This window comes from Balaenoptera ricei, chromosome 7, assembly GCF_028023285.1.
Source record: "Balaenoptera ricei isolate mBalRic1 chromosome 7, mBalRic1.hap2, whole genome shotgun sequence".
In the NCBI taxonomy this organism is placed as follows: Eukaryota; Metazoa; Chordata; class Mammalia; order Artiodactyla; family Balaenopteridae; genus Balaenoptera; species Balaenoptera ricei.
In genome coordinates this window covers 54697769-54841947 of record NC_082645.1, presented here as the reverse complement: position 1 = coordinate 54841947, position 144179 = coordinate 54697769, and the positions used below count along the sequence as shown (strand labels likewise).

General features: G+C 37.7%; 2 protein-coding genes across 2 annotated transcripts; one reads left to right on the top strand and one right to left on the bottom strand.

The window, feature by feature from the left end:
- Window positions 1-27086: 27086 nt before the first annotated feature.
- Window positions 27087-102894, bottom strand: CSRNP3 (cysteine and serine rich nuclear protein 3). Its single transcript, XM_059927206.1, has 4 exons — window positions 102717-102894; window positions 45354-45613; window positions 30174-30470; window positions 27087-28151 (listed from the first exon to the last, which is right to left on the bottom strand). Exons 1-4 carry the CDS (start codon window positions 102862-102864, stop codon window positions 27087-27089), a joined length of 1770 nt encoding a protein of 589 aa, XP_059783189.1. The 5' UTR covers window positions 102865-102894.
- Window positions 102895-126604: 23710 nt separating this feature from the next.
- On the top strand, window positions 126605-127393 carry LOC132368522 (small ribosomal subunit protein eS4-like). The gene has a single exon (XM_059927205.1). It carries the CDS (start codon window positions 126605-126607, stop codon window positions 127391-127393), a length of 789 nt encoding a protein of 262 aa, XP_059783188.1.
- The last annotated feature ends 16786 nt before the right edge of the window (window positions 127394-144179 follow it).

Genomic DNA, 144179 nt, shown 5'->3' with positions numbered 1-144179 from the left:
CTTCCTTCTCTCCATGACCTTCTATTTCCAGAACTTCAGACAGGTTTATTGAACTGTTTTTCTGCTATTTTATTTTAAATAGACATTTAATATGCTGCAAAAAATTCTAAAAGTGTATTAACCATTTTCAACATTTACTACATCTCCTAAAAGATATTTATGTGGTTCTAAGCAACTAATCTAGAGGTAACTTTAGGAACAAAGACTGTAAACTAAGAAATGCTCTGTGCATTTTTACTTTTGAATCGAAACAACTTTTCAATTTTTCACATACTCAGTTACGTACAGCTATGGAAGAAGAAACCTGACCTGGCAGGGAAATTGGGACTCTTTAAGTTTCATGTTCCATATACAACAGCATTTGATGAAGTGTGTCCCCAGCAAATTTTTGCCTTCCCTCTGCTTGATACAATAGATCTTTAGCAACTCGTTCTTACAGTCCTGACAAAAGTTCCTATTAAATTATTTAGCATCATTTCTATCCCAGGAGTCAAGCCAACTGCATTCAGACTATCTTTAATGTTTAACTTTGTGGTGTTTAGTCTTTCTGGAAAAGAAGTAAAACATATAGCATCAATTTTCTATACTTTGTCAATCACTAGGCTCCTTGAAGAGCTTGTTAAGCTGCAGGTCTCCAGGTTACTACCTGGAGGACTGGAGCAGATTCCAGAATCTGCATTCTCAAATAACATCTCCTTGTCTAGCTAAGTTTGGGAAACAACACCAATGGAAAGAGGAAATTGGAAGGTCTCCAAATGGTACCAAGTCCCCAAGTCACTCCTACAGTGAAACAGCTTTTATTTATTTTTATTGACGTAGAGTTGATTTACAATATTAGTTTCAAGGGTACAGCATAGTGATTCAATATCTCTATAGATTATATTCCATTTAAAATTATTGCTGTACAATATATCTTTGTATCTTATTTATTTTATACATAGTAGTTTGTACCTCTTTATCCCCTATCCCTTTCTTGCCCCTCCGTCATCTCTCTTCCCACTGATAACCACTAGTTTGTTCTCAATATCTGTGAGTCTGTTTTGTTATATTTATTCATTTGTTTTATTTTTTAGATTCTACATATAAGTGATATCATACAGTATTTGTCTTTGGCAGTACCTCAAAAAGTTATACATAGGTTATCACATGACCCAACAATTCTACCAAATGGAATTAAAAGCATATTTTAACACACACACAAAAATTGGTGCACAAATGTTCATAACAACATTATTCATATTAGCTAAAAAGTGGAAACGACCCAAATATCTATTCACTGATGAATGGGTAAAAAAATGTGATATATCCATAGAATGGAATGTTACTCAACCATAAAAAGAAATGAGATCCTGATACAATCTACAACATGGATGAACCTTAAAAACATTAAACTTAGTAAAAGAAGCCAGTTACAAAAGACCACTTATGGGATGATTTAATTTACATGAAATAGATATATCCATAGAGAGAAAAAATTGATTAGTGGTTGCCAGAGGCTGGGGAAGTGGAGAGAGAATGGGGAGTATCTATTAATGGTTAAAAGGTTTCTTTTTGGGGTAAAGAAAATATTCTGGAATTAGATAATGGTGATTGTTGCACAGCTCTGTGAATATACTAAAGACAACTTTTAAATGGTGCATTTTATGGTATGTGAATTATATCTCAATAAGAAATATGTTTTAAAAAACTGTTACTCTAATGAGATGTAAATAGTGAGGCTGCTATCTATAAATCAAGGCACTTAGAAGATTTTAATTATTGAACAAGGAAAGTCCGGGTGCTCGACTTGGATTAAACATCTTTAGTTATCCATTCCTGCCTCATTATTACTTTACAGAGTATCCATAAGCCCCAGAGTTAATCAGATCATCGTATTGAGGAATAAATAGACTGACTGGGGAGTCTTCATCATGATCCCTACAGAGCAGCTGTACTGACACCACAAGAGTCAGATGCCAACGTTCATCTGATGCTGGATAGCTCAAGAAGGGGCAGGACTTGACTTCGAATGAACCTTAACATTTAAGAATGTGAGGACTTAAGGAAGAGGGAAATACATGTGCCAAGGTAGTGAAACAGAAAATATAGGGCTTATCCAGGGGGAGAAATGTGTCTCCTAGTTTGCTCGTCCATAGGAGTGAGGATATAGGAGTACTGGGATAATTTGGAAAAGGTTGGGTTGGATTGAGGAGTTACACCTTGAGTGCCAGGTTAAAGAGATAGAACCAAACTAAGAAAATTCCACGTTTGTCCTGGACTTTCCACAGGTCTGTGAGTGAAGTTAGCTAATTTACTTTACGCTTTGTGCTCAAGGTTACTTTTCTATAATGGGAGGTATTCAAGCTGATTTCTACAGCTTTTTATTTGGGTTAATGCCTGGATCACTGTATTAGTTTCCTATTATTGCTGTAACAAACTAGCACAAACTTAGTGGCTTAAAATAACATAAAGTTATTCTTTTACAGTTCTAGAAGTCAGAAGTCTAAAATCAAGATGTTGGCAGAGCAGCATTCCTTCTGGAGTTTTTAGGAGACAATCAGAGAATCTATTTGCTTGCCTCTTCCAGCTTCTAGAAGCTGTCTGCATTCCTTGGCTCGTGGCTCCTTCATCTTCAAAGTGCTTCAATTCAACCTCTGGTCCCATTGTCACATTTCCTTTTTAAACTTTGACCCTCTTGCCTCCCTCTTATAAAGGCCCTTGTAGTTACATTGGGCCCCCCTGGATGACCAGGATAGTCTTCCTGGCTTAAGATCCTTATTTTAATCACATCCGCAAATTCTCTTTTGTTATTTAAGCTAACTTATTCACATATTCTGAGAATTACAATGTGAACATCTTACGGGGACCATTACTGAGCCTACCATGATCACTTAGAACAGATTTACTGGAATCCTTAAAATATACAGATTTCAAATAGGTTCCACTCTAGACCTCCAGGAGTGGGATCCAGAAATATGCATTTTAAACAAACTTCTCCAAGTTTGAGAATCAGTGCTGGGAGAGAAGGCATGTCACTCAAAATTTTTGAGGACGATAAACTTGAGCTCTTTAAAATCATGTCAGAGTTAAGCTCTGTTGAGGGCTACTGAAGTTTTGGTCTACTTTTTCTCTTTTTTTTGGTAACAGAAAATTCTGCACAGAATTCAGATTGAAAAAAAGGAAAACAAAAGCAACTGGTTTCGGTGTCAGAGGATGGGCAAGCCTATTTTTCTAGTCTATGAACCAACCTAACTACTAAACTCCTTTGCTCGTTGGAGGAATCCCGCTTTAGCATACCTGCTTTCTATGGCATTACCTGCCAGGAGGGCAGCCTTTCGAAAGCTGTTGCAATCTGAACTTGGACTTGCCCTGTTACAGCTCCTAGGCACATGGAAAGAAATTCAGAACGAAGTTGGCAAGTCCTTTCTCCCATCAGATAATTACTCTTTTTGCACTACTTTCCTTCCAATTTTGCGTGTGACAGAGGCTTAGGGATCCTAAGGCTCAGAATGAAAAATTCCTCTGGTGTCATGGTTAACCAGTCTTCAGGAGGAGAAGCTTGTTTGTGTGAGATGGCTTCCTCATCTCCACATGGCAGTTGCCCCCAGAACATGTCCGTAAAATGAAACACACCAACCAAGATGCCAAGGGGCTTTCTCCTGGATGCAGGTTCATGAAGTTCTAGCAGGTGGCTCAACAGAGCCAGGTTTCTGCAACTTCCACACCTGGTAGATCAGTTCTCCGCCCTGCTGCACATTGTTATCACTTGACAGTCTTAAAACAAGCTATCCCTGGGCCCCATTCCTGGAAATTTTGATTTAATTAGTTTGAGAAAGATCCCTGGCATCAGTATTTTTAAAACAACTCTCCAAATAATTCTAATGTGAAGCCAGGATTGAAAGCCACTGAACTGGGGCATCTTAGGTGGGTCCAGCTGGGGAAATATCTGTTACAGTCATTATAATGTTTTTAAAACTGGAGTACAGTTAAGAATTCTATTTTTGCTTGTTTGCAAAGCTCATTCAATACGTTTAAATGCATGGCACTCACTTTAGTGATAATTAAGAGTTGGAAGGGATTATAGAAACACCCTAATGATATTTAGTAGAAAGAACTTGGGTTTTGGAGACAGACTTGAGTTGGAAGCTCGTTTGGTTCTTACAATTACTAGCTGAGAAATCTTAACCACTTAACCCTCCTAAGCTTCAGTTTCCTCATCTGTATATTGTACATAATAAATCCTAATTTATTGACTTGTTAAAAGGAATAAATGAAACTTAAAGCCTCTGTCATGTGAGTAAACACACAGTAAATATTATTATCCCCCTTTTCATACAGAGGAGAAATTTTAAGCAAAAAAAAACACAAACCCCTCTGCTGTGTGTCTTCCCTAAATCATACAGTTAACTAGCCTAAACTCTGGGACTAGAACTGATGACTTCTGGTGAGGATCTGGTTCTTTTGCAGAATCACAGTAATGTGGCCGGTATATTAATTAGAAACAGTAACGTCTTTCCCATTATTAAGGCTTGCTTCTAGATGACTATTACCTTAACGGCCCAAATCATCATATTTCCTTTTACTCCTCTTTCTTTGGCTGCATAATTAAATTTACAAGAAGCAAGGAGGTTAGTGCAGGGCAAGGCATACCTTATGCAGCAGTAGCAATAATATGCTTTAGAACAGATAATACGCTGCTTCAAATGAGAGGAAGCTGCTAAGGATGGTTCCCTTCTGGGCAGCTGTCGGTCGTACAGCTCCCTGAGCTTAACTATGACTCTGGAACTGTGCTGTTCAATACTATCGTCCTAGCCACACGTAGCTAATTAAAATAAAATTAAAGGGGCTTCCCTGGTGGCGCAGTGGTTGAGAATCTGCTCTGCCAATGCAGGGGACATGGGTTCGAGCCCTGGTCTGGGAAGATCCCACATGCCGCGGAGCGGCTGGGCCCGTGAGCCACAACTACTGAGCCTGCGCGTCTGGAGCCTGTGCTCCGCAACAAGAGGGGCCGCGATAGTGAGAGGCCCGCGCACCGCGATGAAGAGTGGCCCCCGCTCGCCGCAACTAGAGAAAGCCCTCGCACAGAAACGAAGACCCAACACAGCCATAAATAAATAAATAAAATTAAAAATAAAATAAAATTAAAGTGAACTAAAATTAAATAAATTTTAAAAATTTAGTGACTCAGTTGTATTGGCCACACTTCAAATGCTGACTAGGCACATGTGGCCAGTGGCTGCTGTATTGAATGGCACAGACAGAACATTTTCATCATCACAGAAAGTTCTACTGGTCAGCGTTGTATCAGAGGACCTATGTGTTGAGGTTGCTCTATTAAGAATTGTTAATTATATAACTATAAACTGGGGAAAAGGGTGGGCTGTGATATGAAAATAAGCTGCGAGGAAGAGTACAGGAAGAAAGACAAAATAGAGTTTGTCTTTCCGAATTGACATCTGGTAATTGACAGTTGAAGCAAGAATAAACTGTCCCCTAGGATAGGAAGCAGAAACACCCTGGCTAAAGAGTTCGTTATGCTTCTGTCTGAAAGGCTGGGGATGGTATGTCTGATACAAAGGTCTGGCAGCCAGTGCGTCTACTGGGCTCCCTGTGGGTTCCTGCTGGCAGCTGTCACCATGGCAACACTCAAGATTAAGGCCGGAGCCCTGAAAGCAGCTGCTCTCGCACCGTTGCCCCATGTCTCACACTTACCCTGAGTGGCCCTAACCACAGTCTAATCAATCAATCACTGTGAAATCCCCAGAGAGCTCAATTTAAGTACAATTTATTTCAGTAAAAAGTAAGACTTGGAAAGAAGTTCAGGCATTAAATCTAATCAGCAAATATTATGTTCAGCCTCTTTCTGTTAAAAAATCAAAACATAAATTTCACTGTATCCTGTTGCTGTATTTGATTCTCAGGTAGGAAGCAATGTCCCCTTTCCTTGCATTAAGATAAAGTTCCTCATTCAGTGTAAGTGTGGTAGTTATTCATGCTGTTCACAGTGTTTCTGTTCTCTTCCCAAGCACATAGTAAGATAGCATTACCCAACCCCCCTTGTTTCTATGAAAGATTGAAGTATCTTTGTTGGGAGTCAACTAAGACAATAGGAAGTAAAATGCAATTCTATTTCTGCCCATCTGACTTACTTTGGTCACTGCAGTTGTAGTGGAAGTGACATGTTACTTCCAGCCAGAAATCCTTAAGAAACAGTGAGTGATTAACCACCTTCCTCACGCTGCCTGCTATGTTTCAGATGCTGTAAGTTTCCATCAGTCTCAATACTTGCGTGAGGACAGCTTGGAGCGGAGTGCCCTTCCCATTTAAGATGGACCTGACGTGAGACCAGGTTTCAAACCTTTGAGATTTAGAGGCTTGTTTGCCCCTAACCATAATTTCGAATCTCTTGACTAACACAGTGGATATACTAAAATAAAAATAAAAGAGTGAAAAATCTAATGAGAATGAATAATTTCAATGTAAACTGTTAATCTCAAGAGTATCCTATCTCTTGCTGGTCAACTTAAATTTAAAAAAAAATCAGTTTAATAGTGTGATTACTTCCATGTCAATATCATTTGTCTTGCAAGCAAAATTTACTAGTCTTGGTTTAAAGTAAAAAATTAGCTTTATACTAGCAACTGAATTTTTCTACTCAGACTTCTTGATGGCAAAATGCATATAAAGATATTTGACCATACCTATAGATAGATTTTAAATTTTTAAATAAAATATTCCGATCCTTATGTTTAAATTAAAAAACCACGTACACAGCCTGTGGGATAGGTGGATGATATATATAGCACCTAATGTGCTAAGTTAGCACATTATTTGACATTTTCAAGATTATTTGAGGGAAAATCCTGGGGAACATTGTGGAAGACATATATTTAATTTTTATTATTTTAGATACAATTGTTTAACTTTACTAGTTCATTCACGATTCAACATAGTTGATTCTGAATGATTTTTGGATGTTACAAAATGCCAAATAGATTTTTAAAGTATTAATACTTGCCACAAAGTTATAGTCCAAACAACAGAACAAAAAAGAAATTCAGGATTGCTTAGAACAATGACAGCCTCCTTATTGTAAGCATATAGTCTTCAAAAAATGCAGCTCATTTATATACATCAATCCTGATGTGTGTGTGTGTGTGCTTGTGTGTACCTCATCCATCACCTCAAGTAGTTTTTGAAATTAGATGTAACTATAAAAGTTTAAAGAGTTAAAACATTTAAAGCAATCATATTACTTTATAAATCACAAATCCTATCATTGGACTCTTAACCATCCACTGGGGATAATTAATATAAAAATCAAAGAATAAGTCTGGTGGATTTTATAAATGCCATGGCTGAAATTTCCCTTCTTTTAATTTGATATTCAGAAAATAAAATCTACTTTAGCAACATTTTTTTTTTTTTTTTTAATGCAGGAAACTTAGAAGTTCAGCAGGATGCCTGGGTGTTATGTACGTCCTCCCACTTGTCTTCAGAACGGGATCTAGGACGTTCTGCCTGTCGGCCAGTAAGGGGCGCCATCACAAAGTAATTACGAACACATTTCCATGACAACCTTTCCTCCTAGAATGAAAGTTTCTGAGGGTTTTTCTAACGTATGTCTTGCTCTTCAGCGAATTTTCTAGGTCATCACTGACCATGCTTTGTCTGTGCGCTCGCAGGCTGTCATAGCGGTGGGCCAGCAGATAGTAAATGCTGTGGAAAAGCTCAGATGCTGTGCTGTTTCTTTGGAATCCTTTTTTCCCCATGTCCCATGCTTTTTGAAAAAGCCTCTATAACATAGGATCCAGGCCAAAGGCTCTGATCTGAGTCCTGCTGCTGCTTTAATGTGTGCCCCTACTCAGGTCTCTTTATTAACTCCTCTCACCCCTCCAATAATAAATGTAAATTACATGTTTCTTTCAAGTCCACCTACCCACTTCTTTCAGGAAAAGCCATTTGTTTCCACCCACCTGGAGCTAATTCTCACTTCTTGCATCTTATCCACTGAGCCAACCTCCTGCCCTGCCGCCTCCCCCCAGACTCCCCTAGATGCCATTTTACCTCTTCTGGTGGCCTGAGCACCTCTGTTTTCAGGCTGGCCCAGAATGAAAGAATTCAAACATTGAGTTTTCCCAGGTATGGTATTTCTCTGCATTGTTTGTGATACCTCAAGAGACGAGGTATAGCGTTTGAGTGTGGCACCTAGCCAAGCATAGATGTTTCAGGAAAAGTCAATAATGCATATTACAAACATGTTTTGGTGATCAAACACAGCCTCCCAGCTATAGGTCTCCCCTAGAAAAGTGAGGCAATTATCTCAATCAGTCAAGTGAAAAGGTCCATTTATGCTTCAATTCTCTGGCTAATTCAGGCAAAAGTAAAATTTTCATCTGAATGATCTCAGTAATTGGCTTGCTGCTCTGCTTTACCAGTGAAAGCTTGACAAAGAGGCAGAGGCTGTTCCATACCGATAGGGAGGTGCTGATCATCGGGAACTCGTGCATACAAAACGTCTATGAGAAAGCACATTAGCAGCGGAGACTTTGTTGAGAAATTTCAACAAAGGCAGCTCTTAACCATAGATTATTAGGTGAGCCTTAGAATTCAGTCTTTCTTTCCTTCTTTCCCTTCCCTTGTCCACCGTTACTCCTCTTTTAGTGTTTCTGGTCTAGAGCAAGTGTACCTCTACGTGCAAATCAGGGAATCTATGCATTACCCTTCAATCCTTCCTCTCCTTGCATCTGCATTCAGCCTTTGACGTATGTTTTGAACAGGTTGCCCCCTCGATGTTCCCATGGCCCTTGTCTTAGTTCAGGCAAGCGTTGGTACTTGGCTTGAGTATACACTCATTTAATGGTGATTTATGGAGGCTCTTCCATGTGCAGCCACAATGCTAGGTACTGCAAATACAATGATGAGCAAGGCAGAACTGCTTCCATCGATCATGGCTACTCTTTTTTTTAAAAATAAATTTATTTATTTTATCTATTTACTTTTGGTTGTGTTGGGTCTTCGTTGCTGCGAGCGGGCTTTCTCTAGTTGCGGTGAGTGGGGGCTACTCTTCGTTGCAGTTCATGGGCTTCTCATTGCGGTGGCTTCTCTTGTTGCAGAGCACGGGTTCTAGGTGCGTGGGCTTCAGTAGTTGTGGCGTGTGGGCTCAGTAGTTGTGGCTCACGGGCTTAGTTGCTCCGCATCATGTGGGATCTTCCCGGACCAGGGCTCAAACCTGTGTCCCCTGCATTGGCAGGCGATTCTTAACCACTGTGCCACCAGGGAAGCCCCTGATCATGGCTACTCTTAATTGGTTTCTCTGCTTCCTGTCTTGCACACCTCTCTTAATCCATTCTATTTTGCTGTCAGACTTACCCTTTTAAAACTCTGAGTGGAATAAAATTTGCCACTGCTTAATAGAAAAAGTCCTAAGTATGACATACAAAGACCTTGATGATCTGCCATTGACTTTGTGTTCATTCTCCCTTTTTGTCTCTCTTGTGGTCTTATATTTGGTGAACCTGAACTTTGCGCAGTTGCCTGAGATAGCTACTTTGATCGGAAATGCCCCTTCCCTCCTTCATCTGGCTGACTTACACCTGCACTGCTCTATTACTTGGTTTTAATTATTAAAATTATTCTCCCTATATTATGAAAACTTCTGCCTGTCTAGACTTTTAGCGATTATTTCCATAGGGAATAATTTCCAGAGTCTTTAAGTATCTGAAGAAAACTTCTATTTAGAGTAAACATCAGTTCTTTAACTAGGCCTGTTTTGTTGTAGTTCTTAGCCTCTTTACAATTCAGGAACACAATTCAGGAAGTGGATATTCTTCTTAAACTGCAGTAACCAGAATTGAAGTCAGCACTCCATGGGGGGAAGAGGGGAATCTATCATGAAGGACAAACCTTGTGCAGGTAAATATAGCTGTTCATTTTTTTAAACCTTAGTTCAAGACTTTACATTTATCTCTTAAGTCTTATACATCTTCACTTCCTTCTTTTGAATCCTAAATCTGTGATGGACATGGGGATGTCCCAACCCAATTCATTTCAGGGCTGACTTGTTATTTCTCTTTCAGGGATGGCCTCAGCTACAGAGAGATGCCTTGCTTAAAAGCATGACCAACCTAGGGTACTCACATGCCGTGACTGATCACGGCGGACTTAAAGACCTGACATTCTTGGCTCATCAGGGGACAGCTCCAATGGGCCATATTGGCTCTGGAACTCCCTGTGAGTTGTTCTGAGGCTGCATCTCAGTTCAACTTATTCCTCTGTTTAATTGTTTCCACCTCCTTGCTTCCACAGTTGTTGATACCTAATAAATATCTGCATGTCAATCTCCATTTTAGGATCTGTTTCTAGAAAACCCAATCTGACATTTGTACCACAAATGGTCCAAAAAAGGCAATCAGTATGATGGAATTTTGGTGCTGCACTTGCCACTTGGCTAGTAATGTGGACCCCATCACTGATGATATTATATATGGAGCACAGATACTTCCTGGCCCAAGGTGGCAGTCCAAAGGGGATGGTAGAACTCTAAAACAATAGAGGACAGGTAGTGGCACATAACTGCTAAAAGCAGAGAGGTTGCAATTATCATAATTAGCGGCAGAGTCAGAGTGGCAGTGAAGGGTCCTGACACAGAGAGCTATGGAAATGGTTCATAGAAACTGGTATAACGCGACAAAAAATAGATGGGCAGCCAACACGAGTACTACTCAGTTTATACCATCACAAGAAATTAGGATGGATGACTAGGAGCCTGAAGGCAATCACCCCAATAAAAGATCAAATATCTCTTGCCTATTTTCTAGACCTGGATTAGTTTTCAGACTCAGGCTGATTGACCCAAGAGGAGGCCAAATCCCTAGGAGGAAGGACCCAGCTATATCATACAAGTATACATGGTAATGCTTCCCCCAGTCCTCCTGAAAAGGGACCTACAACCATTTACTTAGATGCCTGTGCACCAGGGAAAGGGGAATATCCCAATATTTAAGGACTGTTTGACACTGGATTAGACTTGACAATGACCTGGAGAACTGAAGCCTCACTATGAGCCCCCTGTTCAAGAGGGGACCTATAAGAACCAGGAAATAAACAGTGTCCTGGTTAAGGTCTGGTTTAAGTCCACTGGGTCTGTAGACCCATCCAGTGGCCGGTTCCCCTGTCTCCGACTACATAATTGAGATTGGCATATTTGGTATGTATGCAATCCCCACATAGGACCTTTGGCTTGTGGGATAAAGGCTATAATAGTGAAGAAGGCCAAGAGGAAATCCCTGAAACCATTCCTGCCCCCTCCCCCTAATCAAGGTAAAATTAAAAAACAAGTTTGCATTCCAGGGAGGAGAGTGGAAATTAGTGGTACCCTTAAAGACCTAAGGATGCAGGGATGGAGGTCCCATCACATCTCCATTTAAGTCACCTGAGCCCCTGCAGAATGCAGATGGGTCCCGGAGAATGAGAGTATATTACTGCAAATTCAACCAAGTGGTAACCGCAATTGCAGTTGCTGTGCCAGATGTAATATCTTTGCTAGAGAAGGCTAACCAACCTCAGGTACATGGGTGAGACCATTGATTTGGCAAATGTATTCCTTTCTATTCCAATTAGAAAAGAGGATTGAAATTATTTGCATTCACATGAAACGGGTGACAATATGTATTTAGTTTTGTACTCTGTCATAATACAGTACAAAGAAATCTTGACTCTCTGGATATCCTGCAGAATACCACCCCATTTATGCTATTATGCTAATCAGGCCAGATAAGGAATAAATGGTCAGCATGAATGCTGAAGGCCTTGGTAAAACACAGGAGCTCTAAAGGACAGGAGATAAACCCTTTGAAGATTCAGAAGCCTGCCACATCAGTATAATCTTTGGGGATCCTGTGGTCTGGGGCATTCCAGGACATCTTCACAGTAGAGATAAATTATTGCACTTCCCACCATGAAGAGGGAAGTACAATACCTGGCAAGACTCTTCAGGTTCTGAAGACAGCATATCGCACATCCGGGAATACTGCTCTGATCATAAACTGGGCAACGTGACAAACTGCCAGCTTGGAGTGAACATAGAGCAGATGAGGTCTATGTAGCAAGTCTTGGTTGCAGGGCACAAAGCCCAGCAGACGCTATGACAACAGAGGTACCAGTGATGGCAAAAGAGATGGTGTGGAGATTAGGGCAAGTGCCAGTTGTAGAATCGCAACCCAGGCCCAGGGGTCAAGGCATTGCCATTTGTAGCAGTAATTTATATGCCTTTTGTAAAACAACTCAATATATTACTGAGGCCTTGTCGAGAAGAAGTACCTGACTAGGGGACGCCAAGTGACCATGCCTCTGGAACCATGTCTCTGGAGCTGGTTTCCAACAAAGCCACTAAGTCAAAAGATAAGGCAGGGCTAGCAGCAAATCCACGGTAAGATTAAAGTAGAAAAACTGGGATTAAGCACAGACCAGACCGGAAGGCACAGGGAGCTGCACGAACAGGTAGCCCCATCTTCCGTGTCATCCAGCACCGCTGTGCCAGCGCCTCTCCCTCAGCTCACCCTCACTCCATGTGGAGGACTCCTTATGGCCAGCTGATGGAGGAGGACAAAGAGTTGAATTCTGTTTGGAGGGGGGATGCAATGTAAGCTGAAAATGGATGGCAGCTGCTCTGCAGCCTCACTCAGGGGTAGTTTTGAAAGACAGCGGCCGGGGAAGATCCGGGCAGAGCATCAGCGGTGCACCTGGTTGTTCTCCTGGTGTGGAAGGAGAAACGGCGCTGTTAGAATATGTGGATCATGAACAAAAGTGAATGGCCTGGCCGACTGGTCAGGGGCCTGAAGGGAGAGAGATCGGAAAATCAGGGAAAAGGAGGTCTGGGGTAGGATCACGCGGGGGGACCTATGGGAGTGGGCGCATGGTGTGAAGATCGTAGTATCGCAGAAGGGCCACTAAACAGCAGGATGGATCTGTGCTGCCCAAGACTTTGTCCACTATCCACATGCGGCTCGTCCAAACTGAATCATGCCCTCAGTGAAAATACATACCGGATTTTAAAAGACTTAGGAGTACAAAAAAAGAAGAATGTAAAACAATGTTTTTTTGATTGATTACATGTTGAAATGATAATGTTTTATATATTAGGTTAAATAGAATATTTTGAAATTAATTTCATCTTTTGTGTTTTTTTACTATTTTTAATGTGGCTACCAGAAACTGTAAAATTACATGTGCAACACACCCTTGCGGAACACATTATATTTGTTTTGGATAGTACTGGTGTAGGCAGAAGAACTCGGCCAGCTGACAGCAGCCAGCCTCAGCCGTCGGCTACTCCAGTGCTGCCGTGATAGGCACATGAATTGGGTGGCAGTGGGAGATAGGAAGGCTGGGCCCGTGAGCATGGCCTCCAATTTACCAAGGTTGATGAAGCTACAACTACTGTCAAATCTATAGAATGCCAGCAACAGAGACTCATGCTGGGCCCTCGATATGGCACTGTTCTTCTGAAATCTAACCAGACACTTGCTGGCAAATTGATTACATTGGACTTTCTTACATCCTGGAGGGACAAGAGGTTGCTTTTTGCTATTGTTGTTGTTTGTTTGCTTTTAATTAAGAAAATATATATTCTAAGTCTGGTTTTGCCTTTCTTAGCTGCAGGGCTTACAGTATATATGATCTGCCCATATGGGGTCCCATTTCACATCATATCAGAGCCGTGAACTAACTTATAGGAAAGGAGGTATGGAGTGGGCCCATGACCACGAGATCCACTGGTCATATCATGGACTCAGTAGCTGCCAGCCTGACAGAGTGTTGACTGACCTGCTAAAGGTGCAGTTGGAGTACAAGTTTGGAGGTGATACTCTATAGCAGGGGTCCCCAACCGCCGGGTCGCAGGCCACTACCGGCCTGTGGCTTGTTAGGAACAGGGCTGCACAGCGGGAGGTGAGTGGCGGGCGAGCAAGCGAAGCTTCATCTGCTGTTCCCCATCGCTCGCATTACCGCCTGAACACCCCCTCGGACCCCGCCTCATCCCCCGACAGTGGAAAAATTGTCTTCCATGAAACAGGTCCCTGGTGCCAAAATGATTGGTGACCGCTGCTCTATATGATGGGGTACATGCTTCAGGATGCAGTATATACATTGGATCAAAAACCTTTATATACTACTACATCCCCAGGAGAAAGAACACACGGGTCTAGGAACCCAAGTGTTCCTTCCATGGGGTGAAAGCAGAAGTGGCCCCACTTAACATGACCCACTGGGGAAAACTGTGCATCTTATTCCACAACTCTATAGGCTCTGCTGGGTTAAAGGCCCTAGTTCCCAAAGGAGGCACACTTTTATCAGGGGACTAAAGATTCCCATAGAATGTAAGCTGCTCCCCGGGCATTTTGGGCAGGGAGAAGAGTCGCCATCTTGATCATCAGGAAGGGATGGGTCTACTATTACACAATGGGAGCAGGAAGGAATATCAGTGCACTAAGACGTCCCTTGGGTCTGAGTCATACCACCAAGTAAGTCACTGAGATTAGCCAAAGTGGTTGCTGAAGATGAGGAGAATGTAGAAATTATAGTGAATGGGGGAGATGATGAATATCAGTGGTGGTTCTAAGGCCAACTGCAGTGGCAAGAGCTGTAGTTTATTCTACTAACGAAGCTCTTCTAAGTATTCCTGAATCCTGGAGGCCCTGCTCCCTGAAATTCAAATGAAGAAGTGGGTCTGAGTTATGGACTGTGGAAGACACAGCGCTGTGCCACCTTCAAGTATTCCCCTTCAAGGAAGGACTTTCCCAGCTTCTGAGAGTGCCCCTAGCAAACAGCCTCCAGCTTTCGGCTCTTTTCGGGCATTTCTCCTATTCCAGAGTACCAACTCGCCCCAGAGCACTCCCATCCCGGGGGACCACATCCAGTGCCTGACTGTGGGGTGGCTATAAAAGCCCAGCCATTTTCAGCCCCCAGGCTTGGAGGAGCCCTTTATGCTCCAGAGCACCCAGGTGGGAATGGCTGGCCGGGGCTTTGTTGCATCTGTTCTGTAGCTTGAGTTCTCCCTCTTCCTCACCTGCGTCCTCCTCCAGTTTCCATGAGTATTGGTCCCTAAGGAAAGTCCTGCTTGCTAAACTCCATCTCAGCACCGCTGCCTGAGAGCACAACCTGCAACCCCAGCCTTTGAAAGGTTCAGTCCTCTCCTCTGTACATTTCTCATTCTCTCTCTCTGGTTTCCTCTTAAAACACCCATTCATTCCCAATCTCACATCTTTACCTAAGCTCTAGATTCATATTTCCTTCTGTACTCCACCTGTCATATTTTAAGCTCATCATCTTTTTGCTGCTCTTAATCTCTCACACCTAAGTAGGCTTTCAAATAACCAACGTTTTCTTTGTCATCATCATCAGGACCCCTATCTTTGCTTGTCTGGAGGGGATCTGTCTGTCTTGCTCAGCGCTGCCCCCTTGTAATCTAGCAAAGTGTCCTAAACAGAGTAGGTCCTTGACAATGATTTTCTGAATGAGTAATGACTGCAATAGCTACAAGGACGATTTTTACTCTGGTGTTCCCATCTTCCCAAATTGTCTGTGTCCTGCAACCACACTGATTCCACTCTGCTAAACATCACTCTTATTTGGTTGAAGTTCCTCTTCTAATCCCTTCAAGAGTTCCCTGTTTCCCTAAGGATACAAGTCAGACTCTCCAGACTGGTCTTCAGAGCTTTGCAATATCTGAATCCATTTTCCTCATCTTATGCTCATTTGTTCCTGAGTGTAAATCATCTGCTCTTAGCAACGTCCTTCTACCCTACACAGAAGTGGGTGATTTGGTCCTGACTCAGCCCTTCCTCAAGCTGTTCCACAACGTGGAATCTAGAATGTCCCCTACCAGCTGAATTTCTTCCTCCTCCTGAATCTGACACCGTCTCCACACTTTCAGCCACCCATCCTTCCCTCATCTGAACTCCTACAAATGTACCACTCAGTTTTGTACTGCACATACGTCAGTAAACATACTTTAAACATCTACTATGTTCTGGGCGCTAAGCTGGATGCCAAGGACATGGCGAGTAAGAAGACACATTTTCTGTTCTCAGGGAGTCCTGTAGAGGGATTAGGTACCTAAATAAGTGCAGTGAGACTTGAAGGGAGGGGCGCTAATAAACGTCTGCGCTAGGCATAAAAGAGCAGGTAATCAATCTTCAGGAAAATCAGAAAGGCAACATAAAGGAAGGGGCATTTGTGTTTTCTCTTGAAAAATAAGAAGTCATTATAATTGTGCTGTCAGGATGGGGTGTGGAGTGTATACTCTGGGTAAAAAGGGAGGCAGAGAAAAAATAGGGTAGTAGGCAAAGTCTAAGCGGTCTGTCTGCGGGCAAGGGAAGCAAAGAGAGAGCCTGATGAGCAAAGTGGCTGGAGAGGTGTGCTGTACCCAGATCTTAGGTGATCTCGTGGGGGCATTCCAAAGAGTTTGGGTTTTATCTTGTTGGCAATGAGGAAGGAAGAGTACAGAAGATTTTTTAAGTGAGCAACACGATCAAATTTGCCTTTGGGGATGATCACACAATCACATATTATTATTTAACTTTCAAAAATATAGACCAGTGTCCAGATGTAAGAAAAACAAGTTGTTTGAAGACAGGGACCTGCACATAGCAGGAGATTAGGAAGGATCCATTTTCTTTTCTCTTCATTCTACTGCCAATAAAAAGAAGTTTGGTTACCGTAAGTCAGCATTATCAAATAGATAGGCATATATATGTACTTATGTGTACATATATATTCTAAACCCCGAATCACACAGATTCTGCTTTAAGCAAAGCAAAACACAAATACTACTAAACAGGTGAATTGCAGGATACTACTTGCAAAAGATTGGATTTGTCTTGGTAAAAATATCCTCCCCAGTTTCCTTGGGATAGGATGTTCCTCTCTGGCCCTCATATTTGTTCACATGTCATTACTTGATGACAGGTTGAAGAGTTGAGGAAAAATTTTATTAAGCATCTCCACTTAGAGATCAATCATAATAAAGTTAGCACATCTTTGAGATGATAAGGTAATGAGCCATTTCACAGGAACTGGCTTCACACACAACTTTTCAGGAATGTATCTTTTGCACCAGGGGAGGGAGGTATTCTCACGTGTGTGTGTGATGGCTCAGAAGGTAAAAACAAAGGATTTACACAAAATGCAACAAAAATGCAACAGTAGATACAACTTAGAAACCGGTTTTACTCTGCTGCAAACAAATGGACAAGATATTGTACAATATATAATAAAAAGTACAGCATAATACAAGTGCCACTAATAAAAGAAACTTAAGGATCAGACTTAAAAATGCTTATTTGTAATAGATATATATATATACACACTGCAATAAAAAGCCACAATAAATACACGAATTTCCATGTCATTCATAATAAATACTGAAAATATAAATACAGAAGACTACAGCTAATATGAATAAATTATTACAACATAAGGTCCAGGTTAAGTTCTGTTGAATATTATTGTAGCTTATTTTATATACCCTTTGGCATCTTTGATGTTGTAACTTATACACAAGAGAAATCAATCTAGAAACTACGTGACGTACAACATGACAACTTAGTGTAAAGTGAAGGTATGTATGAATTGTAGTTTGATTTTCTTCCCTTTCAACCTTTCTAAATGATTAGATTGAACATAACAGTAATAAAATATCTATTGAAATACTGTTGAAATTGAGTAAAACTCATAATAGGAATCAACTAAAAGGTAAAACCAATCACAATGTTGAAAATGTTACGGTGGATTGATTTCACTGGTTTTAGATTACTTTTTTTTTGGCCAGCAAAATCCAAAAGACACAAAACAAAACAAAAACCCCCCACAAATACTCTCAAAAGACTTCCCTTGTGTAAAAACCATTCCCAATGTCTGAATGGTTCAATGGAGACTGAAAGATAACACCCAAGTGCTTTGGATCATTTGATCTACCATTACATTCAGCTCACTAGATTTCACCATAATTTGCAAATGTACCAAATTTCTATGGCAGCTGGAAAGTGGGCACACAGTTGATGTCTAAGACTATGATCGAGATAAAAATACTGCAAAAGGTGACATTTGTCTATGCAACCATTTATACATATACATTTTAAATGGGGAGAATGCATTTTTGACCAATGTCAAATGACCTTTTCCTATCAAATTGTTATACCCTGTGATATTGAGGGAAACACATTGAAATAACAAAGTGCCATTTTCTGCATTAACAGGCATTAACCAGTACATATGTATTAATAGTTCTATCTTAAGAGGCTATTACACCAGAAATGCAATAAACTAAAATGAAAGCAGATCAACTTTACTAAGACACAATAAAGGCTGAGGTTCTCAGGAACGGAGTTGTAATCTACAGGTTTTTTTTTTTTTTTAAACTATTTCTGTACTGTAAATGTCTAGCGTTTATTTTACATCAAACACTTTTGAAACATGTTTCACAAACTACGCCTCGGACTTATTTCCAAAGAGGTGTCTAGAGTCAATTAAAACATGGGCCAAATGATTCAACATTCTTTACATAAGCATTCTATAGCTTTTTTTTTTTTTTAAAGCAAAAAAGTTATTTCCCCTAATGTTATTTGTGGGGAGCAACCACGCACTGATGTGGCTGTCATTTCACAAGAGCATCTGAGTTGGGGGACATAAGCAGCTGTACCTAGATTGGAAAAAATCCCATGGAGAAAGGAAACATCGATTTTTGAGGGCGTTCTTCATTTTCCAGTTAGTTCTGACTCTGAGTTGGAGGCAACTCTGAACAAACAGAAGAAGCTCTCTGCAGTGGATGCTTGGGTCAAGTGATGTAATCAGGAAAAAATCACCACCCTCCCGGCTTCCTTTCGTTTTCAGGCCTTGTCAAGATGACACATTTTTAAATCATTTTGCTGATCCCTGAGAAGGCAAGCAGCCACTGTTTTAACAACATGGGGACAAAGGCTGGGATCAAATGGTAGCTGAGTAATTCTCTGGAGTCGTTTCATTCCACACCAGACTCTCCACAACCAGTCACCTCCCCAGAGAAAGTGGAAAAACTTGAGATTCTCATTTGTCATTTTTAGGGTATAGAAAGATGAATAAGAAGGTACTTATTTAGAAGCAAGAAGGTAGGAAATGCTCACTTTTTGTAATTGTAACTTCTCAGAAAATTGAACAGTTAAAAAGTGGAGTCACTTGATCCTAGTGCTGATGTCTGTCACCGGGGATCTGAAACAGTCACTTTCCCTGACGTCACAGCAATGGTAAAACAAAAGAGAAAATAAAAACGAACAAACAAAAACTACAGCCATATTCGTTGAGAGCAGGTCACATTACTGAACACTGTCCCAATACCCACATCTTTATTTTTAAAACTCTGATTTCTTAGGAGACTTATGGAATCATCAAATGTAACAAACATCAAAGGTAGGGGGAACCTAACTTTCCGAGTCTCCCAGTACAATGGCCCAAATCACCACAACTGTTGCCAGGTGCCTAACTCACAAAGACTGGCCAAGATATTTTCGTACTGTGAGAAAAACCTAGGAGGACTGAATTGTGTTGCCAAGGAAACTGCCTTCCCTAGAGATGTTAAGAATAGATGGGTATCTATCCTGTAGAGCATGCCTGAGTGACTGTCCTCCCTGGAGGTAGATGGATGAGCCAGATGACCTCTGGAGATCTCTTCTAGTCTCAGGGCTATAAAATTTGAAGAATACAGAAGAATCTCAAACTTTCCATTATTCACACACAGTTGGCCATTGTGAGTATCTTTGAAAAGATGAAACTATTCTGAGATACCCATTTGGCATGACTAGTGCCTAATGAATCAAGATTCAGACAGTAACTTTTGGCAGTGGACCCTATTTGATTATGGTACAAAGGAAATGACTTTGCCAACTACTAAAATTTAAAATCAATTATATTCAGATATAATTTGGGTATCATTAAACCATCCAAGGATCAACACTAAATTAAAAATAAAACCAACTAATCTCAGGCAATTTATTTTCTAGGTTTAAGTATTTAGATTTTTCCTCTTTAGGAGAATTCAGATTTGGATTTTATTTTATTTCTTCTTTCTCTTTCATATTTAAGTATCATTTCAAAATGGTATATAGATCTTTGAATTTTTTTTAAAAGATGGGCACTTTATATATCGCTGAGGAGGAAAGCTTGGTGGCCAACATAAAAAGGAAAAGCAAAACAAAATTGGACAAATTATGCTACAAAGTTAGAAATTTCAACCTTATATTTTTTTTAAATAAATTTATTTGTTTATTTTTGGCTGTGTTGGGTGTTTGTTGCTGCACGCGGGCTTTCTCTAGTTGCAGCCAGCGGGGGCCACTCTTCATTGTGGTGCGCGGGCTTCTCACTGCAGTGGCTTCTCTTGTTGCGGAGCACGGGCTCTAGGCGTGCAGGCTTCAGTAGTTGTGGCACGTGGGCTCAGTAGTTGTGGCTCACGGGCTCTAGAGTGCAGGCTCAGTAGTTGTGGTGCACGGGCTTAGTTGCTCCGTGTCATGTGGGATCTTCCCAGACCAGGGCTTGAACCTGTGTCCCTGGCATTGGCAGGTGGATTCTTAACCACTGCGCCACCAGGGAAGCCCCTCAACCATATTTTTTATAGGTTCCCTATTTAGAGACAACAGCAAAACCATATTAGGAGGCCACATCCCTGACAAGGTCGTTTTGGGTCTTACCCAGTGTGGCAGGAGGGCTTGATGAAGATCTCTGGTGATAGAAGCTCGTAGACAATTTTTAAAGAGATATTTTCTAAATCAATTTCCTTCCTAATACTCATTAATAAATAACTTTTAAGATACTGCTAAGCCAGATAAAAATATTGGGAGAAAGCCACAAGAGAAAGGAGAGGAATACCTACCAAAGAAGTATTCCAAAATTGCAACTAAAACCATTCAAACAAGGTCACATAAATTAACTTAGACAAAGGCAAGGCTAATTTCTACCATAAATTTGTCTTTTCCTAAATGCTTCTAATCAATATACATTATCTTAAAAATATTTAAGTGGCCTCACACATGTCACTAAAATGAGAGTCATTGAACTGACTTGACTATCACCATGGTAACAAGAAATGCAAAGAAAGGAATGCCACCATTAGCATGTTGAATACAAATATTGTCCAAAATACATTCTATCATACTCTTTTGAAACTTCACTTCTGCCAGAAACTTTTATGAGGTGAAATAAAATGACACACCAGAGTTGACTTTTCTTGAATTATAAGCAAGTGTAGAGTATCAAGTGAAAACAATTACCCTGTATAGTGGTATATTTATCACAAGTGAAAGAAAGTAGTCAACAACCTGACTTAAATCTTCGAGATTCATTTTCCATGAAAGTAACAAGTACCTGTATTTACTATAAACCCAGGCTATACGTTAGATTACAAAAATTGCATATAAAAGACGAACTGGTTTAGGCTTTGAATCTGGTTGTATAGACCTTCCTGCTTCCCATCATTCTGTCTGAATCACCACTGTCAGGATACGGAAATCAAGGCATTATTACACTTACTATCCAGACAGCACACAGACTAACACCAGGACTGCTCACCAGGTAAAACCCAGGTCATATCAAGCTTTTGAATTTGAATTTCTGATAAGAAAGAAAAAAACCAAAACACTTGCATTTGTTAGAAAGGGGGAGGGGAACCTCATGCTCCCCTTTCTATGAGAGGAGTTGAAATAAAACTTAGAAGTGACTGTTTTAAACAGTCATATTGAATATACAGATTTGGCAGGTAAAATATTAAAGAGCTCTTTTATTTCCATATTCATTACTTTTGACAAGAGTCTATCAGTCTTTTTAATATAAAATGTGTTTAAATCTTTAAAATAGTTTCTTTAGCATGCTGGAGCTCTGTGTTTTTATTTTCTTAAAGCATCAAATGATCTTTAGATCGGAAGGTGAAATTGATGGGGATAGTAGGTCACAGATGTGAAGACCAACTGGGCTGTGAGTGTCCACATTGTAATTGACCCTTCTAGGTTTTGGGCTGCCATTTATGAATCTAGTCTTTCCAGTATAATAAAATTCTAGTTTGTTGAAACCTTATGGTTCCTAGGAGACACCACCACTTATTAAGCTTATATTCCATCCTCAACCCCCCGACACGTCTATAATTCTAGTGAGTTTTCAAATCGCTGATATTCAGTTAAATTGTCAATTACATTCTTTAATGCTACAGAAAACATCTGATGAGTTGCGCTGTCTGTGCAAAGCTGTGGCATTTGGCTTAGGCATTTAAGTCGCTCAAGTTAGCGGATCTCAGAAAGAATAATGTAATCAGTAGTTGCAAATTTGTGTTAGAACTAAGAGTGATCAAGACTTTGAGCTTTTGGTGTTGGTTGTGGTAAGAATACATAGATTTGTTCCGGTTTTGAATTACAGTTAAGTCTTGCCTAAGAAAACATGAAAGTACTTCCCATTTAAGGTTGGTATTTCATACACTGACTACAATAATATACTTTAAACTGTCTTGGAGACAAGGAGCAGATACCATTTTAAAGAGAAAGATTAAGTCTGTATTTGGAGAAATGGAAGGCTCATGGAACCTTTTAAAAAGTCTGTCTCAACTTCTGAGGATGTCAATTTTCTACCTGCTAATTCAATGGTTTGTATCCCTGGCTAAAAGTGAGGGCGCTGAATGACCAATCTATTTTCTGCAAGCTGCAAGGCAATGCCTTTGGAACCAGGAACTCAGGCTTAGCTATTTCGATAGGCTGTTTATAAATAGAAGTAAGAGTGATGGTGTTCTACATTGTTGTTTCAAAGGTTTCCTGAAATGTTTCCTGGGTTATGTGTGAGTCAACCTGCCTTTGAAACTGTCGGGTAGGAGTTTGTTGGTATAAATTTAGCATCACTTACATAGGTCTAACAGGGAAGAAGCAATTATCTGACAATCTCTTTTTCATTGGATTACAGTTCTTCTAGCTGAGTCGAGATTTAATTCATAAATTTCAGATGGGGAGAGAGGGAAGAAGGAGGATCCAGTGAGTTCCATTAATTTAGGCAAAAGAAGTTATCTCTTTAGTCGCAGTTTGAATGTAATTAGACAAGAATTGATGTCATTATTTCTAATGTCACTTTATAAAATCACAGATTAAAAGGATTAGAATGGGGCTTGATTATTTCATCCCATTTTTCATCATTATCATAATCCCTTAGAATTTGTGGTGTTTTCCCCCCTCTTTTTTAACCACCTGGGACAGTTCCTCTAACATAGTACGTGTTCAATAAATATTTGTTAAAAGAAAGAATTAATACATTCTAAATATCAAGACCAAAGGATTTTAACTTGTACAACAATCTCAGAACTTTAAACAAAGAATCAGTGATATATAAGTTTATAGAAAATAAATAATATATTTTCCTGTTCAATGATAACTAAACCAGAATTTTGCCTAGAAGTCATCTGTTGGAGTATAAAAATTTAAAGAGCACAAACACTTATAATCTTCTTTTTTCTTGATCAATTTGCAGCCAGTGTTTCTGTAATTCAGCTTTTATTGGGGGAGGTATTGCTGGGCCATATATGATTGTGAAGATTTTAATAATAAAATTTAATTAGTAAGTATTAATTTCACATTTTATATGTGATTGGCACTCTGGGAAAAATATAGTTTCATCACAAAGAAAAGACTGGCTTTCAGAAAGTAACCATATTCTTCAATTAACCAAAAGACATGAGACAAATGGATTTTACTAATGTCTTTATAATCAATGATCAAGAAATGGGAAAAACTTAAGTAAATCTCTTTCATTGACTTCTTTCTCCCAGAGGAAACCTAGAATGACAAAGGAAATGCAAGCTGCTCCAGCCACTTGACTTGCAAATCAATTTGGCCTGGATTATAAACTGGGAATTAAGCCCTAATAAAAGGTAGAGGGCTGGTGCTAAAACAACAGGGACCAAAGCACGAAGCTTTGCCATTGACAGTGAATGACTAAAAAGCTGTGTGTCAAAAAGGACTATAATTTGGTTAGCTATACTACGGGGGCAATACAACAGCTGCAGGTCAGGTTACTGTGTCTTGGTATAAAGATCTGAAGAATCCACTGGCTGCATCCAGCTTGATCCCCATTTAAAAAAGCTTAGAAAAACTGTAGCGCTTTCCTGGCATGTGGGCATTTTTTGTTGAATAGAAGGTCTATTAATGGAAAAAAAAAAAGTCCACTGGCACATACTGCTCTCTCAGCTTTTCTGGGAAAGGAAGTAACAATGAAATGATTCTCTCATTAGTATTATTTGCAACTTTGAACCAATATTTTTAAACTATAGCTTTAAAAATTATCTTTATTTTTAAACCACATTTTTAGATCATAAAACCCAACCAGATGCTAGGGTGGGAAAAATTCAGTACTCATTACTGGCCATTGCCTAAAATCTGTCATTCTCCGATGTGTGGTATACACCTACTATGTGTGTGTGTGTGTGTACATGTGTGTGTGTGTGTGTGTGTGCATGCATGTGCGACGTCCCGGGGTGATTTAATAGGTAATCTGTGTGTGTAGTTTGTGGGAGCTGTTTAGGGGTTAGGTTATGTATATGAACATTTGGAATAGAAGCTGTTGTGGCTGGAAGATTAATCCTTCTGTGTAGCCGTGACTTTCCACCCCAGTTGGACAGATAGGGGCAAAAGCTCTGTTTTTTGTTTGTTTGTTTGTTTGCCTGTTTCTAGGTTAAATGTCTTTTTTGGAAATAAAGCTACAAAACAGAGACCCAACCAAACATAAACAAGTAGGTGTCAACCTTCTTGTGAAAATAAAGCTGAACTAAATTAAATATCTATCGTTTCAGAATCTGGACTGGCATTCTACCCTTCCACTCTGCCCAGCCAGAGTCACCTCTGCCCCACTCTGCCACACTGTGTTCCAAGAATAAGCTGAATACTTCACATGTAGCTGCTTCAAAGGCTTGTTAATGGCCCAGCCAATATGGCACACATGATTCTTTCACGTGCTCAAATGAAGGAACAATAGCCTCTTGTCATTTTCTCTTTGGGCCTGTGCTCTTTCGATTATATAGTAGGGGGGAAAATTTGGAGATCAAGCACTAAAAAGTGTAACTTTGTAGACAACATGGGATATACTATCAAGATTTGAGCAAAACCCCAATCTGATTAGCCCAAAGTGCTTGTCATTCAAAAGGAACATCCCTGCCCTCATTACTGCTACCTCCATAAGGACCAACCCAAAGCTGCTGTACTGTTAATACTAATGGTTCTAGTTTGGCCCAGTGGTGGGGTAGAGTAGGGGCAGGAACCAACTGCACAGTGGAAGAGCTGCCAAATAAACATGTTTTCCCCAAATCAAGTCTTAGTAGAAACTTTTCCATTGGAGGACTTTCTCTAGATCAAACATTTTTTAAGTCCAATGAAATAAAATAGTATTCTTTAAGGACTTCAGATCTACAATATATTTATATCCATATTTCCAAATATCCGAGTCTAAAAGACATAAAAAATAAGTAGCGATGCAGTCACTGAATAGCAAGGCATGTCCACATTTCAAAGAGGCATAAAATGTGAAATGATATAACAGAAGGTCAAAAATAGGAAACAGATTTAGCATAGTCATATTGCATTGGAAAAAAAAAAAAAAAGTAGAACACACTATTTAGTTACCTAAATTAATTTCCAGGAAAACGGGATCTTAGAAGTCCTCCGACGAACCAAGCGCAGATAATCTAAAGGTGGGGAGTGCATGTTTTATTTCTATCTGTCCCCTTTAATAAGAGAACATGAGGTAATTAGAAAGTATTCAATGCGTTCTGGACTGTTCTGCTAATTGTCCCAAGCAAGAGAAATCAAAATGCTTCAGAAAAGTAAGGCCTAGTTTGAGTATTTGGGTAGAGGCCCCCCGTTCAATCAGCTAGTCGCTAAATGGAAATTTCATTATACGCTCATTGTGTAGAAATGGATTGATCACGCTGTAGAAAAAGGCTGGTTGCTGAGGTTCTGTCTCTTCCGTGTTTTCTCAGCCTCCTCTGCTTTTACCGAGTTACGTCTTGAGAGTGGTGAAGGAAAACAGGTCATTTTTCCTTCATAAAGTATCATTGGGTGATTCCTCTATTTAATTATATGAACCTTATAATAGTTACAGATTAAAAAATGTTTTTTTTAATTTTTCATCTCAAAGAGTTCTTAGTCCCCACCCCTCACAAGGTACCGTGAAGGGGCACTAAAGTGCATTTTGATGCAGGGGGAGTAGAGTTTGAAGGTGCTGTCCAAGCTAAGAACCAAGATGATGCTGTTTAAAAAAGAAAGGCAATTCCTTCTACCTCCATCTCTGGAGTCAACTGAGGGAGGGCAATGAACTAGACCCTCACCAGGGGATTGTCCTAACTGTTAACTTTAGAGAAAACTGTGTAAGGACCTGCACATATAGACTCATTTATTTGTCCAAAATAGCAAAAATAGGCCTATCTCACCCTTAAGAAAGTATTTGCAAATCTGATCAGACACGATCATAAAAATGTGAATGGACTCCAGAGGCAATCCATGTGGGCATGCTCGGTGATACTAACTATGTGTCTTCAGTTTAAAAGAACATGCTGCTGTTCGTGTTCATCAAAACATGACTTCTAACTACCATAAATAAAATACGCATGGAACAATTAAATCTTTTTCTTACAATAATTACTTTTACATTAAAAAGTCACCATCATCTTCAGATATATCGAAAATTAGGACTCTAAATCTTATTATTTCCCAGTCTTAGTTAACAATCTTGCACAGGCCCGATAATCCAAAACTTGGAGCTCTGATCTACACAGCTTGGCAGGTTTCACACAGTTTAACAGGTAGGCAACTGTGAGATATGCTTTTTTAAAATTAGCATTTTCTATCAAAACAGTCTGAAATCGTTTAAAATCCTCATAGAGACTGCATTTGTGCCACGGCACAGTCACGTAGCTAGAAGGGAGAAAACAAAATACAGTCTGGAAGATTCACCACGGTCCAAGTTTCCTTGGTCCTCAGCTGAAACCACGATGAGCCCAGCAAATCCAATTAAATACAGTGCTTTAAATAGGAGAAGAGTTGGTCCAAGAATAACTTAAGCTACTAAACAGGGACGGTCTCCACCACGGGCGATTTGATGCACTCTTCGTGCAATCTGCTCTTTTCTGCAAGGCTCAAAGAATCTTCAGCAGGATGCTCTGAAATGTGACTGTCCCCATTCAGTGTAGAGCCAAATCCTTCCTGGGAGGGGCCTTTCAAGTATGAGTGAAATTCCACTTGAGGATGATTGGACCTGTGTTCGGGATATAAGCTATTGCAGGGCACACCGCTGTCATTTTCCGAAGAGGAGCAGCACACGATGACAGAGGGGTTGGCAGCTGGGTAGTGGGAGGCGCCGTACGCCTCTTCCGCTTGTCGGGCATAGTCTACGAATTGCTCCGGGGTCATGGTGTAAGGCACCAGCGAGAGGGTACCGCTTTTGACAGTCTCTCTTTCCGAATAGTTCTCGGAGATCTGGCTGGGAGTTCCTGGAATGTGGCTGTCTATTTGGTAATAGAGGGTTGAAGAGTTGGCATAAAAGGGAGCGTTTTTCGCGTGGCTTTCGTGAACGGCGGTGCCGTCGGAATAACAAAGGACGGAAGGAAGAGGGACCCCCCCTTCGGCATGGGGACCCAAACCTTCCACGAAACTGTCCGCTTTCTCGTCGTCCTCCTCCTCTTCCTCCTCGTCCTCCTCCTCTTCCTCCTCCTCCTCCTCCTCATCTGACTCGCTGGGGGCCAAGCTTTGTGTGCTGGAGTCCGTGACTCCGCTGCAGAAGCTGCTGCCGTCCTCCTCCTCCTCCTCCTCCTCCTCTCCCGGGCAATCTAATTCCTCCGCCGACTGCAGGTGCAGCACTGCAGCCTGGGGTTCCGTTTCAATCTCAAAATTGTCTGCGAGGGAATATTCGACCGAGTGAGCTACAGGGCCCATGGAGCTACTGTGGGCACTTATCTCCCCGTGGCAGCCGTTCAGCGTGGGGATTTGCTGCTCTCGGTTTTTCTCCAGTTCAAGTTTCATTATTGTGTGCAAAAAGTGAGTCCGGACACGGATAGGATTAAATTCAATTCTACCTGCTGTGTTACTACATCCTTCTTTAGTGCAGCCACATGGGAAAGACATTCGATCCACCTTGGAGGGAAGAAGACAGATTAGCCCCCTGGAACTCTTACAAATCAAATAAAAATCCAGTACCTCAGGGCAAAGCCTTTGAATCTGGGATGACTTAAACCCACTTACGCCAGAACAAACGACAATCAAACTGCAAACAGAAACAAAAAGGGAAGTGAAGGCTTAGAACATAAGAGTTAACCTAATTTTAAACCCATACTCAAAATAAAAATGAGTTACGGTGTGTAGTTTTAGTTCATTTATCCCCCCTGTGCTTTCTTTACCTCTGTCGCCGTTCTCCCTTTCCCTCTTCTCTCCATCCCATTAATTTTGCTCCCGTTTTTTCAATGCTTCTGTCCTTTCCCCAAGCTCCCTTTTTTTCTGCTGCATGCCAGCTCACAGGCTCAGTTTCAAACAAACTTACTGCCCTCATCCCCACCTGCTATTTTTAGTCTAAATTACATGACATTCCTCATTCTAGCCAGGAGTTTTTCTTTGCTTGTTATAAAATGAACTTCTCTGCCTGAGGTGTCCAGATTGACACCACCTTAGTATCAAGCAGCGTGATAATTCACTCTCACTGGTGTACCTTCTCATTCTTCTGGATCCTTGGTAGGTGATGCACGTATGCGCTGTAGGCTGCGACGCGTACGCACATTCATGATGGTGACTGGTGGATTTCTGTTTAGTTGCTGGCTCCCCAGCCTTCCCTACCCCTCCCTTAGGCTACAAGCTTCTGGAGAGAAGGAGATGTTCATTTAATCAATATCCCGTGATTATTCGAGTGTCTGGACTCTGTAGATAGAGTGATTAGGTTCAGCAAGTGTTGTTGGACGGAGCTCTTCACTCAGGTGATGAGTGGAATTCTGGGCAATCTAAGGAACTCCTAAGATATCTGCTGGCTTAGACTCCACCTTTATGCAGATCAGAGCACAGGCAACCAGAAAGAACTTGCCCTTCTTTCCACCTTATCCAAGCATGGGGTATTTCCCAGGCAAGAGAGGAGGAAGTGGATTCTAGTACAGTCATCCTGGCCCCCACAAAAAGTAGTAGCGGATGTCGAGCCAGAATCTATAGCTACTTTCTTACCTGTGATTCCCTTTTCTGTGAATCCACCTCAAGCAACTGTTCAACTGATAAGAACTGTCCTCTCCTTTTGTCTGCCTGAGAGGCTCTTACTGAAAAAGTTGAGTTCCTGCATAAAATAACAACCCCTAACTAATCATGGCGTACCAATGATATAGATGGATAGGAACCTGAGAAGCATCTAGTTCAGGGGTTGGTAAACTCTTTTTTTGTAAAAAGGCCAGAGAATAATTATTTTAGGCTTTGTGGGCCATACAGTCTCTGCGACAACTACTCAACTCTGCTGTAGAACTATGAAAGCAGTTATAGGCAACCTGTAAACACACACAAAAAAAACATGGCTGTGCTTCAATAAAACTTTACTTACAGAAAACAGGGTGGCAGGCTAGATTTGACCTGTGAGTTATCGTTTCCCAACCCCTGATCTAGTCCAGCCCATTCATTTTAGAGGTGGAAAAACTGAACCCAGTAAGTTTACCTGACTTGCCAATTTCACATCGTGGCAAAAAGCAGAGCCAGGAGGAGAACTCAGTTTTCTTAAGTCCCAGTCTAGTAATTTTTCCACTAATCTACACTACCTCTAACCAATCATCATTTTATACCCCATGGATGGATCAGAGAATACAAACTTTAAATGTTAGGGATGTCATGATCTCCCTGAATGCTTGTAAGAAGCCAAAATAAGCTCGCATAATAAATGAATCCAAGAGCAAACAATTTCAACTGACAACTGCAGCTTGGATTGCCTTTCACACTATACCATATATATATATGAATATTACATATACCCCTAAATGTCATTGAATTAGTATTTCTCTCTTCTTGAATCATGTGTCTTGCCTTACCCCAGAATTTTCTTCCACGTGTGGGAAACTTCATGACATGGAACACAACTGCCTCTTTAGGGGTTGATGTATAATGTCATGTCTTCGGATTCCCTGAAATCCCAATCCTTACCTGACACTTAATGCCTGCCAGGCTGCAGGTACACGTTTCTGGATCACAGAACACCCGGCAGTCACAGCCACAGTCCTCTCGAGATAGGCGGATGGCTCGTAGCTCATGCTTTTCCTCCACATCAATCTTTTTCACCCCAGAGGCCCGCAGCAGTGCTCTCCGTTTTTTTGTTGGCAGGGGTTGGAGAAAGAAGTACTCATCTACCTCGGTGTTGTCTAAATCAATATCATCATCAGAAATGTCATCCACTGTAAGAGTGCTAGCTTCTTCAGATTCCACGGTGCCATTCTTAGTCATCTAGAAATACAAAGCCGCAAAAAAGAGACTTAGCATGGACAGGGTCTAAAATCCCTACTTCTGCACTTGGTAAGAATGAAGCTATTATATAATAACATTATGTCCCCATAATCCATAAGTGTTTCTGGATAGGTGTGGGAGATTAAGAGGTATAAACTTCCAGTTACAAAATAAATGATTCATAGGGATGAAAAAAATGTTTGTGAGTCAAATCATTTCCTTTTACTTTTCTCTTTAGAGAAATTACAGGAAGGAAAATGAATGTATCAAAATGATAGGCTTTTAAATGGACACAAGACTTGTTAATTGGAACTCTTAACCTCTTAATGTTACGAGGTATAGTTGCTGGAGCTTTCAGCCTGCACGATATTAAAAAAGGCCAAAGGTTACAGATGCCCATCAGTGAAAGCTATCTTTAGACTCAGTTTGTGATGGGCAGATTTGATGTTGGAATAAGTGTGTCCTTGTTCAGAGGTGATAGCATCTTAGTGGAAGCTACTTCCACCTAAATAAGCAAACATGTCCTTGAAATAACAACCCTGTCTTTCGGGCTCGAGAGAAACCATGTACTAGGAAGTAAAATTTTGCTGTCCTGTGCTGTTGGGATTACAAACACGGTTTCCCTACAGAACGCTCCATGAACGAGGGCTTGATATGACGCACTTAGTCAGGTCACTGTGCTCTCAGTAAGACAAGGAGCAGAGGGCAGTGTGGCAGGCTCTTGCCAACAGGCAACCCAAACAATGAACTCCTCCCTTGAAGGAGTTCATAGGAAACTGCCCAGAGCAACACCTTCCGCATAATAGCACCTGTGGACGACTGTGTCTCATACCCATAACTTTTCTGCTTCTGTGTATATTTCTTTTCTAAATTAATTTCATCCATCGGGAAACCCTGAGTCAGTATTTCACTTCCCACTGCCATATCACCACATAATATGTTTTCTTCGTAAAAAAGCATTTAGAAAGAGACATTTTCTCTGAATATGAGCAAGAACTATATTCTGGGAAGCGGCACAGGAATAAATGAAGAAACTCAGTAAGAGATTATTCAAGGAAGTTACAGATAGGGAAGCTATTTTGATTCTTTAACTTTTATATGTATTACTTCATGAACTTCATTAACTGTAATTATGACTATGCTTTTTGATCTTAATAACAATTCAGTTAATACACAGTTAAAATACCCTGGTGACACCAGACATCATTTTCTTATCTTCCTAGGAAAAAGTCCTATATTTAGATAAGAATATTTATTACTGACCAAAAATCCCAATGTGGACAACTCTGAATGTATTGAAAAACAGACAGAAGACTGATCTTTGCCCTCAGGTAGAGGAAACAACACATTAGCAAGTATATATTAAAATATATTGCAAAGGGTCCCTGAAATGCATTGTCAAAAGCTACTAATTTATGTATTTTTTTATATTTCAGAGCTTAAATCTGTGTTCTTATAAAGTTGGGCATTTCTTTTTATTGGGTTTTGTTTCTTGGTGTGATCTGTAATTTATTTCCTTCCTTGGAATTTCTTTATAAATGTATTGGTTAAGCTGTTTTCATTTTTCTGTGATGTCCACTAATAGGATATTACTTTGATTAGTTGCTGTTAGCATTTTTGTTAATTCTTATTTGCTAACAGAAGCATCTTTATATCTGTAAAGATTTGATTTTCTAAGGAATTCAAGTGTGTAATTGCCTAACATATACTCAATCCTCTGTGATAGGTAAAGCTGCATTAACCAACGGGAGGGTTACCTTTCCCGTCTTGTCAACTCTGTGGCATTTAAATTATGTTTTCATTAATTCTTGGCTTGTCCATGTGAACCTCATCAAACTTCTGATTCCACAAGCACATGTAGAATACCCAGGACTTGGTTAGCGTGATTCATTTCAATATATCCTTCCTACTTAATATCCATGTTCTATAATATTTATGTTCCCTTGTGTAACGGGTAACATCACAAAAACAACAAAAAACTTCATTTCGTATCAACAGGGTTTGATTTTTTAAAAAATAATGGTTGTTGTCATATAATACATGAAATCTAAAAGTCAACAAAAAATAAGACTTCAGCAAACATTTAAAAACATGACTTTTTTAAGGCAACATGACTAACCAATTGGCATCTAAGAAGGAAAAAGGAACAACTGTATCTCAAATAAACTACAGATGATGCTTATTCCAATACCGTATGATCCCACTCCTGGGCATATATCTGGAGAAAACTCTAATTCGAAAAGATACATGCACCCCAGTGTTCATAGCAGCACTATTTACAACAGCCAAGACATGGAAGCAACCTAAGTGTCATCGACGGATGAATTGATAAAGAAGATATATATAAACACACACACACACATATATATATACATACACATATATGTGATAAAATATTACTCAGCCATAAAAAAGGATGAAATAATGCCATTTGCAGCAATGTGGATAGACCTAGAGATTATCATACTAAGTGAAGTCAGACAAAGACAAACATCATATGAAACTGCTTATATGTGGAATCTAAAAAAATGATACAAATGAACTTATTTACAAAACAGAAGTAGACTCACAGACAGAAAGGAAATTTATGATTACCAAAGGGGAAAGGGGAGGGGAGGGATAAATTAGGAGTTTGGGATTAAAATATACACACTACTATATACAAAATAGATAACCAACAAGGACCTACTATAAAGCACAGGGAACTATACTCAATATCTTGTAATAACCTATAATGGAAAAGAATCTGAAAAAGATATATCTATATATACATATATATATGAAGATATATATATATATATATTCAGTTACATATATATGTATGTGTGTGTGTGTGTGTATATATATATATATATATATATATATATATATATATATAAACTGAATCACTTTGCTGTATACCTGAAACTAACACACTGCAAATCAACCATATTTCAATAAAAATTAAAAAAATACAATAAAACAATTCCTCTCTCATAAAAAAACAAATATAAGAGCCCTTAGAAATAAAATCTGCATTTCTTATTCCCACACACTTAAATTACAATAAACAGTTTCATTTTTCAATAAAAATTCAATTAAGAATCTGAAAGTCCTTGATACAGAGCTAGCTACATACTGTTCTTACTCTTGTTCAAGAACCCACAAGGGACCTAATTTAGATTTTCAAAAAATTCTCACATTATCATTGAAGTGATCTGGCAAGGTTTTCTCCTCATCTATCCAATATCATCTCTGCCGTTTCTAGTGAAGACTGGAAATATTCTAGTTCATCCCGGTTAATTGGCTTATCTCTTTGTCCTCACAGTTTCTGGTTTGGTTACATAACCACTGACAGATACTATTCTCTGCTGTCCCCTTGGAAGTCCTTTCCCAGCCCTCTCCTCCAGGATATGCCCATTTGCTCCTTTAAAACTCAGGCCAAACCTTTCGAGTTTAAATGCTCCTTTAAATCAGAGTATTACATACATTATTTACAAATGCATTTTTCTATATTAGAGCGACGGGGAAATAAGTCAATGAGCTCTCTATTTCTGTCCACCAACTCATGTTCATCATGCTTTCAAGATCTCGTACAACAAAATCTAGGGAGTCTTCCATGATTTCCTCATCTGTTTTTGCTGACTCCTTTACCCCATGGCCCATCTTCGCAAGAATATTTATTTTGTAAATTTTGTCTCTTTGACATGAGTGATACCTATAAATGTCTTCTTCCTATCTCAAAATAGAATCATTGAATTTTCAGATGTTAGTTCATCAAATACAGCCTCCTTATTTTATGCATTACTGAGGCTCAGATTAATTGTGTCCTCTCCAAGACATGCTTATAGAACCTAATTCCCTGACCCCTATTTTAGCATGCTTTTCCCTGTGTAAAACAGATAGATTCCAAGTTTCCAATGGTACCTAATGCAGTACAGGGACTGTAATGTGGAATTAAACCTCAATGTGTCAAACAAGCTATTTTGTTTACAAAATAAATACGTACAGAGTAACCAGCACATTCAAAGGAATGTTCTCTTTTGAAGTAGATTCCTTAGAAGCCAATCTGGGATTTGGACCATTTCTAGCTCAGTGTTCTTTTCCCAAAGAACACTGCCTTTCCAAGAGCTCAAAGAAAGCTTGCCAAAAATGTGGTTTAAGGAGACCACCAAAGGATCCTGACCTTCAAGCCTGCTTTTGTGTGTGTGTGTGTGTGTGTGTGTGTGTGTGTGTGTGTGAGAGAGAGAGAGAGAGAGAGAGACAGAGAAAAAAAGAGAGATTGGAGGTGGGGGTGAAAGAAAGGTGAGAGAATCAGACGTGAGACGATAATAGTAATATGAATAACAACAGTTTTGAATCTGTGTGTCACTGCTGCAAGCACTTTACCTGCATTAACTCATTGAGCATCACAGAAATCTCATGAAGTAGATATTAGCATTCTATCCATTTAACTGATGGGGAAACTGAGGTACAGGAATGCTAAATAACTTGCCCAAGATCATAAGCAGTGAGGTGTGTACCACATCAGAATCCTAAATATTTAACTCTACAGCTTGGGTTCTTAACTGCCTTGATAATTATACAGATATACTTTTTATATATTTAATATATATTCAGTAATCTTTTGTGCTTATTTTACATTAGGCTCTAAGTGTGTTGGTGCACAAGACATGGGTCTTGAAATCAATGGATGAGAGTAAAGAGAAGAGGAATCTAGTAATTTTAATCCAGTTTATAAGGATTTCCTAGCTGAGCTTGAACACAAGGCATTGAAACCATGTAGGAGTGCCATCTTTGAGGTGGGGCTGGTGATGGGGTGAGGAGGGTAGACTTTCACATCTAAGCTTGAATCTGAAGGTGGGCTAGCAGTTAGCTGCACAGGTGGCGCAGAAGGTATTCCCCACTGAGCAACAACAGCTTCAAAGGCCTGAGATGGGACAGAGCACGATGCATTCATTGGCTTGCAAATCAGCCGGACTGGCTGAATTTGTGTGGCATCCCTTCCTGTCTTGATCCATAAGCAAAGAACAAAAAGGTTAATAAACATCAGGTTTTCAGAAAGTAGCATCTCCCTTCCCCTGCCTTAGCCATTTTACAGGTGAAAAGTAATGACTTAACGCATAATTTGATTTAGTGATCCTAATCTTATTTTATATTTATCTCATATATATGTGCATTTATTTATACTGTATTGGAAGTATCTTAAGGTGTGTGTGTGTGTGTGTGTGTGTGTGTGTGTGTGTGTACTTGCTTTGTCCCAATGATGCTACTTAAGATAGGACTTAGTTCTTGAGCCACTGTGTAAACTTGTCCAGACTCACTCTACAAATGAAAGGACCATAACTTTTCTTAAACAGAATTGAAACGCCTTACTTTTGCAAATCTGTCTGATATGTACTGTTAAGTATGAGTAAACAGTTCCCAAAGCGCAACAGAGTAAAACCTTTGCCCGTCTAAATACATTTGCGGGATGGGACACATTACACATTACTGTCAGAATCAGCGGAGTGATTCTCAGACTATCCTGAATCAAGTACTAGGTCAGGCAGGGGAGTGAGTGAGTGGGGGCGGGTAGGGATTATCAACTCAGCATTCAATCTTTTGGGGTTTTTTTTGGCTATAGAGTGTAGTGGATATATTCCCCTGTAAATTCCTACGAGATGAACTTTTTGATGAATTAAGTGCTTGAAGAAACTAATTTAATGCATAATGATTATGGAGAGGGAAACAATACTGAAAATGTGGATTGACTATAATGCTAAAAACAAAACAAAACAAAACCCACAAAAATAAAAACACTTCCCTTCAGTGGTTAAAAGGTGTTCTTAGTAATAAAATCTCCTGGTTATTACAAAGTTCTTAACACATGTAACAATGACAGTGGAAACAAGGATGTGAAAGAATAATTCAATTCCACAAACACTGATTCCTGCCTATTATAATGATGATGATATGTATAATGAATGGCCCAAGCTACCATAGATTGAAAACCAGGTACTGAACTCCCTCCATACTTTATATAAATTATCTCACCTGATTTGCAAACAATCTTAGGAAGTATTTTTACAGTTGAGAAAACTGGAGCTTTTGTTTTTGTTTTTGTTTTGCAACAGTGCTTTTATCTTTTTTTTTTAAATTGATCTTTATTGGAGTATAATTGCTTCACAATACTGTGTTCGTTTCTGTTGTACACAAAAGTGAATCAGCCACATGCATACATGTGTCCCCATATCCCCTCCCTCTTGAGCCTCCCTCCCACCCTCCCTATCCCACCCCTCTAGGTGGTCACAAAGCACCGAGTTGATCTCCCTGTGCTATGCTGCTGTTTCCCACTAGCTAACTATTTTACATTCGGTAGTATATATATATCAATGCTACTGTCACTTGGCCCCAGCTTCCCCCTCCCACCCCGTGTCCTCAAGTCCATTCTCTATGTCTACCTCTTTATTCCTGCCCTGCAACTAGGTTCATCAGTACCATTTCTTTCTTTTTTTTTTTTTTGGATTCCATATATATGCCTTAGAATACGGTATTTGGAGAAAACTGGAGCCTTGAGAAGATAATTTGCCAAAGTCTAGTTACATAGATAATTAGTGATTGTACTGAGAATCAAACTCAGGTCTGTTTGACTCCAAAGCTTGAGCCAGGCTCACAAGACCAGTTTGGAGTGAAAATTCTTAGAGTAATAGGAAACCTGTATAGAAGAAAAGAAAAGGATACAGTTGCAGCCATGCTCTAAGAGCTGATCTCAGCACGGTAGGGCAGGAGGCAAAGAGCAGACAAGCTTCCTTATAATTACCTCATTCAGAAATAAAAAAAAACTATGACTCATATACAGAGAACAAGAGCTCAAAAAAGAAGACAGGAAGCCAGCTGAAGATATGACATTCTCACCAGTTAGCATTTCCTTTGAGTTTATATTTTGTGGGCTTGTGGAGGTGTTCTTTCTAATAGATATGCCAGCAAAAGAAGCTGGTCCAAGTGACAGCTACCACTGTTGAAATAATGTGTTACTTTTGATTTCCTCAGCTGGCTTTTAACTCATTTACCCTGGCCTGCGTTTAATCAGCATAGTATGCTGCCTAATTTTGTAGTAATATATTAGCGTTGGTAATTGGTTTTATGTATATCTCCCGCATTATACTGTGAATACATTGAGAACAAGGACCATATCTGTCTTGCTCATAACTCTGTCTCCAGCACTGTGTTAACTGCAACCTCATACTAATTGATTAATAAATATTTTTGAATGAATGAGTGAATATCCTTAATCACTATGCTATGCTGCCAGCCGCTGTACTAGGTATCAGGGTTTACATATGTATAACAGTGCTTCCATCTAAGTAGCTTCTAGCCTGCTGGGGAGATGGCCATGTAACAAATATGATACAATGTGGTAAGTGCAACAAAATATATGAGCAAGTTATAGAAGCAGTGGGAAGGAGGAAATGATTGACAAATAAAATGGGAGGGGAGATACAAAGACACGAAGTAGAATTATTTACTTCTTATTCTGATTCCACAGTCTCTATCAAGGAGAAAAACCTTTAAACAAGAAATGGGACAACAGCTAGGAAGGATTTCATGTAAAAACAAGAGGTGGGAGAGAGTGAAAGAGTACTCAGTTGTTTTATGTAAGAATACCCAGGCCCAGGCTATTCATGTTTTAGAGCAATGAAAAAGCTTAACGTTATGATTGCTCAGTCAAATAACTGTGAAGAGTCATAGGGAAAGGAATTAAAAGGTAATCAAAATGCAAGTGAATTATTATTTTAAAAAGTGCTAATTCTAGATAAAATTCCAGAAAAGATGATTTAAACAGATGGTCTGTACATGTGAAAAGAGGGAACAGTGACTGTTGCCTGGGCTCACTAGGGAGAGAATGTCCATTTGTCAAATTAAAGCCCATGAAGAATCTTAACATATAAAACAGACAAAAGCAAGAGTGAGGCACCCAGAGCCCTGACCCCATGGAACATAATTAGAAAACCAGTGATCTAGTCTTGAGATTCTCTGACAAAATTTCTTATGTTCTGTACATGGAAGGATGGAATACAAGATGAGTAATAAGGGTATGGTTGAGTGCATGGATTTTTAGTTAGTTGAAACGTTGAAAATGTTTCAAAGAACAGCAATGCTCGGCTCCTTTGCACCACCAATAAGGGATGTGGCACCTGTTCATCGTATCGGCAGCAGTGACCCACCTGGCAAGGAATCTCCAGGGAGGTCGCTGTGGGGTGGTGACAGAGAAGTCTCCCCCTTTTCCTCTTGAGGGTCACTACTCTGAGAGGGTATCCTGAACTTGGCCCTGTCTTGTTAAATATAGTTTTTGAATAATATATTGGATGAATAACTAAAAGGCAGGCTAATCGCATCTTCAGATGACAAGATTAGGTTCATTAAAATGAAAGACAAAACTTTATTGATCCCTCTCTGTACACCATGTCTAGCACTAAAGAGGATTCTTGCCCAGGAGATGTTAAAAAGTTTTAATTTATGTGATGATGCAGACCTGATTTACCCGGGTTTTGTGTGTTTGCTTGCTTGTTTTTTGTTTGTTGTTGTTGTTTTACTTACCACCAGCATAATATGAACAAAAAAATTGATTAAGGTCCAGAAAGCTACTGTACCTTTAGTGTATACTGTGGATAGAGTGTCCACAACTTGGGAGAATGTAATGTAACATACTGAACTAGGTATGTTACTAATGTAACATACTGTAACATACTGAAATCCCACTAGGAGTACAACGTCCAGATCAAGTACCATATTTTGAGGTGGACATTAATAAATAGCATTATATCCAGAAGAAGGTAACCAAGGCCATAAAGTGTCTCAAAAACAGCAGGATTAGTGAAGAGAACTAGGGATGTTTAATCTTATAGAACAGAGACACATGGAGCCCATCTATATAGCCTATTGTCAAATATTTGCGTGTCCATCAACACTGCTTTCAAACACTTGGAGTTTGGAGAACTGGGACAAGATTTATTCTATGTCCTTAGAGGCCAGAATTAGGGTCAAAAGGTATAATTAGATGATAGCAGTTTTGATCAATAGAAAGAAGAGCTTTCTAACAATTTACAGCTACAAAATGGAATTGGCTTTCTCAAAAAGCAGTGTGCTTTTATATATAGTAGTGTATTTATGTTAATCCCAACCTCCTAATTTATCCCTCCCCACTTTTCCTCTTTGGTAACCATAATCAACTATACTACAATAAAATTTTTAAAAAAGCAGTGTGCGTTGGGTTGCCAGAGATGTATAGTAAGAGGCTGGATATACAAATCTGCATTTTTATATGCAAATACACACACGACATGTATTTGATGAAAGGAATTCCTGGTTACATGCTACGAGCTGGATAGATAACCTGGTCATTAAGGTCTCTGGCAAACTGAAGTAAAACATTCATATCATTTTGATATTCCGTCAAATCTTGTAGTATAATTCTTTGGCTCATTAGTTGTTAATTGCAGGTGGCAAATTGGAACCAGATTAATCATGTCCTTGAAGAACCAGAAATGTTTGGTTGTTTTGTCAGCTAATAAGTATTTCAACAACCTGAATTTACAATGAGTCTTTGGTTTACGTATCACCCCAAAAGTCACCAGAAAAGATGATAATATCAACAATAAGACATATAAATTTTTCATACATTCCTTTATCCTCCCTTCGGGTTCAGACAAACATTGCCTCTTTTAGCGGCCGCTAATAAGCTAAATGAATCCAAGAGTGTGCTGATAAATATTTAACAACCGGGTCTCTGAAAAAAAAAGGGAGGGGTGTTTCTAATTTGTTGTCGAATTTGTTTGTCTAATTGTGCTGTTAGTTTTGTGTTTGGCAAGTCGCACGGTGTGAATACTCCCATCATGGGTGATTTTGAGCTACCAGGGGGAAGAGATGAGCACAATCCTCTTTAGTGAAGAATATTTACAAGCTGGTTACAGCGCACTGCTGCATGAACCCCATATTTTAATCAGGAGAATCAGTTCAACAGATTTCTCCTCCATGAGAAGATCAATGTTTTCTGTACAGGAAGAATGTAGAGGTGTGATTACATATGCTTAAGTTTTCCATTTAAATGAAAATACCAGCAATATTTTGAAAGAACCTATTCTTAATTATATTGCATTTGCTCAGGGCTGAAGCCCAGTCTCTCAGGACGCATCACTTTGGTTAGGTGTGTCTTCTCTGTTCTTGTCAAAGTAGGCTGTACACGTGACGTGGCAAATGGAAATCAAAGTTTTGCATTCAGTGTTGGAGCAGGCCTCCACTGAGGGATGCATTCTGGAAGCACTGGCACTAAGTATGCTCCTGAGTAATCTCTACAGAGGCTGACAAAGAAGGTTTGTAGGAATAAGTGGAGTTTAAAACTACCAAGATCAGCAGATTCTGACCCGTCTAACAAGAACTGTAGTGTAAGGAAATAGTTAAAACCACATCCCCACATTTGGAAACTATAGGTTAGAGATATTCGGTGTCAACCACCTCTCACAAACCTCTAACCCCTCCTATCTCCTAGGTATTTAAGAACTTTATCTGTAGGTTAGTTAAATCACAAGACTCTTAAGAGGATACAAGGGGCAGGGCTGGGGGTGAAGAGGAAGAATTATAATATTGTACAGGTAAATTTCTAAATGAATAACACACAGTCATAAATCTAAGATTTGGGGTGAAGGAGATTTAGATGGAGATATTTTCAAGGTTGCTCCTTAAAGAGAGAGTCACCATCTGGTAACTCTTTTTTTATGAAGAAAGCAAACAACCAAGCATTAGTCAAGGAACACATGAGAAAACTGTATAACCTTGGAAAGCCTCTGGAAATGGTACAAGAGTAGAGAAGCCCTTGATCTTAGAAAGGAGAGGAAAAACAATCAAGGTTGAAAAAACATTGAGAAAGAGAGTCCAGTGAAAGCTGTGAAAACTAAGGTACATTTCCTACACCGAGGTAGTAGAATCCAGTAAGATATAACCCCAGAGGCGATTCGAATGCCAAGGCTCTTTTGAAACATATAAATAGATGCCTAATGCATTTTACAGACCCAGTCTATATATTAGACAATAAAGTCTAATGTAATTGTTCAACAATGTAGTGCAGATGATGAAATCTAAGTACTTAATTCGGAAAAAAGTATAGTATTAAGATGACTGCATTGATTACTGTGAAGAGTACGACATGTTTGAATGGGCTTGACAGGGAAAAAGTACTGTGCTCTGTAATTTAGAAATCTAAAGCTAGTTATTTCTTCTAGGAACATGCACTTTATTCAATAAGCTTTCTCTATTAATTGTTTCTAGGCAATGTTTGGACAACACCAATGCCAACAACAAAAAAGACACACTTGAACCCCCAAAATAAAATTGGATTTGTTCTACAGATCTAATTGCATATATTATTTCTTAATATATCAAACTCATAATTTGATTAAGAGATGAATCACTAAATAAGAAGATATTTTACAATGAAGAGCTGAATTTCTATCCTATTTTGTTTCCAAAGAAACATAATGTAACAACAAGATGCGTGCCTGTGTTCTTTTTACTAATCTTTCACTATGAAGGCCCCATGGGAGGAGGTGCCATTGTATAAGTGGGCTCACTATTTAGAACCTAGAGAGACACCCTGGAAAGACACACAGGTAGAGTGGAAAGAGAAACTTCTCCTTACTCTTCTGGGGCTGTTGGTTCTGAAGTAAGTAGGAAGGAGACTACCCAGTTCCAAGCCCAATGAGTTTCCTAGGAAGGGCTTAGGAAAAAGTTTGATACTGAGAGCTTTGGAAAGTGTTTTTTGTCAGATGCTGCCTTCTCTCTCCTTACTCAATGGGCAGTTCACTGTCACCCACAGAGGACCACCTCCAGGCAAAACCGAAGTGGCAAAGTTTGTCTTTAATAATCCTCCCTTTCCTCTTTGGACCCCCTCTCTCTGCTACTGACCCTCTCTTGCTGCTCCAGCCAAAAAATGGAATCAATTTAGTCACATTTTGTTGCTTATGCCAGAGGTATATTTCAAAACAAACGGCACATTAAAAGTGAAATTTCAAGTATCAGAGTGAAATTTTTGGATAGGTAATGTTTTTGGATAGCTAATGTTAGATTTTGGGTAGTTAAACCTTAGACAAGCATAGTCAATGATATTTAAAGACTCATAAAAGTTAATACACTAGAGGAATCATAATTAAAATATATGTTTTCCTCCATTAATTCCCCCCAGATTTTTTTAGCCAGTGAGTCCACATTGCTGTGATCTTTCATTAGTTTTATGTGACATGTGTTTCTGAGTTTTTGAATACTTTCAGTATAGTGAGGCTTAGATCAGATCACCTCAGAATCCCATTGTCTCTTTGCTTGATATTCATTTGGAAGGAGTGATGATGTCCAAATGCCTTTTGTTTATATCTTCACCAAAAGGGAAAGCTGCATGTTTTCAGTTATCAATGACAAACCAAGACATGACACCCACTCGGATGAATGCCTCTCCAACTTCCAAAACTAAGCACAATGACAAAAGTGAATCAATAATAGAAGCCTCTTTTTTGCTTCTTCTTTAGCTTGTTAAAAATAAAAGGGTAGAAGTAACTGAATACAAATTATAGTATCAGAATATATCATTGCCTGGTATGGAGGAAGGACCCTGCAGGTGTGTAGCTCCCCCTAATAGCCATCGCACGTACAATGTGCTTCAAAGGTCACCACAATAAATCTTCTCGCAGATAGAATTACAGTCCCCCAGCTGTTAAAAAACCACTGCACACAGTACCAAACCCCGGAAAGGGACGACTCCCTACAGGTACAGAGATTGTCTTTCCCAACACCTATAGGGAATAATCAATTAATTTTAGAATAGTAAGGAACAAGATAATAAAACCAGTTTTCTATTGAGTGAGTCAGTTACTTAACATCTTTGTGCCTCTTTTTCTTCGGCTGTACACATGGTCTCATAATTTACCTACCAGTGGGGTTTTGTTAGGGTTAAATTAAATAATGTTTATAAAATGCCTGGCAAATAAAAATCACTTAATGAATAGCAGCCATCACTATTGTTCTGCCAATATTTGAATCTGGAGAATGACTTCACCCTTTGGGTAGGGTGTAGAGTTGGTTTGCAGCGGGTTAGAAAGGCAGAGGGTGGATTTCAGAAGCAAATCTGAGCATTATCATTAAATTAGGCTACATGCAAAGCAATCATGGAGAACAACAGTAATAGTGTCTTGCTACCAAAAAAATCTTCAGAGACTTTCATTGAAATCTGTCAAAAATACCACCAAAGGAAATATGAGACACACTTTAGGCTAGGTTGTGTCTAGCTTCATTTAAGCAACTGCCTTCTTGTAAATTGGGAACACAGCACATGCAAACATTGCAAAATACATAAAAACAAGGTGTTTTGAAACACACATCACACCTCTGCCAACTGACTTCATACTGGAAACTAAAGGTACAGGTAACACAGATGTGCTTATGGTGCTTCTGCTATTTAACCAGTGATCCTTTATGTTTAGCACTCTGGATTTCCTAAGAAAGATTTCCTTTTTCATTAGATAATGATGGGAGAGCATTTTCTACGTATTGATAGGCTGATGGATCAATACAAACATAAAGAGTGTCTCCGCTTGAGGAAAAGGTTTTCTGAGCTGTGTTTCTCTCCACTTAACCTCTAAGGTGGCACAACAATAGTTATCTCCACCTGGACCTCTCCCAGACATCACTTTGATAACTCAAAAGCCTCTCAAAACAGTATCTCTAAAAAACGATCTCATTACATAACCACCACCGCACTGCTCCCCTCCCCCGACCCCCGGCCTGAACCTGCTTCTCTTCCTGGATTCCTTGTCATATCCTCTCTATTGAGAAAAGTAATATCACCCTCAACCCATTCAGTTTTGCAAGCCAGAAATTCAGGAGTCATTCTTGACAGTCCCCCTCTTTCCCTTCCTAATCCAACCCATCATCAAGGACTGTTGATTTTATTTCCTAAATTACTCCCTCTGTCCATCTCTCTTCCTCTCTCTACCATCAGTCTAATCTAACCTACCATCATCTCTCTCCTGGACCACTGTAATAGCCTCTTACCTGGTCTGACTCCATAAGCTCCCCCAACATGGTCACCCCTGCCCCCGAAACTATCCTCACATCATAGCATGAACCGAATCACATTACCCTGCCACCCCCAACCCCATGCTTAGGACTCCTGTACGACTTTTGATGGCATCAGGATGAAGAGGAAAAAAGTGCCTTAACCAGACTTACAAAGCCCAACCGCCCCCCACCCCCCTTCACGGTACTCTACTCTCTTCATCTCTGCTCCAGCCATGCTAGCCTCTGTGTGCTCACCGTGATTCCTCCTGCCACGAGGCAGCTCCAGCTCTCCCTGCTGCCTGAACCACTCTCGCCAACCCTTCCTGTCTAACTATCTGTGCAGATTTCAGTTCAATCGTCACTTCCTTGAGGAAACCTTCCTTGACCTCCGGACCACAACAATTCCCTGTTACTTACTTTCATAGCACCTTGCAACTCCCCTTCATAGCACTTCACGAAGATGTGATTTTATTTTGTCTACATGATTAATATTTGTCTTTCCTATTGATACGCAAGTTCCAGGAGAAAAGGGACCACATCTATGTTTCCTACTACATAGCCCCAGCCCAAGCACAGGGTCTAGGATCTAAATAAATATTTATAGGATGAATAAGTAAACAATGTCAGGTAAGTTTTCCGCACTGCTTTCAGTGAAGCGACCATACTGTTTTTGCTTTAAAAAAGCCTCAGCAGACAGTCTGTTGTGGAAAATGCCCAGTTTAATCTGTGGATCTAAATATGAAAATGGTTAATGCAACCAAAGTGAGGTAAGGATGGGGGTTTGGCAAAAAAAAAAAAAGTGAGCGTCTAAGGTTGTTTTACCTTTAGCTTTAAAGAATTCAGTTTTTCCTCCCTGAGGTGTTCTCTCAGCATCTCGCGGTGGAGCCTCTCCTGCTCCCTGGCAAATTCGCCCAGGGTGTACTGGCGCACGCTGTTGTGACGGCTGGACATGCCCAGGGTGCTGCCGCCTTGGCTGGGCACGCTCGTGAAGCCCTGCCTCCTGGTGAAGTAGTACACGGTGACACAGCTGAAATGTACATTCTTCGCCCTCAGTCGCTTCTCCCTTTTAAGGATGGAGGAAGCTGAAAGGGAAAGAGACAGTTCAGTGAACAGCCAGGGCAGCAGTCTTCAGAGGAGGCGAAGAATTAGAAATTGCCACTCGATGATCTTCAATCCTATGGTCAACGTTTCCTGGCTGGGAGACACTAAAAATGTGGTCTCTCAGAGTTGGCACCGATTTCTCTTTCCTTTCCTCTATTTTCTTCCAGCTGTGGCAGAGTAGACTTTCAAGTCCTTCTATAAAGGTAGTCTAAGCAAACTTTTAGGAAAGTTGCCAGTAGTCTGTGGATCAGTGGCACAATTTAATTTCTCATTTCCCCTAACCTTTTAAATTTTACTTTTATGGTTTTCACATGAGCCGTAGCATACTATAATCAGAAAAGACACATACTACAAACACTTTGGCTCTTATTTTGATATGGAAGGCATCTGGCATGAAAAAAATGTCTGTTTCTAAATTTTAGAAAATTCCAAAAAGCAGTAAAAATTTACACAAAAAAAGGCTCAAAGGCACCATTTAGGTATTTTTATAACCTAAATCTAACCAAGCTTTCATTTGATGAAAACTCCAGTAAATAACATTACAGACAGTGGGATTTTAATCCAAGTATACACTGAGAAAATTGAAAACGTCATGACATATATCAGAACCTTTATTACTAGTTACAGGGAAATCAAGATGCACAGAGCACCATGGAAGGTTGAGATACACACTGTATTTGAGAGAAAGAGAGCTACACATTATAATCCTGACCTTTTGGAGTTGGAACATGCTAGACGTCATCTAGCTCAGTCTTTTTATTTTGTAGTGAAGTAACCCAGTCTTGCAGAATTTGAGTTATTTCTTTCACGAAGAAAGAAATGAATGAAACAGACAGAAAGAAACAATGGACTCCTTGGACGTTAAAAAATACATGTATCAGCTAACATTTATGGACTTTGCGGAGAACTTTACATGAATTATCTCATCTTATCCTTATAACTCCTTGTGTTGAAATTACCCATGTTTCCATTTGAGGAAACCAATCCACCAAAGGTTAAATAACATGGCCAAGGTCATATAACTAGTGGTGAAACTGGGATTCATTATTCAAGAGCCCAGTCTTTTAACCATCATTTCACAGTAGAGAGCTGAGGTCATGCTAAGGGAGCTGAACAAGGCTGAGGTTTGGTGTCACACTGCTTCTGGTAGATGTCAACTGCTGCAGACTCCAAAGATTATTTTTTTTTGGGGGGTGGTTGTATATCTCTTTTAAAAAAATGTTTTATTTTTATACACTTTTTAAAGGTTTCTTCCCATTTACAGTTATTTCAAAATATTGGCTATATTCCCTGCGTTGTACAATACATCCTTGCACCCATTTTACACTCAATAGTTTATACCTCCCACTCTCCCATCCTTTTATCGTCCCTCCCCCCTTCCCCACTGGTAACCACTGGTTTGTTCCCTATATTTGTGAGTCTGCTTCTTTTATATTATATTCACTAATTTGTTGTATTTTTTAGATTCCACATACAAGTGATATCATATGGTATTTATCTTTCTCTGTCTGACTTATTTCACTTAGCATAATGCCCTCCAAGTCCATCCATGTTGCTGCAAATGGCAAAATTTTGTTCTTTTTTATGGCTGACTAGTATTCCATCATATATATATACCACAGCTTCTTTATCCATTCATCTGTTGACGGATACTTAGGATGTTTCCATACCTTGGCTATTATAAATAAAGCTGCTATAAACATTGGGTTGCATGTATCTTTACGAATTAGTGTTTTTGGTTTTTTTGGATATATACCCAGTTCATATGGTAGTTCTATTTTTAGGTTTTTTTTTGAGAAACTTCCATACTGTTTTCCACAGTGGCTGCACCAATTTACATTCCCAACAAAAGTGTACAAGGGTTCCCTTTTCTCCACATCCTCCCAAAATTTGTTATTTGTAGACCAAAGATGATTTCTATTTGGAAGGCTGTATAAGCAATGAAGGAAAAGTGAATACAGCATCACTTTGGATTTATATAAGAATATTCTTTCAAGGGGGTTCAGGATCATTTATCTCATTTTTCCCCCATAAAACCTTCAAGCCAAATACAGAGAGGCTGCTATGATACATCTCATTTCAAGGATTTATTTATTCAATAAATATAAACCAAGGGCCTACTATATGCCAGGCACTTTCTAAATGATTGGACATACTGGTGAAAAAAACAGATGGTGATCCCTGCCTGTATGGAACTTCCACTTGCAGTGATGAGAAACTCAGACAGAAGAAACAGACTCAAAAGATTACAGAGCAAGAGAAGTAGGACATTTGGGCAAGAATTTAGCTTTCCCAACTTTCCCTCCTCTTTATTGCTTTACTTCTCCAGAAGAGATTGCCAGGAAGCAAACGCTTTCACGCATGTACGTAGTTTTCCCATTTATTTATGTACACGTTCACAGCAAAATACTTGTACTTCTGGCAGCAGTGACAATTTTCAACTTAGATTTAGAAGCTCTGATCTGCTTCATAACTGTATGTTTAAATCATCTCAAAACAGAGAAGAATTTGTCAAAATGTAAAAGATCACTGTAGAAAGCAAAATTCAATAATCTGCCCAGTAATCTGCTACCCTATCTGACAACCTCATCCGTCACCACCTTACAGCAGGCTAGAGCCTCTGCTTTTTGGGTGATAACTTTCAACCTATTTTACTCTTAGTATCATACAAATGATGCCCCGAAGACATTATCTTTCAAGGCCATAATTTACAAATGAAATAAAAACATTTTAATGTACTCATTTAAAATAATTACTATAAACACCTCTGATAATTTTATTACTTATTTTTTAGACAATTCATAGTACTCTAGACAAATTTCCTTTTAAAAAAATTTACTTAGATTTTGTACCTGTATTTTTAGATTATAAGAATTCTTCACGGACTTCCCTGGTGGCGCAGTGGTTAAGAATCTGCCTACCAATGCAGGGGACATGGGTTCAAGCCCTGGTCCAGGAAGACCCCACACACCACGGAGCAAGTAAGGCCTGGCACCACAACTACTGAGCCCACATGCCACAACTACTGAAGTCCGCACACCTAGAGCCCATGCTCTGCAACAAGAGAAGCCACCGCAATGAGAAGCCTGCGTACCGAATTGAAGAGTAGCCCCGGCTCGCCGCAACTAGAGAAAGCCTGCGCGCAGCAACGAAGACCCAACGCAGCCAAAAATAAATTTATTAAAAAAAAAAAAATCGTCAACCTTCTGGATGAATCTATTGTACCATCCTTTCACAAAAAGCCAGATTACACTTTCCCCAAAAGACAGTTAAGAGATGTTTTTCCAAGGCTTGGAAGAAGACAATAGTGGCAGAGAGCAGGAGCCCTTTACCTGGGCTCTTGGCACTTCTAACACTGTCAAAGTGCACTAGGATTAATGCTTCTTCCTATCCCTAGGGTTTATAATTCAAACATGTGCTTATACTTGTTTTAGCACTTGCAAATTATAAGTAGTACTGTAGAAACAATGATCAAAAAGCCTATGGGATATATTTAAAAGGAAGGCTTTGAAATGCCACAGGATCAGCCTTATGAAGGATATTTTAAGTGTGGCTTTCCTAAACTTAGGAGCCACTCACGTCTCTCTTCTGATGATTGAATTGGAGTCCTAGAATGGGCTCTTGTGGGCTATCTCCTGTCTCCAGGCCCTGATTTGACTAACATCACAGAATGAAGTTATCAAAAAAGAGTCTGTGTTCTTCAAGTCAGGGAAAAACAGATTAAATTCACTCAGCACATCTGCCTTAGGGAATCCGAAACCTCCCTGATATACCTACCTAGTAATTTGTGCCCTTTACAGAATGATTGAACTCAACTTTGTGTCTCTACAGAGTTCAGGGTTCATTTTACTACCGTGAGGTCAAGAGCAAGAAGAAAGAGGAAGGAGAAGGTGGCTTTCATTACTGCTCTGAAAAATAACTAGTCTGTTTTCATACACAATGCTAATTTTTTGTTGCCTCTCAGCTCCTCTTCTTTTATCCCGTTCACCATTACCATCCTGAAGCAGAAGTGTCTAAATGCAACAGTACTATATATCCTGCCCAGGACACAGCTTTTGGGACGACCATTATGGTGGTACAACAGGGCATACTGGTGTTGCTGTAAAATGATCACATATTATGGAGATAATATTGACCCTTGTAAATTAAAGGAATAAAGAGCACAGAGTAACTGACATTAGCCATCTGCAGAAGCTACCCAACCTTAAAAAATGCTTTTAAAAATGAGTGAAGAAGAGAGTTGAGAAACTGACTGATTCACAATGGCAGGGTCAGAATATAAGTAGATAAAATAAAATAAGCTGTACCATACATTATAATAAAGAGTTCATAATCAGAGTGGATTAAAAATGGAAGCCACTTGGGATTAGCAGATGCAAAGTATTATATGTAGAATGGATAAACAACAAGGTCCTACTGTATAGCACAGGGAACTATATTCAATATCCTGTGATAAACCATAATGGAAAAGAATATGAAAAAGAATATATATATGTATAACTGAATCACTTTGTTGTACAGCAGAAATTAACACAGCATTGTAAATCAACTACACTTCAATAAAATAACTTAAGAAAAAATGGAAGCCATAGTGCAGTCACTCTGGGGCCAATGCTTGAGCAGCAATCTAGTTACCCTCTTAAGGCACACCTGGCTCTTTTAGTGTCAACAGCTATCAGCAAAGCCCTGGTATAGCTGGAAAGGCAGAAAGCAGTAAAGAGTACTATGTATTTTGGCACTAAAGTTGGCACGTGGAGGTTGAGAGTTTATGGTCCAGTCTGATGCTAAACAAGGGGTAAATTGTGGAAAATATTAACTCTACCATCTGGGTCTGAAGTTAATAGTATACTTCTATGCGCTATGCTCAAAAGGAAAATACCAGGTGATTTGTAAGTCAATATTTTGAGTTTATTTTTCATTTATTTGGGGGAAATTTAGTAGAAGCAAAGTAAGATTGCTGAAATTAATTTGTTGATCTTGGTAAATCCTGGGCAATAAAAACTTGTGTTTTTGCATCATACAGACCAAATTAGTCAGGGGCTCTGAAAGTATGCATGTTGTTTCTTACCTTTTGAAGAACAAATCAAGATCAAGTCAGTTATGAAATCATGCATGAAAACTAGCTTTCAAACAGAAAATCCAGTTTCATCAGAAAATATTTTGCATAGAAATTAGCATAACAGCTTAGATATTAAATCAATTTCCAGTGTTTAAAATTATTAAGATTAAAAAAAAATGTCCTCAATCTTCACAAGTGACTTCTGCAAATTTCCTGTGATCATATTCTCACATCTTCTCCAGCTTGACATGATGGTCAAAGTTGGCCCCTCTTGATCATGGTGTCACACACACGGTCTCAAATCTTAACCACAAGTAAGGAGTGAAAATGGATCTAGTAACCAAGAAACATAGGAGTAGTTCCTTTGAAAATGAAGGCAATTTTGCTATCAAAAGCAATCCCTCCTTGTTCTAATTGTCCCCTTTTATTCCTTTAAGTCACATTCTCAAGTTTCTCAAATATATTTGCCCCAGTTGTGTTTATTTTGTTACTTTGCTCAAGTAAGGTACTTAGGGCCGTAGTAAATCATTTTAGTGGGAGCAATTCCAAAAGACTGATAAGAAGGAAATATCTTAAGGCATGGGTAAATGAAAGGCAAAATGAAAATAAAGACTAATTGGGAATATTTTCCTTCCAATCATGAACAAAATCCAAATTACCCTAAGTATGTAACATTAAGTGATGGCCAAATCAATGTTATGGTATTTTATACTCAGTATGTTATTTTATACTCAGTTATGAAGGATATAACACAGGCAAAAACAATCACAGAGGAAAGAAAGAGATTTTCCCAAACACTGAACATGTTAGAGACAATATTGGGGTATTCCCAATATTTTGGAATTGAAGTGCTTTGCATTTCCCAAAATTTCATCAGAACTGAGACAGTCAGTAAGTGTAAGAAAATGTCAGAATCCATCAAAGAGCAAACCAGGGGCTTTTTTTTCTTTTACTACTGACTTTATTTCTATGAAAGCAGCATTCAAAAGCAAAAATCAAGGAAGAGTAGCTCCGACTTGAAGTGATACTCAAGATATCAAGTCTCAATTTGTATTTGGTTTCCTATAGTGTGAATGATAGCTCTAAATGCTGTTCAAATTGTAGCACATCTGTCTCTCCAGCTCCTAAATGCCATTCTTCCCCATCTCGAACCAACCAACCAATTTATGTATCAGTAAAGCAGCAAATAGACTGGCGAATATAAAATATGATAGACATACATAAGAACCAGTCGTCTTCATTCTGACGTCAGTCCTTCTGTGGAGGAGGACTAGGTTTATAATTTGTAGACAAGATTAGGTAGTTTAACCGTAAGTATTTTCCATCCTATAACAAGATGAAAATATTCACCAATGGATTACTTTTGAGACTAATAATGTCTTTTGTGCATTGCGGCTTCTGAGTGAAATAATTCAAGATGAGACCCTTTTGGTTAAATCCTTAGTTTACAAAAACAAAACAAAACAAAAAACCCTCTCACAGGGCTTCCCTGGTGGCGCAGTGGTTGAGAACCTGCCTGCCAGTGCAGGGCACACGGGTTCGAGTCCTGGTCTGGGAAGATCCCACATGCCGCGGAGCATCTAGGCCCGTGAGCCACAACTACTGAGCCTGCGCGTCTGGAGCCTGTGCTCCGCAACAAGAGAGGCTGCGATAGTGAGAGGCCCGCGCACCACGATGAGGAGTGGCCCCCAGTTGCCGCAGCTAGAGAAAGCCCTCGCACAGAAACGAAGACCCAACACAGCCAAAAATAAATAAATAAATAAATAAATAAATAAATAAATAAATAAATAAATAAAGGCGTTCCAAAACAAAACCCAAAAAACCCTCTCACATAAGACTGTGTGATAATACATTTTCTATCAAGATATGTAAAAATATTGTATATGCATTTAAGCAAAAAAAAAATTAATAAGAACAGAAATAATATAAAAGGATGACCCTTGAGGCTAAAGCTTTGTTTTGGATCATGAACATGCATGTCACGTCGTCATCCACTGAGTCTGTCAGCTACGTCCACACAAGCAAGCACGAGATCTGCGTGGAGGGAACCAGCTCTCTCCTGAGTTTCTCCTGACAGCTACAGCCCAGGCCACTCAGCACACTGCAATTTGACATTATAGGGGTGGTTTAATAGTGTAATCATCTACTTGCAATCCTCAGCTTGAAAAAAAATAAGGCTTATTGCCCAGGATTTTGATGTAAATTCAGAAAGCTGCATATAAAAATTAAGTGCAAACTTCGACCTTCCAGCTTTGATGTAATAAATAATTAAGATGATTAACTCACAAAGAGTGGTTGGTCATTTCTCAGAACTAGCTGTTTTTCATTCACACATTTTTATTTATTAAAGGTGCCCCCTGCACTTTCCCCCTAATTCTTGTGAGTAATCTAAAAAAATAGGGAGGGGGTCATTTTGTTCTCATACTTGTTAGGACAAGTAGGAATAAATACAACAGTTTGGAGTTATAAACTTGAAATTAAAAAATTGGAAGAAACTAGTAAGGACCTAGTGTATAGCACAGGGAACTCTACTCAATATTCTGTAATAACCTATATGGAAAAAGAATCTGAAAAAGAATGGATATATGTATATGTATAACTGATTCACTTTGCTGTATTCCTGAAACTAATACAACATTGTAAATCAACTATACTCCAATAAAATTTTTTTTAAATTGAAAGAACAAAAATTTTAAAAAGAAATCATGTTCTCCCTTTTATATAATCTTAATATATAGTTTTTTTTTTTTAATTTTATTTTATGTTATTTATTTATTTATTTATTGGCTGTTTTGGGTCTTCGTCTCTGTGCGAGGGCTTTCTCTAGTTGCGGCAAGCAGAGGCCACTCTTCATCGCGGTGCGTGGGCCTCTCACTATCGCGGCCTCTCTTGTTGCAGAGCACAGGCTCCAGACGTGCAGGCTCAGTAGCTGTGGCTCACGGGCCTAGTTGCTCCGCGGCATGTGGGATCTTCCCAGACCAGGGCTCGAACCCGTGTCCGCTGCATTGGCAGGCAGATTCTCAACCACTGCGCCACCAGGGAAGCCCTTAATATATAGTTGACTTAGCACTGACCCTCTCCTGCTTACATTAAACTGCTGTTCCACTGAAAATGTGATGTGACTTAGAAAGCGCTAGCCATCAACATCAAATGCAGTTAATACTGGGGGTGGTGAATTGTTAAACTAAAACAAATTTAGATTAAACCGTAGATGAAAATAGTACCACTAACTGAGCGATCTACCAAGTTTCATTCTAATTTTCCTTTTTCATCAATTCATCCATCAAATAGTACTAGGCATCATGAATCTTGCAGTTCTAATTCTGTATTTGACATGAAGTCTTCCTTCTGGTCTTTATATGATAAATTGTGTGTTTATATGATACATCACTTAAAGTTTACACATTAAAATCCTTAAGCAAAATATTTGAAAGACAGTATAATAATAAAGTGTTTTGCTAAATCTGGGCCCTCCATTCTGTTCAGTTCTGCCCCAAACAGACTGGAAGTTGGGAAATTTCTTTCCTGTTCCATATATTCAACTGGCCATCTGACCTTATTACTAGTGAGAACAATTTCACAGAATGGTGATCAATATTATCACCTCTTTTCTCTGTTCACACTATGTATATTCTTTTAGATAACATTAAAATTTTCCAAGGAACCTAAGATTTCTACAGAGCTGATATTAACATTTACATATGGAACATTCATTATTACTGAGGTCTTTATTGTCTTCTCATTTTTAAAGAATGCTTCTTTATTATAAGCATACAGTATTACTAATGAATTAGAGAAAATATTATCCTATCCTGATACCTGGAAAATAATAAATTGTTAGATAATTTACTTAATTCAAAATCTGAATTCTAAACTTGCTGATCTCCATTATACAGATTAGATTAATGGACACCTTCATTTCTCAGTCTCTCCATTAGTATTTTCAGAATTATGTTTATCCACCTCACAGGAATATTATCAGAAATAATTACCTTTGTTAAAAGCCTTAGGAATCACAGATGGAAAGCATTACATATGCAGACTACTATCTTGGTATTGCTGTTAAACCAAACAAAAAGTGTGTTTCTTTATTATTATCATCAGTGAGAAAATAAGTACCACCTACTTCCCAGCTTGTTCCTTTAATCTCTCATACGTGCAATTAAACCCTAAAACTTCATGCTTAAGAAATACATTTCTCTGCTACTAAAGTAACAGCTATTTCCAAAATATATAAACTTAAACTCTCATTTTATTAAAATCTCAACATGGATACCATCTTAAGACCATACCGTTTCTTTAATTGGGAAAAAAAGGTGGTCATTACTAAACATAAATATTTGCAGTTCTGGCTGCAGTCCAAGTTGTAAGCACTTTCCTCTGCTGTCTCAGCAATTCTCCTGATGTCAAAGACACATTAAAATCAATGGGAACCATATGGCGCCACAGCAGAATACCCACGCTCTTACAACGGAGAGGGCAATGCAATTCATTACCACCATCGGAGAAATATTTTGGGGATATAGAATATCTCAACGCAAAATAAAGCTGCATGAGGCAGGCCATTTGATTAAAGTGCTCACACAATGACAGAAGGAGACATTTGCTGTTCTTTGCCTCTACTAACCTGTTTTGCTGCTTTTTACATTTTCTCAGTACCACCGTGAGCCTCTCCTGTTAGAAGGATTAAACAGCACTTCCCACCTGCTCAATGACTTTCCCACACAGTATCTCATCTGACCCAACAACATAGCCCCATCAAGCCTCACATATCTTGATAATCCAGGTCAGAACATCACTGAACAACAATAACAACAAAACAAAGCAAAATCCTCTAAAACAACAAGAGCAACAAAACTCTTCTAAGATCAAGTCATTCTGGAGAACAACACTGGGTCGAAGATAGTACACTTGAACTTTGAACTTTCCCAGGAAGGATGAAATCTGGAATCACATTTTTTTTTTTTTTTTACCCTTAAGCCTAAAAAGCCTTTATTATACTTACCCCCAATAAAAATCCAAATCGTTAAAAACATAAAAGGAAGAAATTCATCAATGCTGTATTATTGGCTCCATATGTTAGAAATTCTAAATTTCAAAAAGAGATCCAGGGCTGCAGAGTTGGGATTAAAGCAGAGGCTGGGAAGGCAGCTGGGAGGGGGGCAGCTGGGGTTACTGAGGTACCTTCTGTTTCCTGGTTGTCAATGAGTGATTTGGGAGGCTTGTAAACGTCAAAAAAAAAGAAAAGAAAAGAAAAGAAAAACTTTATGATTTTTCTACAAACATACATATTTTTTGATTGAGCATATTCTTCAAGTTCTCATAATCTTCTCATTGTCTGTTTTAACACTTTTTAAAACTACGAATAAGGAAATCTCTAAAGTATCATGTCTGGCATAAAATTACTACCCAGTATCTAACAGTACTAGAAAAATAAGTTGAGACTCAGCTCAAATGTCAACTTCAGGAACACTTTCATAGAATCCCTAAGATGAGGTAAATGCTCTTTCTACACATTTCCAGAACATCCCTGCCTTGGTACAGATAATATGAGTGTGTGTTTCTCCTCCACTGCCTGGTAAGGACATAGGGGGCAACGATTGTATTTTGCTTCCTGGGGAGCCCTCAGCGTATAGCACAGAGCCGGGCACCGAGGACTCACTCTATAAATGTCTGTGTAACTAAATTCGATGAATGAATAACTGAACTATGGGCTAAATAAGTAAACATATACATTTCCTAAATATATTTTCCTTAATTTTAAATGATAAGATGACATTTGACAGTTTTCCCCTAAAGCCTCATGGTCAGTGTCTTCCTTCCTCACTAATTTCTATTCACTTTATTTTCCAGAGACACCTTTCAATAAAAAACATTACATACTGAAGATGGGACACATTGTCCTCATGGCTTGAGGGTACACATAACTTTTGTATTACAAACCATTTGAAATATGCTATATTTTACACTTCACTAGACCTAACATAAAAAACAAACCCTGGCACCATAATAAACCTCTAAATAATCCATTAATAATGAGTTGGTAAACCCCTCTCTAAAAAGCAAGTAGCTGGTAGGGGAAAGAGTTATCTGAATATTATAAAACGGTTTTGAAAGAGAAATCCCGTTGATAAAATATCACTAATTGGTATTGACCTCTGGCAAAAACAGGATTGAAATTCATGCCTTTAGCAGTTCATTAGTGATAGATCTACAAAACAATTCTGTCTCTTAGTATTTAAATTGTTATCTTTGCCTTAAAGTACTTACCTTAAAATATCATATTGCACAAGATTTATTAATTTACTATGAAATTGTATAATAACAGCCATATTCTAAGTCATCTAATTTTTCTCTTTTTGTTGATAGTGGTGATTAAACATAAGTAAAAACCATGGTTGATGAACTCCTGAGAAAAGTTGCAGAAGCAAGCAAGGAGGATTTAAATTTTTATTGAAATATGAAAGCAAGATAGAATTGATACAATACGGGCTAGAATGTAAACTGAATGAAGGCAGAGACTTGTCTTCTCTGGGACGATTTTACCTTGACACTAAAGAGTTATCTTGTTAATGTTTTGCAGATGGGGGCAAAAACATGAGTTTCTGGGTCAGAAACAAGCTACTTCATTGTTCACAGTACAGCAAGCAGCATGAGCTTCTTGTTCTTGTTGGTACTCCTTGTCCCCCAGATTCTACGGGGGCAATGTGGAGGGGTCAAATAGATGCTACATGCATAGTAGGTTTGCATTGTATCGAAAGCATAATAAGTTTGGGAACCCACTGTTTTTTTAGTAAGCGGTAAGCAAGCCTGCTCTTTGTCTTGGAAGGAAGGAGACATTACCTCATCCTTCAGGGTTGCTTGCTACAAACACAACACTGAGAAATGGCCCAGGTATAGAGGGGACAGGGCAGTGTATTCTTGGCATCCTCAGAAAGACATGTAGGAATGCAAAAACCCACAGAGAAGGGTCTCCCAACAGATTTTTTATTTATTTTGTTCATTCATATATCCCAAGCACCTAGAAGAGTGTGGGGATATATTTAATACATAGTTTTTTAATGAATGAGTGGAATTTATTGATAGGGTTCTACTTTTATTAAACTCTGTAATTCTTGCAAAATAAAAATTTCATAAGCACCCACATCATAACTATTTACTACTTAGTATGTGAAAGCAATATTCAAAACACATAAAGAAACAATTTTCCCTATAAAGAGTCTATGAACTAAAGAGTTTCCTAGAGAATGCTTCATGAGGTATTTTTATTCCTGTAAAATATAGCATTGTTCCTCTCGGTCTCTTCATAGCTCACAGATATTTCCCTTTGCAAACATCTTGCCAAAGGAGAAAATCAGTCCAAAGTCCTTGGGAATGATTTTGGCAGCTCCCAGGAGTGGTACCAGTTACGCTTTGCTATCACATCTATGGGGCATGTAAGGGAATACAGGTGTCCCTCGGTATCCATGGGAAATTGGTTCTAGGACCCCCATGGAAACAAAGCCCATGGATACTCAAGTCCCTTATATAAATTAGTATAATATTTGCACATAACCTATGTACATCCTCCTGTATACTTTAAATCATCTCAAGATTACTTATAATAGCTAATACAATGTAAATGCTATGTAGATTATTGTAAATACAATGTAAATATTATGTAAATAGTTGCCAGAGCATGGCAAATTCACGTTTCTCTTTTTGAAACTTTCTGGAATTTTTTTCTGAATATTTTTGATCATTCATTGGTTGAATCCACACATGCAGAATCCATGGATATGGGGGGCCAACTGTGTGTATCCATATATATTCTCTGGAGGTATAGAAACAGTCCTCCTTTTGGGATCTATGTTTTCCCTTTCCTATGCTACTCTTATGACATATGGGTTGTTACAAGAAATATTTTTTCCAAAGCTAAATGTGACCTCAGGTTCGGGTTATGTAAGTGAGAAGCAAAGGTGTAAAAAGGTTTCTTTTCCTTCTACATTTTAGGATTTTATATTCCTGGGGATGGAAGAGAAAAAATGAGCAGAATGAGTATACTGTGTTTAATAAAAGCAGGATTCAGCCTCTTCTATCTTGAGGAGCACCACTTCTCAATGATTTCTGTTTCTTTTATTGTCTGGAGTGAACTCAAACTTGGAATCTTGGTTCTCAGCATTTTCCACTAACCAGTTCCCTGACCCCCCTCTCATGTATATATGATCTTCAATGTTGCTAAGTCCAAGTTTTAAGTGACTTTCACAAGCAAAATACTCATCTCCAACCCCTGCCACAGACCAATTCATTCACCAAAGGGAGCTGGTGCTGGGACTTGGCAAAACGAAAAATGTGAGAAGCAGAATCAATTTGAGGTAGACCCTGCCTTGACCCCCAGACTTCTGGCCTTTGATCAAGAATTCAGTAGGGATAACGTAGGATGTTTTTTGAGTATGTGAATAATCTTGGAAGAGTTAAGGGACTATTATTGTTCCCAGATGGTAATGGATATAATTACTTTCCATCAACAGAAGAAGTTACCCTTTTTTCTTTTCCAAGTCATTGAAATTAAGAAAGACTAGAGGAGGCCACAGGTAGCTTTGAGCAAAGAACTCTTTGGGGAGGGGAGGCCTGGGTACAAGGATCCAGGGTGCCCCAGGGCAGCTTAGGCCTGTTAGGCAAAGATAAACCAGGACTTGGTGAACTGTTGCTGTTATCTGGTTTAAAATTTCATGCAATCTGTTACTACAATCTATTGCTACACATTTCAATAATCTATACATAAAGTAAGGATATTTGTACATATGCCAATTTTAATGATAAGGGTGTGTAATCAAAAAGTTTGGAAACTTACTAGTACATAAGAGGTGAAATTGTAAAAGACAAATTTGGATAATTTTAAAGTGTTGCTTCTATTATTGAAGTTTTATTTGTGTATTCACCGTGTGCCAAGGACCTTTCTTATTGCTTTATAGGTAGTAATTCATTGAATCCTCACACCAGTACAAGCATGGTTTGAATAGGTAGAGCTGTTCAATTTTGTAGCTGAAACTGAGGTCCGGAGAGGTGAAGCGGTTTCCCAAAACCTCACAGCCGGTAGCGGGGCAGCCTGATCTGAATTCAGACAGTGTCAATCCATAGCTCAAGCTGTTAATCTTGACTATATCCTGCCTCCCTTCTTTAGTTCTGGAACGGGCTAATACTCTTTTTTCTTCCTCCTTATATTCCATGAACACCTGCTCTCAGGACTCAGAAAAAATCTAGAATTACGGCAATGATAATCTAGCTGCATTATTAAGAAACCAGGAAGAGAGAAAGCAAGTTGCTTGTGTTTTAGAAGCAGTTAGAAGCAACATAAGTAGTAAACCATTGTAAGCCTCTGCTGTTTTATCACCAGAATGCTAGTGGCCTTGAGCTATAAATCCTAATGACACAGGCTTTGGAGTCAGACACACCAGCAGGTCCATTGCTAACTTAGGTCAGTTACTTAACCCCTGTCTCCTTATCTCGAATCTCCCAGGGCTGCTGTGACAAAGTAGAGGTTATAAACATGAACTCTGGAGCCAAAGCACTTAGTTCAAATCCTGGGTCTGCCATTTACTTGCTGTGTGACCTTGGACAAGTTACTTACTCCCTCTATGACTCATGTATAAAATAGTTTTAATAATAAAACCTACTGCATAGTGTTGTTACAAGGATTAAACAAATTAACATTTGTCAAGCATTAAACAAAGCTTGGCACATAGTAAGTACTATATGTTTGTTAAGTAAAAATAAAGAAATTAATAAATCATTCATATAATTTGAATTCACATAAATCATTTCTATAGAGCAGTAGAGTATCTGAAATGGAGTGATCGACATTTGTTAACTATTCATCGGCAGGGACTAGTCCTGTATGACAAGTGTTTTACAATGAAAATGCTTTATTCTGTACTTTAAATGTAGAATATTCTGAACTTTAAATATATTTCTTTTCATTTTTGGTACATTTTGGCCATTGAGTATCTGACATATATATATATCTGACATAGCTGACATACATATTTTGGGAATTATGCAAAGTCCTAGGGCTGTAACTGAATAAAAGACAAAAGGTACCCCTAAGGGACATTTAGTCTAAGGAGGATATTTTAATCTTGATTTTGTGGAGGAGACAATGGAGGCTCGGTGTGGTTCTCATCCAAGGTCACAAGCTGGCAAATGAGCCTCACGTTCAACTCTGTCTGGCTTCACGCTGGTGCCCTTTGCGTTGCCCTGCTCTGCCCTTTCTCCTCAGGTGTAAGCACACCTGCTTTGCCATTCTCAGTTTTGCTCTTTCCTTGCCGTGGGTATTGCAACTCCTGTCTATACTTCAAAATTATAGGATTTAAAGAACACTTTTCTTCTTACTTGTTCCCTTCAACATGAATTGATTTACATTTATCCGTCTATTCATTTCTTTACTCACCCATATTTATCACCATTTATCTGTGGCCAGATCACTAAGATATGAAGATACAGTCAATCCTCATTATTCATGGATTCTGTATTTGTGAATTTGCCTACTTGCTGAAACTTACGTGTAACCTCCAATCAATACTCACGGCACTTTCATGGTCATTCACAGACATGCCCAGAGCAGTGAAAAGTTTGGGTAGCCTCATGTTCTCAGCTGAGACTGAACAAGGGGACTGCCTGCCTCTCTGTTTCAGCTCTCCTAGTGTAAACCAGCATCCTTCACGTAGTAGGTTTAGTGCCACAGGATTTGCACTTTGGGGCTTCTTGTTGGTCATTTTGCTGTTTAAAATGGCCCCAAAGCATAGTGCTGAAATGTTCTCTAGTATTCCTAAGTGCAAGGCTGTGATGTGCCTTCCAGAGAAAATATACACGTGTTAGATAAGCTTTGTTTGGGCGTGAGTCACAGTGCTTTTGGCCATGAGTTTAACATTAATCAATCAACAATAAATATTAAATAAGGTGTCTTGAAATAGAAACACACTAAGCAAGGTATGTATTGATCGGTGGATGAAAATGTTATGACCAGAGGCTCCTAGAAACCTAGCCCTGTATTTCTCCTAGGAGCAGTGGTTCAGTATTTGCTAATTTGGTGTTTGCTGCAACTTTATAGAACACAACTACCATGAATAATGAGAATCAGCTGTACTTCTTCTTTGTTCATGGGCCATTTTCTAACAATTGACGGCTGAGCAAAGTTAATAAATAGAAAAGTGACAAAAATGGTATTTAAATGATTAAAATATATAAAAAGTGTTCAAACTCACTAATAATCAAATAAGTAAAAATCAAAACAATAACAAAATCCCATTTAATTAGCAAATAATACAAAATTGTAATAATCTTAAATTGTGGCAACAGTACAAAGAGATGAGCACTTTTCTATACTACTGATTGGTATATAAATTATGCAACATTTTCAGAAAGCAATTTCTCAATGTATACCAAGAACCTTAGAAAATCTTCATCTTGTTTTGAACAAAAATAATTCTGAATCTGGAAATTGATCTTAAAAAATTAAGAAATTTAAAAACTTATTTATGCCCAAAAACATGTTCAAGTTATGCATACTGACAAACTGAAAACCCCTAAGTGCTCGACACTATGGAAACGGTTGAGTTAAAACAAGCCTCTGTCCATATGAAGGGATAGTTCTGTAGCCAACAAGATTAATAAGATTGTGCAGATGTTTTAATAATACTAGAAAATGCCTGATATAGTGTTCAGTAAAAAACAGTAGCAGATTAGAAAAAAAGGTTTAACAATACATAGCAGTTATATAATAATACACGAAAGAAATACTGGGAAAATATACCACCATGCTAATATTGATCATTTTGGAGTGATAGGCTTATAGTTTTAAAAAATCCATTTCTTTATGCTGTTTTGAATTTTCCAAATCTTCTACAATGAACATCACAAAAAGCTGAAAACTTAGACTGTAAATTCTCCATTGTGCACTTTAAGAACACTTCTATAGCTCTCTGAACATGAGACAATAAAATTTAGTGCATTCATGAAGTGGCATTACTATAAATGAGTCATCTTATATCCCAGCACTTACGACCATATGTTTCACGTTTTCAAAATTCCATTAAATATAAGCACAAGTACTTATACATAGAATTCCATATAGTATGTTTAAGAGCCTAAACTACTCCATAATGGTTATGAATGTGTCATTCCTTGCCTGTCTCATCACAACCAGCTGTGAGTACTAATTTGGAGCCAGTGAGGATGAGCCTGGAAATATATTAATAACTTCATCTCCATTAGCATGCCAGGTATACAATTAGTCTGTTCTTCCTTGCAGGGCATACTGACATCCACTGGATAGTAGCGTTTCTGCCAGATCTCTATATAAAGACCCAGACAGTTTAAAGCAGCCTCATTCTTGGTTCTGAATTCACATTCCATTTCCCTGTTAGAACTGAAGCTTTCCTATCCAGAGCCCTGGTCTCTTTTAGTTCTTTCCTCCTACTCAGGACTTGGTCTTATTCCTTCAATTCCAAGCTATTTTATGAGTTCGTGCTATATGGCCTTGTTGAATCTACCTAGAATCTTAGCTCTGTGACCTGCCTATTTCCTTGATCCCACAATATCTTCTGCCATACTTCTTTTCACCATATCAGACATTTTAGCTAAAAACAAAAAATTGGTCTAGATCAGAACAATATGCCATGATACCTGTGGTATCGTGAATAGGACTGCTGATTTTCTTACATAGGGGTCAACGCTACTGTCCAGTCACTGCCCTCAATCCCAGTCTACCAATCATAAACCACATCTCTGTGTGCTCTGCTCCAGCACTGGTAAAAACCAAAAGAATTTGTAGGTAATGAGTCAACTAATGCTTAATTCTCTAATTATTTAAAAAATAATACAAGTGTAGGAGAATTAGCATGATGCAATTTTGGAATGGGTGGAAAAAGTATCCATAGAGTCTAAGTTTTGCTAGAATTCAAATATACATGTGACTTACATATATTGGGTTGGCCAAAAAGTTTGTTTCGCTTTGTCCGTAACATCTTATGGAAAACCCAAACGAACTTTTTGGCCAACCCAATACAAGTAACATAGATATATGTTTTTATAGTCATATATCCATTTGTGATTAGTATCTGGTTGATTTGCTAATTTGATTCTAGTGAAGCCAAGGTTGTACATGGTAACAGTAATCACCTGTCCTGTCTTGTACATCAATGCTGTCAGTTATGAGAACTAAATGGGAGGGATGAACTTGAGTAAGGCAAATACATCAACATTACTGGGAAAGCATCTCAAGACATGTCTCATCAATGAAGTTAGAATGGTTTTCCTCATACACAGATCTCTAAAAACACACAGATCATCTTCTTATGTTATTCACTCCTTCAAGGAGTTCCTCACATATATGCTCCTAATTTATGCACCCAATTATGTAGGCATGCATTCATATTCATCCACTGAAGAAACATATATTAAGCACCTATAACCCAGGCAATTTCTAAGTGGCTTCTGCATAAATTGCCAGTCTGCTGACAAAACAAGTGTGCCACTGGCCACAGCTGATAAGGACAAGGAAGTTCATTTGACCCAATGGAAGACATTGTTTTTCTTAATGTCTATAGGAATACTATTAAAACAGTGTCATGTGTTTACATAGATTCAGGAAACTGAGTTACAACAAAAACCAGGTTTCTTTACTCTTTAGTCTGCCACTCCCATGCTGTGTTTGAATGTTTGGGAGCAGAAACTGGAGGGAGCTAAATGGCTTTGCATAACGAAAGGATGTGCCTTGCAGCTCTCAGGGGAGCAATTCAGGAGGAAAAGAGAGGAGTATGGAGCGAGGAAGAGTAGAGTCAGGGAGAGGAGCAAGGTTACACATTTTGTTATGCAATGATTACCTATGACTCTGAAACAGATTTTCAATTGTACAGAATCATGTCATTCTCATCTGCGATCCTGGTGAACTGCACTGGACCATGGCCACAACATCGAGATGACTACTGTCATCTGTCACAAAATCTAGACCAGTCCCGACTAGTCTCACCATTAAATGAGATACTGTGTGCAGACAAGATAATACTGTCTCATATGTAAATAGTATAATAACTAAGACTAAGGATTCAAAATAACTATTTGTCCTGGGTGTACCAACATTCTATGATGCCATGTTTCTACCTGCGTACAAATCACTCACTTGCACTTTCTCACTTGCTCTCTATCTTTCTGCTTCAATGAACGCCAACCTCCTTGTTAAAGCCGACAATTATCCCAGAGAATAAAGTCTCAGATGTGCCTCTGAGAATGAGGGTTAGGGTTTCTGAAGGCTTTGGAATTTAGTTTCTATTTAAAATTCCTTCTTTTCCTGGGAGGAAAATAGAGGCAGGCTTTTACCAACCTGGATGAATCAAATTGCCCTGTGTGGTATTGGGGTACATTTTTGGTATCTATATATAGAGAGAAAAGAGTAAGAGTTTCTCCCAGTTCCACCCACTCACCTCCACTGTGATCACAGTAAGCTTTTCAAACAGAAAGCAAGAGGATGACCTCACAGGTGCCCCGGGGGCCCAGCCTGGAGGCACTGCTTTGGCAGCTCTCCCACTCATCAGATCCGTTGCGGAGGGCTTCTCAGTGTGGACAGTAATTCATAGGGGAGAGCAATCAGCTCCTTCTGCAGAGAACACCCAGCCGGAGCTCCAGGAAGCTCCTCCCTCAGTTCCAGCCTCAGTGCTGGGAAGGCTCTGCTCAGGACTGCACTGGCCAAACCCACCAGTTTGCCGGGCCAGGAAAGCACCAGGCACTGTAAGCATGCTGGGGGACACCAAGATGAACAACCCATGATTTCTTCCTAAAAAAAATGACAATATAATAAGGAACACAGAAGCACCTAAAATAGCAAGGCAACCACATCGGTGCTAGAATGGCTTTCGTCTACAGGTTGTGTTGGCGTTGTTTCCAGACACTAGAGTGCAATTATTATCACCTAACAGGTAAGTTTCTTCATGTTGTTGAGAGCAAGGAGCATGCTTCACGGTCTTTATCTTCTCAGCCTCTAGCACAAGGCCTTGCACACTTCCTTGTGTAATCTAGGTCTCTGCTCACGTGCCTTTTCCTCAGAGAGGCCCATCCATCATTCTCCATTCCTTTCCCTCCTTTATTTTTTGTCAGAGTCCATATCACTGCCTGATGTGATACATTTGTCTGTTTTCATTATGACCATCAGAATATAAACTTACAAGGCCCTTATCAGTCTTTTCACCACTGTATCTTCAGTGCCTGGAACATTGCAGAATAGGTGCTCAATACATATTTTATAAATAATATTTCACAACAAATAAATACTTGTAGAATGAACGAATTGCTTTAATACTGTAACAGATGTAGGGAATGCTATGAAAACTCAATGGAGAAATTAATCTTGGCTACTGAAGGGTCTGGAAAGGTTTTATGGAGCAGGGCCTTGAAAGTGTGGGTAGCATTTCAACGGTACTGAAAAGAACCCCAAGGTTGCCAGGGGCAGAACACATTCAGGGAACCACAAAGAGTGGCTGGTTGCAGATCTGTTTATGCTTCAGTTACTAGTTAAATTTAACAGATATTTACTGAGCACCTTACTATGTGCCAGGCACTATTCTCAGCATTGAAGAAATGAACAGAGGGACTAGACACAAGCCCTAGAATCCAACATATCATAGAATAGACCAGCTTGGTTTTAAACTCGAATCTTGTGATCAGGAGACCAGATTTTAGTCTGTTCTCAGTGGGGAGTCTTGGAAAGCTTGTAAGCTGGGGGATTGAAGTTATTATGTGGAAAACAAAGAAAGGCATTAGAATGTTGAATAAAGCAAGACTAAAGAAGCTTCAATTATCAGAAGAGATTTCTTTCTTTTTGTAATTAAAAAGTAAATATTTCCCGGTCAATTTCATAAGAAATCTTAGAAAAATAACAAGATCAAAATACAGTTGATGCCAGAAAGCTGAGGCTTCATGATAGACCATTACATTCTTCCTTAAAGATAGAAACTCAAGGACTTCCCTGGTGGCGCAGTGGTTAAGAATCCACCTGCCAATGCAGGGGATGCGTGTTCGAGCCCTGGTCTGGGAAGATCTCACATGCTGCAGAGCAACTAAGCCCGTGAGCCACAACTACTGAGCCTGCGTGCCACAACTACTGAAGCCCGTGTGCCTAGAGCCTGTGCTCGCAACAAGAGAAGCCACCGTGATAAGAAGCCCGCACACCGCAATGAAGAGTAGCCCCGCTCGCCGCAACTAGAGAAAGCCCGCACAGAGCAACAAAGACCCAACACAGCCAAAAATAAAAAAATAAAATAAAATAAATTTATTTAAAAAAAAAATAGAAACTCAAAACCTGCTGACTCTGGGAGGTTAATGATCTATATTCCAACATAGTTACAGGTGATTTAAGTGATAGAAAGAAACAATAAAAGACAGTCCTGGCCGCCTTCTTTTTAACAATATTATTGCATTATTAGTCCTTTGGAGTTGAGCATCCCTAGGTTTCAATCACTTGAAATGGTATTTATCAGGTAACGACAGAGATGAAGGCTTTCAGAGACAAGAAACCAGCTTCACCATTCCGTCTGCATTTGGTTCACTCGGGTGGTCCTTTTGCTACTTTTAAGGTGACAGGAACATTTGCATTAAGTATGACATGAAAGAATGGTCAAATATCACAGAATGTATCAAAAAAAGGGAAGGAAAATGACATTTTTCACACATCTACCACAGTGCTCAGTGTTTTTCAGGTTTTATATCATTAATTCTCGGCACAGCCCTACAGATAAGATAAAGGGCTTCTACTCGGCAGATAGGAAATGGAAATTGACAGCTGCTAAGTCGCTTGGGCCATGTGGTTCAACTAGACTGGAGAGTGTAAATTCTGGTAAACACAGAAGCAAAATAAAAATGTGGGCGAATCACGGGGTATGCCACAATGATATTTATTGGAACTATCCCATGAGGAGATATTCATTTAATCCAAGGTTTTTTTATGAATCACAAAGAAATATTCTGCTGGAGAATTTATTAAAACACAAATGGGTTTGATTTGTTGATTTCCTAGATTTAGATTTTAAAAATGTAAATGTAAGACTCTAAACTCCCATCGCAGGGAGAGACCGTTGAAGAGAGAGAAAACAACATTTGGTTCTTCTTATTTCACTTTTTTTTTTTTTTCTTAATAGGATGTCAGACTTGTGACATAGATAAGAAAATAAAAAGAACATTTTCTCACTAAATTCAGAATTAGTACCTAGGCAGTATTCTAAGCACTTATACAATGCTTAATGGTTTTCTATCATCATTAGTGTGAGGATGGTCATATTTCATTATTGTTTCTAGGTTTGGCCACACAGCACAGAAAATGTGAAAATATTGCAAACAATTCTTGAGTCAAATGCTTTAAATGCCACTAGTATTAGAACCCAACACTTTGAAATAGGTTCATACATATTTTATTGCAGGGGTCAACAAACCTTTTTCTGTAAAGGGCCAGATAGTAAACATTTTGGTTTTGTGGGCCATTCCACCCCCTGCAACTACTCTACTCGCCATTACAGTGCAAAGGCAGCCACAGACAATGTGCAATATGTAAATGGACCAGGATGGTTGTATGCCAGTAAAACTTTACTTATGAAAGCTGGTGACAGGAGAGGCTTGGCTTACAATGGCTGTAGTTTGCTGAACTCTGAATTATAAAATAGATTATTACTGTAAAAATATCATTTAAAACAAGACATATTCTGATTGTCTAATTACCAGTTTGTGTAACTTATCTGTTTCCAATTCTGCTTCTTCTATTGGATTGAGGTATTTCGGAGCATGGAGTGCATCTAGCTTTTCCTTAATATCCCTGATATATTAAGGGCAGGACAGCTGGGCAGTTGCCAAGCGTTCCTATTAGAGCGTCCATAACGGGATATTAGAATATCACTGGAATAAATAAAATATATGTGCCAGTATAGCTGGATTTCCAAAGGAGACTGGCAACTTGTAAATTGGTCTCGTTCCCAACAAAGTATATAAAAAAGCCTTCACTGTCACCACTCATCTTTGTTGAGGATACGCAGGGCACACACACCAAGCTTCTTGCAAGGACAGGAATGAGCCACGTCCCTGCACGCGTGCTGCCCCCAGCCCCTAGTCAGTTGCCTGAAGTCACGGTCACCGGGAGATGAAATTCTGAAAGCACCGGATGCATGGCATAACTACTGTTTACCAGGAACACGTGATTTATTTTATCATTTAAATTTCAAACCCTCTTATGTGCCTCCTCAGAAGTTATCTGGTTCAGAAAATTGCAGCAGCAAGGCAGTTATGTTTAAATTATAATGTTACGAAATGTTTAGTGCAGGTAATAAATCTCTCATTTTGAACATAATGAAAAAGGTATACAAATAATTGAAAACCCCGGCCCTAGTAAGAGAATGTGGAACAAACGATTAGCCTCCCTGGGGCATCCACATGTTGCTGTGTGTCCTGGGGTAGGCTTTCAATAAATGTTTGTTGAATGAATGAGGGCAATAGGCCTTTGCTCCACCAGCTTTGAAGAACTGAAGAGCTGACTTTGAACATGTTGAATATTAGCAATTTTATGATAAGAGAAATAAAAGAATTTCTGATAAAATTCCCACTAGAGGATAGCTGTACAAGGTCAATGTTTCCTGAAATGGTGTTGAAATTCACCATGAGGGAGATATCCATGTACAGGGTAAATATAAAATGTCTACCTTGTCTTTCATCTGATATCTGGGAAAAAAGAGATGCAGTGTGAGAGCAGTTTTGGAGAGGGTACTGGAGACCCAGGCTGCAGAAATTGTTGGCATCCAGCTGAAGGGACAACGCTCCATGTCAGGCTCTCACGGGTACCCAAAACGTGTCCACCACTCACTACAGTTAATGCCCCGGGGAGATTGTGGGCTAACAAACAGGAGAAAATATGGTGGATTTCAAAGTGATTAAGGAGGAGGCATTACAAATGGGTAAAGCAAGAAAGGCAACAAAGCAGGGTAAATCAACACTGGAGGAAAAGGAGTCAGATATAGCAGTAGAAGGAATAAAAATTGCAATTCTAAATGCCGTCTTAGTAAAAAAAGAAAAGACCAATCCAAAATACGTATGCATGATTAAGATTAATACATTGTTCACTAGAATTTAATTTTTCAGGCAAAAAAGGAAACAAAAAGGAGCTTTCAAAAATTTCTTCAAAAATCAAAGAGCAGGAACCCTCAGATGGTGCCCCCCAGGTCTTATTTTAGTCTATATACAGATACGATGATTAAGCTTTTGTACAGTCTGTTGAGACTCTTTGAAAGAAAGCTTGTTTTAAACAATCAAACTCACCTGCATACAAAAGAAAAAGCTGCAACCTTTCTTTTAAGTGGTTGAGAACCGAACCACAGGAAATCAGCTTAGTGTCCTCTAGATCTGAGAGAAGGAAGGGTTTGCTGAATATACCAGGCAGGGCGCCCGGGATTAAAAGAGGGAATCAATGAATGGTAGAGTGCAAAATGAAGATAAATAAAGACGAAAACTTTTAAACGGAAGAAAGAGAGGGTGACTGAATAGGATTAATGCTCAGCTGATGCTTCAGGTTTTCACAAGCACAGAAATTTGATGGTTCTGGAGTTTACTGATTTGGTTTCTGAATCAAACATGTAGAGATATCTTCACTTCTCACTTGGTAGACTAAATCACGGTGATCTGGAGGGAGAAGATTACACTCTACCTCTGACTCTGCCCTCTCTCCTGACTTGACAGGTAACCAAATGACCTTATGATGCTTCAGCCACTTCACAGAGATAGACAGATCATAAGCGCACTCCTGAATTCAAAGCATTTTGGAGAAAAATCATGGGAGCTTTACCTGTGTGAATGAGGTGTACGAACCGGGGAATGAGAAAGCATAGCTACTCCAAGTGAAATGGATATGTGAGCGTTCCAGGGTCATGGAATCGGCTGTTGTTGCATATTATTTAATGAGTCAGCAGGAGGCAAATAGTGAGCACACACGGTAGTCCTCTATCTGTCCCTGGGCCCCCAAGCAGGAAGGAGGGAGGAATGTCAGGAGAACAACTTGGTGAGGGCCTGAAGAAGCAGACTATGCCTCTAGCAGGGTCACATGTGATCTGTGAAAATGTTCTCAAACTTAAATGCGTATCAAACTCTAATGTGTATTCATCAAGTTGAACAGGTTGAGGCTAAAAACTACCCATTCTCTTTTTCAAGAATTCTACAATGGCTCCAAGAAAGGGCACCAAAAGCATGGTGTGCATGTGGTTCAAGAAATCAGTGCAATGTGAAGGGAGAAAAGGGGTTTCAAAAAGGAGAGACTATCAGTGAATTCTTTTAAAAGAGGGAGAAAACGCTATTTCTAGCAGATTGCCACAAAACATTTCTCAGTAAAGGTAGGCTATGCCTACTTCAAGGGTCCAGAATGAAAGAGAAGAGAACTCAGGGAAGCTACCTGTGGCTATCATAGCATAGAAAGAGCAGCTAGTGCAAAAGGTCTTGCAGGGGAAATGGCAGAGGATTTCAGGTGATGGAAAGCAAAACAAACTAGCCCAGCTTGGACAATAGAGAAATCAAGAAAATGAAAGGGAAATGATTGCACCTGCTGAAGAGAGGCGATGGGTAGGCTTACATCAGCAGTAGAGGTCTTCTCAGGGTAGAAGGAGAAGATCGAGGGGAACACCCAGCCTAGTTAAATGGCTCCCACAAGGTCTCAATGTTGTCAACTACTGGATGAGAAGAAGAGTCTTTAAGAGAATATTTGAGATAACCAGCAGGGAGTGAAAGAGAAGAGTCAAATAAGAGGTGAAGGGGTTCAAAGGAAGCCATGAAGAACCTCTTCTCTAAAGTGCATGAAAGCCTGAAGCCAGAATAAGCAACACATGTCACACCAGAAACAAGGAAGCCAGAGATGCAGCCTGTACAATGGTGAGGGGAGTGCCACTGGAGAAAGAAAAGAAGAATCTGTTCATTGTGTTCGTGGGGAAATGGGATGTGACTGGGGGTATGGAAAACTAGAGGCAGGAGTAGGGATTTTCTCTGGTTTGGGGACATATATAAGTAACTTTAATCTTATGTTAAAAAGCATGGCAGAATCAAGAGCTTTCACACAGGGAGAGATTGGTCCACGCTGGGGCGAAGACACTTCGCCGCTGGGTACAAAGAGGAGAGAGCAGGGGCAGTGAAAGGTGGTGAAAGGCAGCAGGCACAAAGAAACTGCACACCATAGCAGTGGAGCAAAACAGGAAGTCTTTAGATGTGTGCAGCTCTCACATATGATTTGGACAGGAAATATCGAGTGTTGGTAATACGTGAAAACTTTGAAGGGGAAAAGATGACATTTATGTGCCTGAAATATACCAATCCATACACACTGCAAGGATTAACTTAATCATTAACAAGCTTTTGACTTAGTTACTACTGAATCCTGCCTTTGGTCCTTTCCCTTTCCTTTTGCCTGGAATATTCTTATAACCGATACCCACGTTGCTCCCTCCCTTTCTTATTATGAGTCTCTGCGTAAGTTTCACATTCTTGGAATGGTCTTTTCTTCCCCTCTTTTGTCTCACTCTCTCCTCTTCCCTGTTTTATTTTTCTTTAGAGTGCTTACAACTACTTGATATGTATATTCGTTATCTGCCTTCCCACTAAAATGTTGGTTCCTTGAGAGCAGGGTAACGTCTGTCTTAGGGCCGTGTCCTCATGGCCTAGAACTGTGGCCAGCACATAGGAGGTGCTCCGTAAATATTTATTGAATAAAAGAAAGGATCATTGGCCCCATGTTACAGGTGAGAAAATGAACTCAGAAGCTTAGTAACTTGGCTAGGACACAAACCAAACGATGGAGTCAGGATTTGAAATTGGGTGTTTGGACTGTCACGTTGTTTCAGTTACTCTGTGTGACTTCTTTAAAAACCGAACGTGACAAGTATGTCTGAATGGCAGCGTGACACAGTGTTGGCTTCAGAGCCAGACTGGGATTTCAATCCTGACTCAGCCACTATTTAGTTTCCCACCTTCTTCCAGCTTTGTAACCTCTCTTGTCTGTTTCCTCTTTGTAAAATGAGAACATCTGCCTCCCTGGGTTGTGGAGATTAACAAGTATAATGTCTGGCACCTAAGCGATTCCTAGTGAATGGTAGGTGAGACATCTGGAGTGGACAGAATAAACAAAGGAATGAGATGTTAGGAAGGAGGAGGAAATAGGGAGAGGCTGGGGAGGGAAAGGTGAGACTCTTGGTGTGTTTGGCTTTCCTTGAGGGCTGTAGGATGGAAAGAAGGCTTCTTAGTTAAGAAGAGGAAACCAGGCAGCATTTGTGAAGAGGGAGGCCCTCTAAGAGGAAATTTATGAGGCACCAGTTTGACAATGGGTGAGAACAGCTAGCCAGCAAGGGACTCTGTAGGTACTACGGTACCTCGGAATGGATGAACCTTCACAAAGTTGCAGTGATACAGGATGAATAAGTCTGGAGAGCTAACGTACAGCATGATGACTCTACTTAATAATAATACTGTATTGTAGACTGGAAATTTGTTAAAAGAGTAGATTTTAGGTGCTGTAACCACACACACACACACGCATACACACACACACACACACACACACACACAGTAACTATATGAGGAGATGGAAATGTTAATTAGCTTCACTATAGTGATCATTTCACTATATATGTATATCAAAATATCATGTCGTATACCTTACATATATAAAATTTTTATTTAAAAATTAAAAATTAAAAATTAAAAAAACAAAATGAAAGGTGTATCTTAACCCTTTAAGGTAAAAGGGAGAAAATCAACGTGAAATTTTAAAAATGTATCCTGGGTTTCCCTGGTGGTGCAGTGGTTAAGAATCTGCCTGCCAGTGTAGGAGACACGGGTTCGAGCCCTGGTCCGGGAAGATCCCACATGCCGCAGAGCAACTAAGCCTGTGTGCCACAACTAGTGAACCTGCATGCCACAACTACTGAAGCCTGCATGCCTAGAGCCTGTGCTCCACAACAAGAGAAGCCACGGCAATGAGAAGCCCACTCAAGGGAGAGTAGCCCCCGCTCGCTACAACTAGAGAAAGCCTGCGCACAGCAACAAAGACCCAACGCAGCCAAAAATAAATAAATAAAATGAATAAATTCATTAAAAAAAAATAAAATAAAAATGTATCTACATTGAATGTATACGTTAACATGATGATTTTATTTTATGTGAATTTCACCTCAATGGAAAAAAAAATACACAGAGGAAAAAAAAATGGGTGAACCCCCCAGAACATTTGTAGTAATTTAAATCCCTGAAAGTGAGAAATTTGTGAGCTTACATCAAAGGAAAAAAAAAACCACTGCCTTTGGAGGCCGTTTTAGGAAGAAGAAAGGACTGGCTTGATGGAAGCCCTCTATGTGATTCTGCAGAGCTGGCACGGAAGCCTTTGTTCATTCCCTCAGGAGGTCCCACAGAACCAGGCTGGGGCGTATATACTCAGAATCCCAATACAGCCCTGAGTTTTGATAAAGATTATCGTACCCTTTAGCTTCTGAATACATATGGAAAAGCTTAAGATAAATAAAATATTTAATAAAATTTCTTTATTAAAAAGCCAAAATTATATAAAATAGAGACTATTCCCCTCCCCCGCCCCCAAATTCCAGGATTGCTTTCCTGAATCATCTTTAGGGTCCAGGATGAAAGAAGAAACAAGATAACTGGGCTGGAGTAACAGTGCAGGGTAGCTAGGACTCTTCTGCTATTGTTTGTAAGGGTTGGGGATTGGCAAGAGGAAGCTCCAAACAGGAATGGAAAAATGAGGCTGACAGACTTCCTGTGGAATCCCGGGAAAAGCCAGAGAAGGAGACCATTGCTTTTGTGGAGAGAAGGAGACAGGAAGAGTCACTTCACTTGAGGTTGCTCTAAAAACGGAAAGGAAGAGTGTTAGAAAAAGTAATGGTAGGAGACAAAAAGCCAAGACAACAGCCACCTATAAGAGAAATCTGAGGCTCAAAAGTGGGAATCAGAAGGGAGGGAGAGAGATAATCAGTGACCGCACACCATCACAATATCTGATGGCTGAAGGCTCTGCTGGGCAGGGAAGTCAAAGAACAAATACATGAAACACCATACAAAAGCCTGGTTATGTCAAAAGGCTTGGGCATGGAGACTCTTCAGAAAAGTGAGGGACAAGTGGATTTAAAGACAGTAGGTCTGGGTTGGAGGAGAAGAAAGTGGGATGTACAGGTGTAGATTAGCATAGAGACTGGTAGTTCTTTTGCCAATATCTTGACTTTTTCTCTGCTAATATTTTCAAGCTAGTCACCCAGCTTCCCTGGCAGTTAAGTGGGGTCATGAGGTGACTAGGTTCTGACCCATGGGTATGAGTAAAAATCATATGTGCAATTTCTGGGCCTTGTTTTTAAGAGAAGTGTCTTTCTCCCCACCATTCTTTTCTTACCCCCTACCCATGAGTGAGAATGTGAACATGGTGGCAGGAGACCAAATAGCCAACCTGGAAGTTGTATGTGAAGTATCAAAGGTCAACAAGATAGAAGTAACCTGAGTTCCCACAACCAGGGAGCTGCCATAAGGGCAGTGGGCTCCTTATGCTTAGACCCTTATGTTTAGAGATAAACTTTATTTTCTTTAAGCTACATAATAACCTTAATCATAAGCTATATTCTATAATGTAGCTAAAGCGGCTACTATTTTGTTACATCAGCCAAACTAATACATAGATACTAAAGAAAAGCTATTTAAATATATGCCTCTCTTTAGCATACTATTTTTAAAATACATATTTTGACTCTTACAAAAATATACAGACCCAGAACTAACCCATCAAAGATCTATAAAAGCCAGATGAGAATTAAGGAGGCTTAGCTGGATAATAACATGGTGGAAAATACACATATGAAAGAAGGGAAATAGGCTACTAGAATTAAAAATATTGATTTGCAAGAAAAAAGAACTTTTTGAATTCAATTTGAGACATACTCTCTTTTCTGACTGCCACAGTAACTTCAGAAATTATTTTTCGATGTGGAAAATACGGCAGAAATATATACAGTAAGATGCTTATTAGAAAGGAGACATTTCAGAATACAATAGAAAGACCAGCACAAAGAGGGAAGTTCTACCTGCCCTTCAAGATCTGTAAGAGTCGGGGAACATGTTAAATGATCTGAAGAAAATTCCCTACGTGGTAAAGCTGATGCCTCCAAAGAGCAAAATAAACATTCGAATCCCCTGTGAGAACATTTAATAGCACACCTAGGTAGAAATATCAAATAAGAAGTCAAAATAAGAAGAGGCAAGGAGTAAATGAGGCTAAGGCAATAGGGGAAGCAAGATAAATCCTGTGTGGGTGTGTGTGTGCACGTGTGCACACTTTCAAGCATGCATAAAGACAAAATGTGTTGAGACTATTTAAAATAGATTAATTTTTTCAATGGTACAAACTATTAAGAACAAGAAAAGATAGAGAATTTGATGAGAACATATGGTAAATTCTCTTTAATAAAGAAATGTTATTATTTTCAACTAAATAAAAACAAAACAGCTCAAATATCCCCTCATCTGTAAGACCTTCTTGGTCCATACCTCTTTCAACAGAAATATTCTGCTCTGTGCTGCTTCACACACTTTTCCTTACTTTTACTGACTCATTTTATGCTCTACTGAAAACTGCTTGCATCTTCTTTTCCCATCACTAAAACTGGGAGTTCCTTGAGGGCCAAACCATGTTTTATTTCCTAGTGTCTTCCATTCTTAGCATATCGAATAAAAGAATACTTGAGGACAATTTTGCCTGCTGGGAGGAAAGTGAGATGAAAAGCCAGAAAAGACCTGGCATCAATGGTATTTCAAAAAAAGGATTGAAGAAGGCAAGCAGAACACAAATAAAAATATTTTGGTAGGACGCCTGCAGTAAAAGCTGCCAAGAACAGCTGTGGTTGGAAAAGACTCAGCATAACACCCAGGACTACAACGATCCACAATTGCTTACCAAGGACCGGTATTTGTTTAGTTTGGCTTCTGATTTCCAGCTTAAGATGTATCATAATGGGACCATACCCTTATGTTCTTTCAAACATTGGGGAAGTAAAGTAAGAAAACTGAGTTTACTATATAGTGGTCATTGCTCTCCTAAAAGTGTAAGTTTGAAGAAAAGCAGACTAGAAAGAGGTCAGCTAAAGAACTGATCATTACATATATTATACTATATATATAATATATATATAATTATATATAATACAATTATAATTATATAATATATAATCATTATATATCATATATATGAATCATTTTATATATATATATATGTATATATATATATATATCACATACACATATGAAAGAGAAGATAAAATTAAGGGATGGTAAACAAAGCTTGAGGCCATTTAAGCCATAGGCAACATTGACATTTTGTTGTAGAAAAGGAATTATAATGTAATATCCTTCAGGTAAACTCCTTCTATGAAAATATGTGAGCATTCACTGAATGAAAAAGCACCTTACAAATACCAAATGTAAGATATCAGCCACCACATTTAAGGGATACCAATACTACCCACTGTGAGCATATATCACAGAATATAATGGAAAATGAGTCACAATTTATCAAGGGTGTGCTTGCAGTATTTTGCAAATTCTATAGCAATATTTAAATAAATGTCTTTTCTGCTTTATTAACCTTCTAAACAATTCTTAAAATAAACATTTATGTAGTATTGATTTGAACAGAGTAATCTATTTGGAAGCGACAAAGGCAATTATGCGATACTAATAAGTGCTGAATGGTCTACCTTATCAACCCCATTGGACATACCCTTATTTCTGAATAAATCATACTTGAGGATCTAGAATAATGGTTTTTCAATGTTTTCAACACTGAGGCTCCCTTTTAATATCAATATTACCATTCCCCACATTATCTTTTAATTGGGAAATACACACCAAAAAAGCCACTTTGGACTTGTAATCAGTTTAAGTGAATATATTTTATTTAACTACAACAGTATAGATTTCAAAAAAAACAAAGAAAAGAAAATTAAAAATATTTATTAACTTTGCAATATTTCATTCTTTTTTTCTTTTTTTGAACAGTAGATGACCAGATACCTTAGATAATTTTTAGAAGGTTATAAGTTCTGGCTGGATCAAATTGATCAAAAAGAGAAACTAAAAATTTAAAGTACTTATATGTTTATCCAATAAAATTTATAGAAAATGATGTATCAAGTAATTATTAACTAAATACAAAGCTGCTTTAATTCTATTTTTTTAAAATTTTGCAATTAAATATTTTTGCTTAGGTGATATATAAAATCTCTAAAAATAAGAGAAGAAAAAAGGTTGCATTTCCTGTGGGTGCCCACTTCAGATACATGCCCTTCATCTGAGAATTTTTCTTTGATTTCCAAGCCTTGCTCTTACTAAGCATCTACTCTTCCAACCAGAGTAGTAAGTTTAGTCTTATTAATAATCAAATGAATGACTTCACTAGTAAGTTTGAAAGAATTCTTTAAATTCTTTTTCCTTGGAACTTCTAAATCCTTCTGACTTAGGTGGTTGTATAAGCAATTCAGTACTTTCATCAGATTGAGCGAGTAGGGAAACAGCACAGGTCAAAATTACCTACACCAGCATATTTGCCAGTGAATAAACTCTAGGATACAAGGCAAGCATTTCTTAGCCTCCAACTCTCCTCTTTTTCTCACAATGTTTTACATTGTGTGTACAGAACTTTATAACTGATTTTTTAAAAAACTTATTGGGGTATAGTTGCTTCACAATGTTGTGCTACTTTCTACTGTACAGCAAAGTGAATCAGCCATATGTATACACATATCCTCTCCCTTCTGGATTCCATCTAGGTCACCACAGAGCATTGAGTAGAGTTCCCCATGCTACACAGCAGGCTCTCACTAGTTATCTATTCCATACATAGCAGTGTATACATGTCAATCTCAATCTCCCAATTCATCTCACGCCCCCTTCCCCCCCTTGGTGTCCATACGTTTGTTCTCTACATCTGTGTCTCTGTTTCTGCTTTGCAAGAAAGCAGGAATAGAGACAGCTTCATCTGCACCATTTTTCTAGATTTCACATATATGCGTTAATATATATTTGTTTTTCTCTTTCTGACTTACTTCACTCTGTATGAGAGACTCTAGGTTCATCCGTGTCTCTACAAATGACCCAATTTCGTTCCTTTTAATGGCTGAATAATATTCCACTGTGTATATGTACCATATCTTCTTTATCCATTCCTCTGTTGATGGACATTTAGGTTGCTTCCATATCCTGGCTTTTGTAAATAGTGCTGCAATGAACACTGGGGTACATGAGTCTTTTTGAATTATGGTTTTCTCAGGGTATATGCCCAGTAGTGGGATTGCTGGGTCATATTGTAGTTCTATTTTTAGTTTTTTAAGGAACCTCCATACTGTTCTCCATAGTGGCTGTATCAATTTACATTCCCACCAACAGTGCAAGAGGGTTCCCTTTTCTCCACACCTTCTCCAGCATTTACCGTTTGTAGATTTTTTGATGATGGCCCTTCTGACTGGTGTAAGGTGATACCTCATTGTAGTTTTGATTTGCATTTCTCTAATAATTAGTGGTGTTGAGCATCTTTTCATGTGCCTCTTGGCCATCTATATGTCTTCCTTGGAGAAATGTCTATTTAGGTATTCTGTCCATTTTTTGACTGGGTTGTTTGTTTATTTGATATTGAGCTGCATGATCTGTTTGTATATTTTGGAGGTTAATCCCTTGTCAGTTGCTTTGTTTGCAAATATTTTCTCCCATTCTGAGGGTTGTCTTTTCGTCTTGTCTATGGTTTCCTTTGCTGTGCAAAAGCTTTTAAGTTTAATTAGGTCCCATTTGTTTATTTTTCTTTTTATTTTCATTACTCTGGGAGGTGGGTCAAAAAAGATCTTGCTGTGATTTATGTCAAACAGTGTTCTTCCTATGTTTTCCTCTAAGAGTTTTATACTGTCCGGTCTTAAATTTAGGTCTTTAATCCATTTTGAGTTTATTTTCGTGTATGGTGTTAGGGAGTGTTCTAATTTCATTCTTTTACATGTAGCTGTCCAGTTTTCCCAGCACAACTTATTGAAGAGACTGTCTTTTCTCCATTGTATATTCTTGCCTCCTTTGTCATAGATTAGGTGACCATAGGTGTGTGGGTTTATCTCTGGGCTTTTTATCCTGTTCCATTGATCTATATTTCTGTTTTTGTGCCAGTACCATACTCTCTTGACTACTGCAGCTTTGTAGTATAGTCTGAAGTCAGGGAGCCTGATTCCTTCAGCTCTATTTTTCTGTCTCAAGATTGCTTTGGCTATTCAGGGTCTTTTGTGTTTCCATACAAATTAAAACATTTTTCTTCTTCTAATTCTGTGAAAAATGCCATTGGTAATTTGATAGGGATTGCACTGAATCTGTAGATTACTTTGGGTAGTATAGTCATTTTCACAATATTGATTCTTCCAATCCAAGAACATGGTATATCTCTCCATCTGTTGTGTCATCTTTGATTTCTTTCATCAGTATCTTATAGTTTTCTCAGTACAGGTCTTTTGCCTCCTTAGGTAGGTTTATTCCTAGGTATTTTATTCTTTTTGTTGCAATGGTAAATGGGATTGTTTCCTTAATTTCTCTTTCTGATCTTTCGTTGTTAGTGTATAGGAATGCAAGAGATTTCTGTGCATTAATTTAGTATCCTGAAACTTTACCAAATCCATTGATTAACTCTAGTAGTTTTCTGGTGGCATCTTTAGGATTTTCTATGTATAGTATCATGTCATCTGCAAACAGTGACAGTTTTACTTCTTTTCCAATTTGGATCCCTTTTATTTCTTTTTCTTCTCTGACTGCCATGGCTAGGACTTCCAAAACTATGTTGAATAATAGTGGCGAGAGTGGACATCCTTGTCTTGTTCCTGATCTTAGAGGAAATGTTTTCAGTTTTTCACCATTGAGAATGATGTTTGCTGTGGGTTTGTCTTATATGGCCTTTATTATGTTGAGGTAGGTTCCCTCTATGCCCACTTTCTGGAGAGTTTTTATCATAAATGGGTGTTGAATTTTGTCAAAAGCTTTTTCTGCATCTATTGAGATGATCATATGGTTTTTAAAAGATATGTTCTCTCAGTGTTTTTGACACTTTCTTGATTTTGCCAGCAGCTATGAGGTACACTATGGGGGGAAAATCACATGTGGCCCCAACCAACTAACTCACCAAGAAGCACTCTTTACTCCCCCAGGATTAACCAAGATGGCGGAGTAGAAGGACGTGCTGTCACTCCCTCTTGCAAGAGCACCAGAATCACAACTGACTGCTGGACCATCATTGACAGGAAGACCCTGGACTTCACCAAGGAGGATACCCCACGTCCAAGGACAGAGGAGAAGCCACAGTGAGACGGTAGGAGGGGCGCAAGCAGAGTAAAATCAAACCCCGTAACTGCTGGGTGGGTGACTCACAGACTGGCGAACACTTATACCACAGAAGTCCACCCACTGGAGTAAAGGTTCTGAGCCCCACGTCAGGCTTCCCAACCTGGGGGTCAGGCAACAGGAGGAGGAATTCCTAGAGAATCAGACTTTGAAGCCTAGTGGGAATTGGATTGCAGGACTTTGACGGGTCTGGGGGAAACAGAGACCCCACTCTTGGAGGGCACACACAAAGTAATGTGTGCATCAGGACCCAGGGGAAGGAGCAGTGAGCCTGGGGGAGACTGAACCAGACCTACCTGCTGGTGTTGGGGGGTCTCCTGCAGAGGCGAATGGTGGCTCTGTTTCACCGTGGGGATAAGGACACTGGCAGCAGAGGTTCTGGGAAGTTCTCCTTGGCGTGAGCCCTCCCAGAGTCTGCCATTAACCCCACCAAAGAGCACGGGTAGGCTCCAGTGTTGGGTTGCCTCAGGCAAAACAGCCAACAGGGAGGGAACCCAGCCCCACCCATCAACAGTCAAGTGGATTAAGGTTTTACTGAGCTCTGACCGCCACAGCAACAGGGAGGGAACCCAGCCCCACCCATCAACAGTCAAGTGGATTAAGGTTTTACTGAGCTCTGACCGCCACAGCAACAGTCAGCTCTACCCACCACCAGAGCCTCCCATCAAGCCTCTTAGATAGCCTCAACCACCAGAGGGCAGACAACAGAAGCAAGAAAAACTATAATCCTGCAGCCTGTGGACCAAAAACCACAGTTACAGAAAGATAGAGAAGATGAAAAGGCAGAGGGCTATGTACCAGATGAAGGAACAAGAAAAAACCCCAGAAAAACAACTAAATGAAGTGGAGATAGGCAACCTTCCAGAAAAAGAATTCAGAATAATGATAGTGAAGATGATCCAGGACCTTGGAATAAGAATGGAGGCAAAGATTGAGAAGATGCAAGAAATGATTAACAAAGACCTAGAAGAATTAAAGAACAAACAAACAGAGATGACCAATACAATAACTGAAATGAAAACTACACTAGAAGGAATCAATAGCAGAATAACTGAGGCAGAAGAACGGATAAGTGACCTGGAAGACAGAATGATGGAATTCACTGCTGCGGAACAGACTAAAGAAAAAAGAATGAAAAGAAATGAAGACAGCCTAAGAGACCTCTGGGATAACATTAAACGCAACAACATTCGCATTATAGGGGTCCCAGAAGGAGAAGAGAGAGAGAAAGGACCAGAGAAAATATTTGAAGAGATTATAGTCGAAAACTTCCCTAACATGGGAAAGGAAATAGCCACCCAAGTCCAGGAAGCGCAGAGAGTCCCATACAGGATAAACCCAAGGAGAAACACGCCGAGACACATAGTAATCAAAGTGGCAAAAATTAAAGACAAAGAAAAATTATTGAAAGCAGCAAGGGAAAAACGACAAATAACATACAAGGGAACTCCCATAAGGTTAACAGCTGATTTCTCAGCAGAAACTCTGCAAGCCAGAAGGGAGTGGCATGATATACTTAAAGTGATGAAAGGGAAGAACCTACAACCAAGATTACTCTACCCAGCAAGGATCTCATTTAGATTTGATGGAGAAATCAAAAGCTTTACAGACAAGCAAAAGCTAAGAGAATTCAGCACCACCAAACCAGCTCTACAACAAATGCTAAAGGAACTTCTCTAAGTGGGAAACACAAGAGAAGAAAAGGACCTACAAAAACAAACACAAAACAATTAAGAAAATGGTCATAGGAACATACATATCGATAATTACCTTAAACGTGAATGGATTAAATGCCCCAACCAAAAGACATAGATTGGCTGAATGGATACAAAAACAAGACCCATATATATGCTGTCTACAAGAGACCCACTTTAGACCTAGGGACACATACAGACTGAAAGTGATGGGATGGAAAAAGATATTCCATGCAAATGGAAATCAAAAGAAAGCTGGAGTAGCTATACTCATATCAGATAAAATAGACTTTAAATTAAAGAATGTTACAAGAGACAAGGAAGGACACTACATAATGATCCAGGGATCAATCCAAGAAGAAGATATAACAATTATAAATATATATGCACCCAACATAGGAGCACCTCAATACATAAGGCAACTGCTAACAGCTATAAAAGAGGAAATCGACAGTAACACAATAATAGTGGGGGACTTTAACACCTCACTTACACCAATGGACAGATCATCCAAAATGAAAATAAATAAGGAAACAGAAGCTTTAAATGACACAATAGACCAGATAGATTTAATTGATATATATCGGACATTCCATCCAAAAACAGCAGATTACACGTTCTTCTCAAGTGCGCACGGAACATTCTCCAAGATAGATCACATCTTGGGTCACAAATCAAGCCTCAGTAAATTTAAGAAAATTGAAATCATATCAAGCATCTTTTCTGACCACAACGCTATGAGATTAGAAATGAATTACAGGGAAAAAAACGTAAAAAGGACAAACACATGGAGGCTAAACAATACGTTACTAAATAACCAAGAGATCACTGAAGAAATCAAAGAGGAAATCAAAAAATACCTAGAGACAAATGACAATGAAAACACGACGACCCAAAACCTATGGGATGCAGCAAAAGCAGTTCTAAGAGGGAAGTTTATAGCTATACAAGCCTACCTAAAGAAACAAGAAAAAGCTCAAGTAAACAATCTAACCTTACACTTAAAGAAACTAGAGAAAGAAGAACAAACAAAACCCAAAGTTAGCAGAAGGAAAGAAATCATAAAGATCAGAGCGGAAATAAATGAAATAGAAACAAAGAAAACATTAGCAAAGATCAATAAAACTAAAAGCTGGTTCTTTGAGAAGATAAACAAAATTGATAAGCCATTAGCCAGACTCATCAAGAAAAAGAGGGAAAGGACTCAAATCAATAAAATCAGAAATGAAAAAGGAGAAGTTACAACAGACACCGCAGAAATACAAAGCATCCTAAGAGACTACTACAAGCAACTTTATGCCAATAAAATGGACAACCTGGAAGAAATGGACAAATTCTTAGAAAGGTATAACCTTCCAAGACTGAACCAGGAAGAAATAGAAAATATGAACAGACCAATCACAAGTAATGAAATTGAAACTGTGATTAAAAATCTTCCAACAAACAAAAGTCCAGGACCAGATGGCTTCACAGGTGAATTCTATCAAACATTTAGAGAAGAGCTAACACCCATCCTTCTCAAACTCTTCCAAAAAATTGCAGAGGAAGGAACACTCCCAAACTCATTCTATGAGGCCACCATCACCCTGATACCAAAACCAGACAAAGACACTACAAAAAAAGAAAATTACAGACCAATATCACTGATGAATATAGATGCAAAAATCCTCAACAAAATACTAGCAAACAGAATCCAACAACACATTAAAAGGATCATACACCACGATCAAGTGGGATTTATCCCAGGGATGCAAGGATTCTTCAATATACGCAAATCAATCAATGTGATACACCATATTAACAAATTGAAGAATAAAAACCATATGATCATCTCAATAGATGCAGAAAAAGCTTTTGACAAAATTCAACACCCATTTCTGATAAAAACTCTCCAGAAAGTGGGCATAGAGGGAACCTACCTCAACATAATAAAGGCCATATATGACAAACCCACAGCAAACATCATTCTCAATGGTGAAAAACTGAAAGCATTTCCTCTAAGATCAGGAACGAGACAAGGATGTCCACTCTCACCACTATTATTCAACATAGTTTTGGAAGTCCTTGCCACGGCAATCAGAGAAGAAAAAGAAATAAAAGGAATACAAATTGGAAAAGAAGAAGTAAAACTGTCACTGTTTGCGGATGACATGATACTATACATAGAGAATCCTAAAACTGCCACCAGAAAACTGCTAGAGCTAATTAATGAATATGGTAAAGTTGCAGGATACAAAATTAATGCACAGAAATCTCTTGCATTCCTATACACTAATGATGAAAAATCTGAAAGAGAAATTATGGAAACACTCCCATTTACCATTGCAACAAAAAGAATAAAATACCTAGGAATAAACCTACCTAGGGAGACAAAAGACCTGTATGCAGAAAACTATAAGACACTGATGAAAGAAATTAAAGATGATACCAACAGATGGAGAGATATACCATGTTCTTGGATTGGAAGAATCAACATTGTGAAAATGAGTATACTACCCAAAGCAATCTACAGATTCAATGCAATCCCTATCAAATTACCAATGGCATTTTTTACGGAGCTAGAACAAATCATCTTAAAATTTGTATGGAGACACAAAAGACCCCGAATAGGCAAAGCAGTCTTGAGGCAAAAAAATGGAGCTGGAGGAATCAGACTCCCTGACTTCAGACTATACTACAAAGCTACAGTAATCAAGACAATATGGTACTGGCACAAAAACAGAAACATAGATCAATGGAACAAGATAGAAAGCCCAGAGATAAACCCACGCACCTATGGTCAACTAATCTATGACAAAGGAGGCAAAGATATACAATGGAGAAAAGACAGTCTCTTCAATAAGTGGTGCTGGGAAAACTGGACAGCTACATGTAAAAGAATGAAATTAGAATACTCCCTAACACCATACACAAAAATAAACTCAAAATGGATTAGAGACCTAAATATAAGACTGGACACTATAAAACTCTTAGAGGAAAACATAGGAAGAACACTCTTTGACATAAATCACAGCAAGATCTTTTTTGATCCACCTCCTAGAGTAATGGAAATAAAAACAAAAATAAACAAGTGGGACCTAATGAAACTTCAAAGCTTTTGCACAGCAAAGGAAACCATAAACAAGACGAAAAGACAACCCTCAGAATGGGAGAAAATATTTGCAAATGAATCAACGGACAAAGGATTAATCTCCAAAATATATAAACAGCTCATTCAGCTCAATATCAAAGAAACAAACACCCCAATCCAAAAATGGGCAGAAGACCTAAATAGACATTTCTCCAAAGAAGACATACAGACGGACACGAAGCACATGAAAAGATGCTCAACATCACTAATTATTAGAGAAATGCAAATCAAAACTACAATGAGGTATCACCTCACTCCTGTTAGAATGGGCATCATCAGAAAATCTACAAACAACAAATGCTGGAGAGGGTGTGGTGAAAAGGGAACCCTCTTGCACTGTTGGTGGGAATGTAAATTGATACAGCCACTATGGAGAACAATATGGAGGTTCCTTAAAAAACTAAAAATAGAATTACCATATGACCCAGCAATCCCACTACTGGGCATATACCCAGAGAAAACCGTAATTCAAAAAGACACATGCACCCGAATGTTCATTGCAGCACTATTTACAATAGCCAGGTCATGGAAGCAACCTAAATGCCCATCAACAGACAAATGGATAAAGAAGATGTGGTACATATATACAATGGAATATTACTCAGCCATAAAAAGGAACGAAATTGAGTCATTTGTTGAGACGTGGATGGATCTAGAGACTGTCATACAGAGTGAAGTAAGTCAGAAAGAGAAAAACAAATATCGTATATTAATGCATGTATGCGGAACCTAGAAAAATGGTACAGATGAGCCAGTTTGCAGGGCAGAAGTTGAGACACAGATGTAGAGAATGGACATATGGACACCAAGGGGGGAAAACTGCGGTGGGGTGGGGATGGTGGTGTGCTGAATTGGGCGATTGGGATTGACATGTATACACTGATGTGTATAAAACTGATGCCTAATAAGAGCCTGCAGTATAAAAAAACAAACAAAACAACTAATACTAAACTTTCATTGGGTTATTTGTATGGAAACATGTTAATATAAATGTTTCAGACATTACATGAAATTTCTAAAAATCTTATATTTGTATTTGTATGGAAATATGTATGGAAATATGTTAATATAAATGTTTCAGACATTACATGAAATTTCTAAAAATCATATTTGTATTTGTATGGAAATATGTATGGAAATATGTTAATATAAATGTTTCAGACATTACATGAAATTTCTAAAAATCTTATATTTGTACTTGTATGGAAATATGTATGGAAATATGTTAATATAAATGTTTCAGACATTACATGAAATTTCTAAAAATCTTATATGTTCTGGTATAATGTTATAAGTAATAATCCTATTTATTACTTTAAAATGTATATCTCAGAAATAACTAATTTTCTTGTCAACTGCATTATTATGAACTGTCATCAAATCTTTAACCGTGGTCATTTTTAAGTCTTTTGTCATTTACAGACAGTTCTGGGTGTACTCTGATGATTTTGCAAATATGTTCCTATAAAAGGGTTTCATCTTCAAGAAATACATGGAAAAGACTCTGACAAGTACAGGTTTCTGGTAACGGACTGTACTGCTGAACTGAATGAATAAGCATTTTCAGAACTCTAATGAAAAACTGATGAACTCATAAAAGTGCTAACAAAAGATCAAGATGAAAAAAAAAAATTAATTACATGGGACTGAGTGAACTGATGAGGATGAGTATAATTTTTGTGACTTTCTGTCTGAATTTAAAAAAAAAAAAAAAAAATTCCACAAGGACTCAGAGGCAAAGAATATACAAATCAATTTTCACTGCAAAGTAAAGGAGCTGTTACAGTGGAGGATTACTGGACTGAATGTCAATACTATGACATAGTATGAGTGTGTTTCATGTTTGGTAATTGCAATCATTGTTGCTTTTGTTGTGGTCATCCATGTACAATGCTTGGTGTCAGTCGATTTATCTCTTGTAAAAATAAAATACAGTGTGTGTGTGTGTGAAAAAAAAAAAAAAAAAAACTAAAAAAAAAAAAAAAAAAAAAAAAAGAAGCACTCTTTACTCCCTAAGCTCACTCCTAATGTAATGAAATATTTTGTGGTAGCCAAAAGGGTCAGTTGTAATCTTCAGATTGTGTGAATCTGACTTGAAAGGAGTTTAGGTAAGTAGAAAAAAAATACCTCCTAATTTTTCACTTCACAACTCAGTAAGTGGAAAATTAGGACACAGAAGAGGGGATTTTCCTACAATCCCTCATCTGCTCTGCATTCTTTTAGGAATAATTTTAGGTAAAATTATAAATTAGAAGAGCTTTGGCTCTAGTTCTCTTTTTGTTGCTCTTTTGCTTGATTTCATGGGTGCTCTTCTTTAATTCAGATACGTAGAACACTACTGGGGCCCCACAAACCTTCTATTAGAAACCAAGTCACTCACTACGCTGGCTGTGATTGACAGCTTTATGGCGTTAAAGCCCTGATATTAACCATCCCCAAAGAAAGAATGTGAAGGGTGGGTCTAAATGGAAAGGAATGTGTTCCTAACATATTACAGCACTTTTGAACAGCCTCCCAAACTCATACCACATAAATAACAACATTCATAAGGATAATCTACCATAATCCTACTATATACTTCTTTTTCCACCTCTAATACATTACCAAATCATTCTTTAAGCCCAACTCAAAATTTGGGTCTCCTAATAAACCTTTTATAAATAACCTCAGAGCATTTTCCATCCCTGTGAAGGCTATTATTTCTAGCACTCCATAATCCTTCCACATATATAATTTTCTCTGCATGGGTTGTAGACCCGGGAAGGAGGTGAATGGATAGCAAACATGTCCTGATGCTGGCTTCACAATTATATGAAATGGTGTAATCTGTGTAAATGTCAATTTGTTTAGTTCTTGGTTCATACTGTCTTTCTGCTGCTATTGCCCCTAAATAACAAAGGTACCTAACTTTGTGAATTTCAGAGTGCAATTAAAGGAAAGAACTGTTTGTGTGTTAGTAAATATTCGCTAACACTGATGACAATAAGAGCTATGTTAATAAAATAACACACTTCAATTTCCAAGAGGGGAAAAAAGACACTCTTAGTTTTTCAAGCATCTGCTTAAAGATAGCATAGCAAATGACCTGTCACCACTGTGTTGAAAACTCACAGATGGAACATTTTTGTTGGTATATCATATGTGACTATGATCTGTGTACAAAGATCATTGAGCACCGCATGCTTTGAACTGTGTTTTTCTGTTGCTGTGGAACATTTTCATTCATTTGTCCTCTAGCCCATTTCTGTAGAATTGGAGAACAGACAGTGTAGCTATCTGATCAGAATTGGGGGTAGCCTGTGTCAGTGCCTCCACTGAAAGGAAGCTGATGCAGTTGTCAGTCTGGAATTGTGCCTGATATTCACACTCAAATTCTAACTGAGCTAACTGACCACAAATCAGACAAAAGCTTACAGCATAAAAAGACCTGAAATGGTTGAGAAACATAAGAGAAAAGCCGGATTATTTTTTTTTAATATTTAAATATCTATAAATTATCACCCATATTATTTTTTCATTTTAGTGTAATGAGTGGCTTTCCCCTCTATTTCTTAGTTTTAAGAATTTGTAAAAAAAAAAATAAAAAATAAAAAAATTAAAAAATAAAAAGAATTTGTAATGAGTCAATATTTATGAAAATTAACAAAATACCATTTTCTCAGTTAAGAAATACTAACATTTTATACTCAGGGCATTCAAAAGGATAAAGGAAAAGTGCAAAAAAATTTTTAAATGCACAAAAACTGCTGGGTTTAACAATAATCATAGAGCTAACCAAGTAGTTAACAACTGGCTCTCCACAAAAATACATTTATTTATATAAAGAATGCATAGCCCATGATTTACAAATAATAAAATATAAATATTCTTTATTGTAATTCTATTTAATCAATTGATTCTCACAGAATCAATTATTAATTGACTTTTGCCTAATTTTTGTATCTATCACCAACTTCTGGTTGCAATTGATAGATGAGTGTAGTTAGATATGAATACTGATTGATATTTTCATTTAAGTAAATGGGTAAAAGGAAAATGAAATATCAAAAACATGTTGAAACTTCACTCATTCATCAATGACATGAATGACTTCTCTCCTAAGTAGAATAATAATTTTTGATGACTAGAAGAATATTTATTCAGCTTATTCACAATGTAAAAGGTACAGAAATGATATAATTTTAATTTGCATTTTTCACATTTTTTCCATCACTTTTCCATTGCACAATCTACAAAACAATAAATGGATAGCCCTGATGTGTGGTATTTGCCAATTTCTGTGGAATAAATAACCCCACCATGGCTGGCAAGTAAATATAATTTTATTTCAATATAATATTTATGGGAATAACTCAAAGTACAAAATAAACATACAAGCAAAAGCAAAACAGCTCTTATGATAACCATCAAAACAGTGTAAAACAGTATTGTTAGAATTTCACTGTTTTGATGATTATGGTGACATTTTTAAGATTATTTAAAAATCAAAATGGAGTAACTATGATTCAGGCATCCAAAATGGAGCCGGGTTACCATTGTAGATGTGGTTTCAGACACATTCCTGCATCACTGAGAACTTGAATTTTCTCTAAACTGTATCAAACTGAAGGACACCACCAACCATTTTCAAAACAATATCTGCTAGCAGCTGCTAGCTGCAACCTTGTAGTTTCAAAGTCCCACCTCCACCTTTGCAACTATGTAATCATTTCAGACCCCAAATCAATCCTTGCTTAACAAGCACCCTTAGTTCTTGCCAGCTCCAATCCTAATTATTGACAAACAACTTATGGAAACTTGTAGCCTCCCCCGTTTTGTAGTCCTAGCAAACACAATTCAAGTGCTTCTTAAATGTGTTGTCTCCCAGACTGCAGTCTTAACAAACCTCAAATAAATTCCTCTTTATTTCAATCAGGTCTCTGTTTCTGAAATTTTGGTTAACAGTTACAAGCAATATTTTCACCCATATGTCCTCAAAACTTTGGACAAATGAATGCAGGTTATATAGTACTCTGACATACACTCCTTTACACATGCATAGTTCTATTATTCAAGAATTCTAAGGTAATTGATTTTGCTACTCTATACAAAACACAATTTTGAAAATTGGAGAACTAAATGATTACCAAGAATAACCACAAAAATAATATTTAAAAAATCTTTGCATGTGGCAAATTTGTATTTAATATTTTGGCAAGCATCTTGTGGTTTTTTAAGTATTACGTAGACAGTATAAAGGTAGTCTTTATTAAAAGCAAGGGCATATACGATAAATTATAAATGTTTTTACTTTTTAGGCAATACTAATAAAAGCTGTACAATGAAGACTTTCTTGAATTAATGATTTTATTTTATACTTAGACAATTAAATCACACCCACATAGATTTCTGCAAGGGTTAAATTCAAGCCTAGATTAAGAAGCAAATCAGAGAAGGAAAAGATTTCATTGAGCAGGTCCTTTGAGGTTTCCGTAGAAAGGGAAAGGTGCATGGCTAAGAGTGCAGGCACTGGAAGGAAGCTGGCCAGGGTCTGAATGTGGTTCTGCCACTTATTAAAAATAGGACCCTGAAAAAAGTCACTAACCTTCTCTGGCCTCCAGTTCCTTCATGTGAAAAATTAGGATTAAAAGTAATAGGCATTAAAAGTATTAATGCATGTAAAGTATAGCAGTAAACATCATTTTTTTTAAATCTCACATTTCTTTTACCATTTGAAAGGAAACCCACCCTTCTTGAGAGGTTGCAATGGATTCTGCTTCTTAACTGGAAACTTTAAGAGATGCTAACTGCATGCTAAATGCATATTCTTACTTATTACTTGTTTGCTGTCTGTGCTGCAGGCCTGAGCCAAGCACACGCCTCCAGCCTATGATGCTTTTCCTGCTTACTACCCTTTTCCTTTCCTAATCCCATATTCTGAGTATATAAGTATACATTTGCAGTGCAATCGACTGCATTATCTTCTTTCTCCCTCCCTTCCTCTCCCCTCCTTCCTTCCCTCTCTGACTTTTAAGCCTCAAGTTACTATCCATTTCTTCTAGTAAATTGTCCTTGATAAATGTTATAGAAAAATTTCCAGAAATACCTGTGCCAACACTTATTTCTCTGTCCTGGTATTTACACAAAAGTCACACTCTCTTGATGTTCTGATGGTACCTAGAATTCGGGAGAATAAGTCCAAAAGACATCAAGCACCTGCTGTGACTATTTCCCATAAATCCTATCTTAGAGTGCACTCATAAAAGCTCTCACGTTTCCATTAAGATGGTCTACAAGAGAGCTCTGCAAAGGGCTGATGCTAATGAGCTCATAGATATTTTTAAAGCCTGATGTGGTCAATCAAAGGGGAGGCAGCTGACAAGACACCCTCTTCTCTGCAGCTCTGAAGCACTTCCTGCGGGGAAGTGGGCCTGGCTGGGAGGTGCCACAATGCCCAGCCTTATACCCTCAGTCATAACAATATCAGCAACTCTTCTTCCCTGTTCCTTTTACTCTAAAAAGAAAATGCCATTCAGAAAAAGACTAAGTGCTTCAGCTTCAGAAAAACCTAAGAGGACAAAATTCTGACTATCTGCCCTGCAATTTAAACACAAAGGAAAGAGTTAGTCAGCCAATATAGCTTATTTACTTTGAACCCAACCCATGTAATATTTACTGAGTGTCTCTCATTTGAAATGGAATCTATGTGTTATTTTATTAATTAGCAGGAGATTATACTATATTTCCTAAACAGTTAGGAGATGTTTTCAGAAGTCTGAGAAGTGATGCTCGAATGAGAAAGTCTGTTAATGCTGTTTTCAACAATAATTATGGGAAACAATATGATATAATAATACAGAAGTACAGGTACCAGAGTCACACTGACATAAAGACTAAAAGCTGGCCTCACTACATATTAGCTTTGTGATTCTGGGCAGCTACTTAAAATCAGCATCAGATGCTTCATAGGTTATGCTAATTAAGATAACATACATAAAATGTAAGTGCAGTCCCTCGCACTGAATGTTTAATGAAAGTTCAATAAATGGCAGTTAGTACTGCTATGACTATTATTCTGAACCCTTATGACTTTTTAGGACTAATGCCAGCAAGAGTGGAGAGTATACTTTGGAAATTCTTACTTCCATAGCTGTTGTGTTGAATCTCATGATATCCTCTGAATAATGTTCCAATGGCTAGGCCAGGAGTAGCAAACAGGTAGTTAGTAAACTGAATACAGCCTCAAGAAGAATTTCATTGGATTAGACAGGTTTATTGTTATTATTGTTACCATTAAGCCTAACTCCTTTTAGGGAGGTATACTCTAGATCCGCCATACCTTCATGTCATACACCTGGATGTTTTCTCACAATTCTATGACTTGCCTGGTTCTGAAGATATTTGGATTTGCATCTCTAATCTAGATCTTTTCCAGACTTCCCTCCCAGCCTACCAAAACCACAGCTATCATATGTCTCCTTTCCTCTGGAGAGCTATTCTCTGCATAGATAGTTTTCCAAAATAACTGTTAATAAAATTTGTGTTGTCCCTCATTGGAACCAGTATCATCGTCACAGCTAACACTTCTTGCGCACTTACTAAATATCAAGTACAATGTAAAGCATTTTGCCTATATCGCCCATTTAAGCCACCATTAAACTTATAATGTAGGTACTATTTTTTATTGGTATTTATAGATGAGGAAACTAAACATCAGAGATATTGCATTACTTGTCCCCGAGTAGACAATCTTTGATGAGAATATAAGCAATTTGAGTATAGACATTACATTTTTAACTACTAGATAGACTAGATAGGCCACCTATATGTGGATTTTAATAGACATTCCAAAGGAATCATCCCAAAGCGATAACATTAATGGTGGGAATTCCAATCATGTGGTAGAAGATATTTTAGGACAGAAAAGCCTCTTAAAATATACTGCTTAAATGCCTGTACATTCTGTTGACAAGTAGGGTTGACCCTACCAATATTAAAACACAATTAACACATAAATGAGACAAATGTAGATATTTAGCTTTATAAATAACATTCCATGGCTTCAAATGACTATGCATTTTAAACATATTCCAGATAAATCATTCCTTCCAATGCATCATTCTTTTGCAGCTTTCTTTAGAAATTTTTAGTTAGAATATTCCTTTGTGGTAATGAGATGTTCTGGAGTGTTCACTTATACATTTCAGATAAAGACAGCTTTGAAGATAATTTTTAAAATCGTAAGTACATGAATATTCTATTTATTCTCCAACATTTCACTGTCAACAGAACAACATACACAACTCCTTATTCCAACCGTCATCACTTAATTTTACTCAGTCCTTATGAAACTGTCTTTTTTGCAGTTCTAATGTACTATTCTTTGAGTGCATTATCTGTTTAATCAAGACAGCCCAAAATGTCATCAATTAAAATAACTCACATGATTGTCTTCTTTTTGAGGGGTGGAATCTACAAACTAAAAGCACCAGATGGAATATTCTATTGGACTTGTATATAGGTACACTAATAGTACAGAAGCATAAACACTGAAAACACAAAGATGTCCTCAAATACAATACTATAAATAACTCAAGGGAAAAAGACTATCAGAGGCATATTATATTTGGAGGGAAAAAGGATTACCTGAATCTTATGCAATTTAAAACACCTTAAAATTAATCTATTTTCACATTTTGCAAATGAAAAAACATGATATAATCACGGTCAGAGCTACTTGTAACAACTAAAACTAGACTGAGGATCTTCTGGCTCCTCGGTTGTGGCTTTTTCAGTTACGACAAATTGAAGGAATCTGCAGTAGAGTCTCATTCTCACAAATTCACCTGATGCACTAGGGAAAGCAAAGCCATAGCAAACCTAAATATTTTTCTTTTTACAATAGCTCCCAAACACAAGCAGCTACTTCACTGATAATCAAATAAAGAAACAATGTTCTATATTAACACCACAGAAGAGACAAAAATGTTATGTGGGATTTACTGTATATACAGTATAACAGTGTATAGTGTATTTTATAAATACAAAAAACAAATTTCATTGGTGATTTTTCTAGATATCACTGTGCAGCCTGGAGCCTGACACCTGGGGAAGAGATGGCTCCCTACATTTTAGGACATAGGCAATGAAGGTATGTGAAAGGATTTCAGGAAAAAATTTGACAACGTCACTTGGCTATCATTGTGAACAAGAGGAAGGCTCTGAATGTATATATTAAATTTAGTTCTACTTAACGACCAAATTTGGCCTGGAAGTTTCTAATGTGCTGCAGGGCTCTTTTGCCTTTCCCTATTAGGAATACAGTGGTAAACAAAACAGATACACAAAGTAAACAAATACACTATAAAATAATTGCAAATTGTGGTATGTGCTATGAAAGAAAAAAAAGAGTGCTGAGAAAGAATATAATGGGGATGGGGATAGTGGGGTGATCCGTAGACTTTTATCCCAAGTGAAAGATATGTAAAACTTGCTAAAAATTATAAAATATTTGAAACTTCCAGACGTAACATGTACTTACTACCCATATTTAATGGATGTTAATATTTTGCGTACTTATTTTAGATTGCTCCTTTTAAAATCTAAGTGAAAGTGAGAAAGTACAGCTAAAGCAGCCACCACCCCTTCTTATATCCTTTCTCTCTAGAGGAACCAATCCTCACATTGTTGTGTATCAGCCCTTCCTATGTATATTTTTACTTCCATAAAATAGAGTGTTGTCTGTGTGTTTTAATTATGTAAGTACTGTCTTATTTGCAACTTGTGTATTTCACTCAACAGTATATATATATATATATATATATATATATACACACATATATACACACACACACACGTATGTTGTATACATATATATAAACCTGACTCTTCAGTTCAATCTGTTATCCAATATTTATTAAGTGCCTACTAGATACTAGGCATACAAAGACTGAGTTCCTGCCTTTGATAAGCTTACACTCATTCTTTTAAAACTCATTTTGATGGCCCTGCTTAAAGATAGAATGTAAGGACATGCAGATGAGGACAAACAGGAAGGTAGCATTCACAGTGAAGGCAAGGTGATCTGTTGAATATGAGGTAGGAGGTGGAGGCACTTGATGAGTCTGATGACTCAGACTCCGCTCTTTGAGATAGAAGAGAAAACGACCGTGGGAACCTTAGGAGGGTGTTTTGTGTCAGTAACAGGCAGCTGAGTTTGAAAACATACAGTTTCGTCATTTTCTCCAAAACTTCCTTAAAGTGTTTGGATGTTTCGAATAAAAAAGGAAATATGGAGTGAAGGATATGGGAGGAAAATGGTTAAGAGTCCAAGTCTCCAAAAAAAATAAAAAAATAAAAAGCTGAAATAATGGAGCGAATGTGAAGGGTAGAGTGGAAAGATATGTAAAGACAAGACGTGGGTGCTATGTTGGGGGAAAACAGGATGCGGTAAAAAAAAGTGGGTAGGGGGAGAAAGGAAGTGGAAGGAAAACAGGTTATGGTCTGAGTTTGGAACACTGAAATTTGGTATTTCGGTGATAGAGCTGTACTAGTTTATAGAACTATCCTGGGTGAAGCTGTGGACGTAAGCAGCTATATGGAGTGGAGGTAAAGGACGTGAATGGAATGGAAGACTCCAGAATAGAGGTGGTCAAGGAAACATGAGGCTAATGGTTCAATGAGCCATCACATGGCTACTGACATCATGGTTTGGTGGGCAATACTGGGATGGAAAGAAGTTAGAAAACCATTGCCAAAGGTTTTGAATGTTGGTGAAATACCGGGAGATTCAAGCAAAGAGGATGAGTACCATGAGAGACATGGTAAAGTGTTCATGGAGAAAGAAATATTTGATATGAGCCTTGTAGCAGGTACAGAACTTTATAGTTAGAGATTGAGAGGCAGAGTAGAAGACATTTCAACCTGAAGGATGGTCTAAGTAAGGTCAGAGGAGGCAGCAATTGTTGACTATTTCTGATTTATCGTACTGGATCTCTCAGATCTCTCAGATGAAATGATCTGAAAACAATTCCACTGTATCAGTCAACAGCTTTTATAGTACATTCAAGTGAGTATTTTCCAAATGGACCACTAACTCGTATCTATTTCCTCCACTCGTAATTGTCCCAACTACTTAAACTCTCACATTTCCACTAAACTAAACTTAATACTTAATGACTCAACTGGTCCATGTCTGGTGTTCAGATAGGGACATGACCTAGTATAATAGATCTGCAACTGGTTCCAGGTCTGATCTCACAAGGCCAGGCTATTTGGTTCTTTTCCAACATAAGGAGCTGCAGAGAGTCAGTGTCTGGAGATGTCTTAAATTAATAGCTTATCAGAGGTGCCTTGACCTACGCTGCTTATCTTTTCCCACTTGGTGTCTGCTCTATCTTAAGACGTTATTTTGATCCTTGTTCTTAGAACCATATTATTACAGGGTAGTAAGGAGCTTTTGAGGGTCATGTGGTCCTAAGTCCTGCTCAAAGACTTCTCTAAAATTTCTATGTTCAGTTTCTGCCTTAACACTCCTCCATTGTTTGAAAAATCATTGACCTAGGGATAGATTGCTATGTTTGTCTTTGCTATAGTAAGTTCTCAAATTAATATCACAATGCTGAGTAGACATGATCTGTCACTGTATCTCTGAGTTGTATTTATTACTTGCAGTCTATCATTTTGACATGTCTGAAAGCACCTACCACAGAGACTGTAACATAAGATACACTATATTTGTCAAAACTGAATCTAGATTTTCAATGCATTTTAACTGCTTGGTAAAGAGAATAGATATGTTTTGGTCATACTTCCACTACAAAATTTCATGTCAAGATCTGATTTCTTTTGATTTTTTATCTCTAATCCCACTATGAAATGTGCACTCATTGCAAGGGAAATGACATTGGAGGAAGACTGTGACTTGGGTGCACATGGCAGCGTATTTATGTCCTGTGTATTCAGAGAGAAAAGAGAGGGAAGTAAGAAAGAAAGGAAGGAAGGAGGGAGGAAAACAGATTAAAATCTCAGCCATTGGATAAATTAATAATATATCTCTGAATGTTAATTTCTACTTTTATAAAGTGGGTACAATAATGGCTCCTAATCACACAACAATTTTAGGATATCAAATGAACCCAAGAATGTGAAAGTGTAAATTAGAAACTCTTATCCCTATATAAGACATCCACTACCTGTTTTCATGTGCAATTTAGAATACCTATCATTTTGCCTTTTGATATTTCCACTCCTAAATACTATATATTTATCTGTAGAAACACTCTGTTTCAGGAAAAATGTGTTCCTTTCATCATACAGCTTCTCATTACTCGTGTGAAGTGCCAGGAACCTTGAGAGGGTAGAAAAAAAAAATCATTCCAGCTTCTCTGTAGCTCTCCTTTTGACAGCACTCAAGTACAGGCTGATTGGCTATAGAGCCACAGGGATTTGATGAAGCAAAGCGTTCCACAGCAATACAGAATCCAGCTACTTCTATCTCAAGGGAAGTATAAGATATGACCTTGGTTCATTGCTGGTAAGTATGCTAGTTGCCTAGCAAAACTCAAAAGTCCAAGGTAAAAGCCATAATGCCTTTACTGATTTATATTTTGAAGCTTTTAATATCATAATGTGATGTGCTGCAAGTTGAATAGCTTATAGAAAGCTTAGAATAGATGGAATTTTCTACTACCATAGCTGCTGACTTGTACCACACAGTTTTATCAATTCCTATATTTGCAATGATAACAAAATGTTATGTTATGCAATATGTTAATGCTTATAAAGTACTGAGTGCATCTGACATTTTAAACTTGAAAGATGAGCTCGTGATGAGTGAGATTTAAATAACTGTATCTTAAAAGATCTCAGTGTGAAGCTAAATTTGGTTTCCTAATACTACACAAATTTGACAGTCATCAAAAATCCATTTTTACTCTAAGGTAACTACTTTTATTCTTGAAAGTAGAAAAATATATTAAAGAAATAAGATTCATCAATAACAATATTTCTAAAAATGTATGTTCATAGATTCATATGCAGATAAGATCACTGGACTTTAGCTGAAAAAATAAATAAAACATTTTATAAAAATTTGTGCATCAATTTGGGGCTAGCAAATAATCTGATATACATTTCTAGAAACAAGAAATCTTTTAAACTATTTCTTTTACATTGGTTAACACGTTCAGATCTTTTATACAGCAAATATTTGAGGGAGAATTTTTGTTTTTTGATTTTTTGGGTTTTTTTTCTCTCACTTTTTCTTTTTCTCCTTCTCCATAATGTGAATATGGTGAACTAAACAGACTATTAAATCAAAAAGGCACTTTTTATTAAATCAATCATTTAATTATCTTTAAAAATCATGAAAAATCTCCTCCAGATTTCATTTAATATAAAGTTAAATCAGTAATTTCGTAAACTAACCATTGCCAACTACCACTGATAATAAATGATGAGTTGAAAATTTCAGTAAATTCTTGGGCATCACAAAATATGTCTATTTTCTTCAACAGGAAAAATAACATCTGTTGGACATAACTCATAAAAACCCTTTACTAGTTAGCTGAAGTATTGCATGATTTAGCTGATCATGCCATTTGCTTACATAAACACAATCAGAACTACAGTTATCATTTTAGTTTAAATTTAAAATTTCTTTGTTGTGGGATGTATAAATATTAACTGAAATAAAAATTAATAAATATGAAAATTAATCTATCATTCTAATACTTCAACAAATCAAATCATTTTCAGTTTTTAAAGCACCTTACCATTCTTTGCCATTATGATACAGAGACTTTCCCTGACAGTGTAGGTAAAATTTTGTGTTCTGCTTTTCTTAACATTATCTCCTGTCTTCATACTTATCATGTAAATTAATTAATTGTATAAGTTACCATAACTTAATGCATCAATTTCCCACTCTTAGACATGTTACCTTCCTCTTCCCTGCCCCAGTTCCCAGTTTTTGTTATTTCCCTCAACAACCAACATTTTCAGTTATGCATTTTCCCCCATGTTTTTGACGTTTCCCCCTTCAGATAAATTCTCTGAAGTACAGACTTATAGATATGAATATCATTATGGCTCTTATATTTCCAAAGTGCTAAACAGACACTTTTATAAATTTCATTGCCATCAACAGCAATATGGATGTATGCAAAATTTGTACTGCGACCTTCACCAGCACTTAGTGTTTTCTGTTGGAGGGAGGAACACTAATTTCAAGGAGATGAAATTTCCATGATTTCATACTAATGAAATCTCATTAGTATTATTTTAATCTGTGTTGTTATTACTACTGGTGTTAAATGCTTCAAAATATTTGCTAATCATATTTCATATCATGTAGATTATGTTTGCGGGTGTGTATCTTAATTTATATAAAAATTTATGTGTTTTTTTATTCACTATTCAGACAGTAATGCTTTACCATATTAACAGCAAAAATTTTTTTTCCAATATAGATTATTTTACTTTTACTTTGGGTTTTTTTGGGGATCAGGTATGTTTAATATTTTTATATAAATATGTTAAGTATTTTGCAATGTAACTTTTTTATGTTACTTCAACGCTCAGATAACAATCCTACCAAATATGAAACTTCCCCCGTGATTTGATTTTTAAAAATATTCGTCTACTTAATCTATCTGAAATGTATTTTGGCAATGTTGTGAGATGTATATCTAAATTTTTCTTTTTCAAACTCTAATACCAAAACCATTTATTAAATACTCCTCTTTCCCATTGTTTTATAATGCCCTATTCATATACATATATGCGTGTGTGTGTGTATATATATATATATATATATATATATATATATATAAAATTCTTATCTATACTATGTTGAGATTTTTCTCTATTTTCCGAGATCTAACATGGTACTGAAAATGTTAAACTATGTAATTTTCTGCTATTATTTGATATCTGGAGTGGCTTTTCAACATTTATGGCTTCTTTTAAAAAAATCCCTTTATTCTCATTAGCTTATTTTTCCAAATGGATTTTTATTATTCCATCACCTTCTAAGAAAATCCAGTTGAGGGTTTTATTGAGATTATCCTTTTATATTCATAAATTAATGTGGAAAGCTTTAACAGATTTACCTTTATATCCAGAAACATAACCTGTCTCTTCATTAATTCCAGTGTTCTTTTCTAACTCACAATAAATCACATTTTAAAGATATGTCCAATATTACATAACTAAAGGGCAGAATGAGATAATGGAAAATGTGAAGACTATGGGGTGGAACACATAAATATATGGACATATATATATGTGTGTGTGTGTATATGTATGTCTAGGCTTTAATCCTGTGTGATCTTGGGCAAGATGTTTAGCCTCTTTGATCCTCAGTCATTTCCTCTGTAAATTGAAGGTAATGGTACTTCCAGGATTGCTATAAAGAGTAGGAATAATGTATATAAAACTACTGAATCACAGCATGTACCCAGTAAATGTTAGCTATGAGAATAATTTTTAATATAACATGTGCTTAGTACTTGACATTTTATAAAGTTCCTTCATATGTATTATCTCGCTTGCTCTTTGATCTTCACAGAAGATCAATATTAATCTTAATATTTCTTTCAATATTAAGAAATTAATATTTGGCCTTAATATTAAGGGCAAATAGGTAAACATATACCTACTTTTGAATCAAACCCAAGCTCATTTCACATCATAATGATATATGTAAATGTATTTGAAGATCACCTACATCACACAATAACCTTGTCCCTGAATATTTGATGATTTTTTCTGTTATAATAAGTGTAGTTGCCCTTTCATTACATTTTCTATTAATTTTGCTTGCTTAAAGGAATGCTGTCGATTTTATATGTTTGTTTCATGTTCAATAGTTTTACTGAGTTCCTTATTACCTCTTAAAAATATGGTTAATTATCTTGACTTTCTGCGTTGTCACATTTCCAAAATAAATTTTATGTTATGGAATCACATATTAATAAAATCAGCTACTTAACTGAAAAATAAAAAAACTAAGACTAGTTATCTATCATGATATATTAAAATCTTCCTGTTGTAAATATAAATTCAAGATTATTTAGCTATTAATAGTCAGTCTCCTTTAGCTTGTAGATTGTATTTCCTTACAAAATCTTCCTGTCGGTCCTTCAAACCTCACCTTGTCTGACAGGAAGGAGTGATGTTACAGTGTGGCAGAAAAAGGAAAAAGAGAAAGCATACACCTTTTTTTTCTTTGTGGGCTTTAAATATTATTCTTAAGGATAAGAGAATAAAGGGATGAGTGGAAAAGAGGTATAAACTGCACTTGCACACTTGGGAGAGTCTTGCTGTTTTCTCATTTCTTAACGCATGGTTGGCTATGCTCTTTCCCTCTGAACCTAGACCTTCCACTGCCAAATACATCCTCCCCACTTTTTTTTCCTCCTAGAATATCATTTCAGCTATGGGAGGATACATCTTTTTGTGCCTGGACTTGTCTTTCCCCATCTCCTGTTGGAGTAGGGTGCTTCCTTTGAAAAGTAATAATAATAAAATGGCATTTTTTTCCATTGAATCAGTTGGTTAACACTATCAAATAAGCCACTCCCAAAAGCATTCTAAATAAAGGAACCCACTGATGCCTCAGAAATATTTCATTTTTACTTAATCATGTTTTGTTTTTAGCTCAATTGTAAAAACAAAAACAAACTAGTAATAAAAGTTAAAAAATGACCAAGATGATACAGTTATTTTCACTGTAGAAGCAGACAGTCCGTTTCAGGTATAGTTTCCATACTCACGGGGAAAATGATTGGAAGTGGATGGATTGACGCTGTCCCCACTGTCAGCACTTTCACTGCTGGAAACTTCATCATCTGATTCCCGCACAGAGGAGCAAGGTGAGGAGCCGTCAACTTCTTCAAACTTCCTCTTTAAAATTCCACTCATCGCTGCAGCGCTGTCACATGGACCTGTAGCAGGAACGGGAGCAACGGAGCATTGAAATATCTGACCGCTGGATGTGCAGCCAAGGTCTCCGGAGTCATTTTTATGTGGCTTTTTATACATGAGCTGAGCTTTCCCTTGAGAGGTTCACTAAGCAGTTTTTTAAAAACATTTTCAAATTAACAAACATTAAATTAAATATGAGCGCATTTGACCATTTGCTTACCAACATGTGTCAACTTTTTTAGACATAGTTCATTTTAATGCAATACCTTTATTCCTTTTTGTTGGCAAATTGAGAAAATCCACCTAAGTCCATAAAATTCTGTATCGAACATAAATGTCAATGTTCCCCAAAGTCCTAAATGATTACTGGAAGGAACACATGTAAGTACACAAAGACTTCACACTCAAGTTTTAAAATGTCAGAAACCTAATTAGCTGAGCACTGTATGAAATCAGGTCTGAATTTTAGGTAGTTTCCATTGAAATATTACAATAGGGTGAAGTATGTCCCTATGACGCCTGGTTGCTGAAGCTGTTGCCACTGTTTCGGAAACCTCCTAAGGCTCGTTAGTCGGGACATAGCACTAGTTGGGTGGGAAGAGTGAGGTGTGGGGAGTGGGTACGGTTTCTCCTAAATCCTTTCTCTAGGATGAATGGGTTTTCCCCTCTCCTTGAGCTGCCCTTTCTCCACCTTCCCCATTTACCTTGACATATACATAGTCAGCTGAAGGGCATAAACTTTCCTTGCAGTGTAAGAATATTTTCAGGAATAACATATATAAATTAGCTTAGACATATGTGATGGTCTTACATTGTTAAATTAATTTAACTTAGCTGAAAGTATTGGTAAATTGATGCCATGCATTCTATCTTCCATCTCATTATGTCAGCTGATTTTAACTCTCTTTTGAGTTCTTAGTTATATTATCTAGGCAACTGCCCTCAGAAATCTCTGTAATAACCCCTTCTCTACACAGATCACAGAGCAGGCAGCCTGACCAGATCCCCTTAGCTGGGCCAGATTTCCAAATTTTAATTCAGTAGTTTTCAAAGTCGGCTACTAGGATTAGCAGCATAAGCATCACCTGGGAGGGAAATGCAAATTCTCAAGCCTCATTCCAGATCTCCTGAAGCAGAAACTCCCAGAGAATAGGGCCTAGGACTCTGCTTTATGAAGCCCTCCAGGTGATTCTGATACATCCTCAAATTGGAGGGCCAGCTGTCTAATTTCTAGTCTGTTCTCCAGTAGCTCCTTCCTTGGACTTTTCCTTCCTTGGGTGTGTCCACACACCAGCCCTAGAGAGTTAAATAACCCAGCACTCAATTCCTAGTCAAAATCTTCTTCCTGGTTCATCACTGGTGTGAATTCTATAAGTACAGTATTAGATGTCTCTTAAGTATCATTAATTTCAACTTACTCTACTCATCTATTCACGTGTTTAGTAACTGGTATGCATATGCTTGCCTGCTGGGGTGGAGTAGGGGATACAAAAAGGAGTAGAATGTGTTACCTGCTCCCAAGGAGCAAGCATCCACTTTGCTGGGCTGCATGGAATTGAGAATAACCTCCAAATTCATGTTCTACTGCCTTGTTTTACTAATTTATGTCTTTTTCATGACTTATATTAACAATAGAGATAACTGATAGCAATAAGAAGATACTACACTGTCTATTCTTTTGAGAATAAAATCTCTACTCTGACTGATTTTACCACTATTCAGATTAGCTTATTATTTTCTCCATCTTAAAGAGTGTGAAATGCATAAGATGCTCATGCATATCTGAGAGGGTGAAGAGAAAAACAGATATTTTAAGTAAAGTTCCTGAAATAAAAGTAGGACAGGATATAAATTTTAAAATTGTTCACTTCAAACAAGATGCAAAGTAATTCATGAGGGAGAGACACCAAGACACAAAACAATACAAAATGGAAACCCATGTTTAAAAAGTACATTTTTATAATAAGATATTGCAATGGGAACAGTTAAAAACCATGTCCTTAAGCTCCACTTTCCCATCTGACCTCCCCCAGCTTCCTTAAGAAAGGCAGATTTCTCAAGGATACCCAACTGGACCAAAGGGAACTATATTCAAACATGGCAAAATGTGGTACGTGGTACTCTTCTCTTCCTTTCTCACTTCCTCAAGCATGAGAGGGGAAATTTTTGGAGGGATGATAAGGGAATTCAAAAGTCTCTTTTCCCTTTGTTATTACATTTGTACTGGCAAGACTTGAAGCAATGGAGTTGAAGATTGGCTGTAATTTCTGTCTACATCTTTGAGACTGAAAGAGCCTGAGCTATTCCCAGGTCAAAGGGACAAAGGAACTGACTGTTTAAGGTGGGATTAGTATCTACGCTGGAAATTAAACATTCAAATAATTACAGGTGGGCATAACTTAAACTTATACCCATGAAACTGGTTAAGTGCTAAATTGCTTGTGCAGCAACCAAGCGTAACACCTGTCTAGTTTCACGGCCTTTAAAAAATATTATGTGAGCGTAACAAGATGTCATAACGAGTTATGAGGGCCAAATGACCTATTGCTTACAAGTATATAAACCTTGATCAAGACCTAATAGTGGAATGGTAAAGGGAGAATGTGGTTTTCTCCTACAGCATCTATGCTAGCTCACTAGGAAAGAAAAGAATACAAGAATTTAGGGAAAAGACACTGTTAATAAAGGAGTTGTATATACTTGGTTTGCTTGTACCCTGTATTGGTTCTCTCAGAATCTGAGGACAACAAGAGGTGGTAGAGATGCAAGTGAGCAGAATCAATGCTTGTCCTGTGGCTGCCATAGCGCCTTAAATAGTCATTTAATAATATATTTTTGTTCCCAAAGACGAGGCATAATTAAACTTGGTAGGTATGAAGCCAGTGAAAAAGTGGTCAACATTTCAAATTGGCAAACAGCATCAAAGCTCAAAGAACAGAAGATAAACCTGAACAGGCATTAATTTACTCTAAATATGATAAGCTGAGACTCTAAGTCTCGTTATCAGCCATTTAAACACAGCTACCATTTTCCAATTCAAGAAACACATGTTAATCAAGGGTATCACCATTTCTCATTTGGACTAGGACAGCCACATCCTAATTATTCTCTCCCATCCACTACTGTTTGCTTTCAATGGGCTTTCCAGGTTGGAGGCACAATGATAAATTTAAATTGCAAATGTGATCATGTTCAGCAGCTTAAAACTCTTAAGTGGCTTTGGATTACCTTAGGATAAAGTTCAAAATCCTCAAAATGGCTTATAAAGTCCTTAACAATATACTCTGGCTAACTCTGGCTAACTTCATCTTCTTTTTGAGCCATTGGCCTTTTTGCCAATATTTCAGCGCTAATAATAATTCAGTTTCTCCAACCTGCTTTTTCTCTCTGGACTCTAAGCCTTTTGATGTATGCATGATTCTTTCCAATCTACTTTTTGATTTCTTTTCCCACAGCACTTACCACCTCCTAAATCCATATTATTTATTTATGTATTTTTAGGTTTACTAATTCTTTTTTATCCCCTGCTGGAAGATACCAGGGCAGGGATCTCTGTACTGATGTTCCAAGGGTCTAGAACAATGCTTTATATCTAACAGAGGCTCAATAAATATTTGTTTGATGAATGAATGAAACCCTTCTATTTCCATACTTTAATTATTTTGACAGTGTCTATTTTCTCTGATAGACTAAAAGCTCCATAAGCAGAATCATGTACATCTCATTCACCACTCTATCTCTCCTAACAAAATATCTGGCATATTTGATTAGATGAGAATTAAAATGAGATGAAATTGACCTCAAAACATCATACAATTTTTTTTTTTTTTTGCTTGCAAGCAACCCAAAAGCCAATTCTAGCTAACTTAAGCACAAAGACATCTGTTGGAAAAATACTGAACTAGTTCATGCAATCTAAGATAGAGCTGAAATGAAAAATTGAGGAACTGCAGGAATAAGGACAGCTTCTGGGATTATGGTTGTAGAAATTCCATGATCTTTTTTTTAGAGCGCCACAGTTACCAGGTTTAAGCCCAGCAACTTCTATGTCTCACAGTTCAAGTTTAATGTTCCAAAGCATGAGCAACCTTTTAGCCCATTTTGGGTCAGGTGTCAGCCCCGCGACCATTTGACTACGTGGCCAGTGGGCAAGGAGCCAGCCAATTTGCTATCACCTCAGAGAACCTCACTCAGAGGCTTCAATAAGTTCAATTGCATTGCAAAGCCAATATTCTTTCCTTGTCTAACACTGATTTATCTAACTTTTTCACTTATTAATATAGCCCATTGTTGGGGAAGCTAGTAAAGTAGTCTTGTTCAGGCTTCAGAGGCGGCACCAGGCCTCTCTGACTGGACAATGGTGCTAAAGCCGACTGCATGCCAAACTGCTGAGCTACACCCAGGCCAGAATCCATAATAAACCCCTAGATAAGATAGAGAGTAAGTCATGGGACTTCTTTCACCTTGAGGGTCTGGCCAGCCCCTGGGGATCAAGAACATTCCAAAACTTATGAGTTAAGACCGAGGCATTTATGACAACAACCAGAGCTGCAAACTTGCAAGGAGGCTGATTGTTATCAGCCTGCGGCCTGGTGCTAAAAGCTGGGCTCCTTCGAGTGGCAAACTGAAGTCTCACCCGAGGGGTGGACCCACCGCCCGGGACCTTCCCAACTGGGACTCCAGATTGCTGTTCAAGGGACTTCCCAGCGCTGCTTGGACCTGGATGTAGGTGCTTCCCCAACTCGGTGATGTATAAACCTCTGCCTTTACTATTCTTTCTTAGTTAGTTATACTATTCTTTCCTTAATCAGTATACTGTAATTTGTTAATTCAATAAACTCGCTCTAAATTCTTGTTTAACTGAGTGTAGAGTGGTTATTTTGCGAGCGAATCCTACGAACCTTGAAACCAAAAGTAAGGCTTTCGGCAAAACATCCATGAATTCACCACTTGGCCAGCTTCTCAGTTTGGGATTCCTCTTTCCCTACACCTAAGTGCCCTTTCTATTGCCAAATTCAATTAAGAACTACCTTATTTTAGAACTCTAATAAACATCTTGTAATCTTGGATATCTGTTATTCTTAATTATCATATACTATTTATTTCATATTTGTGTTAGATGTAAGAAGTCTCTGGACCCATTTAAAGAAAGAGTAGTAGAAAAGTATAAATGTTTCCATTTCTCCTCAAAAAGATACTGATAAACTACACTAGATTTTCTATGGTTATAAGTAAATACAATTATTTTATTTAATATATTTCTGGAAAAAATGTGGGAAACCAGAAGGCTGCAGGGTGAAGACAAGTAAGACACTGGATAAAAATGTACATTTTAATGACTCGGGAAGAACTACTGAAGCTAAACTTTGGGTATTTGTTAGAATCTGGTTCATATCCCTCTCTTTTGACTGCCTAAAAATTTCATAGCTTTCCCAGGTAACTCATTGAGTTCTTACTATCCCATTTATATTCATCTAATGTTTAATCCTTTTTTCTTCTTACATTCTGTCCCTATTTCCCAATGTTTTGCTCTGTATTATAGGGAAATGACCACAGGACAAATGCCTTAAGAGCATCATCAATCTCCTAGTTCTGAAGAGCAAGTTGTCTGATTTGGAGAAGAATCATTTTAGGGTTGCCAGATTTAGCAAAGTAAAATATTCAGCAAATTAAAACAGGACACCCAGTTAAATTTGAATTTTAGATAAAAAATAAATAGCATTTGAGATATAATTGTACTTATTATTTGTTGCTTATCTGAAATTTAAATTTAACTGGGCAGCCTGCATCTCTTCTAACAACCCTAACTGGTGCTCTTGGCTCTTGGTGAGAAAGTAGAATGACTATAAAATCAACAAAACATCTACGTAAAAAAATGCCACCTACCAACTGGAAATACCATACGTGAATATTCCCGTCCTTTACCAATCAGACAAAACCCAGTAAATAAAATATGTAAGGTTATTAGGGTGAATCAAGAGTTTATCAAACAATTGAAAAAAAGGTGAGGGGGTGGGAGACGGTTAATAGGCTTAGGGCAGGCATGGCCTATCACTGACAGGGGAAAAAAATGAATTTAAAAGGAAGTAATTCTGGCATGGCAAGAATTTCCTTATATGGTAATGAGGAGGTCTTTTTGGTGAGATGCTGTCTTTTCCCTGGCCTGATAAAAGAAATGTGGTGAGCTGTGAGTTCCTGGTTCATTTGACCTGGCAGGTCCTTAACTCCATGGAGGCTGCTTAAACCGGGAGCTTTACATGGTCCTCTCTCAGGAACAAAGTGGGTGTCTAGAGCCCCTCTGTTCACTTTTACCTGGGAGTCTGCGTATATCCTTTGCATTGCTTGCTTGCTAGTTTTGTAGTTGATCAAAATGAGAGTAACCTTTAACTGCAAAGGTCATTAACAAACACCCTTCTGCCTTGGTGATATGGCATACATCAAAGCAGCATGTTAACTGCATTATAACCCGACATGAAGGACGTTTCTTCATGATTTGTCAAAGAACAAAATCATCTATTTTACATCTTCATTAAATTCTTCCAGCAAGCACAAAAAGCTAAGAAACCATGACTGTTCTCTCCCAACGACTTTGATAAGCTCAGGCTGTTCGCTTTGAACAGGAAACACCAGTGCCAGGATTAAGTTGCATAGAAAAAGAAGCTTATTCTTCTTCACTTTCATGCAGAATGGAAAACAATTTTGATGTTTCTTCTGGTTGCTTCATCAAATTCAAATGATGAGATGAGAAGTACTGCAAACAAGTTGATGAAAATACTGGTGTGTGGCTCATCTGTGATAGCAGGTGGGAGAAGTTGAGCTGGCAAAAGCAAGATTATTCACAATGTCACACTTCATCAACCAGATTGTCTACAGGGCCAGAGAGAGGATGAAGAGGACAGTTGCTCAATTGATGGTGTGTAGGTTTTATTCCAATACTCAACAAAAGAGAGCTTAGCTAAAAAATATCATACTGTGTTATTTTTATTTTCTGGTGGGATATCATTAGTTATCCAGATGTGTTCCTAACTATCAGGATACAATTTTAAACGAGTTAATTTATATTCAATCCTTTTACTCCTCAAATTTTTTACGCCATGAATTTGAGTAATCTTCGTTCTGCCCTAATACTCACAATGCTACTACCCTTACACTGTTATATTAATCAAACACTGACTATTGGCTAAAGTTCTGCTAAATAAGATAATGATTATCTTAAGAAGTTGGCATCAGATTTCAACGTCTTGAACACTTACCACGCCACCCGTCTCAGAATGCTTACGCATTTCTCTTAAAAAAAAAAAAAAGGGATAACTTCTTTCACAATACTAGGGCTATTTCTGCCTTAACCCATTTGGCAAGGAATTAACCTATCTGCCGCCAAGAAGATAGGGATTTGGCAATTAATTCACAACATAAAATCCTGCAAGGTGTTTCCATGGGGCACCACCAATGTGAAAAATGCTACTGGTGGCTTGCCAATTCAAGAAATACAAGTTAGCCAAATACACTTCTCTTGTCTAGGTGTCTGCTTAAGCCAAAAATGCTGGGAGCACTCTTGTCTAATGAATATTTTTGTTGGAGAAATGATTGTAGGGTTCCCCAATTATGTATGAATTCCTTGTGCCAGAGTTGCCCATGACCTTGAGTTAGAGGTCTGAGTTACTTTATGTGCTTTGGATTTCGACAATTTTGCAGCTTGATGATTTGCAGTTTGAGAATTTGATTAAAGAAATGAGTGCTTACCCCTGAAAAAAGTGCACAAATGCATGTCATTTACCCACGGATTCTCCATCAAAGGTAGGTGCCTCTAACTGCCCATACCTCTTCCCTCACTGTGTGCAAACTGCAATGGCTAAATTGATTTATGCCCTGCTGACAAAGGGATGGAAGGCTACCCCACTTACTAATGGTAAAGGGGTTCTTTATGAATGTCTGGCTGGGGAGACCCCAAGAAGCTTTCCATATTACCTGTCATTGGGATTAGTATCCATATAAGATACCCAGAACTTGGTTTTTAATGCCTCTTAACCCTAAACATTGTTCATTACTTGTTATTTGTCAACATGATATAGCAGAATACATGTGAACTGAAAGCCAAAAGTCCTTCCCCAACGTTAACTTTCAGGACGTGTTTTCAGTTAGCAAGAGCACAGAGACCCAACCAAGAACATAAGGCTTTTAAAACTGTTGAAAATTGATCAAGTGTCTGTTGTCAGCCTATTTTTCCTACCCCAACGACAAAAGTACCAACGAAAAATTTATTTGATGTGCTTGCTATTAAGACTAAAGAGCAGTACTTAGCCTAGTTTCTTGGAAGATTGGCAAGACTTACCACATTAAGGGGAAAAAAAAGACCACACAGACATGGAAGAATTTAGAATTATTACTGCAGCACTGGAAGATAACGTATTTTTTTCTCCTTAGCACTTAAGAAGTTTCTCTTCAGTCTTTTAGAAAGTTTCTGACTAAATAATAAAGTAGTCAGTGTAGCTCAAAAGGTATGTAAGAAATATGACATCCTTTTCCTTCAGAAGAATCATTAGAATAGTCTGAAGTGAAAGGATCTTTAAAAACACTTCCCTCATAAAGTACTCTAAAGTGGACATCAGAATAAAATACGGTCAAGCTTTAGGACTATACCCATCCAAGCACTGGGATCCTGCCAAAGATACTGTGCAAAAAAATAAAGAAGATTTAAAAAATTAGAGTAAGTAGAAGAAAGTACTTCGGATGTTCTTTAAAATGATTACTACCTTAGGCAAGATATAGATTTCTACTATCTAAGGCAGCAAACAATAGTTATTCAACCTGCAGCTGACATCACATTAAGCAGCAATTAGTAAAAATAATTTAGAGAGTAAGATTAAATACTTGGATTTTCAAGTCTCAGGGAAGGTTCTACTGGCATAAATTAAAACCGGTTCACAATAGAAATAAATCACACCAAGCACATACAATCTTTTAAAACTTGGAAACCCACTATTTAGAAAAGTTTCATCATTCAAACAAGTTTCACAAAAGCAGAGTCATGATATTCCCCCCCAACCAATTTATCCAACACTTGCTACCAATGTATAGTTATCACAGAGCCCTTCTAGGTATGCTATTAAAATAATTTTTAAGTAAAAAATAATTAAAATAATTTTTAAGTAAAAAAATGTAGATATATTTTCTAAATTTAAATAAATTAAAATAATTTTTAAGTAAAAAAATGTAGATATATTTTCTAAATTTCTTCTGAAAAACCTTGTGACTAAATCAATTGATGCAATATTTCTAGACATCATTCTGATACACAGGAAGTTTAAAATAGCAGTAAGTCCATGAATAGAGATCGTTTCATGATTCAAACAGATTAGCACTTTTAAGTCATGAGGTAGAACTGGACTCATGCTCCACAACAGCATGGGCTCAGCAAACGTTTCCTGGGCGCCTAACATGAGCCAGGCTCCCTCTGTAATTGAAACGTCCATAGTCTATGGATGAGACAGGAACTGCGGTGAGCAGAATGAACAACTAATGCCTTAATTGTACAAAGTCAACATGGAAAAGAAAAAATAGTAGGCAAAGGCCCAAAGATGAAACATTTTAAAGCAACAAATGATATAAAACAAGAGAGCTCAGAAAAGCGCATATTACTACATCCTATGTGAGGATTTTGTGGTTATTATGCTTCTGGTTGGTGAGATTTAAGCTATATCTATGAAGCCACATATAGTTTGAATTTGGCGACTGCCTTCTCTACTTGTCCCATCTGAATATAAGATATCAGCTGCTTAGTACTTCCTAGGTATGACCTCCAATAAACTCTTAGTGGGTTTCTATTTTGGGAAAACACGTCTTTTCCTCATCCATTGAAATCTAAGATGTTTTATCAAGATTATCTGTAACTATAGGCGTAAGCTGAACTTGTCTTATCAGCACCAGGGAACCAACTCCTGTAGGTTGAAAAATAGTAATACTAGTTATCACTTAAAATGATCTTCTTTTGTGCCAGGCATGCATCATGCCATTTCATTTCCACGAAAACCCTTTGATATAGAGACAATTATCCCCACTTTGCAGATGAAGATGAGGCTTAGAGTTTTCAAGTACCCTGTCCAAGGCCACATGGATTGTAAGTTGCAGACCATGTCTTAGAAGTGACACCAGGGTTGGAACATGAAGGTAAGCTCCAAACCACTGTCCTATTCAGTCTTTTCACACTCCATGATATAGCTTGAACACACACACTCAATAAACTACATAATAAAAGCACTTACTTATCAAGAAAACAATATACAATATTTTCCCGGTTTTTCAATTGTTCATGAATTGCCCTAAGTTTACAACGTTTTATTGTATTAAACAAAGTTACCCAGGTTTGTTAAAGGAGTTCTTAGGCCTTTTTAAATATTAATGGGCAAAAAAAGACCAGAATATGGAGCTTTTCCCCAATATTTTGGACTATTCTAATTCTTACGGAATGAGAAGCAATATTCCTTCAGCTTTTCAAAGATCTTCAAAGTGTAAGAGACCACCTATTAGCTGGTATGGTATTAGCCACCTTGTGTATCTTTACACATGCATTATACTAGTGAATTTTAAAAGAAATGGGGATTGATGGCTCTGTTGTCTTACTTTTCTTGTATGTGATTGGGGAGAATGTTAGGTGTGCACACGTGTACGTGCATGCACACACACATACACACACGACTAAATGCATTCCTAAATGAATATGTGGATTCATAAGCTTGCACGGAGATAAGAGATTGCCTGAGTAACAACTCTTTCTAACTAGCATGGTGATGGTGTATCACAAAGCCCCAGGATTTAAGAATGAAATAGACACAACTCCTGAAATTGGCAAGAATAGGTATATGACACCAATGTTTAGTCAAACACCACCAAAACAATTGGCCTGTGTGTTTTCTTTGGTATACCTGTTAGAGATTCCTCATTTCCTTATTAGACAAAGTAATTTCAAATTTCTGTTGGTGGTTTACTATGACAGATTCTCATTGTAGCAACAAGGACCAATTTCTCATTTATCTAGAGCTCAAACATGATTTTCAATATCCTGAACATAAGAAAACGAAAACAAATTCTATTTTCTATGTTTCTATGCTCAGTATACTACATATATGTATGTGTCAGAAGTTCAGTACATAGGAGAAGTATAGAGGGATGTTATCTCTCTTTGCGCACTGAAGTCTAATGATTTAGAAGTTAATGTAAAATAAAGTGCATAAACTTGATTTTCGAATTACTCTCAGATAAGGAGTAATTGTTAACTATTAAAATAGATATTAACATGAGAAAAGAAAGAGTAAATTTATAAAAAGCATTTAAAGCATATAAAAAGCATATAAAACTATATGCAAAAAGCATATAATAGCAACACCATTTAGTGTTGGTGTACAGTTGGGGAACAGTGTTATCATTTGCAATAAGTCAATGTAATGATGGAAATAATGATTCTTATGCCATGAAGAAAAGCCTAAATGGATTTCCACTTTGCTCAATAAGGCAGAATGGCATGTACTATATTTTGCTTCCATGAAAGCAATTAACACATTTTAAAAAACTGGCCATTTAAGTCATAAACTTTACCTATTTGGAAAATTGGTTAATTTAGTACAGATTATTTTCCAACTGTCCTAGACAAAGTATTACTATAATGTTTCCATGTGTCTAATAACATGGAATAAAAATAAGACCTTTAAAATCATTTTGCAATTTTATCGTCCTTATACTCTTCAATAAAACTGATACAATTCTATTTAAATTTTAGAATAGGCGATAAAAATGCAATCATATGTTTTGTTTCCTAAGAAATGCCAGGTTAAAATGAAGAAATGTGATTGTTTTGAATACTCAATTCTTTTGAACATTTTCCTGCTATATGTTATAAGTTATTTTCTTCTTTTTTCTATTTCATAGGCACCAGAAGTTCAGGAGGACACATATAGTGATAATACAACCTAAAACCTACACATGCGATTTGGAGATGACAACAGTTATTTGTAGATTTTAGACTATGTTCCATACTGCTAGACTGAGTACAACATGTTTGCCCTAACATCTTTCCCAAGCTTACAATATGGTCGCTAGTTTCAAGTGATGACAAAGACAGACTGGTAATCAGAAAGCAGGAAATTAATTTTTGAAAAATCCTTAAAGATTCCTTTGAAGTCTGATGTAACGTCATCTCTTCAAGTACACTAACTGCACTTCCTTCAATGATTTGTTTTTACATTATTTTATTTACTCTTTAACTTTCTAAATTTAATTTGAATTGCATTTACACAAATGCATTTTTCTATATACACCCAACTATCCAGACCATGAACTTACTAGGTACACGCTGCTGAGATTTGAATGGAAGCAGTATGACTCGAGCGAATGCAAAAAAGACTTCAAAGTTCTGAGTGAATTTGCATAGAGACATAAATTGTCCAGGATATTCAAAGCCATAAATTTGCTGCAGGACATATATAGCTCTCTTGTGGCTCACGGAAGCACAACAATTCTCTTTATTTCACATTTGTCTATTACCACATTTTCTCCAAGAATCTTCACAGGCTCTCCTTCTTTGCCCGCACTGTTTTTATTTCTATATTCAGAATGTGCTAACGGGTGGCGGTTGCATTTACAAAGTTAATAGTATTGGACAAGCTAAATGAATTTTAAGCCCAGTTCTCTCCTCCTCCCTGTGCCCTGCCTAGAACACACGCAGAGGTTGGGAGGTATAAACTATGGGCACTATCTGAGTTAAAAATGAAATAAAGAGTTTTTGCTTTTCAAAATTGTTGGATTAAATATGGTTGACCGCAAGGAAGATTTTATTTGGCTGTTTGAAATATAGGTATGTATGTATACATATAAAATATATATAATTTATAGTATGCATAACAATATATACATATATAAATATATGTAAACATAGGTATTTCATAACAAATTATATACATATGTATAAAACAAAAGTAAACAAATACGTTGTTTGGACCAGAGGACAGAGGACAGCATTTTCCATTCAACATAAAAAGGAAATAATTGATTTAAAATATACCCCCTTAAGCCTCAGTCATTACTGAAAGTTTCAAAAGAGAATTTAGAAGAACATGGCAGTTTGTTTTTTAAAAACTCATACCAAAATACAAATTTCTTTTCCGAAATTAATCTCGGGATCCTGGATAAATGTCACAGTGTCCCCACAGAGTGATAAAGGGTGAGAATCTGGCCCTGGATGACTACTATGAAGTGATTTCATAAATATTTCAAGTAATTGTCTTTCACTGTTTTAAATCACTGTTTTAAATGGCCATCCTCCTGTTTTGGTCTGCCTTCCATGCTCCCCCCTACCCCTCCTTTAAAAATAAAAGATATTGTTGCCAAACTGCCAAGTCTTAATCATTGTAATAAAATAAACGCCCCCTTTTCAATGCAAAAGAAAGTTTATCTAAACATGTACTAGCTTGTTGTACGTAAGCTTCATAAAATTCACTCAAAAATATCTTATGCAAATATGAAAGCATAAAGCAGTTATTTCATGACTAAACATTATTTTGCCTCTTCATCTTTCCAATTTATTTTCATACACGTACAACCTATAATGTAGACAGATGCACACTTGATGCAAATTAAAATAACATTTTTTCCCATCAGCATTGTAACTGCTGAATTGATATATTTTAAAATTTTAATGATATAGATAAACAGTCTGATCACGATGCTTTAAGTTTATTTAAAAATATGCTTTGGAAATAAAAAAGCAATATGAACAATAAAAGTGAGTACACATTTGTTTGGTTCAGGTCAGACTTTTCTATGATGTGATCACACATTTTACAAAAGTGTGAAATTTAGTGCATGGAAAAAGAAGACTTTTGTCCTGCCTGTGACATTTATGAGGATCACTTCACAATCCAGATTTAACTGAAAGGAAAAGTCATAGGAAGTTGAACATGTTGAGTTCAAAATAGCATTGTCTAAAAAGTTCCAAAGAAAATGAATAACAATTATGAAAATTATAGTATTTAAAGGATGTGACCCCCAAATAAATTATTTCTTTGATAAGATGTTTAACAATGAAATATAGAAAGAAGAATCTCAAAACTGAAACCCTTCCTTAAAAAGAAATGAAAATATAACTTATTAAAACTGTCCTTATGATATCATGTGGGGTATGAACAAAAGAACTCCATTATTTAATTCCCGATACCTCATTTAAAATACATTTCTTAAAAATGTGAAAATCCTCCAAAAGTTGAAAGTCTTGACATTCAGCTAGATGTTTCAACCCAGACACCTCTCTGCAATCAAAAACTTTCCTCAAAATGGAATTATTTAGAAGCCCCAAACCAATTTTTTCTCTCATGACATTATTCCATTGGAACAAAACACCTACGTTTCAAATTGACACAACATTAAGAAGATTTAATAAACTAGTTAAGGGAAGCTGAAAATCGAGAACACCCTGCCCATTTCCACAATGAGTTAAAATAGCCAATCCTCACCAGTGTCTTTTATAGAAATAAAATCAGGCGCATCATGAAATCTGTCACCGTACCTGCGTGCACTTTAAACGACTACGGCACACACGCTGTTAAGATCTTCACTCTGAGAAATAAAGCACACTTCATGTAACTGCTGCAAAACACTGCTGCAGAGGAGCCCAGTGCATTTTTTTTTTCGGGCAACTGATCCAGCTTTCCACCAGCCCTGTGACCTCTGAACTCCCTTCTGCCCCCCTCCTCTCGCTTCTGCAGTCAAAGCCTCGGAGCTGGTCTCATTTGCATAAGGCTCAGGCAGCCCTCCAGCAGCTGAAACGGAATGCTGGGTAAGGAATTGTGGAACTGCGGTTCTGCCAGAATACCTGAATCGCCCGAGAGCTGGAATACGCGATGGGGAGTGGGCACCAACCGCGCCGGGCTGCCCGCATCACACCCTCCCGCCTCCCCACTCCCCCCGCGTCTATTAATGGATAAGTGTTTTTTAACTCTTTGTTTTGGAGTGCTGCTTTCCCCCCTCCCCACCAAAAAGAAGCTGTCAGCAGCGACAGTGGTAACCAAGGAAACTCAAATAGTCAAATACTTCATTTAAATACATGTGGAAGGCCAATTTAAAATTTTCATTAACTTCTCTTGTTTTTGAAACATAGCTATTTTTTTCCCTTGGAATACATAGTACACGCATAATCAGGGACATAGGGTATTTCTTTTTGTTGTGGTTTAAACAGCATCTTACAGGCATACAGTTATTTGAGTCACTATACAAATACATGAAGTCACCGGTAATTCTATAAAATGTTAAATGTACCCTAGTGCCTTAGAGAAGATCATCCTAAATGGTGTCCAAGAAATTAATTGTAAAGAATTTAGGTCCCACGATGCCTTTAAAACAATACAGCAGTAAAAATGCAGAGCAAAGTTAAACTATGTGTTTTAATGTAAAGATTCATGCAGCAGTAATGCTTGTCTGTCTTTGACAGAGATGTTCAGTGTTGTGCTATTATTTGCTAGAGTTATTTCTTCCTTGTCTTCCTACACACAGCAATCTCTCTATTTAAAACATAAACTCTCTTGCTCATAAACCTAGGAAGTGGTTATTTTCTAGATACAGAAGGTCATGTGTGTACATATTTTTATAAATACCCATGAAGGCACATATTCTTCTTTTCTAAATGGTGACTCGATGGAAATATGCATCATCACATAATTAATCAATTCTTCTTTTTTAAATTAAGCTAATTTGTTTTCTCCACTAATGAGTGAATATTTATGAAATAAAAGGTTTAATGCAATAATATTTTCCATCTATCAAAAGAAATATAACATGCAAAATAAAAGGCACACAATAGATTACTATAGATATATACTATATTATAGTTAAATATAAAATGCATTGTTCTGGGAGATAGCATTATTAACATTTCAAAATTTTCTTGGTTTTAAAATTTTTTATTTAAATAATTAAATATACTAAACCTCTTGCAGTGCACTGAAAGACATCAATAAATTTTGAAGGATATATCATCCAAATCATAAGACACAAACTATTGCAATACAGGATTTTTTAATACCGGAAAAATAAATGTGAAGCTTTTTATTTGAGCTATTTGTTAGTAGTATTCTGTTTTATGTTCCTTCTGAATCATAGCAGATTAGAAATTATTGAATGATTTTTAACCCATAAATTTTTAAATAGAATAAATAACTTTTCAGTTTACTATAATCATATAAACGTTTCTTTATCACATCTGACTACATCAGCCATTTAATTGAATTGGGTCAATTCAAGTGCATCCTTCATATTACACACTGTAAATATCTTGCAAAGTTTTTGTTTAAGGCAAAACACACATCAGACCATCCTAATTTAAATCCAATCAAACACAAGGAAGTGTTGGAGTAATTTATAAAATCACTGACCTGTTCAAATAGCTGTAGTCTTAGTCCTTGCACTCTTTATTCATTAGAATCCAAAATAAATTGATTATCATTTTATAATGTGTGTCAGCATCACCGAAGGCACTGTTCTTCCTGGTTCAGCGGAATCTTCTGAAATTTGCCAGCCCTGTGTTTTATTGCTGGTACCGTATGCTTTATTGTTCAGCGACAAGAGCTTCCCTCTGCACAAAGACTCATTACCTACTGCTTGCCGCACGGCATCAGCCTCACTGAGGCTGCCTATATGTGATCACATGGGAGTTTTGTCTGAGAAAGCCAGGCATGCCACTGACTTCACTGTGTGTATGGATATTTTTATCAGCTGAGGTCTGCTAGGAGGAAGGAATAACAGATTAGGAAGCTGCTCTAAGTCATTAATGCAGCACAACTTATGGAAATCCCTTCACAAGATTTTTTTTTTTATTATAGAAAGCGTTTGAGCAGGCATTCAAAAGAAGTTCACTAGATTTTATTTCAATAGGAGGCTGGATAATAATTTAAGGAAGGGGAACTAGCAAAGAGCTATTTCCTACCTTCTGCTTTCTGAAAGTACTGTTGTACAAATGTTATTAAAGAGCCTTGCTTAACTGAATGATTTGACAGTATGTTTTAACCTTTAGATTGCTGGTGTTTCTTTTTATTGGAGGAGGTTGCTTTCTAAAAGGATAAGTGGCTGTTTCCCTAAAAATCTCCTCAATGAAAATCTCAATCACTAATAGATACAATATATAAATAAAAATAAGATACAATATATGAATAAAAATATAGATGTTCTAATTATTTTTGATAAAGTAGATGAGAGGGTGAGTCTCTTTTATTGATGTATATAAGTGAAGTAGATGATTAATTTATCTTCTCAAAATATGACACATCCCTAGAACAGCTGACTTAAAAGAACAATGAAGATTTCAATTTAAAGATCTAAAGGACATGTGGTTCATATTAATTCTTAAAATCTCAGTAACTTATTTTAGACCGCTTACCTCAATAAAGCATATGGTTTACCTTATCTGATTTCAGTGTTAACAAGTAGTTTCAGAGCTGACTACTCAACATTTACAGGAATTTTCTGCTATATAAATATTGAATTAATACATATACATACACACACATAGGTATAGTCAGATTATCTTTCTGAAATATATTTTTAAATAATTACCTAAAATTATTTCTCAAAATTTGAGAATGGATTGTGTATTTCCAAATGAAAAAGCTATTTAATAATTGGAAGTTGATGAAAAAAATAAACTTCTTATCTCTTTAATAATCTAAATTGAATTTGTAACTGAAAGCTTGTTGCTTGTTAATCTCAATGGAAATCCTATGACAAGTACATGCAATGTGCAACAAAGAGCACAGAAAGAAAAGTCAGAAGCATCATAAATGAAGATCAGAAAATAAATTTTCTGTACAGTTAGATATATAGTACATTTTAATAGTGTTTGTAAGTAATACAGTAATCTTAAAAATAGTAAATCTATATACCTGCTTAAACCTTCCATTAATGAGAAGTTATTTTTTGGAAATAATTATAACAAAATTTTGTGTCAATGGAAATTTTAAAAAATAATTTAAAGCCAGAATAGGCACATGTGGCTAAATATTTTAGCCAGTCTCTAAATATAATGATTTAACATCATTCTTTATAATATTTTTTGTAGTGGTATCATTTATTTAGAATGTTTCATGACTTAAATAAATGCCTTTTCATGAATTTTTCTTAACATTGAAAAAAATATTCAGATATGTTTTAAATGCCACCATTTTAATGCATTTGTTCCAAAATGCTCATGTTCCTTTTTCCCCCTGCACACAAGAGCTACGCTAAAGCTGCAAAACCTTGGGGCATTAAGAGGAAAAGGAAAACAGAGTGTTTCTGGCTTATAGTGTACCTCTGGGTTCTTAAAGATATGTACATTCTAGCTAATATCTTTGATGATGTCATCATGTTAATGTACAAGGAAATAAACAAAAGGCAGCCATTTTTCTCTTACTGCATCACTTCAAAAACAGTGAAATAAAATGGTTGCCAAATGGAAGGAAAGAATCAGTAGAAAACTGTTACTTCCAAATTCTTGGGATAGGGAGGGGCAATGGGTGTGAAATTAGAAATAAAAATCCATATATGTGAATTTTGTATGAATGTATGTAAAGAAATAATTTACAGTAAGAAAGAACTATAAATAAATACAAAGGATATGGAAATAGCTAGCAATTAAAACAAATTAGTAAAATAATGTCTCCAATGGAAAGACTATAGTCTGTAAACAATGTATTAAATGTAAAAGCTTGTTAAATTCATTAATGTTGAAAAAGGTATTTAAAGGTGGACAACAGAGTTGGAAAGACCTAGAAAGAGACAAAAAATGATCATGAAACAGTAATAAGCTTCTCAGGTCTACTATTATCTTAAATGACCTTGGTGAGTTATTCTATCATCTTATGCCTTATTTGTCAAGTCTGCAAAACAGGAACAGAAAAATTTTTGGAAAGCATGTCATGGAAATATATAGCAATATTTTTATACTTCAATTCCCTAAATTGGCTTTATTCAAGCATTGTCCACTAATATTAGTAAAGTGAGAAGAAATGATGTAAAATTCTAATGATTATTTAAAAGAATTTTTAAATGCATTATCCTAATAGCCAAGACAAACAAATATAATAAGTAGATAGGACTTTTGGAAACAAGAGGCAGTTTTTTCCTAATACATACAGAAAAAAAATAGAAATGAATTTAGTAAGTAATTTGAAACAAATCTCATAAAATTGCCTCAGGATTAAAACAAATTATAAAGTATACCCATCCTTCCAATCAAAATTCTGGAAGTCTGTCAGCAACATGACAAGAGAATTGCAGCAGAGTTTCTGATTCTCACATTACACAATGAACAACAGTGCCTCTGCTTATACAACAGTTTCATCAGCCAAGAGTTCTTTAAATTTGAAATTAACAGAGAAACACAAGATCACAGCTTAAAGAAGGAAATTCCATCCAAGATTAAAAGGACGTTTTAATTTACTTTGTATATTAAAAGCTGTGAATTCAAAAAGATATGTCAATTCTTATTATTGACTCTTATTAGCTTGGCTTTTCTCTAATGACAAAGAGGCATAATAGAATCATTTTGTTTGCCCCCCTTTTCTCCAAAATAACTAAAGCTTGTCAGAAGTAATCCAGAATGTTTGCTATCTAGCTCATGCAGTAATTTGGGCATAGACATGCTAAATGGATCGTCTCTTGAAATTTCTACTGCATGAAGGAAGATGGAAAAGATTAACTGATACCATCACCTGTGTTTTCTAGAACTGTATTAGTTGGCATATATATATTAATATATAATATATATATATTAATATATATATATCAGTACCTCCTGTTGGATTTACCCTTGGTAAGGCTGGATTTTCTTGCTACCTTTATCCTTCTTTACGGTATGTTCAGAGAAGTCATTAAGTTGGCCATGTCAGCCTCAAAATCCAGGACTAATTCAATTCAATTCAGCAAACATTTATTGAGAGTTTACTGTGTACCAAGCTCTGAGATAGTTGCTAGGCATATAAAAATGAAATATACACTGTACCCAAGAAGATTGTAGTCTATCTAGGTTAAAAAAAAAAAGTGCTGAGCAAGTTACGGGAGGGTGGTAAAGTAGAGATAATGTTTCCTAAAGTTTGAATATTTTGTTGACAACAGGCATTATAGGTACAATCAATACAATTTCTTTTCAATATTGCTTCCTAAAATCAGAAAATCATTACTATAATTAAAGTCATTTATCAAATGTCATATCCATACATCTATATCTATATCTAATCTCTATCTCTATATCTATATATTACATATAATGGCTACATATTCCTATGCTATCCTTCTCATCAAGAGGTTGAATCTAATTTCACTTGCCTTTACTCTAAGCTAGTCATAATGATTTGCTTAATCCAATAGAGGCTGCAGAGGTGATGTTTTAGAAATTCCAAGGTTAGGTCCTAAGAAACTTTAAAGCTTCTACTTGGGCCTCTTGGAGCCTCTTGAGTCTTCCAGGAGCCTTGAGTTGCCACGTAAGAGGATTAATTACCCTAAGACTGCCTTGGAGAAGCCACATATAGGCACTTTGTTCAAACAGTCCAAACCGAGCCCAGGGTTCTGGCCATTCCTGATGCCTAACATGTATGTAAAGCCATCTTGGACCCTCCAAACCTACCCATCCACCAAACGGATATCATGAAGTGATCCTAGTTGTCACTATGTGGAGAATCACTGAGCTGAGTTTTTCTCAAATTCTTGTCCCACAGAATTCATAAGATGTAATAAAATGGTTGCTGTTTTAGACACTAAGTGTTGTGGTAGTTACTCAGCAATTGATAACTGGAACCTATTTACATGTGTATGACAGAGACAACATAATAAACCTAAAAGTACATGAAAGGACTGTCTGATACATATATTCAGTGAAATGGATGAATTTAATGGATGCATTAAGAGAAAATACAACCTAGGAGGGCAGAGAAAGAAGCAAAAAAAAAAACAAAACAAAACAATTCAGAGTGTGTCCAAAGCACATAAGGACTGATTTATCTAAGAAGATTGTAGTGCAGGAATGGGGTTTCTGAACTAATAGGGAAGAGATTGCTTCACTAGCCAGGAGAAAAGGGAATTCCCAGTAATGGTACTTTGGGAAAAGCCCAGAAACGGGCAAGAGCTTTACTAACTACAATGAGAGGACTTTGAGGAAGTTTTTTGGGTGACAGGAGATTTAGGCATGTGTTGGGAGGTTGAAGGAGAAAAGGAAGTCTGGTGCCCCTTCTTGGAGTGCAATGAAGCTTGAAGTGAGGAGATTTTTGCAACATATGAGATGTTGGGAAGTGACCAAGGCATAGGAAAAGAGGTATAGTCAAAGTGATGAATAAAGAAAGCAACTTTGGCAGTTGAGGCGTGTCTAGACTCATAGAGCACCAAGGCAGCACAGAGGCTGAGGAAGAGGAGTTAAGAAGATATGATGAAAGCCTGAACTAAAGGTGACAATTGAGGAATGAGGAGAAAGGAATTCGTCAAAAAGAAAGAAGGAATTTTATATCTGTTGGATAAGCCAAGCTCTGATCTCATTTATAGCCTTAAAAGTCAATGGTTTTATGATTCAGTTACCAATTATATATGACAACTAGAGAGCATGTAACTAGTTTAGTTAGACAGATTTAGTAATTGTATGGGTATTTTGATTTGTATTGGCCTCAGTTTGTCTACTTTCAAATATTGTGAAAATTTGTTAATATCAAATATTGTTAATGTTGTGTTTGGGAAGCTGCAAAAGACTATGAAACAACAAGACCTTCCTTAAATAGAGTACATAGAGGAGACCATTTATGTTTCTTTCTGCTGTCTGATTCCTAAGTTGGGAAAAGACAAACACGTCTTAATTCTGCAAAGGTTAAAAAAATAGATAATTTTGGATAATGCAAACTAAGACAAAACACACCCCACCCCGCAAAACCACACACCATTACCTATCGAAGTAAACAAGCCTACTGGAGTTTTATTTTTCTGATTCTTCATTCTATCTGGATATTAGACTACCAAAGTAGCAGATGTTAAGTTAAGCAGCCAGTGAACGGCCACTAAAAATGATGCAGGTTAAATGGTAGGAAAAGCTCTATAACTGCTGCTGCTGCATATACAATATGTACATAAATCATCTGAACATGGCTGTAAAGAAGTCTTTATGCAAAGTGACCCAGAGAAGAAAGTATCTAGGTTTCCCCCCCACCCTTCATTCTCTTTATCACCACAAAGGCATTAGAAAACAGCATTTATCAAGAGAAAAGAGTAAATGAAGCAAACCTCCTCTCTGAGAACACAAAGGATACATTTATTTCTTAGTGACCATCAGAGCTGATTATAATGATTTCTTCTTATTAATGAATTAGATGTCTAACCTGGGACCAAAAATATGGAGTCAAACAGCATATGCAAAAGCAAACGTGAACTGAGCAGGTAAAAAGAAAAAAATAATAATTTAATAGGACCAGTGGCTTTTCCATGTCAATGGGAAGGTTACATCATAACTAAAAGGGCTATGACACTGCTTTGGGGTTCAAGGAACAAGAAAGAGTTTCCTGTATTTTATTTCACCAATACAAGTCTATAGATACTTGGCTAATAGATTGAATCTACCTTGATTTGTGTAACAGACACATACAGAAACAGTTTTGGCGTATTATTTACCTGAGTTTGTTCATTCATTCATTCATTCACTCACACATTTATTCATTTTACATTCACTGAATACTATATGCTCAGAATCTGGTTTGGTGCTCTGACAGGTTAAAGAGATGAATAAGTCACAGTCTTCAAGCTAAGTGGCTTTCCATCTAGAGGTAGGGACCTATATATAGAGATAGATACAGCATAATGGGATACATTCTCTAACTGAAAATTATATAAGAACATAAAGACAGGAGTGAATAAACTATATAAAAATAGCTAACAGTTATCAAACACTTAACGAAGACTGAAGTGTTTTACTTTACATGTATTAATTGATTCACATAACCATTGCAACAAGCCTATGAGGTAATTACTTTTACCTTCTCCATTTCATTGATGAGACAACTAAGGCATAGACTGGTTAAGTGACTTGCCAAGGTGACAGAGTCAGTATCCAAATCCAGGTAGTATGGCTTTAATGCAGTGTGGCTCTACTGGTATCACGTTACTTAAGGTAGTCACAGTGGGCTTCACAGAGGAGGTGACATGGAAAATAAATCTTAAGGGATAAGTAGGAGTTCTTTTGTGGAAAAGGAAAAGAGTATTCTGGGAAGAAGACCTATAATATATACAGATTCTGAGGCATGACTAATGTATATGTGAAAGAAACTAAAAATTTCACTGTGAAAATGGTAACGTTATTTGATCTTGATATGGGATTGTGCATTTGTAATGCTGGGTTGTTTGGAGTTCAACTACGAATCAATTTGTACTTATAGGGGATGTTTAAGTGGCTTGACTACAACTGTGTTTTATGAGGTAACTCAGGAGAATGAATTAGAGAGAGGGTCTAGAAGAAAGGAGACCAAATGAGACAGTTGAAATATCCCAGAAAAAAGTTATAAAGCTCTGAATGAAAACAGTGGCAGCCCTGGGGATCAAGAGGAAAGGTATTAAGGAAATAAATCAACAGATACTTAAGTGGGAGTGAGGGGGAACCCTGAATCTAGGATTTTTAATTTGGGAGACAGTATGGATGATGATACCAGTAACCAAGGATAGAAATATAAGAGGAACCCTTTTCATGCCTAGTGCAGCCATGGCTCATGGTCCCAAGAAGCACCTGAATTGTGTAGAAACTCCAAAGCATTGGATGCTGGATAAACTGACTAGTGTGTTTTCTCCTTGTCCATCTACAAGTCCCCACAAGCTGAAGGAATGTCTCCCCCTAATCATTTTCCTAAGGAACAGACATAAGTATGACTTAACAGAAGATGAAGTAAAGATCTGCATGCAGGGTTTCATTAAGATTGATGGCAAGGTTCGCACTGATATAACCTACCCTGATGGTTTTATGGATGTCATCAGTATTGACAAGACTGGAGAGAATTTTCGTCTGATCCATGACACCAAGGATCGCTTTGCTATTCATCATATTACACCTGAGGAGGCCAAGTATAAGTTGTGCAAAGTGAGAAAGATCTTTGTGGGCACAAAAGGAATCCCTCATCTGGTGACCCATGGTGCTCATACCATCAGCTACCCTGATCCCCTCGTCAAGGTAAATGACACCATTCAAATTGATTTGGAGACTGGCAAGATTAATGATTTTGTCAAATTTGACACTGGTAACGTGAGCATGGTGACTGGAGATGCTAACCTGGGAAGAATTGGTGTGATCACCAACCAGAAAAGACATTCTGTTTCTTTTGATATAGTTCATGTGAAAGATGCCAGTGGCAACAGCTTTGCCATCTGGCTCTCCAACATTTTCGTTATTGGCAAAAACGACAAACCATGGATCTCTCTTCCCCAGGGAAGGGGTATCTGCCTTACCATTGCTGAGAAGAGAGACAAGAGACTGGAGGCCAAACAGAGCAGTGGATAAAATGATCTCTAGGTGACATGATTGGGAAAGTCTTTGTACTTAATTAAAGATAATAATACATTAGAAAAGAAAGAAAGAAATACAAGAGGAATATCAGATATGGAGACACTCAGTGGTAAATATTGAATGCCTACCATGCACCTGGCAAAAGTACATGGTTCTAAGGACACAAAGATTCCTTCTTGACCTCTGAGTGCTCAGTGCCTGGCAGAGGAGCTCATAGACAAAATCGGTTACCTAGATAAACAATTCCCTCCATCACAGCTAACTTTTAAGAGAACAGAATTTCTCTCACTGGCCTGATTAAAGGTAAAGAAAGAAAAACAACTTCACAATCAAACTTCAAATCTGGAATACCATCAATTGAACATAATTGTGGTACTCAGATAAGGAAACTATATTAAAGTGTTCTATGCAGATTAAAATCATGATCCAGATCACAAAATCCACCTCTATGCTTTATATTAAACATACGACGTGAAGAAATACAAGAAACAAATTAGATTTCTCCTTTAGGCAAATTTTTTAATGAGCTTAATCCCGTGGCTTGCTATTAATGCTAGTGACTGGCTTCTTTGAAATGAGGCATGCATTTTCTTCCTTGTTCATATAGTCAGCTTCCTCTTTAGTATTCATTATTCACGTCTGTTTTTATCAAAGAGCACTATTACATGAAACCATGATCCAAGCATGTTTGGCTCTAATTTTTATATCTGGAGGGAAGGAAATTATACACCCTTATACTGGTATATGATTGTTACGTACACATATGATCATAGTGCATATGTGTTCCTTCGTATTGGAAGGTGGTGTTATTTAATTCGGTCCTTAGGCTAAAGAACCTTGTCTTAGTCACACTTGTCTTAGTATAGAACATCAACATGCCATTGAAGAAAGGCCATTTGCCTTGTAAATAAACAGTAAAAACAAGTTTTGATCACAGTCTCATTTAAACTCTAGATATTCTAAGAATTTCTTATGTGGGATTAAGAATAGAGAGAACGGTAAATACATTTTATCTGAATACTATAACTCCTGATAACTTTAGCCGACAACTGGGGATACCACAGCTCTTGCTACTCTTTCGAAGCCAAAGCAAGATTTGGATCTTTGCCTCTTTAATTACTGATAGTTATCTATGGAACATGCAATTATGATGGCTGAGACAAAATTGGGCATTCTATTGCTACTGTTTCCCAGCCATTCACGGTGAGGTGACTTTAAGGTTGTCTACATATGCTTATTACCTTTTATTTAAACGGTATTTCTTTGGCCTAGGACACCTATGGCTACATTATTCCATTTTCCCTTTACTTTAATTTACTATATTCTATGGCCACTGTGGAACCAGGTGGCAGCAATAAATTTATGGTTTAATGGGCTACAAGAAGAATGAGGTTTTTAAATGCAAAGCGATTTCAAGAAATCACACAATAATTAAAACTTTAAATTACCTAAATATACTTAATATATATTTATCAATGTAGCAGAATATCAGATAGCCATTGAAATCAGTATTTTGACTATGTAAAAACAATACATATGTTTAAAAAATAATAATTAGTGAAGAAACTTCCCAGAAATATAAAGAAACATGATTACAACTAATATGTATAGAAGAAGACTGGAGAGGAATTAAAGGGATTAAGGGACTATGTGTGAGTTTAAAGCAATATACACACTACGAGCTCAATATTTTAAGTATATATAAGCATAAAATAATTAGAAAAGTAGAATCAAAATCATAGAAAATAGTTATCTTTTGGATGTTAGGTAATAGGTGATTTTGATTTTTGACTTTGGCTTTTTCTATATTTTACAAGTGTTCTGTTTCCTGTTACTGATACAATGTAAAATTAATAACAGTAGAACTTTTATATTAAAATTAATTAGGTTAATTTAATGGTAAGAAAGGCATTTAAAAATAAGGATATATATATATATATTTTAACATCTTTATTGTAGTATAATAGCTTTACAATGGTGTGTTAGTTTCTGCTTTATAACAAAGTGAATCAGTTATACATATACATATGTTCCCATATCTCTTCCCTCTTGCATCTCCCTCCCTCCCACCCTCCCTATCCCACCCCTCTAGGTGGTCACAAAGCACCGAGCTGATCTCCCTGTGCTGTGCGGCTGCTTCCCACTAGCTATCTATTTTACATTTGGTAGTGTATATATGTCCATGACACTCTCTCACTTTGTCCCAGCTTACCCTTCCCCCTCCCCGTATCCTCAAGTCCATTCTCTAGTAGGTCTGCATCTTTATTCCCGTCTTGCCCCTAGGTTCTTCAAATAAGGATATTGTTCAAACAGTTTCAACTGCTGTAAGTTTAAGCCTTTAGATATGAAGGAAATTGAACTCTGCCTCCACACTCCACCCTTAGGCTGGATTGGACACGATGCCATCCTGTCTACCAGGTTTGTTAAAGATGTGATTTCTTTTGATTGATGAACAGATTCCTTTTCAATATTTTCTTTAGGCAACTACATACTGCACTGCTTTTCTAAATTCACTTTTGAGGTACTGCAAAGAGATTCACATATCTACTCCCACGCCTTCTCTCGGTGGCAGCGGACGAGAAGGGGTGACTGGAGGTGGCTCAAGAAGGTCTCAGTGAGTAGAGTAACCCTACTTCTGACCCAGCTGCTGAGCCCTACATTATGATAGATTATTTTACTTGCCTGGAGGAGAGAGATTGTATTTTCACAAAAAATGGTAAGGGCACTAGAAGTAAGAGATACATGTTTAAAACTGGAAGAAGACCTTGAGAATTAAAAAAAAAAAATCTATAGCTGGGCATTATGTAGTTCCGGTTGAAATTTAACAGCAGAAAAATTGGAAAGCCTGAGGTAAAAACATCTAATTGGGAAAATATTGATGTATTCATACTAAATTTTCCTTATGCTTGGAGAGTGCCTGCAAAGCAAAAGTCCAGGAGTGGAACTCTTGCTTTCTTGCTATCCCAGAGAGAAATGATGCTGAAACTTCTGAACCTAAATATACTATTGTCAGTTTTGTTATAGTTATTAATTGTATACTGGAAAAGAACCAATCATAACATAGTTGGAGAGTGTTTCCCAGGCAACAATTTGAGGGGCAACTTTTAATCTGTAATGACCCATAAATCTTTAGCTATAAATAGGAGAGTCTGGACTAGAAGCCCATTCTCGGTCCACAGGCCAGTATTAACTGTGAGATGGTCCTCTGATTTCTTATACTCTTATTTCCTCCATCAATCAACTCTTGCCTCCCCTTTAAGATTTAGCTCAAAATTGCCCTCCCTTTAAAACCTATCTCCATATCCTTTGCACACGGAGAGAAAAGGCCATTCCTTTCTCTCTCTTTCATGTGTCTTTGTTTAGTACTCTAGTATCCACTTTATAACATCATACTGTATTAATGTGTCTACATTTCTAGAAAGATGCCAATAAACTGGGATCTCAAAGATAAAGCCTCCACATTATTCATATTTATATCTTTAGTGCCTACCACAAGCCTTTCACACCGGAGACGCTCAATGCTGTTGCACAAGTTCTTGCAAAAATGTTTCTAGAATATAGACATAAGGTGTACACAAGCTTTTAGATAGCTGTCTTTATAATGTTTGATAATGCTGGCAACATGCAGGTTGTTATTCAGAGGACAGAATTATTGTTTAACACCAGCTTCCAGTTTGTGTTCTCTGAGCTTGTCTCAATAAAAAAACAAATGAAAAGCTGGATATATTGCACACACTTCCTCCTCCCACCCGTCACAACAGGGTTATGAGAATTGGATCAGACAGGATACCTTGCAATTTTTCTCCTCTGGTAGCTGTTCCACAGCTGGTAACACATTTTCAGCCTTGTTAAAAATTCCTCCAACTGATAAAACGTCTTGGACCTTTTCCTCAAGTACCAATCATCATTACTACCCTCTTTGCCAACAACTTTTCTCCCTTCCCTCCTTTTCTTCCAAATACAGAAGAGATGTGCTTCAACTGTTCCCATGTCCAAGAGCAGTGCCAGTGATTTTGCATGTACTTATTTGTCTAACATAGTCTGTTTGAAGTCAGAGGTAGGTTTCTTTTAGAGTACAGACACTTGCACATCAAGAGGTATTCAGGCTTTGCTAATGGGCCTTCACAAACATTTCACATTTTGGATCAACATGTCTGCCAATATGTAAGCTATTTTAAGAATGCTATTTCTGTAAACAGAAGCTTTCTGTCAATTCATGACATGTGTTAAATAAAAGTATGCTAGATAGACTAAAATGTCCACACATTAATATTACATATAGAAGAGCTTTGTATTTGTATTTTTTCAGCATTAAGTTCACTAGACTTTAATGGCCATTAACATAAGAAATACTTATTGAGACACTGATTGATGATGAGAACACCCTCCCGCATCAAATCTACAGCAGATGGACCAGAAGGAAAAAGGGTTTACAAAGTAGAAATTTCTTACTCAGTTTTTGTCTATCACAACTGTCTATTCTTTCCTCTTGAGGCAAGGGACATACTGTGCTATGGAAAATAGTAAGATTTCAGTTTAGTTGTGGAGAATTTCATAGGACAAAAGAGAATATAATGTGGCCTGTATTGCAAGAATTTTATAAATATTGGTGTTAAATTTATAGAAGAGAGAATAAATGTAATTTTATAATATTTGCAGAGAGAATGAAACTCAAATGAACAGTTCATTTTTGGTTTCGGTGAATATATTGCCAAGACTGAAATGACTTTTTGTTGAATGTCAAGAGCACAGAATAAACAGAAGAATCATTACTGAATTGGAAAAGTAAGAAATCATTCTTGGAGAGGAAGAAAAAAACATTTCAACCATTCTCCCTTTATGAGTCCAATTTCATATGGCCTTTGGGGGGGTTTTGCTGGGTAACTTGAATTTATTCAATCTTTTGATGGACTTGAATTTTCTCCTGAGGTGTTTTAAATATTTTTTTTCATCCTTAAGTAGCCATGCAAGGAAGAAGTTTTACTGGTGGGAAAAGTAAGGCATAAATATTTCAAGTAGCCACTCTCTTAGCTTAGACTAGTACACTTTTCGCTCAAACACTCTGGCTTTTTATTACTTAACTGCAGAAATGTATTTGACAAGTGGTAGCCCTTCGTAACTACTATAAGGAATTAAAGTCTTTCCTTTTATATGTTCGATAAATGGATAGTGTTTAAGGGGATGTTTCCTGTTCCTAAATGCACTGTGCGAAAGTGGACAGCTATAACTAAATATAAAAATAATAGCATTTTTTTACCCCTCAAAGGTTTAAGCTTCAGTGAGCCAAACCATATCACAAACACCAGTGAAATAAACAGTTTAGAGATTAAGGACAAATCACTAACAGAGCAGATCTGCAAGCCAAGCGCGTAACGGGAAAAAGTCTGGTTTGCCATACGGACCTGCATTTCATATCTGATCAAGTAGTTAACCAAATTATACACAGATATTTTGAGCTTTGCTTTTAAATAGTACTTTATCACCTGATTACTGTGTTGCTTTTCTTCTTATCAAAAACAGAATGATTTGAATAACTCAAGCTCAGCATGGTAGCCAGGCTTCCGGTGGTTTGGGTAGACACTGTCACAGGAGATGCAGAGTCTGCGGGGCATGAACGGAATCACTCAGTGAGAACCACATGGCTTAAGGGTAGAGAGAAAAGCTAGCATACAGCTTGGGTTGGCTATAGAATAACATGATAGACAAAGATGCAGGAAAGGGACGGGCATATAAGGATTGTTCACAGGTATTATGAAAAGTATGGTTGAGGTGAGTGCTAAAAAGCAGTCCTAACTCCCTGATTCTCTTACTACATAGACCAGTACCATGGGTCATTTTCAGAAAAGCTTTACAGAAGTCACTAAGCAACTTCCTCTGCTCCTGGGAGTATATGTATACTATATAAAATTGACACTCCTATTAAAAATATATTTTTAGGGAAGAAGTCCATTGATCCCATCATTTACCAAGGAGGAAATTTCCAGATAAAATAATAGTTTGTGAGCTCTCTAAGACAAGAAATAGGACCTAACTATAACCTTTTGTCCTTGGATAAGAATGAATAAAAAATGATATTAGGTTTGAAAAAGTATCACATGCAGAGTAATTCCATAATATGGGACAAATAGGAGACTAGAAAGATGGCTTAAAATGCAAATTTAACATTTTTCCTATTCTTATAGATCTCAATTTAGTTATATTCCCTTAAATTCTAATGTGTCAAAACTAAATGGTGACAATAGAACCTGATTTTGCTCATTAGTACAACTATTAGTTCTATTATACATCCCTTTTCTTTACTTGTAAATAACTGGGACTCCTTCCAGAGAATAGTCTGCTAATAAATTGTGTTTTGTTCATTTTTTTTTTAAATGTCAGCTTCCCAACATTTATCCTGGTCTAATGCATTTAAATGTTGTTCAGATAGAAAGCCTAAAGTAAGATACTTAATGAAAAGCATGTTCAGCTGCAACCATATCCTGTTTCTCCTAGCCTTTACCTATGAGGAGTCTGATACCATTTAGAACAAGTGATCTTAAAGGTACACCTCTATCAATAGAGATCAACAGTTAAACGGACTATTTTCAATGCTGTTTCTGTCACCTTCACAGACCACGCACTGCTTTGTTTGGGGATTTTTTTCTGGTACCAGAGTGATTTATTGAAGAAAGTGGCAAAGAACCAAAATTTTGTATTTGTTGAAAAATAATGCAGTTGGAAAGAAGAAACAAAAACTCCCATTTTCCAATTCTCATATCCCATATGAATTGATTAATAGGCAAAATATTTCGCTTTTTTTTTCCTTTGCACATGTCCTCTCTCCCTCTCTCTCTCTCTCTCTCTCTCTTTTTCTCCCCCAAAGCTCCTGACACATCATTTTACTGCAGGTTTGTGCTGTACTTTACATCTGTTAGACAAGTTTCTAGATTAGAGGCGGCAGCCTGGGAGGGTGTAAATGTGCCTAGTTACTATTACTTTGAATGTATAGATATGTTCTCTGTCACTGGGCATTATAACACTATCATCAGTCACTTCAGAGTATTCTTTTCAGCAATCTATGCCTTACTAGAAGATTACTATAAGGGCGATCATGCCAAGATGAATATCATTATAGGTCGTCACATGTATAGCTCCCTTTGGAGATGGAAAGATTTATTGGGGGGCTAAAGAACATTAGATAACTGAGTGTTTGCAAAATTAATTTTCACATTCACAACAGATTAATAGGTAAAATAGACACTTTCACAAACATGCTGTTACTTTTTTTTTTATTTTGGTGCTTATTTATTTGTTGACTTATAATTGGCACATAGCATTGTGAAAGTTTAAAGTGTACAACGTGTTGGTTTGATATATTTATATATTGTAATATGATTACCACTGTCATGCTGTTACTTTTTAAGTAAACAAGAGAGAGTTGATGATTTGGCTGATTGGGGTGAATTTCTATATATTCATGTAAATATTCTTGTATGTATATGTGTGAGTGTATATTTAAGCCATGATGAAAATAAACCTCAAGCTGGTCATCTGTACTGTCTGTGCTTTCAGATAACTCTTCATCAGCAATTATAAATTTAAATACTTTTCAGGTCCGGGCTGGCAATACATTTGTATGAGCAGGTATAAGACAGTAGAAACTGTGACAATGGCAGTGAATGAATAGTGTATACCCAAGCGTGTTAAAATTCAATCTCTTAAAACTCACCATGCTGGCTAAATAAAATAACTAAGGGTCGTCATATATGCTACTCTATAATAATTTTTCCCCCTTAACTTTTAAACTTTCCTGTGGTTCCTATTTTCTTTTTACATTGTTAGTAGCTTTTAAAAAAATCTGTATTAATAACTTATACTTGTATAGTATTTATTCTAAAAACACCTTACTGATACACAAAACTATTCCGGCTGAAAAAAGGGGAAAACAGGCCAATTTTAATAAGAATATTAACTCTTTCTGACTATATGGACTCCATTTAGTGAACTGGAAATTAACTGAATAAGAAGTCAGCTTCCATTTTCTTTACACCACTAAACATAACATCAAACTTTAATAAATGTGGGCTCAGATAGTAAGAGAATTAAATGCAAGGCCCTAAAGGCAGAGGTTTCTAGGAATGCGCTTATAATAGAGTTTCACCTGGGATTCAATTAAATATTTAGTGAGAGTGGCTGAAAGAAAGGTTCTGTGCTGAAAGCTGTGGGGAAGACAGAGATGAATACGACACAGTTTTTGTCCTCTAGAATGTCATGATCGATGGCAGCTAACACATTTCACTTAGAGTGTGGGGTGTATGTGGTGGGGACGAACCCCCTCCTCTTTCTTCTCCAGCCCCTACAAAACTGTTTATATTTGCACAATCCTATCACCCTTTCCCCGTTTTGTAGGATGAAGCATCCTTTTTCCTGTTCAAGGCCAATACCTCTGCATGTGCCCTTGATCCCATCTTCTCCCTCTCTCTTCTCAGGAATTGTACTATAAATCAGTGGTCAAGTTTTTTCTGTAATAAACCAGATAATAAATATTTTAGGCTTTTGCAAGACATACGGTCTCTGTCACAACTATTCAACTCTGTTGTTGCAATGCAAAAGCAGCTGTAGACAGTATGTAAACAAATCGATGTGTCTGTGTTCCAATAAAATTTTATATATGGGCGCTGAAATTTGAATTTCCTGAAATTGTTATGGGTCATGAAATGTTCTTTTTATTTTTTCAATCGTTAAAAAACGTTAAACCGTTATTTGAGGGTCATACAAAAAGAAGTAGTAGGTCACATTTGGCTCTCAGCCATAGTTTGCTAACCTTTGCTATGAATAATTGCCATTTTTCCATATCTTCAGCCATTCCTTTTCTACTTTCTTCCCTTTAGCCTATAATCACGCTAAGGAGAATATAAAAAATATTTAACAATGACTCTGGACACTGACTGATGACTCTAGATTCTGAATAGATCGGAATAGATTTCACCATGGAATCAGAATAGATAAATCTGCCTATCAGATCTAGTAGGAGCCATAAGCAACTAGTGAATAATTTCAATGTGTATAGGATAAATACCAACCCAGAACACACCTTCTCATTTCATTTGAAAAATGAAACAAAGCACTTTTTGCACTGCCATCTTGGTATTACTCCACTTCTCTCTTTATATCCAATAATTTGGAAAACTATTGTAATTTGTCATCTCTCATCTATTCTTCCTTCCATAAGGCATCTGCTTCCATCATTCCTTTAGAACTGACCTTCCCAGAAGAAACTTTCCCTTTAAAATTTTTCAGCCCCTTTTAAGTGTTCTATTTCTGTCACTTGCATCAAACTCCCCTAGGCATCTTCCACTTTTCCGACTTCTGATCCTTGGTTGCCATGGCGGGGTCCTCTTCATCCAGCCCTCTTTCCGGCAGCCATTCCCACCTGGTGCTCCCCAGCACTCTCCACCCACTGCTCCCTGTTCCCCGCTCTTGCCTTGGCGGTCTGATCCATTCTCAGGGTTTGATTTTCACTTTTATGCAGATGACCTCTATGTCTGCATCTCCAGCCTTGACCTCTCTTTAGACTTCAGACTCACTTCGTCACTTGGATTTCCCTGAGGCATCTCAAAGTCACTGTGTCAGACAATGAACCTGAAGTCATCCCCACCAGACCTGCTTCTCTCGCATGTTCCATATCTTAGTCCAGCAACACCATCCCTGTTGCAGAAGCCAAGAAACTTGGAGTCACTCTCAGTGCTTTCCTGCCCTTACTCCTAATTCCACTTAATTAAGCCCTGACTTCTCCGCCAAATATTTCTTAGTTCTGCCCATTTGGCCGCATCCCTACTACTGCTGTCTTTGCCCAGGCATTTTCACTGAGCTGGACCACTGTGCTGGTCTAGTCCCTGGTCTCCCTCTTTACACCTGGCACTGGGTGGGCAATCGCAAACAGAAGTGTAATCAAGGAACACCCACCCCCCCTGCTAAACTCCTGCATGACTCACTATCAGGATACTTAGCATGGTCCCAAGAGCCTCCACCATATGGACTCTTCTTCCTGCCTCAGTCTTACCTTCTATCAAATCCTATATGGTATTTTTTTCCATCCCACTAATAGGGCACTGAACATAAAATGCAACTATATACCTCCATGTATTTGCAATGCTATTTCTATCACCTAAAATACCTCTACTTTTCTTCTCTGGCTATTCCTACTCATCTGTTAAGATTCAGCTTCTGGGCATGGGGTGGGAGGGCGAAGCTGGGGCGAAGTGAGAGTAGCATCGACATATATACACTACCGAATGTAACATAGTTGGCTGGTGGGAAGCAGCAGCATAGCACAGGGAGGTGAGCTCGGTGCTTGGCGATGACCTAGAGGGGTGGGATAGGGAGGATGAGAGGGAGGCTCAAGAGGGAGGGGATATGGGGACATGTGTATGCGTATGGCTGATTCGCTTGGTTGTGCAATAGAAACTAACACAGTATTGTGAAGCAATTATAATCCAATAAAGATCTATTAAAAAATTAAAAATAAATAAATAAATGAATTTAATTAGAATGAAAAAAAAAAGATTCAGCCTCTGAATTCATAAAACTGCTCTAAGAGCCTTTTCTCATTGTTTCCATTTTATTTTCCAATTTGTATTGAAAGTACAACTTCTCTCCTGTAACTATCCCAGCTTCACCATTAATAAGTAAGCAAGGTATGATTAGTCATTGCCACTCCAGCTCCTACTCCAGCATCTGGTAAACAGGTCTAGGTGAAGAGTACTTGGCAAGGCATGGGACTCAGAGTGCCTGGGTTCCGGACTCAGCAGTACAGCTTACTTGCTCTATGTTTGGGCTTACACTTTCTAAGCGTCCTATTTAAAACGGAAACCATTCATGAAAAAATACTTTTGGGACATCGACTATGTTTCAGGCATTTTTCTAGGCACAGAAAAAATTCTCACCTTCGAGGAACTTTCATTCTAGTGGACATAGGAGAAGAAGGGGGGAAAGAAAATAAATAGGTAACAAGAAAATAACTAAATAAAATATACACTGTATCATGTGGTAAGTGCACAAGGGATAGGGAGTGAAGTGTTAGGATGGAGGAGGAGGTTGGCAAATTTTAGAGAGTGATTAGGAAAAGCCTCACTGAGAAGTGATATTTGAGCAAAGACCTGAAGGAGGTGAGGAAGTGAGCCATGAGAGTATCTGCAGTGAAGAGAATTCCAGAAAAAAAGAAATGGCAAGCACAAAGGATCTGGCCCATTCCAGAAATAACAAGGAGGTGAGAATGTTGGAAAAGAGTGAGCAAGGGAGGGAGAGAGGAGGAGATGAGGGCAGAGACATGGGTGAGGTGATTGAGGCATAAGAAGAGCAGCAGATAGTCCTGTCATTTGTAGCCCCTTGTAAGGACTTTGAGTGAAACAGAAAGTCACTGGAGGGTCTTGAGCAGAAAAGTGAACAATATGAATAAGGTTAAAGATGACTCTGGCTGCTGTGTTGAAAACACACTGTGTGAGAGTAAGGGTAGAAAGAGGGGCCGGTTAGGAAGCTGTTAACAATAAACCAGATGAAAAATGATGGGGACTTGAATCAGGTGAAGGTGATAAGACATGGTTTATTCTGAATATATTTTGGAGTAGAGTCAAAAAAGACTTGCTTGATTTGGGCTTAGGGAAAAGAGAGGAGACAACCTTGACTCCAAGGATTCTCACCTGTGCAATTATAAGGAGGGCGTTAGTGCTTTATGCCGGGAAAGCCTGCAAAAGTTTTCCAAGGGATAAATAAGAATAGGAGTTTAGGGACGTCCCTGGTGGCGCAGTGGTTAAGAATCCGCCTGCCAATGCAGGGGACATGGGTTCGAGCCCTGGTCTGGGAAGATTCCACATGCCGCGGAGCAACTAAGCCCGTGCGCCACAACTGCTGAGCCTGCGCTCTAGAGCCCGCAAGCCACAACTACTGAGCCCGTGTGCCACAACTACTGAAGCCTGTGTGCCTAGAGCCCGTGCTCTGCAACAAGAGAAGCCACCGCAGTGAGAAGCCTGCGCACTGCAACAAAGAGTAGACCCTGCTCGCTGCAACTAGCGGAAGCCCATGTGCAGCAACAAAGACCCAACGCAGCCAAAAAATAAATAAATAAATTAATTAATTAAAAAAAAAAAAGAATAGGAGTTTAGGTTAGGTCAAATTAACTTTGAGATGTCTATTATATATTTAAGTGGAGAAGTCAAATAGGTAGTTCTACCTATCTATCTATATGTATGAGTTGAAATTTATGGAAGGACTTTAAGCTAAAGATAAACATTTTCCAGTGAACAAATAATATGCAAAGCCTCTATATTGCAGGTAAAGGAGAGAGGGAGTCTGAGGACTGAGTCCTGGGCACCCCAATGTTTAGTGACTGGGGAAATGAGGAATAACCAACAAAGGAAACTGAGAAGAGCCAGCAAACATGGCAAGAGGAAAACGAGGAGCGTAGTTTCTTGGCAGCAAAGTAAAGAAAGTTTAAAAAAATAAATAAAATAAAATAGGGTGGCGCACAGGAGGGAGTAATCAACTCTCTCCAAAGCCAGTGATGGGTCAGGTGAGTGGAAGGCTGAGAATTTACAATCATATTTAGAAACTCAAAGGGCACTACTGTGACCTTGATGAGCAGCTTTGGTGAAGTGGTAGGGGCAATGCCAGACCACAGAGTGTAAATAGCTCTTTCAAGGAGTTTTGCTAAGTGAGTGGATAGAAATGAGGCATAGATGAAAGGTGATGTGTGAGAAAAGAGACTTCACTTTTAAAGAAAAAAAAGCATACTTACAAGCTGATAGAAATGATATAGTAGAGGGAGATATTGATGATACAGGAAAGAAGAGTAAATACCAGAGCAATATCTTTGGATAGGCAACAAAGAATGAGATCTTGTGTACAAGTTGAGTGTCTGGCCTTGATAGCAACACAGTTCATCCTTAGTGACAAATAGAAGGTTGAGATATGGAGGAGAGCCTACGACATTTCTCTTCTGCTTCCATTTTCTCATTGAAATAGTGAACAAGATCATAAGCTGATCACAAAGACGGGGGGAGGAGGTGTTGGAGTTTCGTTATTAGAAGGAAAAGAATGTCTTCTTGATGGGAAGGGACTTAGTGAACCTGGAAAATAAGATAGGATTAGTGACCACCACCTAGACTCAGTTGAAATTAGTGGTTATGAATTTAAATGGAAATAAATCAGTATAGTTGTACATTTTTCTTCAGTCCTGTTCAGCTGGAAATGGGTCTGAAATAGGCACAGTAAGGTTGAACCTGAGGTGGGGTCATGCCAGGAATGTATTATAAAGCAGGAGAGATGGGCAAAGGGAGTTGAGGGTAAATTTCAGGAAGTGATTACAATGATGGACCATGGAATCTAGTTTATTTTGGGAAGAAAGGAAGAGATGAGTGGAAAGGTGGTGGGATCCATGCATGGTAGGTCCCAATGGGGTTGAAGGATTATAAGAATCATATTACTAGGGGGAGGAAGCAAGTAAGATAGGAGGTAGTTAGAGAATGGAGATCATGGAAGGGTTACAATTATTGATTATGAACAGTTGTATGGTATGTACACAGGAGGAAAGTAAAAGGTAAAGCTATTGGAGAAGGTAGTCAGAAACCTACCACTGAAAGGCTTATTTACATGGATATTGATATAACCAAGAATTAGGTTATGAAGGTATGATGTTAGGGAGAGTAACAGTAAGACAAAAGCTAAAATTTTCAGGGAAGGAGGGGGTGATATGGGGGTTGTAGATGGCTGTGTACAGAGATAATGATAATTTGTACCTTTCAGGTTACTGAGGATTAAAGAAGATATGAGTGTACTAGTCCATGGTGAACTCAATAAATATTAACTTTTATTATCCTACCAAGTCCATAGCTGACAACTATGTTGCAAACACCAAAGCATATCTCACCTTAACACTGGCTGATGCAGGATGAGTATTATGCTAGAACAGATGTTTGGTTTTCTGTCCAGATTACCATTGGAGATGGCTGCAGGAGTCTGAAGGGAATGGGCTTAAGGGCACCAGGAAGTAGAATTCCTGTGATGAGACGATTTTGGTATATAATACACTGATATTAATCAGAAATTCCATAAAATCATGATTTACCTATTTGAAGAAAAACTGGTAGCTTTTTTCTCTTTTAATTAAATTTCCATTTGAGCCGCTCTGCCCAACATGCTTATAAATGAAAAAGGTAGGGCAAGAGAATCGGTCAGAGATTTTGTCAGAACACTGGTCTTCCCAGCAATGTGAGTTCTCAGTATTCTGGAGGATAGTGTTCTTCATAAAGTCTTCACAAATCAAGGACGTAGGCTCTCTTGTTGTTTATCATTATGTCATGAGAATAGGCTAGATTCTTCATTGAAAATAAATGGGAATGCTTTTCCACACTTTTTCTATTTATTGAATTTCTGTATATCTTTGGCAACTCTTAAAAAGCCCTCTGAAGATTTCTTTCCATGTATCTGTCTCATTTGAGAACAGGTTGGCATTACAGCTTAAACTTGGAGTTCTGAGCTGTTCTTTTCAGAATAATCTACATATTTTTGTTTTGTTACCAGATCCAGAGTGGTGACCCAATATTTTACGATATACCCATAAAGTTTGCAAATCAGTGAACATTATTTTTACTTTGTTATGAAGAGCTACTGTTTAGATTTCTCTGGGAATACAATTTTGTCCTGCTCCCAGCTTTCTATTTTAGCAATGAACAACGAGAATTAGAAAGAAATCGTTATTATCAAGATCTGCAGGGGCTTTTGAAGCTGACTTCTGCCATTGCTGGATACACATGAGAGTTTTTAATATGTAATTTCTCTATCTCCACTTGTAACTTAGCACTCAGGGATAACAGAGAAAGAGAAAGCTGAGTCGTAGAGAGACAAACAGCAGGAATTCCCACCATTCACTTGGGTATTGGGGGAGACTAAAAGATTTGGGGGGAAATAGATAAAGCATTATGGAAATGTGTGAAGAATCCTTCATTTTCTCTTAGTGGGAACTTTTTAAATGTCTGTTTCAACATCCTTTTACAGAGTTCACACTTGGGTTGGGAGAACACATAACAGTGTGCCTATCCTAGGGTTCTGAGTGGAGATGAAATGATTAGGGGTATTAGCCTGTTCTAGCAAGTGTGAAACAGGAGCTTCAACACTCTGTGGGGGAATGACCTTGGAATTACATTTAAAGCTCAGGCAGATTTGGAATCAAAGAATGAGAACACAGGAAGGGACTGTGAAAGCTGTCTAGCTCTGGAAGCAGATGATAGAAAAAGGTAAGAGAAGGTGGATCTGAAAGATCAACTTCAGAGGTTAAAAAAAAAAAAGTCTTCTTCAGGAGGTGAGGTGGAGAAAGTGAGATTACGTGATAAAACTAAAAATGCAGAGAAACTATGTTTGAGGAAAAGCTGACCACTGTCATTCTATCAAATAGCTGTTCTTTTCAGAGGCCTGAATCCAGTGCGACTGATGAGAAAACATTATTCACCTCTGGAGTGATGGTGCCTCCTAAGACATAGCTGGTGAACATGTGCTGGAGACGGAGAGAGAAAGTAGGACAGCGAGGAATGTGGAAGATTCAGAACAGTTGGGCCAAACTTCTCCAGTGAAAATGCATCTACATTAGCCTAAATATAGAAACTTAAAGGATTTGTGCCCTGACAGTGTTCTAGAAAGCAAAGATGGATGAATCTTCATTTCTACTCAGCAAGTGAAGCCTTTTTTGGCTTGCTCTGTTGTCAACAGGAAAGATGTAAACACATTTTAGTTCGCATTTATGTGAAACATAAAGCAAGTTAGAAAAGCTAGAATATATTTGTCCCAGGAAGACAATGACTTTTAGCTAATTCTAAACCATTGGTACTTAATTGAGCTGTTAATACCATTCCCACTCTATTCAAAATAAATTGTCCACTCTGTTCCCCTTGATTTTCCTTTTTCCCACAGGATCACATCGTAACTCATCCGCAGGCTCACTGATGTATTGAACTGCCCTCTAAAGTAAGGCCTTACTTACAATAATATTCTACAATATCAAAGGCACATTTTGCCTTCTTTCATATTGGTATTTTTACATTGAAAAAGTGACAACCATTTCTGGTACTTCCCCGATTTAATAGGGCTCTGAGATGAAGACTTCATAAAAATGCAGTGTCTATTAGCTCAGATTATAAATAGAATCATCTTCACAATATGAAACACCAGCTCAAAATTATTCCTGCAGGCAATCTCAATATAACTAAGAGCAGATTAAGTAGCCAGATTCAAAGAATTCAAGAATTCAAAAGAAGTTTCCCTTAAGTAAGCCATAGAACTCTTTACTACTATATATACACAGTGTGTATATATATATATATATATATATATATATATATCCTCAGTAAAATATATATATATATACATATATATAACCTCAGTAAAACAATTACCAAAACAAGTTGAAAGGATAGCAAAGTAAGTAGTGGGAAAATATTTTTAAAAGCTAATTCCCTTTTTATTTAGACTGGAATAGAAATTCCTAAAGGAGTAGTTTTGAAAAATGCCATGAATATGGGTTGTATTAATTTTTGACATAATTCTGTCTAAATCTTCTATTTAAAGACTATCCTGTCCACAGTAGATTCTTCACAGGAATATTGAGATACCATGATTAAATATGCTACTCAAATGTCATGTAAAAAAAAAAAATGTAACTGACAAAGGATTAATCTCCAAGATTTACAAGCAACTCATGCAGCTCAATAACAAAAAAACGAACAACCCAATCCAAAAATGGGCAGAAGACCTA

Excerpts from the sequence above, each read along its gene's own strand:
- CSRNP3 (XM_059927206.1), bottom strand. The coding sequence starts at position 102,864 with ATGAGTGGAATTTTAAAGAGGAAGTTTGAAGAAGTTGACGGCTCCTCA. Across the intron at positions 30,471-45,353 it reads TGAATTCTTTAAAGCTAAAG|ATGACTAAGAATGGCACCGT; the intron begins GTAAAACAACCT and ends TTGTATTTCTAG. Across the intron at positions 28,152-30,173 it reads TGGCAGGCATTAAGTGTCAG|GTGGATCGAATGTCTTTCCC; the intron begins GTAAGGATTGGG and ends CTTCCCTCCAAG.
- LOC132368522 (XM_059927205.1), top strand. The coding sequence starts at position 126,605 with ATGGCTCATGGTCCCAAGAAGCACCTGAATTGTGTAGAAACTCCAAAG.